General features: G+C 35.7%; 4 protein-coding genes and 1 long non-coding RNA gene across 16 annotated transcripts; 2 read left to right on the forward strand and 3 right to left on the reverse strand.

Moving 5' to 3' along the window:
• The first annotated feature begins 31,662 nt into the window (after window positions 1-31,662).
• LOC18432113 (LOB domain-containing protein 42) lies at window positions 31,663-33,124 on the forward strand. Its single transcript, XM_006842225.4, has 2 exons — window positions 31,663-31,956; window positions 32,312-33,124. The coding sequence occupies exons 1-2, from the start codon at window positions 31,767-31,769 to the stop codon at window positions 32,968-32,970; spliced, it is 849 nt and encodes a 282-aa protein (XP_006842288.1). The 5' UTR covers window positions 31,663-31,766; the 3' UTR covers window positions 32,971-33,124.
• A 1,420-nt stretch (window positions 33,125-34,544) lies between these two features.
• On the reverse strand, window positions 34,545-81,180 carry LOC110007064 (uncharacterized). Of its 12 annotated transcripts, none has more exons than XR_016047402.1 (3): window positions 77,322-81,180; window positions 35,376-35,431; window positions 34,545-35,284 (listed from the first exon to the last, which is right to left on the reverse strand). It is a non-coding gene; the product is annotated as an uncharacterized LOC110007064 (long non-coding RNA). The 12 variants fall into 12 exon arrangements; XR_016047398.1 differs by lacking the exons at window positions 34,545-35,284; window positions 35,376-35,431 and adding exons at window positions 59,724-60,042; window positions 71,998-72,127; XR_016047400.1 differs by lacking the exons at window positions 34,545-35,284; window positions 35,376-35,431 and adding exons at window positions 66,550-71,632; window positions 71,998-72,127.
• A 2,101-nt stretch (window positions 81,181-83,281) lies between these two features.
• SLO1 (SLOW GROWTH 1) lies at window positions 83,282-85,612 on the reverse strand. The gene has a single exon (XM_011624317.3). The coding sequence runs from the start codon at window positions 85,337-85,339 to the stop codon at window positions 83,318-83,320; it is 2,022 nt and encodes a 673-aa protein (XP_011622619.1). The 5' UTR covers window positions 85,340-85,612; the 3' UTR covers window positions 83,282-83,317.
• Window positions 85,613-93,352: 7,740 nt separating this feature from the next.
• Window positions 93,353-93,862, forward strand: LOC148779038 (uncharacterized). The gene has a single exon (XM_088855362.1). The coding sequence runs from the start codon at window positions 93,353-93,355 to the stop codon at window positions 93,860-93,862; it is 510 nt and encodes a 169-aa protein (XP_088711488.1).
• A 22,591-nt stretch (window positions 93,863-116,453) lies between these two features.
• Window positions 116,454-120,366, reverse strand: LOC18432111 (putative pectate lyase 21; the record flags this gene model as incomplete). Its single annotated transcript, XM_006842223.4, has 2 exons — window positions 116,454-117,046; window positions 119,642-120,366. Coding segments are annotated over 2 exons (1,101 nt in total), but the record flags the coding sequence as incomplete, so codon positions are not given.
• Between the last annotated feature and the right edge of the window lie 23,813 nt (window positions 120,367-144,179).

Raw genomic sequence — 144,179 nt, forward strand, 5'->3', positions numbered from 1 at the left:
ATGCCCAATTCAACATTTCTTAGATCATTGGAAAGCTTTCAAGGTCTACTACAGTTTGGGATAGGTTTCATATAGTTTTGGGATAATTCTCTTGGGTTTAGGTGTACTATGGTCTATGAGTGTTTGAGTGGTCCTTTGGACTGGGAATCAAGGCATCAGGTATTCCCTTAGCCAAAATTTGAGGGGGGGGTGTCTACACTGACCAACTTGCAAGCGCAACCAGCAAAGCCCATGGTTCATTAGACTTTGGTGCTACAAAATCATCATATTTAGAGGAGTTCATCAAGGAAAACACTGAGTGGTATAGTGACGAGTCCCCTTTCGATGAGATTGCTTATCTCTATTGCCTCATGAAGCATCAGGAAGGAGAGATCTTATACTATAAATATGTCGCAGAGATTCTTGAAGATGCAGCCAGACATTTGATTCGCATACTCAGCCACATTTGTGTGAGGCTCGATAGGATTAGGCAAATGATCCCGTATATAATTTTTAGATCATCTTCTCATGGAGTTATGATTTTTCTTAATTTTGTTTTCTTCTTCTTAATTCTATTAACTGTCATTTTGTTGAGAGTCACACAGGTAAATGCTCCCAAAGAGAGTTTGGTTTTAACAGTCATGTAGCCGACCGCAACAACTTCTCTTGCTCTTCATAGTAGCCATGAGAAGACTATCATTGAATTTACCCATTCTATCCTCCGTTTCCTGCTTGAGTATTCCATTTCTAACCCTAGCAAGGCCTCCACCTTCCTAACACCAGTAGCGGATTTTATTAGTCAATCGGGTTTTGATGTTCAAGACATCAAGGCATTGATCAATTCTGATGCTGCAGATGCTCGTAAAGTTCTGGATTTTCAGACGGCCTTAGACGCGCATTTTTGAGAAGAGCAAGAAGGCAGTAAAGAAGCATGAATACGCAGCCTTGGAATTTCTCACTTTATTCAAGGAGGTCGAGGTCAAACTTCTAGCCGCAAGTGATGTCAAATGCACAGAGCTGAACAGATAAGGGAGCTTGAGGTGCCCTGAGAAGCATGTCGAAAAGAGCCCATAAAAGAGCAAAATAGGAGAGAAAATTTGATTGAGGCCTTAGGCCAATTGCTATTCACATGAATTTTCATTAGTGCTTTGCGAGTTGGGTAGATAAGCTTCATCATGCGGAGGCCCAGCTAAAAGAAACCTTCTTTCAAGTTGTTCGAGCTCAACAGGAGGAGCGGGTCAAGCAAATCAAGGAATGACAGTGTATACTTATTGATTTCTGATCATTAACTCTTTTTTTTATTATTATTTACAGATTTTTAACTACTTTGTTGGATGTGTGATATCTTGTATTTGGACTTATTCTTTTGTTATCAATGATCAAATGCCTTCAGCATATAAAGCTAGGACTATAGTGTTGTGATAGCTCTAATGGGAGCGTAGTCCGGAAGGACTGAGTGGCATGTTCTAGGTTGAACTGTGAGGCATCACTGATGTCGTGACTCACCTATGTTTTGATGGGTTATGGCTCAGGTTGATGTATAAAACCCCGTAGCCCTGGGCATTTGTGCACAATTGATAAAGGTTTTAATATGGGGTCTTTCCTTGATGAGGTCAGAGTTGTGCCAACGGTGGTTGGATAGGGGATTGGGTGTGACCCCTTGTTATCACGTATTTTTGACGCACTTCTTTCCAATGCGCATAAAAGATGAGGCAGTTGCGACCATAGCCCATAGGTACCAAATATGCACAAGGACTACAGAAGCTCGTACTGAATAAGCCTAATTTTGTAGAGTCACTATAATAGTGTCATCTCGGCCCCAAAAGGTGAATGAGAGTGGCCTTTAACATTCTAAAGTTCTTCCCCAAGTTTCATCTCGAGCTGGCGAAGACATGATATATGTGTGCAAGCTACACTATAGCCAAAATTCCCTAAAAGTGATCTCAGATGGTCTTCTGAACATAGCAAACAACTTTATATGGCCGAAAAACCTTTAACTATCAAGTTTCAGGCCAAACAAACTTTTCTAGATCCTACTGTCCTAAAATGGATAGGTCGTTTTCTATTCAGGTGCATGCAAGCAAAACCAGTCACCTAAAATAATATAAAATTGATGCAACTTCTAAAGAAGGGGACAGTCTTGCAACCCTCATTTCTCATCAACCATAAGGCGGATAGAGCCCAAGTTTTGAGATGTTGTTCTCCTCAACGAGAACTAACTTTTGATATACTCTATGAGAAAAGCCGATAATCGACCCGAGAAAAATCTTAAGAAAAGGTTGCATAAAAAGGCATTATGCAAAAAATATGAGTGCATGACGTTCTATCACTCCAACAATCATAACTCGAAACCCCAACGACAAACAAACACTCCAACAATCATAACTCAAAACCCCAACGACAAACAAATTAAATAATGGAGTCATTTTGATCATGACTCAAAGAACTTCTATTTAAGATAAAATAGACCATGAAGGAGGTCCGGGAAGGCACTCATCCAAGGCTTACAATAAGGCATAATTTTTGGGTTGCCAGAAAAGTGGTTTTTCGGCAACTTCCCAAAATCACAAAATGGTCAATTGGAGGCCAAATCGTATGATTCTTGATGCAAAATGATCATGGTGACTTACCCTTTGATTTACCACAAAACGAAGACCACAAGAGTGACATTTTGGACAAGATTGAGCAACCAAGAAAACTCAAGTTTGCATGCTGACCAAAAAAGTAAAAATTTTCAAAAAAAATGATCAAAAGTCAACATCATGCAAATCTTATATCAAAATGATCATCTCAATTCGATCTATGTTTTCATGACAATATATTGTCCATAACATCATCGGAAAACCCGAAAAGAAGGCCTCAAGCCATGTTGATGGGAAGAGGCTTTTTTTTGAGACCTAAATATCATTTACATGTTTTCTTAGAGTCATTTTCAATCATTTTTCCATAATTTCGAGATTGCTTTTTAATTCACTTTATTCTATTTTTCATCAATTCTCAGGGGTTTTGAGTGTACACCCATGTTTCAAGGGGTACCTCTATATAAACCCCATGCTTTGTAATGTGTAATAGTTTTAGAAAGGGTTTGAAAAGATTGAAAATTGTGTGAAAAAAGGCAAAACCTAGGAGAAAGTGTGTAGTTTTCTTTGTGCTTATTTGAAAATCTACTACACGTGAGGAGAGAGAAAACTTTGTGCTTAAGAAAAAATACCTCTCTCCCACCATACTCCCTAGTTGGACTATACTTTTACCGTAGACTATACCCCACACCCTTCCATACACCATACCACCCATATACCTTACCACCCATACTCCCTACGACCTATACTCCTTGTTATCCATACTCCCTATTACCTATACACCACGCCTACCCACACACCACAACTACCCATACACCATACATGCCCATACACCACACTTACTCATACTCCACCCTACTCCTACACCACCTTGCCATCGGTCTCTCCCTTAACCACCGGTCTCTTCCCTTACGAAACTCCACCACCTAGCCCACTCTCTAAGTAGGCTTTGTGTATAGGTTAAGCTTGGGTTCATCCCGACGGATTGACACATGTGCCAAGTCTCCGGGGTACTTAGGCCTTATGCCTAGTACCTTTTCCATCTCCGGTATCGCCTCCTAGGCGAGGTGACATCTGAAGGCTATCGAATTTATTGAGTGGTTGCCTAACCCCAGACTTAAGTTAGCCTACCCAACATTAACCCAACTAGTCTAACCTACCCAACCTTAACCCACCTAGTCTAACCCAACCAAGCCTCACATACAAGCTTAGAGACAAGCCCAAGGGTTCATGCAACTCAAACCATACAAGTGCGCATAGTCGGGTCGTGAAGACGTAGATTCCAAACTAAGCCAAACAAAGGCCGGGGGGATTTTCGTAGGCATTCCAAGGCACCGGAATCTAAGAGGGCAACCTCGCCTGGGTGGATCCGACCCAATCCCTATGAGGTAAGCCCTACCTCACATTTCTTTTGTTGGTTCGAGCAGCTCCACCGCACCACCCAATCTTTATCCTAGGGGGCACTGAGGTCACCTTGCACATATACCCTCACCCTAAGGGAAACGACACACACTTTCTCTCTATTTCCAAAATTAAAATAAAGGATATACGGTTTTAAGAGAAGATTTTTCACAAAGAGTGAAAATCCAGGGTCGACCACCCCTGAGTGCGGTGGTTAGCTAGAGAGGACAATGGCCAAGTCGTCATCATTACCATCGCACGACATATAAATTAGATAGCCGTCTGGGAAGCAGCCCTCTTGGTGAGAGCATATCGTGTACATGTGTCGAAGAGATGTCTTGCTGCAACACTACACTGTGTTGGAAGGACCCATGACATATTGTGTTAGAATGGGGCCTGGACTTATCCTCAGGGAGGAGCGTGTAATCTATGGGATGGGGTTGTGGGTCATGGGATCAGTTGGGTCAATTTGAGAACATGACAGTGAGATGCATTTTCTAGATGCAATGGAGTCCTTGATATATTTGTGATATTCCTAGCTTTTTAGATCCAATTCCCATCAAATATGCTTAAATATGTTTGATTATATTTTATATAATTAAAATGATTTTTTGGATCTCTCTAAATATTTTAGTCTAAGGAAAAAAAAAAAAAAGGCAAAAACTAATTTTCTAGATTTATTTAATTCAGAGAGAAAAAAATATATATTGGTTTTCTAAATTTGATTTTATTAATCTAAAATTCTTTTTGGGGAGTGGGGACCATTAAGACTTTGGGCCCACCATATATGAGCTCATTAAGTAGGGGCGTGGGGCCCACAGTGTGCGCCATGTGCAGGACGCCCCACATATTTTCTCTTTCCCTTTGAGTATGGCTTGTGATGGAATCCACCAAGTTGATTTGAAAATAAATAAATAAAAATGAAGGATTTATGAAAAGAGGTTGATTATTTAAAATAGGAAGGTATAGAGATTGATTGAGGGTAACACGAGGCAAGGTATTCGGTAATTATAATGGCCTTATGTTTCTTGATTCTTCATGCATTGTTTTTTGTGTATGGTTGTAAAAAATTGTAATGGTATGGAAGAGAATATCCTAGGTTGTATTAGGGTTTATTTTATGAATAAAAATGAATAAAGTTGTAATATTAGACAACTATAAGTTTTCTTGCCGGTATGAATAAAAAAAAGAAAGGAAAATTTTAACTATATGTATTTGGCTAGATCACATTGTCCAACTTTCATATGTTTATTTTTAACATATATGTATTTTTACTCTTAAAATTGAGACAAAAGAAGTCAATTTTTTATTTGCGAATGATTTTTTTTCAATTATTGTTTTCTTTAATCTGAGTTAGTATTTTCATTTTCATTATTGATTCTTCACAATTTTTGTTATTTATCAGAAAATATTTGACTTTTTGTGATTTATTTACTCTATATTAGCATTTTTCAGTTTCTTTTTCCTTTTTTTTTTTTTTTTGTTATTAGTGGTCTCACTTATTTGTTACATAATTTTCCTGATTTGAAAGGAACTATTTGCTAAATTTTTATTATTTAAAAGTTTTGTATTTTATTATTGGAAATGTATACAAAGAAATCGTTTACTTTAATATAAGGAAGTCTTAATCACTTTTGTCCATCAATTTAAATTAAGCGGTCGTGAATGTATCATTGACTAGATTCAAAGTTAAAACAAAAAAATCTCGAACTTTGACATACTTCAAGCCATCCAATTTAACATCTAGTGGCTAGTAACTATTGTAACCTCTTTGTAACAAAAATAAATGGTCTCGTAGTATGCAATCCTTTTATAATTTATTTTAAAAATGGTTACGATGTATTGGTTTTAATATTTTTAAGATCCAATTTTTTAATTGGTTTAGGTTGAAACAACTTCTTTTCTTCTGAACATTACTTTGTTCAGGCAAATTACCAAATTGTACCTCAATTGATATAACAGGTGGAGTTTGTGACCTTCTCAAGATCCTAAATACCCAAATTCATTCAATTCGTTCACTCAGTGGCATGAGTTTGATCAAGGAGATGGTAGTGGTGATGACTTTTGAGTCATCTTGCTTGTTCATATTCGTATTAGATTGTATGTTTTGACTTGTTTATTTTGTTTGTTTTATTTGGTTTTAATTAGTAATGTTATTATTGTGGTCAATTCTATTTTAGATTGTGAATTGAATGTGTGACAAAGAATTAAATAATCATGGTTTTAAAAAAAATTCAATGAATTTTTTATAATTGTTTTGGCTCCAATTGTGAAATCGTTCGAATCTAACCGAACCAGTTCATCTGGTGACTAGTTCATAGCTGACCTTGGTCTTTGTTGGCGCGTAACTCACATTGTCTCACCTATTTTTATGGATCTCATCTATTTTTATGGGAGGAATCTCATGTATATTTATCTTTATCCATTGTAAAGGATTTTGTTAAATATACTATATACAAATAAATAATTTATTTTCTCGAAGATTTCTAGCATTCGTGTGGATAAGCATCCATGAAATCAGGGAATTTGTTTCTCAAAGACCTGTTAAAAAAATGAACTTTGAACAGCATCTTCTTCCTTATAAGTATGGGAAAAAAACAGAGAAAAACACAACAAAAAGGAAAATACATAGCCTCCTGTAAACATAAAGCTTCTCTCCTCTATCTAAATGGTTTCTAATTAAAATCCGGGCGATTATTAGCCTCATGATACATCCTTTCAGATCTCGCTCCATTAATTTTTAATATCACTGGTATCATAACAAAACTAGCCAAAACTATAATTTTGCTCGTATTTTTTTCCTCCATCTCTGTTGATATTTAAAACTAAGTGGCAGCTTGATGGCTTGGTTCTACATAAATGTTACAAGTCTCGTTCTTTATATGATACATTTTCTTTTTGTGTTGAACTCTATATGACGTGGAACAATTTAACGTCGTTCCTTATATGATACATTTTCTTTTTGTGTTGAACTCTATATGACGTGGAACAATTTAACATCGTTCTTTATGTGATACATTTTCTTTTTGTGTTGAACTCTATTTGACGTGGAACAATTTAACGTCGTTTCATGAGTGAAACTCTCCATAGGTACTAGACTCTGTTAAGTCAAACTGTGCTTCATGGAACCAATGAGCAAATTATAGTTTAGCACTCCTTTAACATAAATACTAGTCTTTTTTGCGAGCTTCGGTTGCTTAAAATTTTAATGTCTGTTAGAAGAATTTGATATTATTAGTTGGCATTGATAGTTAGCCCAAAGTTTTTCTTTGTCATCGTAAATTAGAACTCGTTATTAAGTAATTGTAACTTGTGATAGATATTGACTACATATTGAATATTTTTTGTACCATTTAGTTAGTTTTTTTAAATCTTATTTTTCCTAGAACTTAGAAACTATTTTGGCTCTCGCACATAACTTAGTAAATGACTATAAAATCGTCATGGCTGAACTTTCAAGAATAGAAAAACTAAATGGGACTAACTTTGGCATTTAGAAGAGGAAAATGGAATATCTCATCTCTAAGAAAGAATTCTATATGTATTAAAGGAAGTCCCACCAGTAGTTGGTGATAAACCAACTGATGAAGAAAAGAAAAAGTTACAAAAGTTTTTAGAAGATGACCTCATAGCTAAAATATCAATATTAACATTTATGCAAAATGACCTTATTAAGGTATTTGAACATTATGAAACATCTAAGAAAATGCTAGATGCAATAAGAGCAAAATATGACACATCATTTGAAACTCACCTGCAATTGCTATTAGAGCAATATAACTCATTTAAAATGAAAGATGGTGATAATGCAGTGGAACCAATGTTCCCAAAATCTAACAGGAACGGTTAACTGGACATAGGCCCATAAGCGATTTAACCGGCCTAACCGGTAAAACGGTCGATTCAACTGCTCTAACCGAGCAAGTCCCGTACGATAAAAAAAGTGTTAAAAAATAAAAAAGATATAAAAAATAAATCTATTAAAATATAAAAAGCATATAAAGAATATGATTAAAACAAAACACACTCAAATGAAGTTTAAACTTAATGAAAAAAAATGAAATTTAACGAATCGCTTTGTGTCTAGGGGCATTTTAAAAAAAAATTGAAAACGATGGGAAAATATAAAAGTATCATTAGCCAATTTTTTTTTTATTCTTTACCATAATATAAAGAATATTAAAATACTGTTAAAAAAATCAACTTGACCAACTCTTTTTTATAAAAGAAAATGAAGAAAAACTTAAGTTATATATAATATCGCCCATTTTTTTGTCAAATAAAATAGTAAATAATGTATTGGTTAGTGGGTCTAATAATAAAAGACTTGTTTCAAGTTCGATTCCCGTGGGCTGTAAATTTTTTGAATCAACGACGAAACAAATTCTAATTATTTAAAGTTTGAATCAAAGACGAAATGAATTCGAATTCTTAAAAGAAAAATGTTGGGATTCAAACCATGATTCATATGCAACTTAACCATCAAAGCTAACCAATAAAACATTCTAATATACCTAATATAAATTTGAAGTAGTATTGTATGTAAAGTTTAAAATATTGGTTAATCACCAAAACCACCCAAAACCGGAACCGGCCACTGGCCAGTTCTGATCTAGTTGGACGGTTACCGTTTAGATTGGCCGATTTTGTGAACACTGAGTGGAACACAAACAAAATGCTAGTTACAGTTAAGGACTTATCCATTACTGGGAATGAAGTTCTCGAATGCTTGAAAGTTTCCACAATCTTAAATAGTCTTCTACCTTCATAGAGGTTGATTGTCAAATCTCTTTCTTTAAAGGACCTACCTATACAACTAGCCTTAGAACAAGAACACATGAACAAAGATAAAAAAAGAGTTCATACTTGCTCAAGGACCTCCCAAATCTAGCCACCTCAAGTGTAACAACCAAAAATTTCAATGAAAGTTTACCAGGAGGAACAATAGGTTAAAAAATAAAGGAACCAAGCTATACAACCAAGAGACTAAACAATGATCACTAAAATGCTTCTTATGTAGTCAGCCAGGTCGCTTCAAAAATCGTTTTCCACATAATAGGAACTCCCAAAATCCAAGACATAGAAAATAGGAAAAGAGGCATGAAATTGTTTGTGTGGTCTCTGGGTGCCTGCTTGCAAACCATGACATCAAAAGATGATGGGTAAATTTAGGCGCTAATCAGTATATTGCAAGCTCAAAAGGCCTTTTCGAGGATTTCAAAGAAATAAAAGCTGGGGAGAAATGCATCTATATGGAGAACAACACTTATTTTAATGTATTAGGTGTAGGATCATGTAGTTGGATGTAGGGGCAATCAATCTTGAAGTATATTTTGTCCTTAGTATGAGATGAAATATTGTATTTATCCAATTTATCATTAAAAAGGGCTTTGAAATCCGCTTCCGATCATTAAAAGTATCAATCGGAAAGCGTGTGAAAAAATTGATGCTTAGGGAGACGTGGTTGATAATCATAATTTGCTCTTTCTTCATGTAAATGATAAAGTTGATAATAAAACTTCTACTTATTCTGGTTATGTTGATTGTGTAATGGTTGTTGATGCATACACTTGGCATCTTAGGCTTTGCCACATAGGAAAAGACAAAATAAATAGGTTAATAAAGAAATATATTATTCCAAATCTAAATAATGTGGAATTTGCAACCTGTCAGCACTGCTTGTCAAGAAAAATGACTAAGAAACTATTCAATAAAAGGGAGAGAGCTAATGAGTTATTGGATGTGATCCACTCATACATTTTTGGAACCATCAATGTCAATACTCATATATGGATGTCATACTTCATCACTTTTATTGATGATTTTTTTAGTAGATATGTCGATCTAATCCACCATAAATCTGAAGCTTTAGAAATATTTAAAATTTATAAAAAAGAAATAGAAACTCAATTGGGTAGGAACATCAAAGTTCTTAGAACTGATAGGGGAGATGAATATATATATGAAGTTTTTAATGCCTATTGCCAAGAAAATGGTATTAAAAGACATACCACTATGTTGTATGCATCACAACAAAATAACATAGTTGAAAGGCATAATATAACCTATTAGAAATGACTAGATCCATGATGGCTTATGCTAATCTACCTAAGACCTTTTGAAGAGAAGCAATAAGTACATCCATATATACTTAATAGAGTTTCAATTAAGGCAATAGACTCTACCCTTTATGAATTGCAGACAGGTAGAAGACCTGATCTAAGCAACTTCAAGAAGTGGGGCCAACAACACATGTTCTAATTCTATATTAGCAAAGAAATAAGTTAGAAAACAAAACTCTAGTTTGTAATTTTATAGGATATCCTGAAGGTTCAAATGGTTATAGATTTTATCATAAAGATAAGGAACTCGTTGAAAGCAGCGATGTTGAATTCCTAGAAGATTTTATTTTGAAAAAAACCCACCTGTGATGAATAATGATAATCCACTTAATATCTTACGTGACTTAGAACCATCACTTGCAATCGACTGATCAACATGATGATGTTGAAGCACCCACACACCCTATGATAAATGGTCAAGGTGGATAATGATAATCCACTTAATATCTTAGGTGACTTAGAACCACCACCTGCAACGGACATGGATAACCCTGATCAACATGATGATATTACAGTACCATACATCCTATATTAAATGGTCAAAAAGAGTGTAGAGCTCCTCTATTATACCTCGATGATTTCTATGTCTACATGAGATAGACCACCTTATTGACCTAGATGAAATCGATGATCCCTTTGACTTCAATGATGCGATGAAGTCACAAGAATCTCAAGACTGGTTTAATGCCATGAGAGAATAATTAGCTTCTATTGAGAAAAATAAAATTTGGGATTTATGTGATTTATCATTAAATAGAAAACTTATAGGTTTCAAATGGGTACTTAAAAATAAGCTAAAATCTAATGGATCAATTGATACATTTAAAGCTAGGTTAGTAGCAAAGGGAGTCGACTATGTTGATGTTTATTCCGCCATTGCAATATTTATATCCATTAGAATAATTTTGGTAATCGTTGCATATTATGACTTAGAACTTTACCAAATTGATGTAAATATGACATTCTTGAATGGTGAACTAAAGGAAATCATCTACATGAAGCAACCTGAGAGCTTCATAAAAGAGGGTCAAGAAAATAAAATATAGAAGTTAAAGAAGTCTTTATTTAGTTTAAAATAATATTCAAAACAATGATATTTAATATTTCATAATGCTATCGTTCAAATGAAATATGAAGTAAATAGACGGGACCCTGATGTATATGTCTTGAAGAGTGCGAGTAGATTCACAATAATTTCATTATATGTATATTATATCATATTAGCTGTAAATAACTTAGAAATGATTTATCATACTAAGTCATGGCTTTCTTCTCGGTTTGAGATGAAAGATATGGAAGAAGCATCGTATGTCCTAAGTATAAAAATAAGTAGAGATAGAAAATCTAGAATGTTACGTTTGAGCCAAGAGAGATATATTTACTGTGTTATTAAAAGATTTAAAATGACAAATTATGAATCATTGTCTACTCCTGTTGAAAAGGGAGTAACGTTGTCTAGGAATGATTCTCCCATAGAAGGACAAGAAAATCGTAATGTTCCATATGCACAAGCTATTGGTAGCTTAGTATATGCAGTATGATGTACAAGAACGAGATATATTTATTGTGTTATTAAAAGATTTAAAATGAAAAATTATAAATCATTATCTACTTCTGTTGAAAAGGGAGTAAAATTCTCTATGAATGATTGTCCAGTAGAAGGACAAGAAAAGCCTATTGTTCCATAAGCACAAGCTATTGGTAGCTTAGTATATGCAGTACGATGTAGAAGAACAAATTTGAGCTATATTGTAAGTCTTATAAGTAGATATCAAAGTTATCCAGGTATAGCCCATTGGAAAGAAGGCAAAAGAATTCTACGGTATGTTAAGGAAATAAGGCATTGTAAGGTTATGTTTTCTCATGGATAAGCTTGAAGTTCTAGGATTTTCAAATGCGGATTTTATTGGGGATAAAGACAATAGTAAGTCCACTTTAAGGCATGTTTTATTCTTTAAAGGAGCAGTTGTTTCTTGGTCTTGTAAGAAACACGGGTGTGTCGTTAGGTATACACAGGAAGCAGAGTACATTGCATGTACTTACTCCGCCTGGTTAAAGCGCTACATAGATGGCTTGAAGTTGCAAATCATCGACGGACCGATTTAAATATTTTGTAATAATAAGCTGCAATTAAATTAATACAAAGTAGAGCAAATAGCTCCAAAGGAAGACACATAAATGTACAATATCACTACATTCAGAATATAGTTAAGAAAAATAAAGTAATTGTTACTTACTTACCCTCATCAAATATGATCATTGACTGATTGACAAGTGAAATAGGCATTGAACTACTTTCAAATGGGACTTAAAAATATTTAAGTCAGTTGATTTCCATGAGGGACAAATTAATATTAGCATAAAAATCCTCATGATGGAAATTATAGACATTTATAGAATTCACAATAAAATAAATAGAGACAAAAGAGAGATAAAAATATAATCTACAAGACTTAAAAGTGGTTCGGCAATGGTGCCTACATTCATTGAGGGTAAATTAGTATTTCGTTCATAGGGATTACTCTAGTTTACCATAGATTTATAGAGTTACAATTTTTGTCTTTTAGAAAACAAATCTCACTACAACTATATCCCACAAAATAAGAAACTCATATCTTATAATATGCAAGATAGAAAACTCAATATATGATTTCTATAACTTGTCAACAACATTTGTTATGAGAGGCATATCTACAAAAGCCTAAGAAAAACCTCATGACAATATTGTCTTAGAGTTCATACTCAAAAGTGGGAATGTGCCTATCACTTATTATTGCGCTCAGCCGTCATGGCCAAGTAAGAGATGTTAGCACGTGTGGTCATGGGGCCTCACGTTGCCTCACTTATTTCTATGGACTTCATCTATTCTTATGGAGGAATCCCATGTATATTTATACTTATCCATTTGTAAAAGATTTAGTTAGGGTTTAAAAAAACCCCGAATCGAGCCGGACTCACCTGGTTTGACTTGGGAATCACTAAAGAACGAGCCGGTTCCACACATAAAACGGGAACTGCCCGTGTCTAGAGAGAATCGGGTGGTTTTAAACAGTAAACTGCCCAATGACATCATCAACCGGTGGTTTTGATGTCACCACTCCGATTCTACATAGACACGTACAGACGTCACCACTCCGACACGGACACGCGGACATGTGCGACAAAATCACATGCCACATATCACGTGTGAGGTTGCCCCAATGTTTTCGCCCTCATGCCTTATTTCATATTACATAGGTATTTTATATAGCAAAGTTGAATACCCATCTTTCGATGTGGGATAATTCTCAAACATCATTAAATGAAAACGTAACGTAAATATATTCTATCAATCAGAAACTTATAATCACATGCGGCGAGGCGGCGTGATGGTTATGACCTCTACTATTTCCTTTGATGTCCCAAGGTCAAATCCCCTTAGGAGTTACATTTTTGTTGTATAGTAGTTTTTGTTGTATATGGTGGTATAAATATTTTTGTAAATAATATAAAAGGCACAAAAAAATGAAAAATAAAAAATTTAATTTTTTGTATAGCAATTTATTTTTGTTGTATATAGTGGTATAATTATTTTTGTAAATAATATAAAAGGCATAAAAAAATAAAAAATAAAATCATGTAATGTACGCATTTTATTAATTTTTACATTGATAACCAAATCTTTTATTTTATTTATTAATTTTTACATTATAGATCATGTAATGTACTATTTTTCTTACAGTTGTCAATAATACATTTTAAATTAGATCATATTATAAAATATTTTTAATTTGTTATTATTTGTCTAATAAAATAATTCTAAAATGTAAACTAATCATTATAATTTTAGTATATAATATTACAATTAGTTAGGTTGTAATAATTTTGGATTATAGTTAGTTAGATTATAATAATTTGGGTTTTTTTGGCGGATTAGTGTTTTTCGCCAAAACGAGATTTTAATGGCCATTCTTTCATTGATTTGGTCTACACTTTATAATAGTCCATGTATAATTATATAATTTATCCATGATAATTCTATGATTTTCCTTTTATGTGATGCAAATTTAATGGTTAACATAAGTTTATACAGGGAAAGAACATCTCAATATTCACAAATTGATGAAAAAATGAAAGCTAATAATGTAGTACCCTCATTTCTTGTTGGATTCCTAAAATATAATATTTATAACAAATTTTAATACTTTTTTTGGAATTTTTTTAAAGCTTAATCCGACTGATTCAGCCTATTCCCGATCCGGATCGCTGATCCGGATGGGTTTTTGAGATGCCCGATCCAGGTCACCGATCCGTTTTTTAAAGCACTGGATTTAGTTAAATGTATTATATACAAATAAATTTTTTTTTCCCCAAGGACTTCTAACGTTCATGTGGATAAACATCTTTGAAATCAGGGAGTTTGTTTCTCAGAGACTAGTTGAGAAAATGAACGTTGGGCCTATCTTCTTCTTATAAGTATGGGAAGTCAGAAAGTGAAAAGACATCAAAAAGGAAAATACAGAGCCTCCTATAGAAAGAAAACTTCTCTTCTCTCTCTAAATGGTTTCTAGTTAAAATATGGGCTTTGTGATCACCAACCTCATGGCAGATCCCTCTCAGATCTGGGGTTTGGTGTTGATCCTTTCTCCAATAATTTTGCTATCAGTATTAATTCATTATAAATACTTGACTAGATCACAGAGCGGCAATGTTTTTATTGGGTTTTTGTGGCCTTCTTGTCAAATGAAATAATATAGTGGAACATGAACTCAGTGGGAGTATGGTCCCTCGTAGACCATACTATGCAAACGATGTTCGCAGATATCGGACTGTGCTTGACGATCTAAGCCAGTCAGTTAGGAAAAACTCATGTAACCTGAGTATAGAGAACAAACCGAGAAGGGTTATAATGGGTTATCCCTTGATGAGGTATGAGCATATGCCCAGATGAGTGGGCCGAGGGACTGTGTGGCCCGTGTGTGTGATGGTGACTTATAGAGATGAGAGCTAAAACCTCATCCTTGTACTATCACACGGTATGCATATTGATAGATCGTTTGATAAAGCAACTAAGTCACCTTCAAGGTGAAGTGTATGCATGTGCGAGAGATACCCCTATGCACTATAGAGCTATGGTCGCATCAGGTTTAGGTGACTTTGACTCGTCTCTAGGGGAAGACTTGTAATCTACAGACTGGGATTGTATTTCTTTCGCTCATCAGCCAGACTTTGGTGACTCGCTAATGAGCCCTTGTTTGGATTGTGGGTCATGGGAAACTCTAGGTCGATCTGATAAAGAAAGTGTGGTCTGTAGTCCACAATTGAAGGTGAAGTGCCCCATGATTGTTTATTCAATTCCTAAACCATATGGATCATTTTCCCATCAAATTAATTTAATTGTATTTTTTTATGATAGAAATTATTTTAGAATTATTATTTGAATTTTTATGAACCACTGGATATTTTATTTATAATTTTTGGATTTATAAAGTTAAAGATATTGATTTTACAATGGTTTAAATATTCAAATAATATTCTAAATTTTTTTTATTAATTTTAAAAATATAAAAATACCATGAAGGTCCATTGTGCACATGGGCTCACCATATTTCTAGAATGTGGGGCCCATGAGTGCCTCCCTTGGGTGGCACACCCCACCCTTATTCTCTTTCCTTTTTTTTGGTGATATGACATGTAGCCATATGGTTGGAAGATATTGATTAAATATTACTTGGTATATCTATGAATGATTTTGTAGAAAGATTGAGTATATTTATGTTATTTTATGGTATGCACAATATTTTGATTTGATTCAATTTATTTAATTTCTATTGATGGGAAAATGGTTTAAGAAAAGGGGGAAAATAGTTCATGCATCTACCTTCCATAATGTTGATAGTTCATCTATGAAATGGATGGCTCAAATCTCTCACCCCACAAGTCACCCAAGATCAATGGTTCATATTCAATCTCACAAGAAGAGGCAAGCCAAGGAAAACTATAAGAAACTCTAATCATGTTCAAAGCCTATAAAAATAGATTGTCACTACCCAAAAATCTCTACACATTATTTCTTGTTTCATATTTCTCTCTCATATCCCACAAACGAGGCACGCCCCACTCTCTCATCTTTGATCTCCTTCTTCCATATTGTGAAAGAACCTAAGGGTTTAGGTTATAGAGTTCTTCTTTATCATATCTCTCAATCTAGGTTGTTAAGGGAATTCACCTAGGTTTGAGTTTGTGATCAAAAGGATCATGTTCTATTGGTGTGGTTTGGCCTAAACTTGCTTTCTCAGTTGAGATTGAAGGTTGATCATTGATCCCCTACCATCGAATGGTGGTGACTCGGTGTGGGGTGTAATAAGCCCGGTTGAGGTAATCTCCTGCATTCTCTTTTTATTTCTTATTATATTTAATTATATTATTTTTATATTCCCAAGCATAAAAATTGTAGATATTTTCTTTGTTTAAAGAAAATTGGTTTAATGGCATCAAAGTTGATTTGTTAGTTTTATTTTATTTGAAGTAATAATTATTGTGATAAGACTACTTGTAGGTGATCTTTGCCAAAAGAAAAAAACAAGAAAAGTGAAAAGAAGAAAAATAAAAAAAAATATTCTCCGGTAAGATCGCATTAGTCTTTCTTTCATTAGGATCAGAGCAATTGATATTTGATGTCATTAGTTGTCTTTACTCTTTATTGAGTATAGATCAAACTTGGAAATGAGATATAAGAAAGCTAATGACCTTTGTGGTCAAGTGATACACCCCGATTAAAGAATTATTGGAATATTTAAACACCAAAAAGGCACTCTACATAATGGGTATTCTGGGTTATTGGAGATCAATGATATGAAAAAGATAATAATGTATTTTTCTATTACATACTTATGTGATATTGTGTGTATTTGAGATTAGGATCTACTTGCAAAATTTCAAAGGGAGATCCTAGGGGCATTGAGAGTTATGGAATCATCAATGAAGGGTGTCAGTTCTAACCCTGCAAAATCCAAGAACTGTCCATTGCGTTTCGTGATTTTTCCCACCAATCATATGATTTTATTTCTCATTAAAATTTTGTTATGACTTACAAAATTGAGTTTATTTTCAAGAAAAAAACGTTTCATCAAGAAATTCCTTATGGTTCAAAAGATACGATCAATTTATTGAAAAGTGCGCAAGTGCTGTTTTGTGCAACGAAAACTATTTCTATGACTTGGAAGTCATGATTTTATTTCTATTCTTAACATAATATTTTATGGCTCACACTAAGTTTTTAGACTTCTATTATGGGTCTAGTTTCTAACAAAATTTATTTGAAAGAGAAATATCTATGGGAAAAGAGAAATAAAAAATTTGGATTAAAGAGAGATCATCCTGAATTTTTTGCAATTTGTTATGTTTTTTATTGAGACATGAATAACTATATTTATCAAGTCTACTTAACATAGCAATATGAGGCTTGTAGAAATATATGTGTTATTATTATGTGTCTACTTTCAAACAAAATTGGTTTGAAAGGGAACTCCATGAGGGAAGAGAGAAAATATATTTTTACTAGATAGAATTCATCATGAAATTCTGCAGCTTGATTTATTTTGTGATGTGAATGTCACTTATTTATTTATCTGAAGAGAAGTATTATTTGAGATTCACATATGCTGTTCTCAATTGATTTTGAGTCTAATTTTCAACATAAAAGATTTTAGGTATAAATTCTTTGAGAATTTAGATAAACAATTTTTTTGTTAAGAGGTGCTCAACCTGATTTTCCGTTGAGAAAATTGCATTGTGATGTAAATATCACTAAAATGAAGACTCACTAAATGGTATGATTTAGGGATGACACTGAGCACCATATTATATTTTTTAGTCTATTTCAATACTAAAAAAGATTTGGAGAAAAACTCTTTATAAGTTAAGAGATATCATATTTTTATCATAAGATGCTTATGTTCTATTATGCAGTAAATTAAAAGATGTGGCATGTTAAGGCATATATTTGAATTTCTAATTATGGAGAACTTTTTATGACTAATTTAAAAGGGTTTTATAGTGTGCCATGAGTATGGTTTATTATAGTAAAACTTCAGAGAGAGATAATACAGAGTTGGCGAGATAAGACACTCTATATGAAGAATCTTTGATCTGGGAATAGCAGAAAGAAGAAGAAACACAATACCTATAAAAGTATCTTGGTTTCTTCGAAATGAAAGGATATATAAAGAAACTTGGTGGTAACATAGAAACGCTAAAGATCAGTGGGAGAATCGAAATTATGATATTTGAAATGATAAAATGAAGAAGATTATTTTTTTACAGTGTGAGACAGAAAGAATTCAAGTGCCGAAGAGAAGAACACTTCGTGACATATGAAACCGATGTCCAATATATTCTCCATAAGTTGCGTGCTCTTCCAATATCACAAAAGCTTGTCAAACGAGTAAAAGCAATGAGTTAAGAAAGCCCAAGTACCACACTTCATGGTTTTGAGGTACGAAATCTATCCCACATTACATGGTAAGGTCATATAGGGAAAGATGATTCAATAACTTTTTATGTTTAATATGCTTTGGTTATATTTTCGCTAATTATTTTATGAATATGTATGGAGTTTATGGATATTAAGTGATAGGTGCTAACAAATTTGAAAGAGCCAATTTTTTAATACCTTATGTTTTAGTGCCTCATTGTGCTAGAGTTTGAACTACTTAAGGTAGTAATACACATGGAGATGTGATTTGATCAAGGGCGTTGAGCCCTAAGGATGAAATACAAGAGATGAGTGTGGCTCATTCAAATATGTAAGCACGAAGGGAGTATTCTGATGGAACTCGGTCTTAGTGACCATCCTCCAATAATGTCTATAATATGATGTGTTGCATGTGATGATGATCTCTTAATAAAGTTTCCATATTTGTCAAAAAGGAAATATTTTGTCAAGGCTTTAATAGATATTTTTTAGTCATGCTTTATTTGGATAAAATTATAAGATGATATTTATGATTTGTTTTTGTGGCCATGAACTTGACTTGGCAGAAAATTAAAAAAAACAAATACGGTAAAATGATTTATGAAGGCTAAGCATGTATTTTAAAATTAAAAATTGGATAATTTGATAAAAACCTAAGTCTATGAATATGGTTTTGAGAAAATCACATAGTCTTACAAGGTCCATTAAGTCTTTATGAAAATCATTTTAAACTGTCATACTATTATATGTATACCAAGTCAATATTTTTTATTAAAGAGAAAAACATTGTGTATTGACGATATTTATAAAAATGGGAGAAAAACTGCCATGCACTAGTTTTTAATTACCCATGTGCCTTGAGTCATGTTTCTAGTTATTTAAAATCCTCGATTACCTAAGACCTTGAATCATAGAGAATGTTGAAGGAAGGTCATCATGCTAGGCTTCCTTGACACATGTTATGTTGATTAGATAACTTAGTTTGTATGGATTTACTACCAAGATGACTAGTGTGGTTGAACCTTGTGGTTCATGAAGGTTTTGCATATTGTGAAACCAACGGGTATTGAACTACATATTGCATAAGACTTGTTATGCTACCTCATGATATATGCATAAGAATATTGAGAATGTATATGTTATATGTACAATAATTGAGTAGGAGCTGCTACAGTCCCACCTTTTTTTTAGCTGCTGATATTCAGATATACATGTGTAAGATGATGCAAAGTCTATATCTGGATATGTGTTCTTACTTGGAGGGGGTATAGTTTTTTGAAAATCAAAGAAACGGGATGTGGAGACATTATCTACCATAGAGGCTGAGTACGTCATGTGATGTTTGGCTGTCAAGGAGGCTGTATGGATTAAGAATTTTTTTAATCGACTTGACTTTCACCCCGTGCATTGTGAGGTAATAAGAATTATCTGTGACAACACGATGGCGATATGCTTGTCAAAGGAACTATTATTCCATAAGAACTCCAAGCATATAAAACCATGTTTCTATCACTTAAGGAATGAGATGAGATTGAGAAAGATCGAGATCCAAATAAACTAAATATTTCATTGGTAACACCTGCTAGTATTTGACAAGCCAGATAGAATAACAAACTATAATGTTGTTCACCCATTGAACCCAAATGTATGATGCTGGTTGTATAGCTACAAAGGGAGTAGCTTATTTGAATAAATCTTTTGAGCCCATGAACATGCGACCCCATGTGATGAGAGTACGTGATGGTCTTCTGCGACAACAAGTCTATGATTTGCGATGCGATATGAAAGATAGGCTACGACTATTTTTAGGATATGATCCAAGCAGCAAAAAGAAAAAGACGTTGCCTCTATAAATCCTTTTGTGAAAGCGAGATAATAAGTGAAAAATACTTGAGAGAGCCATTGTAATTGGGAGAGAGAGATGGGGATGAGAGAAAGTGTGGAAGAGAGAATATAAGGCCTTCAAAGGTCAAGTGGGAGATATTGGGTATATGTGGCCTTATGAGTGCTTGTAAAATGAAATAATATAGTGGAATATAAACTCAGTGGGAGTGTGGTCCCTCTTGGACCATATTATGCAAACGATGTTTGCAGATACCGGACTGTGCTTGACGATCTAAGCTAGTCGGATGGGAAAAACCAGTGTTATTTGGGCATAGAAAAAAAACTGAGAAGGGTTTTAATGGGTCATTCCTTGATGAGGTCGGAGCATATGCCCGGATGAATAAGCCGAGGGACTATATGACCCGTATGTGTGATGGTGATCTACAGAGACAAGAGCCAAAGCCTCATCCATATGTTATCACACGATATGCATATTGATAGATCATTTGGGAAAACAAGTAAACCACCTTCAGGGTGGAGCGTATGCATGCGCGAGAGATACCCCTATACACCATAGAGCTGTGGTCACATCAGGTCTAGGTGACTTTGACTCGTCTCTAGGGAAAGACCTATAATCCACATACTGGGATTGTAACCCTTTGGCTCATCAGCTAGACTTTGGTGACCCGCTAATGAGCCATTGCTTGGATTGTGGGTCATGAGAAACATTGGGTCAGTCTGATAAAGCAAGTGTGGTCTATTGTCCATAGTTGAAGGTGGAGTACCCCATGATTATTGATTTAATTCCTAAACCATATAGATCATTTTCCTATCAAATTAATTTAATTATATTTTTTTTATGATAAAAATTATTTTATAATTATTGCTTGAATTTTTATGAACCATTGGATATTTTATTTATAATTTTTAGATTTATAAAATTAAAGATATTGATTTTATAATGGTTTAAATATTCAAATAATATTCTAATTTTTTTTATTAATTTTAAAAATATAAAAATACCATGGGGGCTCATTGTGCACATGGGCATACCATATTTCTAGAAGGTAGGGCCCATGAGTACCTCCCTTAGGTGGCACGCCCCACCCTTATTCTCTTTCCTATTTTTTGGTGATATAGAATGTGGCCATATGATTGGAAGATATTGACTAAATATTAACTTAATATATCTTTGAAAGATTTTGTAGAAAGATTAAGTAGACTTGTGTTATTTTACGGTATGCACAATATTTTGATTAGATTTAATTTATTTAATTTCTATTGATGGAAAAATAGTTTAGAAAATGGGCATAATTATTCATTTACCTACCTTCCATATTGCTGATGACCCATCTATAGAATGGATGTCTCAAATATCTCACATCACAAGTCACCCAAGATCAATAGTTCATATTCAATCTCACACGAAGAGGCAAGCCAAGAAAAACCTTAAGAAACCCTAATCTTGTTCAAAGCCTATAAAAAGGGATTGTCTCTATCCAAAAATCTCTACACCTTATATCTTGTACCTAATTCTATATTTCTGTCTTATATCCCACAAAGGAGGCACGCCTCACTCTCTCATCTTTAATCTCTCTCTCCCACATTGAGAAAAAACTTAAGGGTTTAGGTTATAGAGTTCTTCTATCTCATATATCTCAATTATGGATTTATGGCTAAGGGTTTTAGGGTTTAGTAAAAAGAGAATCCATCTCTCTCAAACTAGGTTGCTAAGGGAATTCACATAGGGTTTGAGTTTGTGATCAAAGGGGTTCATGTTCTATTGGTGTGGCTTGGCCTAAACTTGCTTTCCCGATTGAGATTGAAGATTGTTCATTGCCATCGGGTAGTGGTGACTCGGTGTGGGGTGTAATAAGCTCGGTTGAGGTAATCTCCGGTACTCTTTTTTTGTTTCTTATTATATTTAATTATATTATCTTTATATTTTCAAGCGTAATAATTGTGGATATTTTCTTTGTTTAAAGAAAATTGGTTTAATGATATCAAGGTTTGTAAGATATTGGATTTGTTAATTTTATTTTCTTTGAAGCAAAAATTATTGTAATAAGACTATTCGTAAGTGATCTTTGTCAAAAGAAAAGAAAAAAAAAAAAAAAGTGAAAAGAAAAAAAATAAAAAAAATACATTCTCTGGTAATATCGTATTAGTCTTTCTTTCATTTTTCATTTCAAGTTACAAGGCCGACTTACTGGATGTTGTTGAAGGATAAACTCTAAGTTTACGTCAAGTAATGACCAAATGCCAATTAATTATGACACGGGACTAATTTAATGAACTATTATCTCTCTCTCTCCATTTCGTATTGCCTATCTTTTATCTTTTTGAATGATTCTCTTTCACCTGTCCATCTCTAGATGTTGACACACACTAAATTGCTATACATGCCTAGAACTTTCTTTTCTCATCCTCACCGACTGAGGCTCTTCGTGCCTCCAAGTTCATTTCAGCATAAATTTCGTTTTCATTGTATATCATCTTTAAAACTTTTAGTTTTGAGAAAACTTTCTATACTTCTTCACCCACATATTTTACTTATATTTCTCATCATTCAGCAGTCTATCTGAATGGATGGTTGGGATGGATTCAGTCATAATGTCATAACTCATATGTGAACCACCGACTGTTTGATCTTAGATCTGACATCTCAAAGTATTTTATTTTAAATTTTTTTACAAATCATATGGATATAAAGTTTGGTATGTATCATCATTTCAATGGGTCGCACCTAAAAAAATTAAAGAATATATTTTTTAGAAACATAAAAGGATCAAAATACCCTTGAAAACCTATCTCAAATAGGAGGGATTCCTCAGCATTGCCTAGGTTCGGGCATTCCATTTGTGTTTTCATCCCTAGGTAATGCCTCTTCTATTATTTTATTGGAAATATTTGTTTATATTTTTTACATGAGTTTAAGAGAAGAGGGGGATCCCTAAATGTGGTATCAAAATATTTTGTAAAAAAAATTTAAAATAAAACAGTGTATAGATGTGAAATTAGGATTGGGGCCATCTCAACCGTCAATTCAAATCGGACCGCTGGCAGATGAAAGATGGAGAAAAAATCCATATGGGTGAGTTAGTCCAGTAAGTTTTCTCTTTTATATATGGACACGGTTTTGGTGAGTCAGTTGACTCACCTATTAGCCTATGATCCCTTGTCTATCAATATCCATATCTAAAATGAATGTTAAAAAGTTACATCCACTAAAAGTTAAAATAGGTGGTCAAGAAAGGAATTAAAACAATAAAATTTGTGTTTTTTGAAAAGAACAATTCTAAATATAGATCATTGCTATGGTTGAGATTATTTGGATTGAAAATACATCTTTGAGATATATTTTGTAAAGAGACTGCACAAGAATTGTGTGAGTCAGCCGACTCATCAAACACTTTCCTTACTTTAAATATCCAGTCTTTGCCATTCACGCCCTTTTGGCACCTCCAAGTGTCTACTATTCTTTTCCCCTCCTACCATTTTGTACTATGAATTTTCGTGCGACCTGAGTTACAATGCCACTTGTTATATACAAAAAATAATAAAGAAAATAAAGAGGGAAAATGGTGAAGAAAAGGTATCAACAACTTTATCCTGCCCACAAGTTTGGGATTCAAATGTCCAGCTTATCCTAATACTCAAGAAAAGGGATAAAATAAAGAAAAATAATTTGATAGGATTGCAGCCTCATAAAAAATAAGTAAATCCTCATTTCATAACTCATTGAAAATTTCAAATCAAGCATGAGAAAACATTTACATCGATCATCTTGACTTGAACATTATGATTGTAAAAAAATATTAGGATTTAAAGCTATAAAAATAATATATATCATAACAAATTATCTAGACCGTCCACTTTGCTATAAAAATAATTGTTAACATATCCAAAAGATCAATACCATATTTTGAGTTTCAAATTTTATTTTCGATAATAAAAATTGATTTTAGAGTCATTATAGATATTTTTGTCGTCAAAAATACTTTTCAAGATGAAGATTTGAGGTGATGATTTACTTTGATTTTATAAAACCTAGGCCTTATAAAAACCTCATCCTATAATAAAATAGGTTAGGAAGGGCCCATGCACCGTCCTTTTCTCCTTTGTCTTTATTTTAGTGAGATAAACACGAGTTCATGGATCCTTTTCTTGTTTGTCTTCATTTTAGTGCTACAAAGCTTGAGTTTGCGAGAAACCCAAAGGAAAGTTGTAGAAAGGTTCCATTGTACTCCTTAAATTTCAACGAAATTTCAATGCCGATATCTTCGCGACGGAGACGTGTAGTGGATATTAACCAGAAACGAAACTGACCGAATTATGGCCCAAAGTTTCGGGCCACGGTTTCCAATATTTTTTGTTTGAATAATACGACTTAGGACAGGGCCCTTTCATACTTAAAGAGAGAGAGAGGTTTACGATTGCACGACCTGGCCGTGGAACGGGGCCAATTAGACGGGTCGCGCAACCAAGGATGAGTTTGGGTAACTAGACAAAAAAGTATTTAAAAAATAAAAAATATAAAAAATTTGAAAATATGAAAAAAATATATTTAAATTAATATCAAAATAGAAAAGTATACAATGAGACTATATACTTTTGATACAAGGTGGTCAGTTAATCACAATTAATCTTGACCATTAGATATTAAATTAAATGGCTACACTTATTCATTTTACTGGGCACAAACTTTGAAAAATCAGTTTGTGACCTCATGTATTTTAGAAACAATCTTAAAAAGAAGGAAAAATATAAAAATAAATATTTATGACCAAAAAATTTTATAATCTTTGCTAAAATGCTAAAAAATATATAAAAATACATTACAAATAAATTTATTGTTTTATTTTTAATAATTTTTGGTCTTTCTATGCCCATCTATTTCTTCCTCTTGTATCATGTACTTTGGAGCTTTTCCTCTTTTTTGATGAAGTTATTGTTAATTGTTCAATAAAAATACTAATAATAATTTTTGTAAATTTTTTCAAGCTCGAAAACTGAACCTCCAAAACCAGGCTTAACCAGAACGCCTTTAGGTCCGGACCCGATACGTTTGTATAGGGGAGAGAGAGGGAGAGGGGGGATAATGCGGTAAAATACAATGAAGACGCCTAGGTGGGAAAATGCGGATCCACGTCGGAAGCCCTTGACTCTTGGAGAAAAACTATGGGCAAATAAGGTTCCAACCCAACCAGGATGGGACGTCCCTTTATTTTAAAAGCGATGCTCAGAGGAGAGAGAACGCGAGACACATGCTTGGATATATGAGAGAGAGACTACAGAGGAGAGAGTTAGTGAGACACATGCTTGATAGAGAGAGAAAGAGAGACACATGCTTGCATGTAGAGAGAGAATAAAGAGGAGAGAGAAAGAGAGACACAATCTTGCATGTACATATAGAATAAAGAGGAGAGAGAAAGAGACACCTGCTTCGATGTAGGAGAGAATAAAGAGGAGAGAGAAACACAAAGACCGAGCTTTGTTGGTTTGTATCGCCAGTCGTACTTCACAAGAAAAAAAACTTCTTTTGTATGCGCTTCTTTTTTTCTCTCTAAAAAAATCACAAGTCGAGAAAATTTATCTTTTCATGCCCTCTCTTTCTCTCTCTAAAAATCTTCGGTAAAGAAAATGATTCCAAGTGGGGGACGGATCAGGTCTAAGTTGGATGTCCCATGTTGGTGGAGACGTGTGGAATTTAGAGAGAGAGAGATGAAGAGAGAGGTGAGGGGATCATGTAGGAGCATTAAGTGGGGCACTTAAACATTAAAATATTAACTAAAATATCAATTATTTATTATTTCTTTTATTTATCAAAATAATTTAAATTATCAAGTATACCAACTCATGATATACGTTTTTGACTAGATTTTTGAAATTAAATAAGAAAATAGGTATTGTGTTACAAATAGTTCATATTTGAGGTGTTTATTGAGGAAGAATAAATTATTTAGTATTTCAAAATTTGTTATTTTAAATTGCTACAAATTATATTTTAAAAAAAGGTGTGGTTTGTATAAGGTGTCAATCTTATACAATTCAATTAAGGCGCACCTCTAAAGCTAATCGAAAGATGTAATTTTGATGTGAGAAATTTTAATGATGACCTAAAAATCTATTTTATATGTAATAGAATTAAAACTCAAAAATCAGTATAGATCGAATACAACAAACACATGAAAATCTTGAGAATAGACAGGCTAGATAATGTATTACGGTACTTAAAAAACCTATATTTTTTTTCACATCTGTATATCTCGATGTCAAGACGATCAATTTGAGAGTTTTTCAAATTTGTGAGGCATGTTTTTTTTTTACAATTTAAAGTTGTAACCTTATGTAAACTTTAGGGTTTAAAAGATAAAGAAAAATTTATAGTTGAATTAATCTACACCATCTATTTTATTTGTACAGTGGAGATTAGACATTATCTTAAAAGATATGCTATATAATGATATTGTCTTAAAAGATATGTCAAATCTAAACCATCCAAATAAAATGAATGGTGCGTTGTGCAATCTTATATAAACCACAACCAATAAAATAATAATGGATCTTTATATTTTTAAAAATGAATGATTCATATTATTAGAAAAAGAATCTTTACAAATGGAGAAAATATCCTCGTCATATAAATGCAAAGGAACTTATTATTGGAACACTATTGAGGAAGGATAAATTATTTCAAAAATATATTATGTTCTATGAATAAAAAACCTAAATGATAAAATCTTATAACAACATAAAATAAGAAAGTTCACTTCCTATGATTCGTAGAAATAAAAACTTTGTGAAATTTGAGAAAATAAAAAATCATGGGAATCCATATGTGTAAATAAATCTTATAATGAAGAAAGATTCCTACTTTGTTGGGAGAGAAAAAGATTCGAAATAATATCTTGTTCATTGTATCTCAAATTTCTCAAATGGAGTTTCCTGCCTTGTAAGGAGAGAGCAAAAAGATCTAAACCTTGTCATTAAATCAATAAAAATCAAATCACTGAAAATGAAATTAAATCAAATGATCACGGTAACCATATATACAACCTAATTATTTCAATATTACAAGGAAACTAGAGATGCATGTTAAAAAAGAGAGAGGGTGGCGTAATCGTAGGTATCTCTAAAGTATAGATTAAAATAACGGGATTCACACCTCTACTTTCACAATTGGTGCCAGAAATATAGGTGGAAAATAAAATCTCCGAAAGCAAAACGATATAACCTCAACTCATGCTTATGAGTGTAATAGCAAGAAAATGGACAAAGATAGCAACATATCATGAACTTAAATTTTTTAGTTCAAATTATGGTTCCATATATTTTTTCAGAGCGGCAATAGGCTGGGTGGCCTACACCGACTTGTCAGCTTGGCCCTAAACAACTAGAGTCTGGGTTACAAAATGTGACCAAAAGGCTGGGCCAGGGTCGGGCAACCGCGACCCAAAGGTAGGGCCAGGCTGGGGCAGGGGCCCTCTTTATCTTTGTTTTTTTATTTCATTGATTTTATTTGTTTCACCCCCTTATCGTATGGGCTTAAAGCCGGCTTAAGGCTATGCCTAGGCCGGCCCTATGGGAATTAGGACCGCCCATCCCATTGCCCGGCCTAATTTTTGTGGGAGGGAATCATGGTTTCCATTTTTGTTTTCCGTGATAAGTATGTCATTACTATTTTTACTCATTTCATTTTTAAGTTTCCTTCATTTCCTTTGCAGCTTCTTTTAATTATTTTACTTAAGATGCGTTTTTTACACGTTATTTACACGTTAAAATAAAAGTCATACATTATAATATTGAGTGAATCGTAATGATTCTATCTCAATCCAACAAGCAAGTTAGAAGCTCCTTTCACACCTAACAAAAAAAAATAAACATTAAAAAGAAAAGTTCACACAAGCAACAAGAAAGTTGAGGATGGAAAAATTCTTTCCCCAAAGCAGAATTCTCCGAAGTTATAGGGAACCAAACTCGAGTGGGCCCTAGTCCCTCCACCTCTTTGTCATCAAAATCTAGAGAGAGAAACCTAGAACCTAGAGAGATATATGAGTCATATGGAGAGAGAGAGGGAAAAAAAAAAAAGCTAAAGTCAAGATTTCATTAATACATATTCCAAGAGTCGTTGTCGTCCAAATTCCCCACCATCGCCGCGGCCGTCCACAAAAACTTGGAGAGATGGACGCATTCATTGAACTTCAAATTTAAATTTTAATATAAAATAATTACAGGGATATATTTCGCCACATACTAAACGAAATCTATTTAAATCATTTAAAAATGGGGCAAATTGTTCGGTAAAATCAACCAAGTCAAAAGATGTTTCATTCCCTATGGAGTATACTGTCTATTTACTCCTTTTGGTAGAATCTTACTTAGGATTCGTTCTAGGACTCCAAATTTTACAGACATAGCCTCTTTAAAATGAAAATTAACTTCAACTAAAAAAATTTCGGAATTACACTCTATAAGCATTTGAAAAAAAAAAGTCTCAAAATTGAATAGAAACCATCCAATTTTTTGAAAGTGAGATCCAAGTGCCAAAAGACTTAAGTTTCAATATTTCTTTTTTTTTTTTTTTTTTTTTTTTTTTTTTAAGAATAATCACCTAACGATTCTAAAGTTGCTGCCAAAATTCATATTAAAACGAAGAGTGCAATTTGTATAGAACCGAGACTCTAAACAATCAAAATAAAAAACACCTCCAAATAGTATCGAGAAATGTGGCTTCAATATTGCAAATCTTTGTGATAGCCTTAAAATATATTTTCACCTTTAATTATAAAACTTAAGCTTCAAAAATAGTATAGATCGTGAAGATCTATGCAAACTTGAAAATCTTCAAAATCAACTGTCCAAAAATGCGTATTTCCAAAACTTGAAATCTAACTTGAAATCTATTTTTTTCTCATGTTCATACATCTTGAGGTCAAGATGATCAATTCGATGATATTTGGGCATCAAAACAACCTCTTCTAGTGCAAATTTTGATGTGCTTTCTAATTTGATTGTTTAGAGCCTCGCATTTATATAAACTTTTTCTATTTTTAAGTGCACCTTCTAAGCACTAAAAAAAAATCAACATTGAATAAAAACCCTCCAATTATTTTGAAAGTGAGATCTAATTATTAGAAACCTTAAATTTTTATTTTTTATATTTCTAAGAATAATCATCTAGTGAATGGCTACCAAAATTTTATATTAAAAATAAATCTCCCCAAATAGGCCATCTCAGTGACGGACTAGAAGTAAACTCTGCCTCCGAGCGAGCATAGAATACGTGGTCATCAACTAACGCGTGACATGTGAAAAAACAATTGAAACACTTGCTTAAAAAGGAAAAAAAATAAAAACATTTGTTTAATTTAAGGGCCATTAAAAATTTTGGAAAAGTCTCTTGCGTAGATAAGTATGGGGGTTGAGCAAAACCACTGGCCTCGGTTGTCTTGGGGCGCCCACAGGGCAGGAAGGGGGCGCAAAACCGCTGGTTTCATGGGGAAGCGGTTTCCATAAAACCAGGAGCCTAGAGAGAGAAAGTTTAGAGAGAGAAAGGGAGTTAGATTGCGAGAGGGGGCGTTTTCCAGGATATGTGGCGATCCGCCCGCAGTGAGGGTCCTGAACGTGGTTGACACGCGCTGCGTCCCCAACATTCACGGTTTTGGACCCGCTTGCATGCCTCTGTTGCTGGTTTCCATTTTCTCACGTTTACCTAAATACCCTCATAACAGTTTTTCTCTTCCACTCTATGCCCTTGCTCCCCTTTCTCTTTTTTTTTCGTCCAGTCGCCTCGTTTTCTCTTTCACCTTTTCCATTTATCGTGTATTTGTTTTTTATAACAAATTTATGTTTTACATATATTTTCGATTCAACATTTTTTTATCACAAGGCTAATTTGATTTTTTTTTTTTTATGTTTTTCTTTTTCTATGTTTCATTATGTCGGCAACTTGAATTGAAGTGGGTGTTTTTGGCTGATATTTTTCAAAAGGGCAACCTAAATAATCAAAGTAAGTTGCCTCCAAATTTTGTAATGAGATGTAGTTTTGATATCGAAATTTTTTAAGATGGTGTAAGAATCTACTTTTTTTTTTTAATTATAAAGTTTGGAAATAAAAAAATAGTTCAAATCAATAGTTCAAATCAATTGTATATATAAAAGCATGAAAATATTGAAAATGGATAGTCCAGAAAATATATTGCAAGATTTATTATTTTTAGCACTTGAAATCTCTTTTTTTCTATATATCTCGATATCAAGATGATCAATTCAATGTTTTTCTTACAGCAAAATAACCTTTTCCGAAAGATTTTCGAGGTGTATCTTAATTCTACATTTTAAGGTGTTAACCTTGTATAACTTTTTTCCTTTAAAAAACATAAAAATGAACTGTGTTTTAGTTTAGCTAAAGCATCGAGACTTAAGATTGTAAGGGCTAGGGGCTTGTTACTATTATAAAAGTGCTTCATAGGTGTGGCCACGATGTTCTACATTACACGTGTGGAACTATAGAAAAAAAAGAGGAAATTATTAAAAAGGAATATTTTATGTTCCTCCTTTTAACAAGAAGTTCATCAAAAGCGAAACCCTAAGGAGAAAATAATAAAAAAACGCTCCAAATTGATAAATAATTAACATTAGGAGCGTCTTTAGCCTTACAACCGTTGTTGCATGAAATCACTGCCCAACAACATTTGTATCTTAAGTGTCGTCCTTGTCCTAAATTCATTTTAGATATGAATTTCAGGTCAAAATTTTTCGAGTCGATAACTTAATATGTCACCAAAATCAACCAAAATTAGAAGTTATATTAGGTTAGAGGAATAATTCTAAAATAATATTTTTTTTAAAATAATAATTGTGAAATATCTAAAGATAAAATTCAAATCTTATCACTCAGCAAGAATCTTATCCTAAGTATTTGAGATTAGCTAACATACATCAAATCACCTATTTTTAAATTTAAAATTTACATTTTCATATATTAAAGTTACCCATCTCCGAAGTTTTAGATCTAAAATTCATGCGGAGCAAACACGTAAAGTGTGAATCAGCTGGCATAAAAACCCCATACTTTTATTCAACAACTCATCAAAGACGGTAGAATAGAAAATAAGGGCACTCTCGTCTTTAAAGAATTTTGTGGGGGTCTCATTTGCCCATCAAGTTAAATACTCCTTCCCATTTCTAGGGTCTCACTCGAAACCACTGGCTGCCCGCCTCCCCTCTCTCTTTCTCTCTCTACAAATCCATGGTCTCATCCGTCACTTAAATACCCCATCTCTCTCTCTACCAACCCAGACCCAAAAACTGAAACCCCCCTTTCTCTCTCTACATTTTTTGTTCTCTGCCATTGATACCTTTAACCATTTTTTGTTTCTCTCTCTAGCTGGAGTAGTCACCATGAGAATGAGTTGTAATGGTTGTAGGGTTCTTCGGAAGGGGTGCAGTGAGAACTGCAGTATAAGGCCATGTCTTCAATGGATTAAGAACCCTGAGTCTCAGGCCAACGCCACTGTGTTCCTTGCCAAGTTCTATGGCCGTGCTGGACTCATGAATCTCATCAATGCCGGGCCTGATCATCTTCGCCCTGGTATTTTTCAAATCCTTAAACTCCCTCCCTCTTTCTCTCTCTAGGAAAAGCCCAGTCTCCTCTCTTTTGGGGTTTTATGCTTTAATGGGAAAGAACCATATTTCTCTCTACTGGATTTTCTCTTTCACTTCTGGTTTCTAATACTTCAACCACTTGTCATTTCTATGTGATTGAAATGAAAATATTTCTCTCTTCTGGTGTTGTATGATTGAATGAAAATACATCTCTCTTCTGGTTTTGTATGATTGAATGAAAATATATGTCTGATTTAATGAAAAGTAATCCATTTCTCTAATTAAAAATTGATTTGTTTTTGTACATGGAGATTGTAATCATGATTTTTACTGGTTTTCAGCTATCTTCCGATCTCTGCTGTATGAAGCCTGTGGGCGCATAGTAAACCCCATCTACGGCTCCGTGGGCCTCCTGTGGTCCGGCAGCTGGCAGCTCTGCCAAGCCGCTGTTGAAGCCGTGTTAAAAGGCGCGCCGATCGTCCAAATCTCCACCGAAGCCGCCGCCAATCAGGGCCCAGCCATTGCCCCTCTCTCCTCAAAACCCTACGACATTAGACATGTATCCAAAGAAGAAAACACCAACACAAACTCGGCGGCTTGCGCCGATCTCCACAAAGTGAAGTCTCGGAGCCGGTTTAAGCGGTCGGCTTCTAAGCCGAAGCCGAAACTCGAGGCCGAGCCTGTCCCAGAACCGACGGACAATGAGTTGGCTCAGGTCTGCAATCTCAGGTGGCGCCGGTGCTATCCAGGTGGCTTCAACGGAGTCGATAGTGATTCGTCGAGTCAGTCCGAGCCCACGGCTGAGGGTGATGATAGTGCGTTCTCCGCCGAGACGGTAGAGGTTTCTTTGGCTCGTCGAGCTGACTCTGAAACCGATCCTGACTCGCGAGTCGAAGAGATCGGGCTGGAGTTGACGCTGGGTTTCGAGCCGGCCCCTAGAACTCGAGTCGAACGGCATCATTCGTCCGAGCCCGTGTCGGATGTGACTCTTGGCCTTTGAGCCGTGGCTCGACTCGTGAGCCGATCAGTTTTGGCGGTGTGTTAGGATTTGGTTTTTCTTTGTAATGAGAATAAACATGTACAAAACTTGTTTTAAGTGTTGTTTAATTACTTAATTTCATAAAATTAATACAGGACATATTTATAGCTGTCCAGTTTCTCTTTGTACGGTGATAGTGAAGAAGATTTCATTTGGATTCTTTAGTCCTTTTATTTGGGGTGAGAATCTAATAATTATAGCGAAGTCATAAATACGCGAATTCAACCAATGGAAGCGGAAGCTGAGGTTTCGTAACGCGGAGGGTTGTAACTCATACTCATTATTATTCTTAATTTATTGTACTTTTAAAAGCTGCTGAATGAGTTAGCCATCTGCGAATAAGGGTTGCAACCTTAAACAATCACTTAAGGTACAACTAGAAATTTTATTATAAATATAATTTTGGCGTAAAGTATTTTTAGGATTGTTTGCGAATCTATTTTTATTTCTAAGTGTAAAATCTTAACCTCTAAAAATAGTTCAAATCAAATAGATATGTAAACGCTTGAAAATCTAAAAAATGGAAGGTATTGTAAGGGTCTATAATTCTTTTTTTTTTTTTTTCATGTACTTACATCTCCATCAATTAAATCTCCGTCAATTAAAGGGTTTTTTAACATCAAAACATTTTTACGACCGATTTTTGAGGTGTACCTTAATTTTACATTTTAAGTCATTGGATGAGAGGGAAAATTTTGTTAATTTGAATGTTGTGTTGAGAGTTTGTATTGGTGAGTTTTGACTGGTAATATGTGAGAGGGAGAGATTGTCGGTGGGGTGCGTAATTGAAGGAGACTCGTTTTCAGTTCTTGTTTTTGGACTTGTGAGAGGGAAAAGGTGTGAGTTTTGTTTTTGGATTGAGAGAAAAGTGGGTGTTTATTATGAGTGGTGCGTAAATTCAGGAAAAGAGGTCTTTTTTTGGGGCGTAACTTCTCGGTGGTTTCCCTTCCCAATGCACATAATCATTCCGTGAATTTTGGGGTGTTTTACTGTTCTCAAATTAACTTTTCTCAGGCTAAATTGAGAGGTGAAATTTGGAAAACGGAAAATGCATTAACGGCTTAAATCTTGACTTAATCTCGTAGATGAACACAATTTTGTTAACCCTTTGGTAGTACATGACCCTTATAATGACTGTTATGAAACAGACAAAACTAGTAGGCTAGGACTCGCCCCTCACCGAGGTGAGCTGAGTTACGAGGTGAGCTGAGTTACTCAGTAAGTCCAGTGTTCGCAAAATCGAATTGGAAGGTTAATCTGGGGTTAGAGTAAGTCTAGTGTTCGCAAAATCGAACTAGAAGGTTAATCTGGGGTTGGAACGTTTTGAACTGGACCAATCAGTCAAGTAGATTTTTTTAAAAAAAAAAAAAAGAAGGGTAAAAAACCTCCAAAAAAGTAAAATAAAAAATTTAAAAAAAATAAGAAAACTTAGATTAAGTGTATACTATCATATTACTTATACTTATCTTACAAAAAAAAAAAAACATTGAAACAACTTTTTATATAAATTAATATTTGAATACTATGGAGATATGTAAAACAATTTATAATTTGACATTAATGCAATTGATGAAGTTACAAAGTCCAACTAACAATGGCTAGTAGTAATGAGAGTGACGAGCGGGATCATGGTACTGTTGTGTTTCACTATCAGGGTTTACGGGATGAAAAATCTGAGTGAGGCCCGGTGGAGTCTGTAATATCGCAGTTGTGCCCTCTCACCAGCCAGGAACATTTCCCGTGGTACCCACTTCGCCAAAGTCTCATAGACTCGTCCAGCCTTCGTGCTCTCCCTTACCTTGTTCTATGTTACCCCCACCTTGTTCTGTGCTACCCCCACCTTGTTCTGTGTTATGGCCTTCAACAACGTCAATATTGTCATCATCATGAATAACCAGGTTACAGTGGCGACTACGGCGTCGTCTTTCTTTTGTCGAGTAACTGCTACGTCTTGATGCTTGGACTTCCTCTCGAGCCAATCTCATTGAATCTTCATGATTATTGGGCACCACATTATGTTGTACCCCTTCACATTCCTGGACACTGGACCTCCTCGCCAGGCGTTTTCCATTGTCCCATCTGTCTCCTCGTCATCCTGTACATCATCTTCATCATGTGTATAATCGTCATAGTCGGTATGCATGTACACTGCAATGTCTCCTTCATTAGGTGCTGCAACATCCGTATTATCATCCATATCGACAACTGCCGCACTAAAGAAATCATGGTCTAGTAGTGGGGTCTTTTGTGATACCCACTCATCGGTAAGATCCCTCTGGAAGATGTAATCAAGGTTGATCAGCATATAGTTTGTGGGGGTCCTCTTTATGTGTCTCTCTCTCAATTTTAAGTCGTAATAAACGTACACCAAGTTGTGCAATGTCCGAGTCTTTAACCTATTCTGCCTTGGGGTGTGTATCCACTGAAATGTATGTCAGTTTCTTTCACATTCCGAGGAAGCACATGTTTGACTCAAAACTCTAACTGCAATATTTTGTAATTGCTTTGATTGAATTCTGTACATCGTCTACCATTGTGTTAACACTGACAAACATAGAAATACTTAACAATAGAAAATAAATTGATTTAAAAAACCCACAAATAGTATTGTACTATACTATTGTAAATTTTAAATTAAAGCTAACCTGGGTGCAATTTTTCAGCTGCTTTTTTGGCATTGTTGTATGCAAATTCCCCATTTTTTTCTATGTACATGATAAGCTACAAATAACAAAATGCGTCTACAAGAAATTAGTACAAATCTAGAAATTCAATTCATTATTCTGAATTGAAATTTTATTACAGACACGTTTTGATTAAAGTTTACCTGTTGCATACACTTCATATGAGTTTCAAGTTTAGGCTCAAGCTTGTAGATGCAGTTTTTCACCCCCTCCATGATATTTGCATCATCTAAGATGACATTGAAGCACAAATTTTATGGATTAAAAAATAACCCTGCACATGGTTTGTTATATTATTAATTACGGTAAATTTTATTAGAGTTGAGAATGAATCATGAATTGCGATGATGAATCATAAATTACTTGTCGTATGGATATCCTGATGCAGTTGGTCTCTCCACCTATGATCAACGCTTTCCAATATCTCATCAATCCATATATTATTATGAAATATAGTTTCCCTTGCGCATCTCATTGCATCGAACAAAAACCCCATTGTGGGTTTATCATCAGAGTCAACTAACTTCAACACTAGTACTAAAGGTTCAGTTATAGAAACAACATAGTTGCATCGAGCTATAGAACCTCCGATCGACAAGGATGATTTCAACCTACCTTCCATGTTGACTCTTACTGCCCTATCAGTCTGCCACTTGTTAGAGCATATCATTGACCTGAATCCTACCTTGTTATCCAATCTTGATTGTATAGTAAGGAACACTATGGTGAACTCCCTGCCAATATCTCGCATGCAATGTTCTCTCATCAAAGCATGAAGATACATGTGATTGTATATGAATCTTATAATTAACTTGCACTTCAAAATACAAATTTTAACCATCTCCAACTTCCCTATTTTTTTAAGCATCAAATTAATATAATGGGCATCACAGTGAGTCCAATAAAGATTGGGTCTTCTACCCATTAGCAACAAGCATGCTTTTCTGTAGTTCGCAGCATTGTCAGTCACTACTTGGACCATATTTTTGGCCCAAACTCATCTACAATATTGTCCAAGTGTGCGCATATTAGTCTTCTAGTATGTTTCTTTCTTAATAAGTCAATGCTAGAGTGGTAAACAATGTCTCTACGGCAACCTATTAAAAAATTGACAAGATGCTTATGAGACTTGTCCTTCCAACCGTCTGTCATGATGGTCACTCCTGGACCTGGCCAACAGACCTTGAACTGCACAATATATTTATCTACATTATGAACGTCAGCTTCTAAACATGGCCATGCAAGCTCCTTCGCAGTTGGGCCTCTAACACCCGACCTTACCTCAACTATAGAAGATTGCATTTGTGGGTAGAAGTCTGAGTTCGCATAATTAAATGACAGTATATTAGCATACCAGAACATGCTAATCATCTTTTTCACCTTTTCTATTAATACCTATTGACGAAAATTTTAGTTTTTTTTTATGTTATTGTGGCTTGTGGGGATCAAGTCCAGAAGATTCGTAGGTTATTGGTAGCACATTTATGGGTTCATATCGGTGAGTAGTAAATAGCCAACTATAAGAAGATGGTCGACTAGAGAAATTACGTCTCAATCTATTAGATGTGGACCTAAGCAATGAAGGCCCGCATCCTCACCTACTTGGTACTACAGGTTGTTGAGGCTGACAACTACCGGATGCACCATCCTTTCTCCCATAGATCTATTTAATTTTCATTTATCTATAATTTATCTCTTGGAGGCTGGCAATCATAGCTCTTTACATTTGTGCTTCGAGCTCTGCTTCTTGGTCCTTACCCTCATCTATTGGACTTTCGTACCCCTTCTTACCTCCTCCGCATTCTTTTCTCTCTGCAAATTTTTTCTTTTTCCATCAATAATTAATTTAATATTTGTTATTTTACTGCCCGTGGCACATCTTTACAATCGGTGACATTACCTTTTACCCAAGCAAGATGCTCTTTTAGGATATAAACACCACCACCCATTTCTTTGTTACAAAAAGTACATCGAACTCTTCTCTTACCAGTCACTTTTATGCCATACTATCACACCACATTTCTCTTCCTCATCTTATTATTTTCTTGTAAATTTTCTTAAATCTAGAAGTTTATTAAAAAAAATTATTTATTTGGGATATTTTTTATTCAATATTTTACCCATACAAGGTGCTCTTTGCATTCGCGATAACCCAAAAACTAAATAAAGCCTTACAAATCGATCCATCCCTCTTTTCATAATTCAATTCAAGTTTGGGTTTTAACATGAAAAAAGAATTATATAAGATTGCAACTTTAAAATGTAGAATTAAAATGCACATAAAAAATTCATTATAAAAAGTTGATTTGAAATTAGAAAGATGTTGAGATGTATGAATATGGAAAAAAATATTTCGAGTTCCAATAAGAATGCATCTTGTAACACATTATCTGGACGGTTTATTTTTAATATTTTTATGTGATTATAAATGTACTTGATTTGAACCATTTTTGAAGCCTAAAATTTTATAATTAGATATAAAAATAGATTTTAAGCTTATTATAAATTTGGTGGTGCACCTTATTTTGATGATTTAAATGACAAAACTCGAAGTTCTAACATGTGTGAGGGGGTTACATTCCATCACACGAGTTATATACAGTAAAGCAATATAAAACTAACTGCAAACAACACGAGTTATATACAGTAAAGCAATATAAAACTAAATGCAAACAACATTGTCTGGTGGTTAGTCAAAATCACTGAACATCACCTTGCTCAATCTCCTAATCACTTCTTGATATTCTTATCTCCCTGGCCTCTAGTATCAAAACCAAAGCGTTCAAAAAGAATTCCAACATTGTTTTCATGCCTCAATAAAAACTATGGAAAAGGTAAGCGTCGTTGTAATTCTGAAACGAAATAGACTGCCAAATCTCAGTTAACCCACTCCACTAAAACTGATAAGACATGATTTGTATATCACGCTTTCCATTTGAGTTATGCTCCATACAAAAAAAACATATTCTTTTTCTCATATTCTTCACAAAAAACATATTTTTATAAAATAATATAACATTAAAAACAATCCAACAAGCTCACCAAAAATATATAACATTAAATAAAAGGATATATATATATATATATATATATATATATATATTTCTCATATTCATAAAAAAAAATATAAAAGACGGAAAAAGAAGCAGGGAATTAGTCCGCTTTGTAGCCGCCTAACCGCTACTTGCAAAGCAAGGTTCGAGCGGCCGCTACGCTACTACTGCACCGCTGTTTTTATAAAAAATGTAATTTTATTGAAATGAAATTTTTTTTTTAAGAAACCCTACAATCGAGCCAAAACCATTAAGAATACATAAATATTAGAGTAAAAATCAACACCCCAATCTTATTGTTTTTGAACAAATTGACATGGAGATATGCTAGATACGTCCCTTGCAATTCAAATGCCCCAAATTTCATGAGGATCCATTAACTATTGAGATTGTTTTTCAAAAAATGGCGAAAATTTCACTTCATGAGATTTTCAAGACAAAAACGCAGCAAAAATAATCCATATAAAAAAAATTACTTAATAATAAATCAACATACCTACTTTATTTGATAGATGAAGCCTTGATGATCAAAATGAATTGCTCAATTCGATAAAAAAACGATCAATAGATCGATCAGAAATCAGTTTTTTTGGATCGAATACGGTTCTTCAAGCAACAACATTTTAGGCCGAAATCAACCTCCAATCTTCATCTTTTTGGACAAATTGAAATATGAAAGCGGTTAAGGCCTCAATAATGATTCAAGGCCCTTCAATTTCGTGAAGATCCATACAGTATTGAAGCTGGTATTGAGAAAATGGCAGAAATTTCAAGGCTTAAAAAATCCATTTCAATTCTCCAAAAGCTAATTATTTTTTGATTTTTTATTCAAGAATAAATGATTTATAGACAATTTATGGTGTATAACAGCAATAATTCACCGACAAAAACAAAAAACGCTAGAAAATGGAATAAAAAAAAGCTGCAAAAGCTGATTCATGGGTTATGTTAAATATAACAGACCCTGTATCAAATAACACTGGTTATTTACGAAACGACTGTTATTTTTGATATATCGCCCGTTATAGCTGTTAACCAGTATGGTTAGCAGAAACCGGCTGGTTTGGCATAAAAACCGCTAGTTTGAGGTCTAACTGGTTGGTTTTTTGTGCCCATTTTTTTCTGAGAGAACATCTAACCAGTGGTACCCCAAAACCAGCCCTAACTGGAGTCGAAACCCTGGCGGTTTCGGTTCAAACTGGCCGGTTTTGTGAAGATTGGTCAAAGTCCAACAAAAGGCTAAAAGGGCCCAACAAATTTTTTAAAAACTAAGAATTTTTTTGAAATAGAATAGAAAATATAGCTTAAAAGTAAATTCAAACCTAAAGCACCTATAAAAAGCTGAAACAAGTAAAAAAAAGTAGAGAAAACATAGATTTTAAAAAACCTAATTTATATTTGGGATATTTTTTTTTAAAAAAATATATATAAAAAATATCATTATTGAAAAAAACACTCACCCAATCTTTGCTAAATACATCTAAATCATGTAAGATATTTTTTGTAAAACATATATATTTTTTTGTTTTATTTTTTATTTTTGGATTTGTTAAATGCCTCGAGTTGCGGGCAAGACCAAATCCTAGTAGCATTTGATTGGTTTTGGTAGGTTGGACCTAGTTTTCGATGGCTAGGTTAAAGTTGGGAAATCCTTAATATATATGATATTTTTATTTTTCATTTTAAAATTTTTCAATCCAACCAATTTAATTGTGGCCTTGAATGGACCGAATCCATCTACCAATCTTTTGTGTCAGTCCGGTTCAACCTTAGTATATTACATTTTTTCGAGCATAGTTATCAAGATTGGACCAAACCGTAGTATATTACATTGTTTCGAGCATAGTTATCAAGATTGGACAAAACTAATAATCTAATTTCACTGTTGACTTGTGTCTTGACCGGTCTAGTCTAGATAAAAATTACGTTTGGTTAAGAACCAGTCAAGACTAGTACTTGACCTATTTGGCCTACCAATTTCTACCCATTCAACGGGCCAAGTAAATTGGACAAGTTTTTTCTAGTATATTACATATTCTTAAACTTATAATTCATGATATTTTCTTAAGATTTTTAAAATGTAGTCAAATTAGTTTCGATCAAACTCTCATCGGGTTTATGACCGGTCCTATCTTTATAACACTAGTTCTGGAGTGTTCTTTAAATTTTTATGGCTGGTATCAATGGTACGTTAAATTGGAAAAAGGAATTCAATTGCTACATACCGCTCCCGGCACATTAAACATCCATTTTTATGATGGACGGCAAAAAAAGATTTGGTCCACCTAAAAAAGGTGTTAAAAAATATACAATATTGTTCTTAATTTATAAATTTAGTTTTCCATTGTTAAGATTAACAACATCTCAAATTAGATCCTAAATCCATCTATGAGATGTATACGGGAGAGGGGACACACATAAATAGATATTGATGAATCCACTTACTTATTAAACTGTATCCTTGAATTTTCTCTAGCCTCACAAAAAATTTGAGTGATTTGTTGTATGTGGAAGCTCTAAACCCGACGGGTTGATTTTTTGGCAAATAAAGTACGAGAAATAAAGCATGAAACATATACACAATAACACTAATATTTACGTGGTTCACCCCAGAAAGGCTACATCCATAGGCATGACATATTGAAATCCACAATACTAATCAAAGTTACATCAAAGATTTTGGAACAAAGAGTTACCTCTCTAAACTTCGACAAAAATTCAAGTCGAACAAACCATTTTAAACTACTCTCTCTTCCTCTTTACTTCTGGTAACCATTGCCGACAACACTAGATAGAGATGCGAGAGCAACAAAAAATTGACTTTCTCTCTAACTAAAAAGGAAACAATCCAAAATCTCTATAGAAACCGTTTCTCTACAAGAAGCAAGCTTTTCAATATCTAAAACAAACCTTTCAATTTCCACGAGTCTACAAGAAACACCATCGCAATGTTTCTATCGCTAAGAAGCTCTGTTCTTTCTAAGATGAAACTCTCTCTTCTCTCTAAGAGGAAACCTTTCTCTCTAAAAGAAAACTCTCTCTTCTCTCTAAGAGAAACCCATTCATAGGAAGCTCTCTTATCTCTAAGAGGAAACCTTGCTTCTTATGCCCAGGAGGCCTTGCCCCCCTCTCTTTAAAGGAACCACCATTCCCATCTGGTTACCCAAACAGGGCACACGAGTTCTCTGTACTTTTATTCTATATATATAAGATTAGGAATCTATACTAAATAGAAAACTTCATATAGATATTACATATATCTCAAAACCAAGAGATATATCCACCGCAATATCTCACTTTTATAAAATATAATAATATCTCAATCCCACATAACAAGAGATTTTCTTATGTCAGTGATTTTGGATAGTACCCAATCCAACATGATTTACGTAGGAACTCTAAAATTTTTCCTAAAATACAAAATGCTCGAGTTATAGGTGAAAATTACAAAGAAAGTTGGTCAATCTATTCTTTTTTTTTCAAAATTGCCCTTGAATCCTAGGACAGCCGGAGAATAATTTTTTTATATAGATTTTTGTAAGTACCCCAAAGCTTGGGGCACTTGTCTACTAATGAAAAAAACTAAAAAAAAAAAAAAAAATAGAATTCGGACTATAGATTGATGCAAATAATATTAGGGTTATTTTAATTTTTTTTATTATTCTTTAGTTTATCTCTTCAAGAATTGAAGAAGAGGTGCGCATGGATATTTGTGGGTATTGAGTTTGTGTGTAAGTTGATATTTATGGATTTGGGTTAATTAGTTATTGATTGATTTGAGTTAGTTAATTTGGAATATAAATAGATAAGGTTAAATTAGGGGAGCTAGTTTAGGAATGTAAAAGGATAAGGTTAAATAAAAAGTAGTTTTTAGGCTTTGGATAAAAGGGATGGTACGTGAGGTTAAGAGAAGAGAGAGAAAATAGGGAAGAAGAGATAAAATAGGAAATGTGTAGAGATAGTTTTTTTTGTTAATGTTTATCTTATTTTTTAGTCTATTTAAAAAGATATTTCTCTTCATTATTAAAAAAAAAAAAAAATGGGACGAGTTAATAAAATTTGGTCTCGTGAAGAGATTATTTTGAGGTGGATTCCCTCTCAGAGCTTGAGAAATAATATATTCTCTCAACCTTTTATTATTATTTTTTTCTGGTTTTATTTTTTTATATCAATTGGTATCAGAGCAAGTCAGATACTGAGAGCGAGAAGTTAGATCCTGAGAGCAAGTTAGATCTAATCAATCAAGCTAGCAAGTTAGATCTAAGCAATCAAGCTAATCCTACTCCTGCTATGGATTATCGTTGGGTAGAAAATTTTACTAAAACCCTAAAGGATTTTCGAATTGAAGTACGTGAGATGAATCAGAGGTTGCAGCGGTTGGAGAACAATCTTCCTCGTGAAGAAGGTACTCACAACCACATTCATTTTGGACCAATAATTCCACGACAAATCTAGGGTGTTGATTTCAAGCATATTGAAGAAATGTACAAGCCAGATCTGCCGTGTTCTATAGAGAAGCCAGATCCGCCACGTCTTATAGAACGACCACGAAATTTTGACATTAAAATCGATTTCCCAAAATTTCATGGTCAAGCGTGTTCATCGATTGAACTTGGTGTTTTTTGGAGCTGTACCCATTCTTGGTTAGGAATAATCAGCTCACGCTCGTATTCAACAATTATTCTTGGAACCAAGAATTACTTTTGGAACATAGTTGCAGGCATTAGTCATAAAGAAAAAGTATCGAGGCTCATGGTTGGACTTCATCACCAACTTTTGAGCTTGAGGTCGAGCTTCTCCCAACCCGGGGAAAATGATGCAAATAATATTAGGGTTATTTTAAGTTTTTATTATTCTTTAGTTTATCTCTTCAAGAATAGGAGAGGAGGTGCGTAGGGATATTTGTGGGCATTGAGTTTAAGTGTGAGTTGATATTTATGGATTTGGATTTATTAGTTATTGAATGATTTGGGTTACTTAGTTTGGAATATAAATACATAATACATAAGGTTAAATAGGGAAGTAGAGATAAAATAAAATAGGGAAGAAGAGATAAAATAGGAAAAGTGTAAAGAGAGTTTTTGTTGTTAATGTTTATCTTATTTTAGTCTATTTAAAAGGAGATTTCCCTTCATGGTAAAAAAAAAAGGTGGATGAGTTAATAAAATTTGGTCATATGAAGAGATTATTTTTATGGTGGATTCCTTGCAGACCTTGAGAATCCACCCTAAAACCAATTGATGTAAAAAAATAAAACCAAAAAAAATAAAAATAAAAAGCTAAGAGAATATATCATCTCTAAAGGTTTGCAAGGGAATTCACCTAAGAATATACCCTCTCTCAAGGTCCGCAAGGAAATCCACCCTAAAATAACCCTAAAATAATCTCTTCATGAGACCAAATTTTATTAACTCATCCACATTTTGTTTTTACAATGAAGGGAGAAAAACTAAGATAAACATTAACAAAAAAACTCTCTTTATTTTATCTCTTCTCCCCTATTTTCTCTCTCTTCCCTTAACCTCACCTACCATCCCTTTTATCCAAAGCCTAAAAACTACTTTTTATTTAACCTTATCCTTTTACATTCCTAAACTAGCTCCCCTGATTTAACCTTATCTATGTATATTCCAAACTAAGTAACCCAAATCAATCAATAACTAATTAACTCAAATCCATAAATATCAACTCACATACAAGCTCAATGCCCACAAATATGCGCACAAAAGAACAATAAAAAATTAAAATAACCCTAATATTATTTGCATCAAGGATTCATTCCTTAGGACGAAAGACAATTTTGAAAAAGATAAAAAAAAGTTAGTTGACCAACTTTCTTTGTAGTTTTTGCCAATAAATAAAATATTTAAAAAAAAAATTCAGGGTCCCTATATAAATCACTCAATAATTTATATAGTTATATGTAGCCCCTCTTGTTAAAGGTCAGACCTTGATACAGGGGCACACGCTGAGCCTAATGATTTCTTTACAACTTGGCCATTTAGAAAGGCAGTGCTGGTCGTGATTTCGAACTTTATATACCGACTGCAAACATTTTAAAAGAATTTATTGTGGTGATCCTCAATGACTCCTCTAGCCACCATCCCTAATTAGGCATGTTGAGTCAACTAAGAATAATAGCTGGCATTGTAGAAATTACATGGCTTTTGGTTGAATGCGTATAATGATATGTATTGATAATTCTAACAAGTCAAAATGTTATAAAGGAAAACGTGTGAAAATAATTTGTTTGGAAGTAGGTGAAGAAATCATACTTTGGGTTTGTGCGTTTCGGTTTCGTATGATTCCCTTGGAACTAATTTGTTAGGAAACGGCTATGAAAAACATGCATATGACTTTATTTTTTTGGAAAAGAGTTCGGGCTTAATTGATTAGTACTTGATGACTTGCAACTTAGTCTAAGTTCATTTTAGGTAGATAAGTGGGAATAGGGGCCCTACTAATTTTGGAAAGTCAGATTTGTACGGCCGTTTGGATTCATGAAAATAGATTATTTGGAAATATCTATTTTTTTTGAAATATATTTCAAGAAAAGTATTTTCTATAAATTAGATTTCGACGGTTTGGATGGTACATGGATGCATAACATTTTCATGGATTTTTTTGTTTTACTTTTTTTCGTTAAATATTTTTATTATATTATTCATTATAATGTCATTTTTTTCATTAAAATTGTGATAGTTTCTCTTTTTAAAAAATTTGAAATCATTTCTCTAAAAGTTTTTCAAGTAGTTTCTCTCTCTAAAATTTGACGTAGTTTTTTTGTCTAAAATTTTAAGATATTCTTTCTCCCTAAAACTTAACAATTTTAGAGAGATAATACTTTCTCTAAAATTTGATATAATTTGTCTCTCTAACATTTTAAAATACTTTTCTCTCTAAATTTAAAATATGAGATAGTTTCTCTCTCTAAAAAAATTTAAGTAGTTTCTTTATCTAAAATGTGATATAGTTTCTCTCTCTCTTTCTAAAACTTTAAGATAATTTATCTCTATAAAACTTAAAATTTGATATAATTTCTCTCTTTAAAATTTAGATATAGTTTTTCTCTCTAAAAATTTTCAATTACTTTTTCTCTCTAAGACTTAAATTTCATATAGTTTCTCTTTGAACATTTTGATATACTTTCCTCTAAAATTTTGAGATATTTTCTCTCTAAAAAAATTTGTAGGTATTTGCTCTCTAAAAATTAAAATTTGAGATAGTTTCTCTCTTTAAAATTTGATATAGTTTCTCTATCTAAAATTTGAGGATAATTTCTCTCTAAAATTTAAAATTTGAGATAGTTTCTCTCTTTAAAATTTTTGATATAGTTTCTCTCTCTAAAAAGTTTTTGAAATAATTTTTCTCTCTCTCTATAAATATTTTGAAATAGTATCTCTCTAAAAATTTTGAGATAGTTTCTCTCTCTAAAAACTTTCATTACTCTCTCTAGAGCTTAAAATTCTAGATAATTTCTTGCTCTAAATATTTTGAGATAATTTATCTCTAACAAATTTGACGTTGTTTCTCTCTCTCTCTAAGATTTAGAATTTGAGATAGCTTATTTATTTAAAAATGTTGCGATAAATTATCTCTAAATATTTTCAAGTACTTTCTTTTTCTAACATTTAAAATTTGAGATAGTTTATCTCTCTAAAAACTTCGAGATTGTTTCTCTCTAAAACTTAAAATTTGAGATAATCTATTTCTATGAATAGTTTTATATAGTTTGTCTTCTTTAAAATTTCCAGGTCCTTTCTTTAACTAAAAGTTAAAATTTGAGATTGTTTCTCTCTAAAACTTAAAAGTTGAGATAGTTTCTCTCTCTAAAAAATTTAAGATTGTTTTTTTTCCTAAAAAATTTTCAGATATTTTCTCTCTCTAAAAATTAAAATTTGATATAGTTTTTCTCTCTAAGATTTAAAATTTTAGATAGTTTCTCTCTTCAAAACTTTTGATATAGATTTCCTCCCTAAAATTTTTTAGGTAATTTCCCTTTATAAAACTTAAAATTTGAGATAATTTATCTCTCTAAAAATTGTGTGATAGTTTATCACACTAAAACTTAAAATTTGAGATAGTTTTTATCTAAAAATTTTCAAATACTTTTTTCTTCTAAAACTTGAAATATGAAATAGTTTCACGTTAAAAATTTTGAGATAGTTTCTCTCTCTAAAATTTTTTTAGATACTACTCTCTCTCTATATATAATTTGATATAGTTTCTCTCTCTAAAATTTTAGGATATTTTTTCTCTAAAACTTAAAATTTGAAATAGTTTCTTTGTATAAAAGTATTGAGATAATTTCTCTTTCTAAAAATTTTAGATAGTTTCCTTCTCTAAAATTAGAAATAGTTTATCTCTCTAAAATATAAAATTGAGATAGTTTCTCTCTCTAATTCGTGGGGATGTTTGTGCGAAATCAGTTGTATTTTATAAAGTGGATTTCTTTATTTGTGGCTTGAAATGAGGAAAACAATTGTAAGCAGGAATACTTTTTAATCCCAAAATTTCGATCCAAAAACTATAAATGTATCATCTCCATTGAAAAATATTTCTGAAAATATATTTCCAAATACCCAGAGAGCTCCTTAAATGCGTTGCGTTAAGTTAATGGGAGTGGAGGCCATTTAGCTTCAACCGGGTCACGGTGGTACTACCATTACGACCCAGCTCCATTCTCGTGAACATTTAGTAGTCACTTCAGTCCGTGGTTTTCCATTCCTGGGTTTTTGTGAATGCGGAACAATTGGAAGGCTATTATTTGCATATTCGTTTTTTTGGTTGAAAGTAGTGATTTAAAAAACGCCGAGTCGAACCGGACTCGCCCGGTTCGACTTGGGAATCGGCACTGGATGTGCCGATTCGGGCAAATTACACGGAATTGCCCTGTTCCAGAGAGAACCGGGCGATTCTTTACAGTGACTCGCCGATTTACTGTACGGAATCGGCGAGTTCCATGAAGAACACGGGCTGTACAGTGTTCTTCACGGGATTCTTAAAAATTTGTCATTTTTTGATCATTTTTCTTGTTTTTTTTGCCATATGATCGAATATGCAGGCTTTATGCAGTTTTTTTTAGCCTTTTCATGGATTAAATGGTGGAGAAATTTCGTGTTTTTGGATCATGAAAGTTGCGTTTTTAGGGTTTCCGCCTTTCCTTGTGTTTCATGCCAAATAGCGCATGAATCTGTGACAATTTGTAAGCATTTTGATCGTAAAGTTGTTTATCAAAAAGTTCTGCTACGAATTTGTGATAATTCTTGAGAAAAACAGGGTAATTTAGAGATTGAAGGCTCGGGTTCACGAAACCAGGTAAGAACTTTGAGTTTTTTTTTTTTTTCCACCATATGATCAATTTCACCGCATATTTTAAAAATAATGAATTACATTTGTAGGATTTTTAATCTTTATTGTGTCTTTTATCATTTAACATATTCAATTTTATTTAATTTGCTCAATTACAGCCTGATTTTTTAGATGAAAACAGTGATGTCTGTGAAAAAAAATTCTGCTGTTTTTTTTTTCCTTTTCCGCCTTTCGATTTTTTGTTCACGATATATTACAAATAATGCGTTAGATTTCTAGGGTTTTTAATCGTTATAGTCTTGTTTATAATCAGATGTATTCAATTTGATCTGATTTATTCAATTTGAGTTTCATTTTTTAGATTCAATGACTGTTGTCGGTGAAAAACTGCGTTTTTTTTTTTTTTGCTCAATTTAATCGATTTGATTTGATTTATTGATGATAATGTGTTCATAATTTAGGGTTTTGATTCCTTATATTGTTGTGTATCAAAAACTGTACTCAATTGGATGTAATTTATTTGCTTGGAGGTGGATTTTTGAGTTAAAATGGCTTGATGTAAGGTGGCTTTGTGAAGAACATAATTTTTTTTTTTTTTTTGTAATCCACGATCGAATTTTTTTTGTAATCCATGATCGAATTTTTTTTGTAATCCATGATCGAATTTTTTGTAATCCATGATCGAATTGGTTTTTCTTTTTTTTTTGTAATCCATGATCGAATTTTTTGTTCTTTTTTTTTTTTGTAATCCATGATCGAATTTTTTGAAAATTTGTTTTTTGGTTTTTTTTTTTGTTTTTTTTTTTGTTTTTTTTTTTTGTTTTTTTTTTGTAATCCATGATAAATTTATTGTTTTTTTTTTGTAATCCATGATCAAATTTTTTGAATTTTTTTTTTTTTTTTTTGTGTAATCCATGATCTAATTTTTTGTAATCCATGATCACCTTTTTTGTAATCCATGATCGGATTTTTTGTAATCCATAATCGAATTTTTTGTAATCCATAATCCATAATCGAATTTTTTGTAATCCATGATCGAATTTATTGTAATCCATGATTGAATTTTTTGTAATCCATGATCGAAATTTTTGTAATCCATAATCGAATTTTTTGTAATACATAATCCATGATCGAATTTTTTGTAATCCATAATCCATGATTGAATTTTTTGTAATCCATGATCGAATTTTTTAATATCCATGATCGATTGTTTTAAAAATTTGTGGTTTTTTTTTTGTAATCCATGATCGAATTGTTTTTTGTAATCTATGATCGAATTTTTTGAAATTTGCTGTATTTTTTTTTTTTATCCATGATCAAATTTTTTGAAAAATGATGATTTTCCGAAAGATGTGACAAGGTTTTGATTATCATGAGGTATTAAACCATATTTTTAATTTTTATTGTTAAAGTTTATGTTGAAAAAATTGTATGTTGATAGATTATTTATGCAAAAAAATGCATGTTATTATATTTTTAATGCAAAGCTGTATTTTTTTAATTTGTTGTTAATGCATTTTGAGTTGGAATGACTGATATTAGGTGGCTTTGTGAAGAATTGTTTTTATTTGTTTTTTTTTTTAGTACATGATCGATTTTTTTTTAAAAGTTGTGATTTTTCGAAAAGATGTGAAAATAGTGACCAGGTTTTGATTATTATGAGGTATTAAACCATATTTTTAATTTTTATTGTTAAAATTTTTGTTGAAAAAATTGCATGTTGATAGAATATTTATGCAAAAAATATACATGTTATTATATTTCTAAATTCTAATGCAAAACTGTATTATATTTTTAATGTAGTTTTGCATTAAAAATGTATTTTCAATTTTTAAAATTTTGAACGCAAAAAATACATGTTGTTAAATTGTATTATCGTGAGGAATTAAAGTGAATTAAAAAAAATTGTGGCATATATGACAATTATATTATCCTGCATTTTTTCAATTTTATTATTAATTTTTTAATGCAAAAAATGTATGTTCTTGATAATTGAGTTGTAGCCATGTTTGCAGCTTGCATTTTGTATTATATTATCCTATATGTTTGTAATTGATATGTACGAAAATATTATTGTCAATAGAAGTATTTTGCAATAGCAAATAACAACAAATATAACTACGTGAAATACCCCAACATATTATCACTACACATGGTGATTATTTTTCTTGTTGAACTGTCAGGTTAATTTTTAACTTTTCACATATATAAAATAGTTGAATCATTTCAAGATCTGCAGAAGACCTTGCATGGCAACATGGGGTCAGACTTGATCCCAACAAAAAAACAAAATTATTTATAATTACTGCCAAAGAGTGATAAGTAGTAGGGTACATAGGTTCAAGCAACACTTGGCAGGGGTTAAAGGAGATGTTTCTGCATGCAGTAGTGTTCCTAGTAATGTCAAAAAACAAATGACGACATTTCTTAATGTTAACAAAGGTAAAAAAATTGTCAAACATAGGATGAATGAGGAGATAGCTAGTTTATATACGCCATCAAGTAGGAATGATACAGAAGAGCAATATAATAATGACCTAGAAGAACAATATAATAATGACCTGGACATGGCCAAAAGAATGAATTTACATGAACAATATCAGAGGAAACGTGGGTTTAGAATGCCCAATGGGTCTAGCTCAGACATGCATGATGGGTCTAGCTCAAACATGTATGGCGGACCTAGCTTAGACATGCATGGCGGGCCCAGGTCGAGCATGTATGGTGGGCCCAGCTCAAATATATATGGAGGGGTTGGTGGCAATATGTATCAACAAGAATCAAACGTTGAAGAAATAATTCCTAACTTATCTAGGAGTGCCAGTATTGCAGGTCATGGTCGTATAGACCCATTTCTCTCAAAGCCTAAGTCACAACAGATGACTCTAAAAAGTATGGTTAAAGGAACAAGAAACATGTTGGGGAGATATGTTGGTAAATGGTTCTACGATAAAGGGATTCCCTTTGATGCAGCCAATAGCCCATTTTTTCCACATATGGTCAGTGCAATCCAGAGAGCTGGGCCCGAGGTAAAACCCCCAACAGCATATGAGCTCAGTGGGCCAATATTAGATGAAGAGGTGGAGGAAGTTACAAAGTGGATTGAAGAATATAAACAGAGTTGGCCAAGGACATGCATTACTCTCATGAGTGATGGTTGGTTGAATAAAGTTAGCAAAAGGGAGTTTTTAAACTTCTTGGCCTATTCCCCAAAAGGTATAGCTTTTTTGTCTAGCAAAGACGTATCAGGAACGAAGAAGGATGCAAATTTCTACGTACGACTATATGATCAGATAGTGGAGGAAGTAGGAGATACGTATGTAGTGCAGTTTATTACAGACAATGCGCGTGCTTATGTTTCTGCGGGCAGCAAGTTGATGGAGAAGAGGAAGCATCTAGTATGCACACAACATCGATCTTATGTTAGAGGAGATCGGTGAGATCAAAATTGTGAAGGAGACTCTAGAAGAAGCAAGGTTGGTGTCGAGATTTATATACAACCACTCTAAAATATTATTTCTGTTTAGAGAACGCTCTAAGAAAAAAGAGATAATCAGGCCTACCATAACCCACTTTGCGACCGATTATTTAGCTGTGGACTCCATTCGAGAATCTGAATGTGCCTTAAAGAGATTGTTTACCTGTGAAGAGTGGTTAAATGACTGCCTCTCGAAGTCCAGTACCGGTATAAAAGTGGACGACATAATCTCAAATAGGAGGTTCTGGTCTCGATGTTCCAATGTCGTAGAAGCCATTGCCCCTTTGGTCACAGTGTTAAGAATGGTGGATGCTGACAAGAAAGCTACCATGGGCATCCTTTATGAAGGTATCGAAAGAGCGAAATCAGCTATTAGGGAGAAGTGTAGTTTTGTTAGCAAAGTGATCGAGATTATAGAACGGAGGTGGAACACCAAATTTGGACGTCCAATTCATTATGTTGGTAAATATATATTTATATCATTAGAATGTTTCATTTTAAATCATTTCTTTATGAAATTGTAAATGACATTTTTCTATCTATATATTTTATAGGTTACTACTTCAACCCAAAATTTTTCTATTTGACACCTGAACATCCCTACAAGATTATGGAAGGGGTCAGATACATTATTGCAAGGTTGTAGAGAAGCCAGCAAAACCAAGGAGCAGCAATCCAAGAGGTATTATTTAATGTTTGGGTACGAACTTTATTGAGTTGTTATATTTGTGAGGAATAATGCACTAAAACGAAATATATTTGTTTTAGCTTGCTATGAATGGGGATGCTATAGGATCCTTCAAAACTAGACTTGCCAGGAATTCTCGAACTAAGATGGATCCAGGTTATCCCCTAGCTAATATTTTGTTCATTCATATATTTAATCTTATGAATTGTTCTTGCCCTTAAAATACTTTTTACATTTTAATACAGCTGAATGGTGGGAGATATATGGTACTGATGCACCTCACTTAAAGATGATAGCAATCAAGGTGCTCTCCCAGACATGTTCTGCTACTAGCTGTGAGCGCAACTGGAGTACGTTCCAATGGTTGCACACTACTAGAAGAAATCGACTCGCTTCGGGAAGCTTCATAAACTAGTCTACGTTCATTACAACTTAAACCTCCGAGAGCGACAAATAAGAAGGAAGCTTGAAGACTATGGGCTGATAGACTTAGACACAATATTTGTCACAGACACAGCAGAGCAATGGGTAGTAGAAGAGGAGGAGTCAGTGTTGCACAAGAGAGCGTTCCTTGAGGCTATCAGTGAGGAAGATCTTAAAGAAGGTGATGAGCAGCATGAAAGAGGAAGCAGTCAGCCAACGTATCCACAAATATTCGGAGATGTCGATGATATTGCACCTAATGAGGGAGAGTGGGAAGGGGGTTTAAGGGAAAATGAGAGAGATGATGATTCCGAGGCCACCCTATCTCAGCTATATTATCACATATCGAGTCCCAACAACAATAGGGTAGGGATGAGCACGACAATGTAGGTGAGCATGAAGGATGGACATGCTTCGGGGATTTTGGATTGGGAACACAACAGAACTCTAACACTTAGGGATTTGGATATAGTTAGACGCCTGCTAATATCGATGATTCGTTTTTAGATCGAATCAATGAATTGTCAAACGAATTCAATCAATGGCACCAACGTGACCAAGAAGAATAATGACGTCGTCTGTCATTTTATTTTTAGATCATATGTTACTAATTGTATGCTTTATTGTAGTCCACGTATGTTGATATACTTATTCCATGATAATTCTATGTTTATCCTTTTGTGTGACGTAAATTAAATGGTTAATAGTAGTTCATGCAGGGAAAGAACATATCAATATTCGCATATTCATGCAAAGAAATGAAAATTCTTAATAGAGTACCCTCATTTTTTATTGAATTCCTAAAAAACAATATTTATAATGAATTTTAATAATTTTTTCGAATATTTTTTAAGCTTTAATCTGATCGATTCACCCGATTCTCGATTCCGATCGCCGATTCACCGATCCGGATCGATTTTTGAGGTGCCCGATCCAGGTCACCGATCCGCTTTTTAAACCATTGGTTGAAAGTGTTGGTATTTGAGAAATTTGGTGATTCATTTTGGAGTAATTCTACATAAGAAGAGCGGGCAACGTGCACCTGCTTTGTAGGTTTTATTAAAGGATGAAGTTTCTAGGCTTTATGAAAACAAAATAAAACCTCACTTTAAATCCTCGAAGCATTTTCGCTAATGAAAATTTCCATGATGATCTAAATCAATTTTCAATACCGATAATTAAATTTGAAACTAAAAAAATAGTATAGATCTTGTAGATCTAATTTTAGGGTGAAATGGACGGTGTAGATAATTTGTTATAATATATACAATTTTTAAAGCTTTAAATCCTATTTTTTTTCACAACTAATATGTTCAAGCCGAGATGATCGATGTAAAGGTTTTTCAATGCTTGAATGGTAATTTTTGGTGAATTATGAGGTTGGCCTTTACTTATTTTGATAGGGCTGCAGTACTAGAAAACTATTTTCTTTTATTGAAAGGCATATAAACAATGTGGTATTGATAGAGATATTATGAGAAGTGGTATAATGAAGGAGAAGATATGATTGCGTCTCTTTCTTTATGATATGTGATTGGATATTGGTCATTTGATGGATGAATTAAATTGTATACAATAGAATAATTTGGCACTAGTTGAATTACGTGCGTTGCACGAATGTAATTACTTGTAACATATTAACTAAATATTCAATAATCAAAGAGATATATTAATAAAAAAATTGATTAATCATGAGTCACCCCTTAGATAGTAAGAAATTTTTAACTACAATAATTTGGAGAAGTAGTTATAATTAAAAAGAAAAAGTAACAAAAATTTAAATTTTGTTACAATTTTTTTCTCCAAAAAATATGTAAGAAAAAATTGTATAGAACGACAATGATTTTGAGTTCGTACCATTGTCATTGTCAATAGTACATGAGGATCTCTTCTTTGAGTGGAAAAAATTATTGTCATTGGAGAATTGGTTTGATGATGAAGGAATATTATTTGTCATTGGTGTAGAAACGCCTTGTGAAATATTAGTTTCTCCAAAAAGTCATTCATGTTGTGAAGTAGAGTAAAAATTTGTAATTATTTTCATTGCTTGTAATTTTTGTTTATTATTATTTACTTCAAATAGAACGTCTGTAAAATATGACCATGTACAAATTAATTCAAAGCAAGTACCTATGAAATTTTTAAAATAATAATAATTGCGTACCTTGGGAAAAGCAAAGTTTCTCTTACCTTTAAAGATTAATGTGTTTCTTAATCTTAATAAAATGGGAAACACCTAAATAAAATACAAAAAAAGATAATGCAAAAAAATCAAAAAAAGAATTACTACAAGTTACCTTCAATATAAACACCTAAAAAATACAAAAAACACCTAAAAAAATACAAACAAAGGTAATGCAATATATAATTAAAAAGAATTACGGCGAGTTACCTTCAATATAGACACCTAAAAAATACAAACAAAGATAATAGAAAAAAATAAAATAAAAGGAAGTACTATGACTGACCTTCAATATGAATTTTGTTAAGCTTCATTGAACCTGAAAATTATTGCAATAGCAAAATTTAAATGTAGAAAAATAGGTGTCAATATTTCTTTCTCTTCCCATAATTAAGCACACAATACTAAATGAAAGGTCTCTTTAGGGTTTTCTAACTTTTAAAACATCAAAACTATAACTAATGAGAGAAATGTTAGTATTTTTGGTATTGAAAAATACTTGTATGTATTTCAAAACATCTCGGCATCTTGGTTTGGTGTTTCTTTCCTAAATTGCTTGGTAGAGAGAGAAATATATGGGTTTGAGTCTGACATTTAAGAGGAGAGATTTTGTTGAGCTGTATTGAAGAGCACAAATTTTCATGCAAAATACTCTAAGTATAAATGAGAGAGAAGGCACATGTGTGGAGTACATGAAGTATGTGACACATACGTGCGAGAGCAAGGGCATGGGCGCTTGATGGTGCACTTTTCACTTCGTACGCTCTCATTGGCGCATGAGGTGCCCCTCACTCGAGCACGTGTGCGGCTCAGGCTAGTGACTCGTTATCTTTTTGCGGGCCTAGCTCGTAGGGAGATTTAACAGCTGTCTAGTTGTTGATGCGTGCGGGACATCCAACGGTCATCTAGCCGTTGATGAGATGGAGGCTTGTAACAACAGCTTTCAAGTGCATGTAACTTATAGCTGTTGGGGTGCATGTAACGTGTAGCTGTTGGGTGATGTATGTAACCACCACAACACTAAATGGGCAGCCTCTTGGTGCTCTATAACAAGGGTCCTCGTACCCATACGATTTTGGGACACTTAGAACAATTTCTGAGCCTCTCTCAATAGACAATTATCTGCAATTCTAGCAAGCAAACTAGTAGGCTAACTCTCTCTTTGTCTACTCGATTTTATCTCTCTCTCTCTCTCTCTAAACTATCAAGACTCTGGTGTCTATTATGTGGGTTCCAAGCTCGGGTGCATAGAGCTTAGGAGCATTGAAAAAGACCTTTATGTTTTTCTGTATACCGAGGATGAATTGCCCTTCTTATACACATCAAATAATCTATCGAAGGAGGGCAAATATCGTCTTGAGATAGCGCTCCTACGTGCCTGAAAATAGGACGAGTTTGATATCATATTTTACAAATTATACCATTTTCTGCCCCTATTTCACTCAATCAAAATCCAACAATTGAAGACGATATTTCATAGGTTAAAGAAATGAGACTGCCATGATTTATTTGAAGGTCATAAATCATGATTTTACTCGACTCTAATGCTTCAATGGGATGAACTTCACGAGATGGCAGCAAAAGGTTCTCTTTTTGCTTACCACTCTAAAAGTGGCTTACATAGTTACCGAGCCAATGCCTGTGCCGCCGCCACCATCGGATGACTCCACCGATGAACAAATTCAATCATACAAGAGATGGATAGAATATGACTATATATGCAAGGTCATATCCTAAATTCCTTGGTGGACCTGATCTATGATATGTATCCCTCCATTGGCATGGCGAGAGAACTATGGAAATTATTTGAGACTAAGTACCTCACGAAAGAGATTGGTATCAAAAGATTTATGAGCTCTACCTTCTTAGATTTTAAATTTATTGAAAACAAGCGTATTATGTCTCAAGTATATGAGTTGCAGCTTGTAGTCAATGAACTTAAAGATTGTGGTATTTCCTTGGATGAATATTTCTTAGTTGGCTCAATAATTTATAAGTTACCCCAATCTTAGAGAGAGTACCAAAAGATAATGAAACACAAGGATTTGGTTCAACTTCAAAGATCTGTTTGAATTGAAGAAGAGAATAGACTTAGGAAAAGAAAGATGAATCAATTAATTTTCACTCTAAGGAAAACCTTGTTGAGCAAAATCCTATGCTCTATATAACAAGAAGTCTTTCTTTTTTAAGGTCCATAATGAAAATTATAAGGAACCAAAAGTCTAATGCCAACAAAATTATGTATTTGATGGAAATGGATACTCTTATTATGGGATGATTAAAAGTTTGATCTTATTAATGAAATAAATAAGTTTTATGTGTATATTGTTACTTCTTATAATATAAGGCATGATAGATTAGGACATGCTAATTATGATTCTATTAAATCTTTGGTTAAATTAGGATTGATTTCTAATTGTGATGAATTAACTAAAGAAAAATGTGAAGTATGTGTACAAACTAAAATTACTAGAAAACCATTTCCTTCAATTGAAAGAAATAGTGAATTGCTAGGACTTATAGATAGTGATGGTTTTTATTTAAGAATGTTATAACTAGAGGTGGAATGTTATAACTAGAGGTGGTAAAATATATTTTATTACATTTATTGAAGATTTTTCTAGATTTTATTATATTTATTTACTTAAACGTAAAGATGAGGCTTTTGAAAAATTTAAAGTTTTCAAAGCGGAAGTTGAAAATCAACTTAGTAAGAAAATCAAAATCATTAGAAGTGATAGAAGAGGAGAATATTTATCAAATGACTTTAATAAATTTTGTGAAAATAATGACATTATTCATCAAGTAACTGCTTCATATACCTCTCAACAAAATGGACCAGCGGAAAGAAAAAATAGAACATTAGCAGAAATGGTGAATGCAATGCTTGTTTCTTCTTCCTTGCCATTAAGTTTGTGGGGTGAACTTTTATTATCTGCATGCTTTATTTTGAATAGAATTCCTTATAAAAGTGTAATAAGACCCCTTATGAGGTTTGGTTTGATAGAAAACCTTCTTTGAATTTTTCAAAGTATGGGGTTGTCTTGCATATGTTAGACCTCCATATCCTAAAAGAAATAAATTGGGTCCTAGAACATCTAAATGTGTTTTTATGAGATATTCTCATAATAGTAAAGCTTATAGAGTTTAGATTTAAATTCTAACACAATTTTGGAATTTAGAGATGCTGGGCTTTTTTAAAATCTCACTTATAAAAGTGAAGTGAATGAATCAAGTAGCATGCAAAATGAAAATACTCAAGAAAATGATGAATATGTTGATAAAGAACATATAGAAAATAATGATAATGAAATAATAGAACCAAGAACAAGTAAGAGAATTAGAGGAGATCCCTCTTACAATTTTGGACCTGATTTTTATACTAATTTTATTGAGGCTAATCAAAATAAAATTTTGAATTTATTACCTATATTATCAAATGTGGACGAAGGTCCTACATCTCTAAATGAAACTTTGGCATCTCAAGATGCAATTTTTTGGAGAGAAGCTATTAATAATGAAATGGATTCCACTATAGCTAATAAAACTTAGAAATTAGTAGATCTTCTATGAAGTTCTAAACCATCGGTTGCAAATGGATTTTAAAAGATACATGAATTATGATGGTTCTATTAATAATTATAAAGCAAGATTAGTTGCTAAAGGTTTTAAACAAAAAGAAGGAATTGATTATTTTGACACATATGCACATGTGACAAAAATTGTTACTATTAGATTGCTCTTAGCAATAGTCTCTACTAATCATTTAGTCATACATCAAATGGATGTAAAAATTGCTTTATTAAATGGTGACTTAGATGAAGGAATATATAAGGAACAACCCCAAGGGTTTGTGATCCCAGAATATGTGAATAAAGCTTGTAAATTGGTTAAGGGAAAGCTTTCTATGCTTCCCCTACAACACAAAAGTTCTATCCTTCTTCTTATCCAACCGTGCATTCTGAATGGAGGGCTTGCCCCAATCATAATGTCACATCTCTACACTATTTTATTTTTAATTTTTTTATAAAATATTTTGACATAAAATTTTGTACATCCATTCATCTATTATACTTGCACTAGCGAAAAAAAAAAAAAAAATATTTTCAATGAAATAAAAAGACCAAAATACCCTTGAAAATTTCAAGGGGTATTTTGGTCATTATATTTTATAGAAAAATTATTGTTAATATTTTTTATAGGTGCGCCCCAATGAGAAGATGACACATATCAAATTTCATATTCATATAATTTGTATTAAAAAAACTAAAAATAAAATACTTTGAGACATCGGATCTAAGATCAAACAGTGAGTGGCTCTCTTGATCAAACTTGGACGGTTGGATGATAGGGGAAAGATAGAACTTCTATGCTGTAGGGGAAGCATAGAAACTTTTTTCATTGGTTAAATCACTTTATAGATTAAAACAAGCACCTAAACAATGACATAAGAAATTTGACAATGTGTTGATGTCAAATGGTTTTAAGAGAAATAAGGATGATAAATGTGTGTATAGTAAGAAAATAATTCTTTATGCGTCATAATTTATTTATATGTAAATGACATGCTTATCTTTAACTCTAATCTAGAATTATGGAGGAAACTAAAATATTCATCACATCCAACTTTGATATGAAGGACTTTAGATAGGCTGATGTGATACTTGGTATCAAAATAGTGAGAAAAGAAAAAATATTAATCTTAACTCAATCTCACTATTGATAGTAAGTCAATCTCTACCCCTATAGATCATCACATTAAGTTAAAAAAAGATAATGAGAGATGTATATCTCAACTTGAATATGCTGGGGTAATTGATAGTTTAATGTATGCAATGACTAGCATGAGGCTTGACATTGCATATGCGATTGGAAAACTCAGTAGATATACAAGTTGCCCAAGTAAGGAGGATTGTGATGCTATATCTCGAGTATTACAAATTTCAATTATGACATAAAATATATGTATTATCTCAGAGTGTTAGAAGGGTATAGTGATGCTAATTGGAATAATGAAATCCAAGATTTACTATCAATATCCAGATGGATATTTACAATAGCTGGTGGTGTGATATCATGGGGGTCAAATAAACAAACGTGTATTTCATGCTCTGCTCTGGAGTATGAAATTATTGCTTTAGACTCTGCCGGCAAAGAGGACGAATGGCTAAAGAATCTATTATATGACATTCCCATATGACCAAAACCATTACCTGCAATAACAATATAAATCAAGCTACTATTGTGAAAGCTTGTAATGATGTATATAATGAAAAATTTACACATATTGCAAGAAGGCATAACTGCATTAAAATGTATGTTAATTGGGGATAAAGTGATTAGTGTAGAATATATAATATCAAAGGAAAATTTGGCTGATCCTTTGACTAAAGGCCTTGCAAGGGATGACATTAGTATGATGTCAAAATGAATGGGGCTAGAGTCCATTGAGTAATATCTCCAATCGAAACTCAACTTACTCTTTTGTAACCTCAAAACTCTAAGTTCAATGTGGTAAAAACAAACTGTACATATAATTAATTTGGTCACTAGACAGAAAAATTTTGTAAGCACCAATTCTAAGAAAATCCGTATGGTTGATAAGTCTAGTGATAACGTGTATATTCGTAGGATGGACTATGCTCTTAATGTTGTCTATGGACTATATATATAAGTCAGGGTGTTTTATATACATGGGCACTCTTGATAGACACACCTATATAAGAGTGGAAGTGTTGCATCTTCCTATGAGATGGACTTGTCTCTAGAGCCATTTATAAAATCGGGATATAAGTACAAGGCCCAAAATGTGTTAACAGCTAAAAAGACACTAAAGTTTAATATTGTTTGTGAGTTATACTACAGGATTGTTAGATATGTAACCTGGTTCAAAGCTATATGCTGCCACGATACTTGATGAATTTTGTAGTATACACTCTAAATGAAAGTTCAAATCAAAAGATATTTTCATGTTATGAAATAATATGTTCCCTATATTTTGTTTTGTTATTTTCAAATAGTGGAGGAAATTTTTAGTATTTTTGGTATTGAAAATACTTGTATATATTTCAAAACAACATCTTGGCATCTTGGTTTTGTGTTTCTTTCCTAAATTGCTTTGTGGAAACAGAAAGATGTAGGTTTGAGTCCCGCATCGAAGATGAGAGAGAGAAAGCACATATGCGGAGCATGCAAAGCGTGCGACACGCATGCACACGTATGTATACAAGGGTGAGGGCATGGGCGCACTTTGCACGTCTCATGTTTGCATCGGAGCATGAGGCACCCTTCGCCCGAGTGCGGGTCGGGCTCATGGCTCGTTATCTTTTTGTGAGCCCGACTCGTAAGGGGATCTAACGGTCATCTAGCAGTTGATGTCTGTGGGACATCTAATGGTCATCTAGCTATTGATGAGATGGAGGCGTGTAATAGCAGCCTTCAAGTGTATGTGACCTTTGAAGTGCAAGTAACTTATAGCTATTGGGCTACATATAGCTTGTAGCTGTTGGGTGATGCATATAACCACCACAACACTAAATGGATAGCCTCTTGGTGCTATATAACAAGAGCCCTCCTACTCATATGATTTTGAGCATTTAGAACAATTTCTAAGCCTCTCTCAATAGACAATTCTCTGCAATTCCAGCAAGGAAACTATTGGGCTAACTCTCTTTCTCTACTCGATTTTATCTCTTTTTCTCTTTTGCTCTCTAAACCATCAAGACTCTAGTGTCTATTGTGTCGGTTCTATGCTCGGGTGCATAGAGTTTATGAACATTGAAAAGACCTCTCTATTTCTATGTATCCCGAGGACAAATTTCCTTTCTTATGCACATCAAATAATCTATCGAAGGGGGCAAATATCATCTTGACATAGTGCTCATGCGTACCTGAAAACAATAAGAGTTCGAGATATTATTTTTTAAATTATTCCATTTTTTGCCCCCTATTTCACCCAATCAAAATCCAACAAGAAAGAGATAGAGAGAGAGAGTAAGACGTGTATGCATTGAGAGAGGTTATCATGCTTGAATGGGGAAACAAAGGTTTGGGGAACCTTCTTGGATAGGGAAATAATCTTAGATATGTATGCATATCTTTCTCTTTTTTGAATTTCAATCGGGGATAGGTATCAATTTTAAGAAGTTTGAACTAAAAAAAAATATAATATATGCGTACTCTCTCTCTTTTCCCTTACTTTTTCATTTTTCTCTCTCTTTCGCCCTCTCCCCCACGCACTCTCTCTTTTTACGTCCTCTCCACTTCTCCCTTGGCACGCTAAGTAGGACTTCTCCCTTGGCACGCTTGTCCCTTTAATTCTCTTTCTCTCTTCTCTCTTTTTTTTTTTTGGGTAATTTAGTGGAGAAGAAAGTCCCCTACCAGGTTTTTTAAATAGATTAGGGAGTTACATTTTGAAGGTGTTAATTGGGGTTGTCAGCTATATAAGTGGATACCACAATGTGGTAACTAGGTGTTGGGATGCTACCACCACGACCCCACCCCCTTTCTTAAAATATAGAATATGAGTCTCTCCACTTAGAGTTATCTCTCTAATTAGGACATCCTCTTAATTCTCTCTCTCTTCCTCTATCTCTCTCTTCTCTTAAAATATAGTATATGGTTTGGATGGGGAGTCCTCTTGGATAGAGAAAGAATCTTAGATATATATATATGCATATCTCTCTCTTGAATTTGAGTTGGAGATAGGTGCCCATTTTAGGAAGTTCGAGCCAAAAAATAGAAAAAAAAAAACGTGAGGCATGTTTCCATTGAGAGATGTTATCATGTTTGGATAGGGAATCCTTTGGATATGAAAAACATCTTAGATATATATGGATAGCTTGATATGTATGCATATCTTTCTCTCTTGAATTTGAGTTTGTGATAGGTGTGTATTTTAGGAAGTTTGAACCAAAATATAAGAAAAAAGTCTCATATTTCTCAAATTAAGATATTGAAAAATGGGTAATGATTCTATACGACCCTTCCCGACCCATATGTGTAGGACCCCAAAGGATCATCATTAAAGTTGACACGAATTTTTAGAAAAGTTATTACATGGGTGTAGGACTTGACTTTTCTATAAATCTGTGCCAAATTTAATAATGATCCTTTAGGGTCCTACATATGGGTGGAGTAGGGTCCTATAGGATAATTTCTTTTGAAAAATTGTATCTCTCTCTCTTTCTAAAATCTCTAATTTTTTTCTCCTTTTAAAATCTCTATTTTTTCTCTCTTCTTAAAATATATACCCTTCGTGCCTAAAATATTAAGAAAGGATGGAGATCCTCTTTTCTCTACTCTTTACACACAAATTTTACGAAATGATTGGATAAAAAAACTTCTCCTATTTTTCAATAAGATATGGAAACGATATCTCTCTTCTTAAAATCTCTACTTTCTCTCTCTCTTCTTAAAATCTCTACTCTATATGCCACAAATTTAGTCTTTATCTCTTTCCCTTCTGTCCTACAACCTCTATAACATTAGGGTTCCTACAACCTCAATAACATTAGGGTTCCTTCTTATTTTCGTGCCCACCCCGTAACTGCTTAATAATGTAGCATAGATAAATTTACATATTTACATGATTTCATAATATTCTTACACTATAATAATAATATCTAACACAAATTTTCATAATATTATATACTTGTCCTAATTATGATTGATGAAACTATAATTAATATTGTTAAGATAAATAAATTATTATATTTGTGTTTCCTATTTTTTTCACTTGTGCCGACCAAATAAAATTGGTAACTATTTTGAAAGAAAGTTAGGAAAACTTTAATAAGTGTTATGAAATATTTAGAAATCTTTTAAATGATTTGTGATGAGGACAAACAAAATATTTTTGTATAATCATCTTATCTTTTTAGATTAAAAATGAAAAAAATAGAGAAAACTAAAAGATAAGGGTCCTAGATCCTTCTCTCATGCTGGCTAAGGAAGTCTCTCTCTTCCCGTCTATATCGCCACTATTAATACTTTGTTAGTTTTCTTTAACTTATACTTAAAATTTTCAATTTTAACCTTTATAGTGCCTAAAGTATATTTATGATACTATTCTTATATGTAATAATTTTACTATGGTGTGAATTATATTTCTAAAGCATGTACTTACCACTATGGACCAAAAATATCTCTAAAAAATTAGAAACAAATGTGAAAATGATAGTTATAATTGGATTATTGTGAAAAACAATTAATTTCTATGATTATAATAAATTCATATTTTTAAATATATATTCACACAGGCAAGCCGTTCAGACGACTGGGCTCTCAAGAAAGTTGGTGCTTCCATGCGTTCACAGCAGATCCAACCCTTTGAGTGGGACCTGAGCTTAACTTCTTTCTAGGGCTGGATTTCAAGAGATGGCAAGGAAAGGTGTGTTCTCCCTCATTCCCGTATGGTTGGATTTCAAGAGATGCCGTTCTCACTCATTCCCGTCAAGCCTCTTATCGTGGTAACCAAACCGTTAGCATGAATATGGCCCGGTAACTCGTTATGGCCAGTATCTGGGAGAAGGAGGGGTAGGCGGGTCATTCTTTTTTTAAATATTTATTCAAACATCTACATAAATTATAAAACATTCAGTACAATAATACAATTATTATTGTGAATATACAACACTATTTATATCCATTAATAAATTATAACTGTGATTGTATAATAATGAATATAATCAAATAATAAATTTTAATCACATGAATTATTATTATTGAAAAGTATTACCAATTATTATTGTTAATATACAACACTATTTATATCCATTAATAAATTATAACTGTGATTGTATAATAACTATGATCAAATAATAAATTTTAATCACATGAATTATTATTATTGAAAAGTATTACATAACCTTTCTATATTTTCCTTAACATTGCCAAGAACATAGGAAAAAAACGCATATGACAAAATAAAAATATGAATATAAGTTAATACGCGGGAGAGTAGCGGTGACTTGTAGAGAAATCTAAGATAGTGACGTTCGTGACCTATCTCTATATCGCCCATAAAAGTTCTTGAAAAAGAAGGAAAAATATGTAGATGATAAATCAAATTAAGGTATTAAGATGAAGAATAATGGTGAAGATCAAAATCAGTATATCATAAAAATCAAGAGGAGAAAACTAACAATTAAAAAAACACACGTGGCAAGAATAAAGAGCGTCACCTTCTCTCTTAATATAAAAAATAAATATGATTTGATATAATAGACATTTCTATCGTATTTTGTGTAACTATGATTCAAAGGGAAGTCTTTTTATACCCTTCAACAATTGCGACAGCAATCTTTGTTCTAATTATATGATACCCACTTGATATATATATATATATATATATTTATTTATTTGAAATAATTTAGTGAGAAAGACAAATCCCTATAAATTAGGTATAAACGTTTTGGAAGTGCTAGCAAGGTGTTAGCAGTGCGCTTCATAACAATCGTAAAGGTCATGTGACTCAAAAAGCTACCGTATCTAGGGACTTGTGTTGGTTTGTAAGCCACGTGGGAGTTCGGACGGAGGTGGTGGGGTACAATGGGGCTTGTAACTCATTGTACAACCTAGATGTTGATCGTAACCAACTAAAAAGAACACAAATCCAAGAATAAGAAAATATAATTCAAATTTATAAAGAAGATGAAAAAAAATGTAATGGTGAAAGATCTGCAGTAAAAGGGAACAAGTTACCCAAAGTCGAAGCTCAGTAGATCAAATATAAGGATGGAATGTGCCCTAGTAGAGGGTAATCGAATTGGCGGGACTGTTCTTCAAATAGGGATGCAAGCAATCCATTAATGGACGAAGCGATTAGTGAAATATGAGAGGGTTACTCTATGTTGGTGATTGATGTCAAATCACCTCTATGTGGTATTTTTTTCTTGTTGAAAGGCATTTTTATCATTAAAAATATACCTTTTGAATGGAAGCACTTAAAAGAACTTTATAGAGAGAGAGAGACGCGGGGGTGAGTTAAGAAAAAGAGAAGCCCCGTGGGCGTGAGTAGAAAGGGGAAGAAAAAGAGGCGTACGCAGGTGAGTGAGTAAAAGAGGAAGCCCGCGTGCGTGAGATTATAAAAAGAAAAGAAAAAGGGCGAAAAGAGTGTGGGAGTGAGAGAGGTTTTGGGGTGAAAACAGAGAGAGCAATTTGGGGGTTATTGGGGCTCATCTTGAGCCATTTTGTTGGTACTTCTTCGCGGCTGCAGTGAATCGAAGAAAGGGATCAATTGTGAGTGGTTTTATGGTAGGAAGTTCTTTGTTTGAGCATTCCGTGAGATTGTCTGATGTAACTCTATATAACCTCAATCCTATAATTTTTCCTCTTGATAATAAATACATCTTTACCGTCTTGCCCGTGGACGTAGCCCATCTTGGGTGAACCACGTATATGTGTGTATCCATCTCTATTTTCATTTGTGTTATGCTTTGATGGTTTCCCATATTGCTTGTTTTATTGTTGTTATATTTTTCTAATTATATTGTATTTGTTATTGTATCTTGGGAATTTTATCTGAGTGGTAAAAGTGGGATTTGAGATATCCCAATTTGCTCAAAGTGGAGATTGGGTTATCCCGTTTATTTCAACAAGTGGTACCATAACTCAAGGAATTAGTGTAGTATTTTTGAGAAAATGACATCTCACAAGTTTGAGGTGGAGAAGTTTAATGGGAAAGATAATTTAAAAATTTGGAAATTAAAAATGCAATATTTAGTGATACATCAAGGGCAACACATATCATTACTTGAAAAAGATAAGAAACCGGTAAATATGACCGATTATGATTGGGATGAACTTGACATAGGGACAAGCCACTATTCGCTTGTGTTTAGCGAATAAAATTTTGTTTAATATTGTTGGTGAAAAGACGGTAAAAGATTTGTGGGAAAAATTGGAAAGTTTGTATCAAACAAAATCTCTTACAAACTAAATTTTCTTAAAGCGAAAATTGTGAAAGAATGTGCAGATGTGTCACAACAATTGAATGAGTTTAATAACCTCATTTGTCAACTTGAGAGTATTGATGTGAGAATGGATGATGAAGATAAAGCGGTCACCTTACTTTGTTCATGGCCAGAATTCTATGATAACCTTGTTACTACATTGAGTTGTAGTAAAGAGGATTCTCTTGGTTTGGGCTCAGTGTGTAATGCCCTACTTGCCGATGAACTTCGAAAGAAAGCGTCTTTGAGAAGTTCGGTAGAGTCGAAGATGGAAGCTCTTGTGGCAAGAGGTTGATCGAATAAATGGGGCGATTCATCAATGAATCATTCAAGAAGTAATTCAAGATTTCGATCAAAATCTAGATGGCCCAATAACAAGAATGTGTGTTGGCATTGTAGGAAGGCCGGTCATATACGGAAGAATTGTTTTTAAAGAAATGGAGTTAATTCTTTCAAAGCTCCTAATGAGGGAGGTGAAAAACCAAATGAATCCAAGAATGAAGCAAATCAAGTTGAAGAGTCTACATCTGGGTTCATTGAAGAAGAAGTATTGATGGTGGCATATAATTCAATATTCTATCAAAATTGAATACTTGATAGCGGAGCCACCCATCACATGTGCCCTCATAGATCATGGTTTGACTCATATGAGTCATGTGAAGGAGGATCGGTATCCATGGAAAATAATTCCAGTAGCAATGTGGCTGGAATGGGTTCGGTTCCCCTAAGGATGTTTGATGGGTCTATTCGGGCAATTAAGAATGTTAGGCATGTGCCAGAACTGAAAAAGAGTTTGATTTCCCTCTCTTCTCTAGATTCGGAAGGTTATAAGTAAGGTTATAAGTTCACCGGTCAAGGTGGAGTAATCAAAATATCAAAAGGGGCTCTAATTGTGATGAAATGAATCATAGTTGGGAGCTTGTATAAGTTATTGAGAAGCACAATAACAAATGATGAAGTGAATTGCGTGGTTGAAGGTGAGGAAGTTCCATGTTGCTTATGACATAGAAGATTGGGGCATATGAGTAATAAGGGTATGGAGGTCTTGATAAAAAGGAATTTTATTCTGACACTTAAAGTTGATGGATCCGAATTTTGTGAGCATTGTGTCTATGGGAAACAACATAGACAGTTTTTCAAGGCCGGGAAATATACAAGTAAGTGCAAGCTTGAGTACATTCATTCGGATGCATGGGAAGCGCAAGCTTGATTACATTCACTCAGATGTATGGGGCCCTTCACCAACTACATTATATGGATGTGCATTATATATTGTTTCATTTGTTGATGACTTCTCAAAAAAAGTATGGATCAAAATTCTTAAGTCCAAAAGTAATGTGTTTTGTGAATTCAATAATTTTAACATCGAAGTTGAAAAATCTATGGGGCATCACATCAAAGTTCTTCGGACTGATAATAGTAGAGAGTTTGTATCAAAGGAGTTCGAAAATTTTTGCAAAGCCAAAGGAATTACGAGGCATTACTCAAATGCCTACAATCTTCAACAAAATGGTGTGGTCGAGAGGATGAATCGCACTTTGATAGAGCATGCGAGGTGCATGTTAAGCAATGCCAGCTTAGAGCAAGAATTATGGGCGGAAGCCGTATCAATGACTTGTTATCTTATCAGCCGATTACCTTTGGTAGTATTGGGAAGCAAAGCTCTTAATGAGGTATAGTATGGAACTCTTCCAATTTAATTTTTTTTAATTGTGATGCCTATGCACTTATTCCAAGTTGCCAAAGAACCAAGTTGGATCCAAGGTCAAAGAAGTGCATCTTTGTGTGTTATAGCAAATGTGTGAATGGTACCGGTTATGGGACCCAAGTACCCAAAAAATAATCACTAGCCTTGATGTGTATTTTGATGAATCCAAAGTATTGACAAAATAGATAATGATAAAAGACAATGGCATAGACGTGCAATAAGAGAGTCAAAAATTTCAAAGCAACTCCAAAATACTTCCACCAAGTACAATTATGCCGTATGAGAATATACCTATTGATCACAGTGAAGAGCATGAAGGACTAAAAAATCAAGATAAAAGACTAGAAAGTCAAGATGAAGAGCCACATGGCCATCATGATGAAGTTACACCTTTGACACAAAGGCACTCTACTAGAGAAACTGGTGTACCTAGGTGGCACAAAGATTATGTGGATTCTAATACTTTGCATGCTTTGATCGCTGAAAATGAAAAGCCAATATTATTTCGTGAAGCCATTGATTGCAATGGTATCGAGCATTAGAAAAGAGCTATGAAAGAAGAGATATTGACCATTCAAAGAAACAAAACTTGAGATTTGGTGGAGCTACCAAAAGGTAGAAAGGTCGTTGGTTGTAAATGGGTGTTCAAGATAAAGAAGGGGCTTGATGGCAAGCTTGAAAGATATAGGGGTCAGATTGGTGGCAAAAGGCATTTCACAAAAGGAAGAGATTGACTTTGATGAAATTTTTGCACCGATAGTCAAGTTGGTCTCAATTCGCTTGGTGCTTGGGTTAGTTGCTATGCATGATTTAGAGCTTGAGGACAACTTTTTTGCATTGAGAATTTGAAGATGAAGTGTACATGAAAAAATCAGAAGGCTTGATAGAAAAGAGAAAAGCAGGACTTGTATGCAAATTGAAGAAGTCATTGTATAGGCTCAAGCAAGCATCAAGACAATGGTATAGAACATTTAATATGTTCATGTTGAGCATTGGGTACACAAGAAATAAGTATGACCATTGCATCTATTTAAAGTTCTTTGATGATGGTACATACTTGATTTTAGTCTTATATGTGGATGACATGCTTTTAATGTGCAAAGATAAGAGAAAAATTGATAAGCTCAAGACTTCTTTGAGTAAAAGATTTGAGATGAAAGATATCGGGTCGGCAAGGCAAATACTTGGAATTGAAATTGAAAAGGATAGACAAACTAAAACTTTGTCATTATCTCAAAAGGGTTTATATAGAAAGGGTGTTTGAACTGGTGAAGACACCCTTAGAGTGTCACTTCAAATTGTCTTCAATACTAAGTCCGAAGACGGAGGAAGAAAGAAGAAGCATGACTAAGGTTCCTTATGCAAATGCGATTGGAAGTTTAATGTTTGCCATGATATGTACAAGATCGGATATCGCACATGCGGTTGGTGTTCTAAGTCGGTTTATGGCAAACCCTGGAAAGGTTCATTGGGAAGCAACAAAATGGGTGCTTCAGTACTTAAGAGGTACAACGAATTATACAATCATATTTGGCAAGGGCTCAATTCCAATACAAAGTTTTGTGGATGCAAATTTTGTTGATGATCTTGATAGAGGTAGATTGACTACCGCATTTGTTTTTTCGGTTTGCAAATGGACCGATAAGTTGGATGTCAAGGCTCCAATACACGGTAGCATTGTCAACTACCAAGGCCGAGTACATGGCGGCAATGGAAGCATCAAAAGAAGTCGTGTGGCTTCAAGGTTTGATAGGTCAGATGGGCATTGTATGCAAGCCCATGGAATTGTTTTGTGACAATATGAGTGCTATCCATTTGGCCAAGAACCCAGTTCACCACAAGAGATTAAGGCATATATTGGTCCAATATCATTATATTCATCAAGTTGTTGAAGATGGAAGAGTTCGATTGGTCAAGATAAAGACCGAAGACAACCTTGCTGATATGCTTACGTAAACCATCCAAGTAGAGAAGTTAGAATGCAGTCTAACCGCTCTAGGTTTCAAGAAAGAAAGGAAGTGATGGATTGACAAGAAAAAATTGTGATTTTGCATCAAGGTGGAGATTGTTGGGGTGTGATGCCAAATCACCCCATGTGGTATTCCCCTTTTGTTGAAGGGCATTTTTGTCACTGAAAATGCACCTTTTGAATGGAAGCTCTTAAAGGGGCTTTATAGAGAGAGACACACACACAAGTGAGATAAGAAAAAGAGAAGCCGCACGAGCATGAGTAGAAAGGGGAAGAAAAAGAGACGCGCGCAGGCGAGTGAGTAAAAGAGGAAGCCCGTGCGTGTGAGATTATAAAAGGAAAGAGAAGGGGCGAAAAGAGTGTGAGAGTGAGAGAGGTTTTGGGATGAAAACAGAGAGAGAAATTTGGAGGTTTTACTGTGAAACCCTAATGCCACCATTGGGGCTCATCTTGAGTCATTTTGGCGGTATTTCTTTGTGGCTGCAGTGAATCGATGAAAGGGATCGATTGTAGGTGGTTTTATGGTAGGGAGTTCTTTGTTTTCGCATTCTTTGATATTGTATGAGGTAACTCTGTATAACTCCGTTCCTGTAATTTTTCCTCTTGATAGTGAATACATCTTTGCCGTCATGCTCATGAACGTAACCCATCTTGGGTGAACCACGTATATGTGCGTGTCCATATCTATTTTCATTTGTGTTGTGCTTTGATGGTTCTCATACTGCTTGTTTTATTGGTCTTATATTTTTTCAATTATATTGCAATTGTTAGTGCATCTTGGGCATTTTATTTGAGTGGTGAAAGTAAGATTTGAGATATCCCAATTTGCTCAAAGTGGAGATTGGGGTATCCCGATTATTTCAACACTCTAGAGGGATCACTAGGGTTTGGGGGGTTTTGAAACTTCAATAGGAGCAAAACTATCTTTGCGAGCTGTAACAATGAGTTTCATGGTCAGAGCTCATTTTGGGGTTTTGTCATGGGAAATGCGCTCAAGCAGGGCCTATTTATTAGCCCTTGGGGTGCTAAAGTGGGCACTTGTGGTTGCACACCAGCAATTAGTTGCCGAGATTGATCGCAGCGCTATGTGGCATGATGGCATGAACCACGAAGCTTGATTCGCTAGATGGGTCATGACTGCTGGTGGTCAAACTTCAGTGTATGTGAGCTGCCTGGAATGTCCATATAACTCAGTCAGTCTATATCTTCTTGAAGCCCTAGCTATTTTTTGGTTTGGTACTAACGGGTCGATTTGCCAAGGAAAATGTCATTAGGATGCTGCTATTTTAACTAAAATACTAGTCCAAAAGGTTTTTAGGCAAGTTTTTAAAGGCATAGAAGGTTTCAACCTGTAGCTTGGGATGGGACACGTGTAAAAATAAAAATAAACTATAGATTTACAGATTTAAGAACCTAAAAAAACATGCATATCTTTTTTGGATCGTTGTTCATGATTACTGAAAAACAAGAATAAAATAGGAGATGTAAACATACATTCCATGATCCAATAATAAAAAAAATGGCTTCTGGTTCTGACCTTTGAAGGGGTGGAACGACCTTCACCTCTTTTCTCCTCCAAGTTTGATAGGAAACTTCTTTATGGAGAATGAGCAAGAGCTGTGGCCGTCACCTTATATCCTTTCGTTATTATGTTTCTTTCCCTTATCCTAACCCATCATAAGTAGTTATCTTTAAGAGAGAGTGAAGAAGATGATTATCATTAATCCTTATCTTAATATTGGATAATCAACACACTTAAATTGTGGATAATATTGCCCTTATATAATTGCCGTTAGACCACAAATTGGAGATATTTTCTAAGATTCTCCCACTTGGGCTAACAATAATTATAACTAAAAATACATCTTCAATTTAAGCAAATGCAAAATACTCCCTCAAAATCTAGACTTTGACAAGTGAAACTACTAAAACCAAATCATGAAAGCTAATTGTATTCTATAAATGACACATTGCCGTTCCATGGTTATAGTATTGGCACGAACACTCCCTATTGTCTCCAACATGTAACGTTTATGGTGGAAAAAAACTTTATGATATGGTAAAATCTATATCCCACCTTAAAACGGTCTAAAACTTTATATCCTGATCCTTATGTATACATATAAAACAAGAACTTTGAAGAATCCAATATGCATAAATCAAACTTAATGAGTGTCACATACTATGTGCTAGCAATATAACTCCCACTGACCAAATGCATCCCACATGTTAGTTAAATCCATATGAGCAACATGCTCTACAAACCATTTGGGACTCAAACCTTAGTCAGTAACAATGATCATCAGTTTTATACTGACGTGCTCAATGGAAATTACAAGTACCCTTACCTTCTCCCATACAACAAGATATTTAATTTATATTTGCTTGGATAAGTCCAAGCTCTTGTTATTTTAAGAGAAGAAAAGTGTAGCGAAATCATCACAAAAAAATCTCTATGGCTTGGAAATAAAATCTACAACTCGAAGCTTTGAGATACAATTTTGCAACTACAAAGCTTGCTTAAGACAAATTTTGCTACCGTAATCGACAAGTCTACCATGGAATGGCCCCATCAGCCATCATGAAGATATAACCTGATGTCGACTTCCTATCATCTGGATAAGTAGCAAAATCTATAACCGACTATCGAATCACATCAAGATGATCAGATTTACTTTATGTGAGCATAATATTCTTTATCCCCTGCATATATGTCATTATTTTCTTAGCCGCTTTCCAATGTTCTAGCTGTTGGTTACTCTGATATCTAGCCAATATACGGACCACAAAAGCTATATTTGGACTGGTGCAGCCCTGAGCATACATTAAACTTCTCACAACTAATACGTAAGGAATATTTTTCATATTCTTCCTTTATAAGTTATTTTTGAGATATTGTAATTTTGGGCTTTATCACCCTTAATAATAGGTACCATACTTGAACATTTATGTATATTATACCTTTTGAGCACCCTCTCAATATATGCCTTTTTTGATCGTCCCAAAATCCCTTGAGATCTGTGTCAATAAATTTCTATGCTAATCACATATGAAATTGCACCCAAGTCCTTCATATCAAAGATAAAAATGTTTATTTCATGCAACATATGCATGTCACTGTTGACAGTAGAATGTCATCTGCATATAGAATCAAAATAGTGAATCTGCTTCCACTGAACTTGAGTTAAATCCTGTCATCCACAAGATTCTCCATAAATCGTGAAAACTTAAAAGTAACAACTTATAGACCTTAAATCTAATTTCTTTTAAAAAAGGGTTATAAAATCTGGCTTTTGCAAGGCATCCCGATAGATGCAAATATCTTGAACTAGGCTTCCTACCAGTCCATATTTTCAATTAGGGTATAGTTGTTTACTACGAACATGATTCACCATATAAATAATAGTCTTTAGGGCTCCATGTAGAGAAACCTGCAAATTTGAATTACAAACAATGTTCCTTATTTGATTAATTTCTGCAGCCTTTCTCTTGGGATGTGTCCTAGCATTCTATGCTACAACATAAATTAATCACATTGTTATGTTTTATATTGCATACATGAAGGGATAAAAGAGATTCAACAAACAAATAAAATCCAAATTCAATTTAGAGAGACCATCACATAATTTTTCAGAACCCACAATACACTTACTATAAAATAAGAAGTAATTTTCATTGCCAAAATTAAATTAAAACCATAAATATCTAATTTTCATACTTTACCAACATGTGACACATTAAGAGTATCTCTCAAATCTACTACAAAACTACTATCTAGAATTAACCTAATTACTTATATCGCCTTCATTTCTTCCTCAACTCTATTTACCATCAACAATGAGTCTCTGATTGTTGATGGATACTTTTATTTTCCAACCACTTCGTATATTTGAAGCAATCTCTCTTCAAATGCCCATTCTTTCTGCAAAACAAAACATTTTCTTTCCTTTCGGTCACTTTATTTCTGAATCTAAGGAGTAGTCCCTTTTGATTGATAATTTGCATGCGTTCCATAACATTTATTTTCTGATGCTTTAAAGGATCCTTTTTTGCCTGAGCTAGTCTCTGCTAAATGGGCAACTTCTAGGTTATTTTGATTTAATCTTTCTTCTTCTTGAACACACATAATTTGAACCTCATTCAAATTCGATTTTCTTTCTAAGTATTACAAGTAAGCTTGAATTGATCATACCACACAGGCAAAGAGTGGAAAATGAATGGCACTTGAAAACCCTTTGAGATATCCATGTTCATAGACTTCAACTGAATTGTAATATCAATCGTTTGCATAATATGGTCCAGGATAGAGTTGCGAGCATCATACCTCATGCTCAGTAACTGCATCATAAGGGTGTCATGGCTTTAGTGGGACCTACAAATTTTTCATGTATCTTACTCATGAAACTTTTAGCATTATCCTTATCAGGAATAGCAGCTCATATTGTCTTACAGATAGACACCTTCATAATCATGAGGCTAATCAGTTAGACCTTTCCCATTTCGCATATTTAGCTTTCTGTTTAGTAGTGATCTCGTTGTTAGGCTCGGAAGGTTCATCTTCACATAAGATTAAATCAAGATCCAAAATGCCTAGAGTGATCTCAATATTTTGTTTCCAATCAGAGAAATTAGATCCATTTAGAGTTCCAATCCCGGCTAAGCATCCAGTAAGTGCAGAGGGATTTAGAGCTGTCGTGATTTTAAAACAATTATGCTCACAAAACTCTATTTACCCATAAAATTAAGTAATTAATATTTTATTATTTTAATATCAAGTACCTTTTAGTAAATCGATGTATCATCATAACTTTTACTTTGGGCCGAGATTGTGACACACTAATGGTCTCTTGTTAGTGAACAATCAATCCTTATGTCCACTATAGGGCTGGATGATCACAAACATTATAGATAACGAAGATGTTACTCCTTTGGGTTTAACGACATCTAAGTTTACAGCGCTCCCACCAACTACCCTATTTTGCTAAGGTGTAGAGATAAAAAACCACCTTTGGGTTCGATTTTTATTTGTAACAGTTCAATGCCAATTTGTGGGTTCCTTGATGATTCACACAATTTTTTTGTATAGTCAAAATAAATCAAAACAAAAATTATTATTAGGAATCAAAACAAAAATTGTATAGTCAAAACAAATCAAAACAAAAATTGGTGGTTACACAATCATTCCAACATGTTTGATTTAAAATAAGGATCACTAAACCAATTTAACTTGGCCTTTTTCTTCCTCTTTTTTTAAAATTTCTATATGCAAATTTTAGTCTCCTAAAAGACAAAATATTGCACAATAAACAATAACAGAAATACATTTGCAATCCGTTTTCAAATGAAAATTCACATTTTATAAATATTAACACACCATATAAGGCACCTTATATCGGTACCGCCCAAATACTAATTGATGCCTCATAACTTGAGGAAACCATATAAGAAAATTATATTTTACACATGAATCATTTAAAAAGGAAAACTCCAACATATAAGGCACCTTATATCAGTACCGCCCAAATACTAATTGATACCTCATAACTTGAGGAAACCATATAAGAAAATTATATTTTACACATGAATCATTTAAAAAGGAAAACTCCAAGATAGAGTTAAAAGGGACCAAAATTCTAATGTCAGAGAGAAATATTAAAACTTCAATACAATTGCTAGAAGCAAAAACCAACCTACTACATGAGGAGATGCTATCATTGCATGTTCTCAACCATGGGCTATTGATTTCCCAGCACAACATAAACACTGCAATACAATAACTGTTGTGCAACCAAAAAATTTGCGCTCAAAACAAGCACAGTGTGCACAATCTGAAACACATGAATACAAATATGTAGATACCAGAGATCATGCACACATATGCACACACAAAAAAACAGTAAATAAAAAATTTATTAGAAATCTCTACTACTCTCTCTCTCTAAATAGATTTTCGCTTCTTTTATCCCATTTATTTGTTTATTGCTTTCCTACTACTTGGCCTGATGACGTTCCATCATGAGGTTGGGATATCATGCTATTTAGATATAATTATCTTGAACTGCCATGATCTTAACGAAACATGGAGAAAGTATATGGCATAAGCAATAATTATCTGGAACTGCCATGATCTTAACGAAACACGGAGATGGTCTATGGCATGAAGAATAATTATCTTGAACTGCCATGATCTTAACGAAACATGGAGATGGTCATGGCATGAAGAATAATTATCTTGAACTGCCATGATCTTAACGAAACATGGAGATGGTCATGGCATGAAGAAATTGCATAATAAAGGTTTAAAGAAAGGTTTATAGGAACGAGCCAGTAAGCAGTGCAACGTCCAATAAGGCTTTATGTACAACAGTTGAGTTCTTGCTAGGTTTATGTAAAAAAGAGTTCTTGCTTTCACAAAAAAAACATGCTTCAAGAGAAAAGTTTCTTCTTAATTAAGTGAACGTATATTTAGATTACCTACAAATTCTCAAGGAATATCTTGAACCGTTCAAGAAAAAAAGGTTCATGCAAAAACAAAAACACTAGAACAGAAAAGGTGTTTGTAAAAACAAAAAACGAAGGAGAAAAAGGCTAGAGAGAGAGCCGTGAAAATTAAAATCTCTGCATACGTCGCATTGAGGGAGAGAAAGTAATGCCCTGCGTCGACCATCATAAAAAAATTGTTCATATGAACACTTTATGGTTTTCGGTATTCATGACCAAGAGAACGACAACTCTGATACCATATGTAAAAATAAACTACAGATTTACAGATTCAAGAACCTAAAAAAACATGTAAATCTTTTTTGGATCGTTGTTCATGATTACCGAAAAACAAGAATAAAACAGGAGATGTAAACATACCTTTCATGATCCAACAATAAAAGAAAATGACTTCTTGTTCTCATCTCTGAAGGAGTGGATCGGCCTTCACCTCTTTTCTCCTCCAAGTTTGACGGGAAATTTCCTTATGGAGAATGAGTGACCGTCAACTTATATCCTTTCCTTATGATGTTTCTTTCTTTTATCTAACCCATCATGTTATCTTTAAAGAGAGTGGGGAAGATGATTATCACTAATTTTTATCTTAATATTGGATAATGGACTCACTTAAATTGTGGATAATATTACCCTTATATAATTATTGTTGGACCACAAATTGGGGATATTTTCTAACAACACATCCTTTGAACTGGTCCAAAAGCCTGGTCAAAACTTAGGTGTCAATAGTTGCCCCTCTTTAGTATTTTCCTAGGCTATAGGGTCAAGGGAAATCAATGAAATGACCCTTGGGTATGATGTCATCCCCGAGTGAGCAGCAGATTGTCGAGCCTGCTGTGATTAAAGACAGATATTATAACAATATCGAAAGTTTTGAAGATGGGGTGATATTTTCGGAATAGTTGTTCCATAAATAGGTTTTAAAAATTCAATTAAAGTTTTTGGAAGTTGGGTTTTGAAAGCAAGTTGTGGCATCGTGTGCTAAGACAACCTCTGTAAGAGGTTTGTTAAGCATATTTCTGCATCCACAAGTTGCTCTGGGCTGCAAGAGGCCATGTCAAGTGAGATTCTGAAGCCCTACACGTAACTTCATCTTCCTACGGAGACAGTGCTCAGCCCTATCGTCGCAGCGAACCTCTATTATCATGGTTGATATTACTCTTGATTCTCCTACTCTGGATCTTGAACTATCATATGATGAGAGTTTTCCCTTTGATACCTCCAATTCTGAGGATATGTTCTTGCCTCACAAATTATCTTTGCGACCGCCTCAACATCAAAGACTTGGATTTCTGATGATGGGGCCAACCTAAGGGAGAGCAGGCCCTCAAGGGCTTCCTAATGGGCGATCGAGTGGCTATGTCTCACTAGATCATAACCATGTTCAGGTCATTGGGACATTCGTAGAAGCTTATGGGACCTTGATCGTGTGGCTGTTTATTTGCTGCATTCACTGTACATTGGCCACTAGTTGTTGGTATTCGGTCGTATGCATCCAGCACATGGCCGCGTGCTGGTCTTTCCTTTATAGAAAGGAGATAATGAGTAAATTTGAGCCTCACTTGCTCATTATAAGAGAGAGGGAGGGAGGGGGAGGGAGAGAGAAGAAGAAAGAAGGCAAGAGGGAGTTAAACCTTCCATATTATATCCATCGTAATCGCGGATGACTTTCATGAAGAGATCAAGGAGCTGGGGCAAAGGGTTCAAGAGAAAGATTGCCTCATCGAGTAGTTGAGGGAGCAGGACACTCATTTGTGAGTGTCGAATTGGAGCTTGAGGTTCAACAGTTCTGCTTATGGCTTTACAAAGAGGAAGTGTTGCACTCTCCTGCGATAGATGGGGATGATGATAGTGCTTTAGGGAGGCTTTTGGAGGACTCCCATCGAGGACCATGTGGTTACTCATTTTCTTAAGCTTTGGGACTCATATAGATATATGTGACCTTTCAAGGCCATGACACCCTCGTACTCAAGACTATTTTGATTAGTGGATTGCTTGGCTCTAGTAGAGCAGGATCACCGCGGGGATTGACTGAGTGATTGACTCCAGTATGAGCAGGATCCTCATGGGGATTGAGGATGTGGCTAAGCCATCCAAATCAGGAGAGTAAGAATCAACTGCTGTGACTCCTGGGGCCAGGTAGTCTAGGGCCTAGAAAGGTCTTTAGAGTCACAAAAACATAGAACCATGGATATAGGGACTGAGAAGGCTCGTTTTAAAGAGGATTTGGGTTCTTCTCGTTGAGTTCAAAGATATCTTGGAGAACATTGGGGGCCTGTGAGGACAAAGCCCAAATACTACTACCCCATGACATGTGCATATGTTAACTGCAACATGGGAAGTCGCCTCCTTGGGGAAGACTTGAGGAGGTTTGTCCATGTTGCCGAAGAGAAGTCCCCTGCACCTTATATTATGGCACACAGGCTCGAAGTACCCTGGTCTTGTCCTTGTGGTGCACATGCCCAACACTACCATTTATGATATAATGTACCGTATGAGATATATCGTCTTCACACATGGGTGCTTGGGCATGTTTTGTGATGCCTAATCATAAATGCAATTGAAGAGATTGAACAGAGTTTTCATAGGATTTATTCAAGAGGAACCAACATCCAAAGTTCATATGTGCTCAGGGCAACCTCAAAACAGTTAGGAGATAAGGAAAAATACAAAGAAGAACCTCCAAAAGGCATTTGTTTCGAGTTTCATGGGTATTGGATGAAAAAAGAGGGCAATGTGGTTTTGATCGATCAGTTCATAAAGAGAACCATTGCCAAAACTTAATGATGGAAAAATCATGAACCTAAGGTGCTAGAAGCATAAAAAGGGAAAGGCAAGAAACTAAGGTCTTGTAAGAATCTGAAAATATTTATAAAATTTGTAAGAACCTGAAAACCATGGCAATATTCAAATTCAATTGTACTGTTCTCCAATGACCTAGAAGATAGACTCTTAAGAGCCTTGGAAGTATTTGGACAAGGTTCGATCAATAACATTCGAATTTGAATGCGCTTGACCTTCAAACCATGTTTTCACTGCGGTTTTATAGAAAATTTGTCTTTTACCTTCTCCAAGCAACCAAATTTTTAGGATAAGTATGGATAAAATCAACATCATCAGTTCTAGATGGATGGGGAATATGTGGCAGTCAAGAAAATTATGGGAAGATTGCAATTGAGGAAAGAGACCATAGTGTTCCATCCAACCGGAACCATGATGTAACTTCAAAACTATCATATTTGATTCAAATCAACTTAGATGGTTCTAAAATTCGATCATAATGCTCTTCAGATTGTAGTATATCATTCAGCAAGGAGATTCAGGTCAAAACAACACCCATTAAAAAGTGATCTAGGCACAAATGAAGGTGTCACAACACTGTAGAACTTAGGTGAAAATTGTTGAGATTTGAATTTGAATACTAAACAATTCAAATGCAAATGGGATCGACTTATAACCAACCAAATATCTCTAAATTAATAATCAACTATAAAGTAAAAGATGAACCGCGCAAGATCAACAAATGATCAAGGGGTGTTTAACTCTCCTTAAAGTCTACAAAAGCACTTTGATTAATGAGAGAGGGGACCTTTACAGAACTTATTTTGGAACAAAGTGAGCCCTAGGAGAGAGAGAGAGAGAGAGAGAGAACAAGTCGTGCTGCACGAATCAAATCCATCAGAGAAGATTGCACAAAGCTTGACTTCAAGAAGAAGCATTGGGAAAAGCCATGTGTACCTGAATGACTAGGTGAACTTCGGATCTTGTCAGTTCGACTCCTCTTCTGCATTGTGGTCCACTGATCAAAGATGTTTTGGGTTTTGCCAAACCAAACCTAAATGCAAATAAAACAAGGGAAGGTCCCTTGGTACTCCTCTGGAACTCCAATTTTAATGGAAAGCTCTTGATCCCGACTGATTTAGAGTGAATTCGATTTTCCTGATTTGTGTCTTCTCCTATTTTATCTTCATCTGAATCAATTTTCTCTTAAAATCTTGCAAAAGAACATTTCGGGCAAACCAACGGGTAACAACGTATGCTCAAAGTTCCAAAGATATCACGCAGGCTACAAACGCCATTAATGTTGCGGAATGTTAATTGCATGATGTGCCACATGCAGGCACTTTATTATTTTTTTTTGGCCGCATACGGCCCAAATCCAACCAGTTTTGGGTCGCCTGGAAGTAGGGCTGGACGGTCCTTAATTTGCTCGAACAGTTTCCAGGCAAAGGCAACGACAATCCAATAGTCCTACGTCAGTAGCCGATTGGGTCCACGTGTAACGTGCATGCTTCTTGTCACTCCAATCCTGGTAAAGGTTTTGAAAATTTTAAAACTCATTGAGCACCGCGGTGGATGCCAAAGTGCTTTCACTTGCTTCCACCCCCAACTGTGGTGACTTGTAGAAATGAGTTACATTTTTCAAAATAACAGTAAAAAAGGACTTGGAAGGTAAAGAAACAATGGGAGAGATGAGTTACATGTTTCAAAATGACAATAAAATGACTCGGAAGGTAAATAAAAGGGTTATACCGAAAGTACATTGGTGTACTACTACCCTTAGCGCACCACATAGACCATGATCTAAAGTTTTCAAAAAAAATTAACTGAAATGGGACTCAAATAAGAAAGTCAAGGAAGAAAACAATGGGAATTAAATAAAATAAAACGAACAAAATAATTGAAAACAAGTGTAAAAAGTAAAGAAAGTCAAGGAAAAAAACAATGGGAGTTAAATAAAAGAAAACGAATAAAATAATTGAAAAGAAGTGTAAAAAGTAAAAAAAGTACTTGGGATTAAGACTTACGAATCAGAAAAGTACTTGGGATTCAGACTTATGAATCAGAACTAAATGCATGGCTGCCAATGCCGCGTGGTGCGAATAACCCTAAAATCAAAGTCGATGGAGTGAATGCATACCAATAAACTTGTTGAGTGTCAGATCTGGGGTTAAATACAGGGTTCCTAGGATTAGATTTGGGTTTGGATCTTGATCAAGGGCTTGGGCTGATCTAGGGCTTCCTAATCCTAAGGCTATGGTATCTAGAGCTTCCCGGTCCTAAGGTAAGGGTATCTATCTAAAGTTTTTCTCTTCTTCTAAATGAGTCTAGGGACCTCCTAGAGTTCTAGGAACTATCTTTATACAGCCCCATGAACATTTCCTAGAGACTCGTAGAGTTCTAAGAGTCTCTAAGAGTTTTTTGGATGCTTCAATATGTAGGGGAACACGTATTTATAGAGTTTGGAGGCTAGATATTTTAGGAATTAAAAGATGTGGGATTAGGAATCCAAACCCGAGTAGATTTGCCATAGAAAATGCGTAGAGGGCTGATCTGGAATTAAGTAAGTTGTTTTTCGCATAGGACAGTATGGTTATTTTAGATATTGTTTATCTTCTTGTCCACAATTCTCAAACCGTACATTAGAATTGAGTAATTCGTGGACCATTGGAAAGGTCTTTCGATTCAATATAATATAAAATATGCATGATGTGAATATGAGTGACTTTTCCTAGGATGAATCCTATAGGCAGGATAAGGTGTTGATATGGTCTATTTGGATATTGAGGGGGTGCTACATTGTATCAAAGGGTCCCTAGAGATGATTAGGAGCCCTACTATGATCTAAAATGATGAAACCGCTTAAACTAGGTCCCGAACGCTGAGCTCAATCTCAGGTATCAATAGGAGTTAAGTGAGTGAGAATAAGCAAGAGCACTGTATAGAACAAGGTGACGAAAGGGATATTATATTTCAGGAGCGGTAGTTCACTAGAGAGACTTTTCTTTCAAGGTCAGGTATAATAGGATGATGGCTCTATTTGCCCACTTATTCTACTTTGATCTTCTTGATGTAATTGCATTTTCTTTATTTTCTATTCCAAAAAAGCAATCATCAATGAACGATGTTCTATTTCAACAGAGCTAATTAACAGGGTGTCTGCAGATAACTTGCCAGGTGGTTCACCAAACATAATATAAATCCCTAAAGGGATAAAATTTCGTTGTTTAATGTGTGAATCCTTTACGGTATTCTCTTTCTTTATTGATCCACATTTTGAACAAACAGTGAGACCCACTCAGCCATTGTATGACCTGTTCATGTGATGGTGATGACCCTGTGAACATATTGTTCCATGAATAGATGGATTGTAGTATAGTTGTTTTATGATTTAAGTTATTCTTATGTGCCTTGGTGAAGATTGTGCCCCAGAGAAGATAGCCAAAAGTACACCCTGAGAGAGCTCTTATACCGACATAAAGGCATCTAAAAGAAAGGTTGCAAGCAAAATATAACCTTCCCAAGTTCCCTCTCCCTAGAGATTGTCAAAATTAATTTATTTGAATTTATCAATTCAATTAATTTACAAAGCCAGTTTGGGGCACATAGCCAGCCATCCTTAATTGTCTTGCCAATCCATTCAAGCAAACATATATTTCTTTAGCTCTAGGGTGAGACTTGTCCTTCACAAGAAACTCATGTACATTTCCATTCACCTCTATCAAACTACAACCAGGGGTCTTCTCAATCCCCCTTTCTCTCATCATTCTCCTAACTCTTGTGACACAATCCCACATGTTTGCCTCAGCATACATATTGGATAGCAGCACATATATTCCACAATCATGAGGGTCCAATTCAAGCAACCTCTTTGCTATCCTTTCACCCACCTCTATGCTACCATGAATCCTACAAGCAAAAAACAAGGCCCCCAAAACCACAGCATCAGGCTTTATAGGCATGTTCTCTAAAAACCTTTCAGCCTCTCTCAAAAGGCCAGACCTTCCAAGAAGATCAACCATGCATGAGTAATGCTTAAGCTTAGGAACCAAACCATATTTCGAATCCATTTCTTTGAAATATTTATGGCCTGAATCCACTAATCCTCCATGGCAACAAGCCGATAGTACCCCAACAAAGGTAATGTCATCTGGTTTCAATCCTAGATTAACCATCATAGAAAAGTGAGAGATGGCCTCTTGGCCATGGCCATTGGTCGCTAGACCAACAATCATAGCTGTCCATGTAAGAGCATTCTTCTCGGGCAATTTACGAAAGACACAAATCGATTCTTTAATGCTCCCACATTTTGCGTACATGTCTACTAGTGAAGTCCCTAATGCAACACTATAAACCATCTTGTTTCTGTCAATGTAATTGTGGATCCATCGCCCTATTTCAAGGGCACCCAATTGTGCACAAGCCGAAAGCAAGGTCGCCATGGTCACCTCATCAGGCTTGACACCCGATGCTTGCATTTCATGGAAAAGAGAGAAAGCCTCTTTCTCTCTCCTCCCCTGTGAGTACCCTAAGAGCATAGCATTCCAAGGCACCACATCTTTTTCAGGCATCGCATCCAATAACTCTCGAGCCTGTTCCATCATGCCCACTCTAGCATAGCTTGCGATCATTGTGGTCCATGAAATTATGGTTCTCTTAGGCATCTCATTAAATAGTCTTTGAGCCACCTCTAAACAGCAACATTTAGCATACATATCTATCAAAGCATTGGTCAGGGGCACTGTCATTCTTATACCTTTTTTATTTATGAAGTCATGAAAAGATTGTCCAAGCTCTAAGTCACCCAATTGACGAGAGGCCGAGACCATGGCAATCATGGTCACCTCATCGGGTTTCATATTCTGAAGCCCCATTTCTCTAAACAACTCGATGGCTTCATTTAAGAACCCTCCTCTAACATAGCCATTAATCATAGAATTCCAAGAAACCAAGTCTCTACAAATACTTTTGTCGAACAACTTGCGTGCAACGTCAAGTTCTCCGCAGATGGCATTCAAGTGTATCAGAGCATTGCAAACAAAGATATCTCTGTCAAAACCCAACTTCAAAACATGACCATGAATCCCTTTCCCGGCCTCTGAATCAAGCAACTGAGCACAGGCCTTAAGAACAAAGGGAAAAGTATAGTTATCGGGCACTGTCTCTTCTTCAAGCATTTGCTTGTAAAGAAGAATTGCTTGATTGGGTTCATGGCTAGATGAATAGCCCCGTATAGCAATGTTCAAAGTGAAGAGATTGGGTTTCTCAATTGTATTTAAGATAGCTCTACAATGATCCAGGTTTCTAGAGAGAGAACAAAAGGCCACAAGCCGGCTCGATGCGAACCCATCTGCAATTAGGCCAGTAATGATCATTTGTGACTGAATTTGCTTAAGTTGATTCATGGTTGTGCATCTCTCTATGAGTGATAGAAGAGGATGAGAGAGAATAAGATTGGGTTTTGAGTTGTTAGTGCTCTTCGCATCAGGAAGAAGCAGGCGAGTGTGTAGAGAGAGAAAAGGTTGAAGAAAGGAGCTCTTGAGAGAGAAAGGGTGACGGAGAAGATCGTTTGATCGGGTACAGAGGGTGGGTATTATCATAGGGCCTTATTTTTGTGACGATTTCCATGAAAAGCTTGGAGGTTAGGCACGGTGTTGCAGAGCTCACTCACACGAGAACCGGTTTTGAATTTGAATCGCAGGAGCTCATGATGAAAAGCCGGGAAAACCCCATCCCATCTTTAAAGCAAATTGGGATATCTCAAATCCCATTTGGTCGCTCAAATAAAATGCCCAAAATGCAATAAAAAGGGAAATATAATTAGAAAAAAATATAATAACAATAAATCAAACAATATGAAAAATTTCAAAGTACAACACAAATAGAAATAGAGAGGAACACATATAAGTGATTCACCCAAAATGGGATACGTCCACAAGCAAAATGGCAAATGTGTATTCACTATCAAGAGGGAAAAATTACAAGATTGGGGTTATACAGAGTTACCTCATACGATCTCAATGAATATTCAAACAAATTACTTCTTACTTTAAAACCACTTACAATCGACTCTTTTTTTTTAATTCACCGATGCCGCGAAGAAATGGCGATAAAAAGACTATAGATGAGCCCCAAATGGTGGCGTTAGGGTTTTGTTGCAAAAACCCTCAATTTTCAACCCCAAACTTCTCTCTCTACAAGTTTCCTTCCTTACCACATTCGCTCACATTTTTCTCTCTTTATATAACCCTTTCAAAAGACATTTACAAAAAAAATATATTTTCTTGATGAAAATGCCTTTTATCAAAAGGGTGAATACTATAAGGGGGTGATTTAGCATCACGCCCCAACAATCTTCACCTTGATGCAAAATCACACCCTTGCATTGCCAATCCATTTCTTCATTTATTTCTTGAAACCTAGAGAGGTTAGACTCCATTCTAACTTCTTTACTTGGATGGATAAGCATATCAACAAAGTTGTCTTCGGTCTTGATCTTGACCAATCGAACTCCTTCTTCAACAATTTGACGGATATAGTGATATTGAACCAATATGTGCCTTGACCTCTTGTGATGAACCGGGGTCTTGGTCAAATGGACAACACTCATATTGTCACAAAATAGTTTCATAAGCATGCACATAATGCTCATCTCACCTATCAACCCTTGAAGCCACATGACTTCTTTTGATGCTTCCGTTACCGCCATGTACTCACCCCCGATAGTTGACAATGCTACCGTGTCTTGAAGCCTTGACATCCAACTTACCAGTCCATTTGCAAATCGAAAAATAAATACGGTAGTCGACCTACCTCTATCAAGATCACCGACAAAATTTGCATGTATAAAACCTTGCATTTGGGTTGGGCCATTTTCAAATGTGATTGCATAATTAGTTGTACCTCTTAAGTACCGAAGCACCCATTTTGTTGTTTCCCAATGAACGGTTTCATGGTTTACCATAAACCGACTTAAAACACCAACCGCATGCACGATATCCGGTCTTGTACATACATGGTAAATATTAAACTTCCAATCACATTGCATAAGGAACCTTAGCCATGCTTCTTCTTTCTTCTTTCGTCTTCGGACTTTGCATCGAAGACAATTTGAAGTGAGGCGCTAAGGGTGTCTTCACTGGCTTTGCATCTTTCATGCCAATTTTTTCAAGCACCCTTTCTATGTAACCTTTTTGAGATAATGACAAAATTTGTCTATCAATTTCAATTTTAATCCCAAGGATTTGCCTTGCAAGCCCGAGATCCTTCATCTCAAATCTTTTGCTCAACGAAGTATTGAGCTCATCAATTTTTGCCTTATCTTTGCACACCAAAAGCATGTCATCCACATATAAGACTAAAATCAAGTATGTACCATCATCAAAGAACTTTAAATAGAAGCAATGGTCATACTTACTTCTTGTGTACCCAAGGCTCAACATGAACATATCAAATGTTTTATATCATTGTCTTGATGCTTGCTTGAGCCCATACAAGGACTTCTTCAATTTGCACACAAGTCCTTCTTTGTCATTCTCTATGAAGCCTTCCAGTTTGTTGCATTTACACTTCCTCTTCAAGTTCTCCATGTAAAAAAGTCGTATTCACATCCATTTGCTCAAGCTCTAAATCATGCATAGCAACTAACCCAAGCACCAAGCGAATTGATACCAACTTGACAACTGGTGCAAAAATTTTATCAAAGTCATCCTTCTTTTTGCAAAAAACATTTTGCCACCAATCTTGCCATATATCTTTCAAGCTTGCCATCAAGCCCATTTTTTATCATGAACACCTATTTACAACCAACAGCCTTTCTACCTTTTGGTAGCTCCACTAAATCCCAAGTCTTATTTCTTTAAAGGGCCAAAATCTCTTCTTCCATTGCCTTTTTCCAATGCTCGGTACCATTGCTATCAATGGCTTCATAGAATGACGTTGACTCTTCATTTTCAGCTATCAAAGCATGTAAAGTGTTTGGATCCACATAATCTTTGTGCCACCGAGTACACGAGTTTCTCTAGTAGAGCACCTTTGTGTCAAAGGCACAACTTCATTATGATGACCATGTGGTTCTTCATCTTGACTTCCTAGTCCTTCATGCTCTTCACTATGATCAATGAGTATATTCTCATAAGGCATAATTGCACTTGGTGGAAGTATTTCGGGTTGCCTAGAAATTCTTGGCTCTCTTGTTGCACTTCCTAACCATTGTCATTTATCATCATCCCTTTTGCCATTATCTTGGATTCATCAAAATGCAAATCGTGGCTAGTGATTATTTTTTGAATACTTGGATCCCATAACTGGTACCCTTTCACACATTTGTTATAACCCACAAAGATGTACTTCTTTGACCTTGGATCCAACTTGGTTTTTTGGCAACTTTGAATAAGTACATATAGATCACAACAAAAAATTTTCAAATCGGAGTTGTCACTTCGAGTTTCATACCAAAACTCATTAGGGGTTTCGCTTCCCAATGCTACCAAAGATGATCGGTTGATAAGATAACAAGCCATTGATACGGCTTCCGCCCATAATTCTTGCTCTAGGCCGGCATTGCCTAACTTGCACCTCGCGCGCTCTATCAAAGTGTGATTCATCCTCTCTGATATACCATTTTGTTGAGAATTGTAAGCATTTGTGTAATGCTTAGTAATTCCCTCGACCTTGCAAAGAACTTTGATGTGATGCCCCATAGATTTTTCAACTTTTGTTTTAAAATTCTTGAATGCACAAAACACATCACTTTTGGACTTGAGAGTTTTCATCCATACTTTTCTTGAGAAGTCATCAATAAATGAAATAAAATATAATGCTCCTCCATAAGATGTACTTGGTGAAGGGCCCTACACATCCGAGTGAATGTAATCAAGCTTGCGCTTGCTTGTATGTTTCCCGGCCTTGAAAGGTTGTCTATGTTGTTTCTCACAAACACAATGCTCACAAATTTCAGATCCATCAATTTTAAGTGTAGGAATAAAATTATTCTTCATCAAGACCTCCATACCCTTATCACTTATATGCCACAGTCTTTTATGCCATAGGCAATATGGAACTTCCTCACCTTCAACTACAGAATTCACTTCATCATTTGTTATTGTGCTTCCCAATAACTTGTACAAGCTCTCAACTGGGACTCCTTTCATCACAATTAGAGCCCCTTTTGATACTTTTATAACTCCACCTTGACCGGTGAACTTATAACCTTTCGAATCTAGAGAAGAGAGGGAGATCAAGCTCTTTTTCAGTTCTGACACATGCCTAACATCCTTAATTGCTCGAATAGACCCATCAAACATCCTTAGGTGAACCAAACCCATTCCAACCACCTTGCTAGTTGAATTATTCTCATGGATACTGATCCTCATTCACATGACTCATATCAAGTATCAAATTTTGATAGAATATTGAATTATATGCCACTATTAATACTTCATCTTCAATAAACCTGGATGCAGACTCTTCAAATTGATTTGTTTCATTTTTTGATTCACTTGGCTTTTCACCTCCCGCATTAGGAGCTTTGGAAGAATTCACTCTATTTCTCTTAAAACAATTATTCCGTATATGAACGGGCTTCCCACAGTGCCAACACATATTCTTGTTAATGGGCTCTTTAGATTTTGATCGAAATCTTGAATTACTTCTTGAATGATTCCTCGATGAATCATCCTGTTCATTCGATCGCCCTCTTGCTACAAGAGATTTCGTCTTCGACTCTACCGAACTTTTCAAATATGCTTTCTTTCGAAGTTCATCGACAAGTAAGGCACTAAATATCAAGCCTAAATCAAGAGAATCCCCTTACTATAATTCAATGTAGTGACAAGGTTGTCATAGGATTCCAACAATGAACAAAGCAAGGTGACCGCTTTGTCTTCATCATCCATTCTCACACCAATACTCTCAAGTTGATAAATGAGGTTATTAAACTCATTCAAGTGTTGTGACACATTTGCACCTTCTTTCATTATCAAGGTATATAATTTTGTTGAAAATATAACCTACCAAGGCCAAAATTCCAGTAGTCTCTCATTCAGTGAGAGCGATTGAGAGATTGAAATCTTGGCATCTTATGAAATGGAGCCCAGATTCTTTTACCCCGAGTACGTATGAGGCATCGAGAGTTCACGTGTTGAGAAAACGATTTCTCAAGGAGGTGTGAGAGTCACCTCCTAGTCAGTATTTTATAGGTTAGCCTCATGTTTAGCTGCAATCGACCAGGGCTTGGAGAATCCAAATGAAAAAAATAGAACCTAAGTACTTATTGAGTATTCACCTGTATGGAATATTCAAGACTATGGGATATAAGTTTGTATCCTGACACGAGACCATTGCATGACATGTGCATTTTCATTTTGTATAGGAAGCCACTCTTCCAAATGCACTATTCGGGTTTGGAAGAGCCAATGCACATGTGCTTTGAGAGGACGCCTATAATTGAGTTGGATCATGTCCCACAAGGGTACACCTGTAATCTATTGAGAGCCGAATGATCGAAAGTTCTAGCTCAGCGGCTTTGATATGGCCAATTATGTGTTTCTGCTTTAGACTGTGAAACATATGTCTATTGGGTCGATCTAAGACTCGACGGAACATCATTCGGGACTAGCCCAATGGAGTACTCTGATACCTAGAGTTATTAGCCAGAGATCTCACTATACATTTTGTCCGATTTTATAATGATGAGAAAAACCTAATAATTGCTCAAAAATACTTTAAATATTTATTGTGAATTCTAGATAATTTTTCAAAATTTTATTTGTTAAAAAAATAATCATATTGCTTGGCTCAAATTCCACTTTAGTCCTGACCTAGTAGTGCCATGTGGCGTTCGAGTAGCCATAGGGCTGCCACATGGCACCCCACACCTCACTCAAGGATCACCGCCCAGCTGGGCACTGATCCCTAGGCGGGGGACTAGATTGACATTCGGTTGCTTGTATTATAAGGCGTTGTGTTATGGTGTCTTGTTAATATTTTGTTATATAATGTTATAAATTAAGGCCCATTTTTTATCACATGTCTTAATTAACTCATACATGGGTCATGCATGGTATGTGTAACGTTAAATTAATTTATTTATTTGATATTAAAGAGAAAATGCATTTTCAAATTTGAGTTGAAAAATATCTTCACATATATGTGTGAAGGGGACATTATCTTTAAATTGATTGGTTTGAAATTTTAGATATACAAAGTGATGGGCTTTGATAAAGAAGAATATTTCCACATGTATGAGCCTTACTAATTACTTCTTTGCCCTTTAGCCTTTGTGGCTATCTACTCTAATACATTATTAAAAGAATACGGCCATATTGGATACAATTGGAACAAAAACATGGGCCAAGGACAAAATGGTAAAGTGGCATAACTTAGGGTTAGGGTGAGTGATAATGGTGTGAAATCCTATTCCTTCATTCTAGTGGTTGGATGGAGATGGGTGGCTAGGGACATTAGCCTCATGGAGATGGGTGGCTAGGGACATTAGCCTCTCATGTGCCTTTGGATTAGTGCATTAAGGGTGTTGATTGAATCCAAAATTACACCCATGTTATAAAAGCACATAATGAGATCTCAAACCCTAACTATCTCAACTCTTGAACCATTTTGGAAAATTGTTGCTCCCCTCCTTTTTCTAAGGCTTTGTAAGAGAAAAGTGAAGAGAGAGAGCTTTTAGAGTTCCATTAATGGTGATCTTGATGGTGGTCCTGTTTTCTTATGCTTGAGTCCATAGTGTGCATTTATCAAGGTAAACTCCATTGAATTTTCTTTTCTCATAAGATCATATCCTTGGCAGCTATAGTTGCTAGAGTTTTGAATTCAAAAAAGTTTCATTGATCTTAGAATCCCCATTTGATCATCTGTTTCATCATGCTTATTCATAATGTGGTCCTTCATGGGTTATAGCCTAAATGCATGAGAATCCATGATCATGCATAGTATCCATAATTACTTTGCTTCAAACCCATCAAATAATTTAGTCTCAGAGTGTCACTTCATTTTCAGAACTTTTTCATCATGTTTTTACCTATGGGGGTTTATAATCTTTCCATACAAGATTGTTTTGGTGGTCTGAGGGACCACCATGTGTAGTTTGGCCATAACTCTTTTGTTCTTTATGTGATTCGATTCAAACCTTTTGCATTATATTTTAGATGATAATGCCAATGTGTTGAGATCTTAAGAAGTAATTTTAAAGTGTGTAATTTCTTCCCATTTGGATTAGACACTCTTGTGAGATTGAACCACTTTTGTACAATCCGAAGGGATAAAATTAAGCCCTTATAGGGCCTGATTGCATGGCTCCAGCACAAGGGGTTCGAAACATGGCTTTCCTATTTTAATTTGACATTCTAATTCCCTGTTTAGTTGATTTTATTTTCTAGAATTTTGTTTAGAATAGTTGCATAAAATATATAAGCTTTGGGACATACTTTATGTAATTTGTACTATGAAAGTGTAATTCATAAGCTAGTCTTGCTTTATATGTAATTGCCCCATAACAGGTTGGTATTTGAGTTTATTTACAATGGTTATACAAGGTTAGAAATGGTTGTAATTGTTATGTAAAAGGATTGTAACTTATTCACTTAGCTTAGTTTTTAGCAAGTAGCTTGTTGAAGGTGTCCATTTTACCTTGTTTTTCGACTTGAAAATTTGCTCTAGTCTTTGTATCCACTTTGAATTGGTATCAGAGCTAGGCTCATTTACAGCCTCTTTTAGGGTCTTTAGAGGGATTATAGAGTGTCAAATAGGAACCCATGGCAGCCTGTTCAATACTCACCGAATTGCTTAAGGAGGAGAGATTCAATGGAACCAACATCTCCAAATAGAGAAGGAAAATTGGTTATGTGTTTCATGAAGATGGTCTATTGCCATTATTAACTTTTAGACTACCTAATCTGCCCGCAATCAATGCTTCTCAAGTTGTTAAGGATGCATATGAGACATGGCATAAAAAAAACCAAAGTGCGATGAATATTATTTTTGAAACCATGAGTGATTCCTTTGTTAAAGAGTATGAAAATTCCATGTGTCAAAGATATTATGGAGAGCATGAAAAAGAAATACGACACATCGAATGAAACTCAAAGGATCATTATAATGAGGAATCTCTTGTGTTACAAAATGGATGATCACACCAAAGTGTCTGATCATCTAAGAGAGTTCAAGAGTTGTATAAGAGAGGATAAGAGAGTCGGTCACTCATATGATGAGGTGACACAAAGACGATGTTTGTGCTTTCGATCTCTCCCTTATGGGAGACCTTTGTAGCCAATTTGATGGTCAAAGATGCACCTACAACAGTGGAGGAGATTGTATTTTTCATGGAAGGGGAAGAGCAAAGAGGGATGACAATGGATGGACCACCTTCCATAGTCCATATGGTAAAATCTCACCAACCCTGATCTTCTTCTACTCCCTTACTGATTACTCCTATCTCTTCTTCTCTTCCTAACTCTTCTATGGTGAATACATGTAATGTGGGAGTGAGAGGGAGTGATAATGAAAAGGGAAGGGGAAGCAAAGGGGAAAATCCTACTTCCCTTATCTATTTAGCCCCTACCCTCCTAACCTACCCACCAAACCATGCTAGCCCCATGATGGTAGGTGGGAGGTCGGTTTGGCCCTCAAGCCAAGATTATTGGAATGTGCAATGCTTTAGATGCAAGAAATATGGGCATACCCAAAAGTTTTGTATGTATCCTCTTCCTCCACAAAACCCTCATTTTGCTCCTAAGCCCAATACCGGTAAGCCTCAAGCTAATACCGGTGGAGAACCAAGGAAAGAGAGAGTTTGCATGGTCTATGAGACTTTGATTGCGAATGAGGAGGCCGATGTGTGGGTTCTTGACTCGGGGGCTACTATCCATGTGACAAATTCTATGAAGGGCTTTAGAACGTTTTATAATGTCAAACCCAATACCCATAATCTTTACATAGGTGAAGATCAAATGGAAAGGGTCTTAGGAAAAGGGGACTACGTGTTGAAGCTCACTAATGGTGAGACTCTCATGCTTAAGGACACCCTCTATGCTCTCGGGATGAAGAAGAATCTCATCTCAGTTTCCAAGATGACTAAAGCCGGGTTTGTGCTCTTTTTCAAGGAGTAAAAGGTCTATGTGCATGATGTCTCTATTAATGGAGACCTTATTTTTTTAGCCCACTTGGTTCAAGGGCTTTATGAAATTTAAATAAAAAAAGAGTTTGCTTATATGAGTGATGATTTATAAAATTTTACTTTATGACATTTAAGGTTAGGTCACATTAATTCATCGAGAATGCATATTATGATGAAAGAATGATTGCTTGATAAAATGAATATCGATTCTCATAATAGATGTGAGGCTTGCCTTAAAGGAAAGATGGTAAAGAAGTCTCGCCAAAAGGGCGAAAGGGTCTCTAGTCTTTTAGAACTAATCCACTCGGATGTGTGTGGACCTATTAGTGTGCTTACCATGGGACACATGAGGTACTTCATAACATTCATTGATGATCATTCCCGTTTTGGTCACACCTATCTCATGAGAAATACACCTCCCAAGACTTCCAAGATCTTTGTGTCCAATATGGGATTGTCCACCAAACCACCATGCCTTACTCACCCGAACAAAATGGGGTTGCCGAGAGAAAGAATAGGACCCTAATTGAGATGGTGTGAAGTATGATGAGTACCACTAATCTTGGATTAGAGTTTTGGGGGGAGGCGATTCTAACAACCACATATGTCCTTAGTCGGACTCCCACCAAAGCAATTCAATCAACTCCTTACCAACTCTTCATGGGTCGACCTCCCTCAATAAAGCACCTCAAGGTTTGGGGATGTTCAGCTCATGTTCTCATACTATCCCAAAATAGGTCCAAACTTGATCCTAAAGCCATAAAATGTGTCTTCATAGGATTCCCAAGTCATGGGAAGGGTATCCTCTTGAATCGTAACGTGATTGAAAGCCTTGATGCTCATTTCCTTGAAGATGAATTTCTTGAGAGAGAATCCTCAAAAGAGAGTAGACTTCTATGAGTTTTGGCCTAACAAAGAAATTGAAACCATCTCACTTAGGCGAAGTGACAGAATAAAGAGACCACCTACCTTTTTCACTTACCTTGAGGAGGACTATGAGAGGATTAGTGAAGAACCCGATGATGAACCTTATTCTTACCTATATGCTATGTCTTGTTCGGATAATAAGTTATGGAAGGAAGCCATGCAAGATGAGATAAATTCAATCATAAAGAACCATGTATGGGAGTTAGTCCGATTACCACCTGACCTTAGATCCATTGGATGTAAGTGGATATTCAAAAAGAAACTTAACTCCGAAGGGCGTAATGAAAAATACAAGGCAAGACTTGTAGCAAAAGGTTTTACTCAAAAGGAAGGGATAGATTATTTTGACACCTTCTCACTTGTTACCAAAATGCCTTCAATTATGATGATCATATCCATAGCAGCCTACCTTGACCTAAAATTGCATAAAATGGATATGAAAACCGCCTTTTTAAATTGTGACCTAGAAGAGGAAAAGTTCGTGTAAAAACTTAATAAATCACTTTATGGTCTCAAACAAGCTTCAAGAAGATGGTTCCTCAAGTTCCACCAACCCTGATTAATTTAAACCAAATGAGGATGACCATTGTGTATACCATAAGACCAATAGGACTGGCATTACTTTCATGAATTTATATGTGGATGACATTCTAATAGCTAGTAGCACCCTAGACCATATAAGGGACACAAAGGCAATGCTATCAAGTAATTTTGATATGAAAGATTTCGAAGAGGCTTCATATGTGTTAGGGATTCATATTATAAGAGATAGAGTAGCCCACACTATTCCAGTATCTCAATCTACATATTGCAAGAAAGTTATTGAGAGATTTGGTATGAGTGAATCCAAGCCTATAGATACACCTGTGAAAATGAGAGGAAAATTAAATGTCAATATGAAACCAAACCATGATCTTGAGAAAAATGAGATGGAAAGGATCCCGTATCGGAGTGCCATAGGGTCACTAATGTATTTAACCATAAGAACTAGACCCGATATAGCTTTTGCTCAAAGCTTGATTGGTCGATTCCAAAGTGATCCTGGATTAAAAATATTGGAAAGCCGTGAAAAGAATCATGAGATATTTAAAGGGAACATTTGATTATAGATTAACCTATGGTAATGTGAGTGAGCTTAAAGTTTTGGGATACACAGACTCTGACTATCAAGGAGACCCGGATGACTCGAGATCTACTTCGGGTTATCTATTTCTTTATGGGGGTGGTGTCATTTCTTGACGCACCAAGAAGCAAGACATTGTAGCCATATCTACCATGGAAGCCGAGTATATGGCTTTAAGTTCCACAACTTTAGAATCCATTTAGATTAAGAAGTTCTTGAATCATCTTAACTTCAACCATCTAAAACATGAAACTATTAGAATCATGTGTGACAATCAAGCTGCAATTGCAGTGGCAGTTGAACCAAGGTTCCACAGCAAGTCAAGGCACATTAAAGCTCAATATCATAGAGTAAGAGAAGAGATAGCAGCTGGTGAAGTAGAAGTTGGTTACATTTCATCTGAGGCAATGCATGCAGATCCATTAACTAAAGTCTTGGGGGCAAATGATTTTATGAGCCATGTGCATGGGATGGGTTTAAGGAGGTTGACATAGTTGTTATTACTTTGTCTATTGCTTATGAATGATAAATCCATAGATAAGTATGCATGTTTTGATTTATTTGTGAACGATAATGAGATAGAGATATAAGAGGCCAAGTGGGAGAATGTTGGAAACATGGCTTATCAAGGCCTAAATTCCAATAGTCTATCATTCAGTGGGAGCGATTGAGAGATTAAAATCTTAGCATCTTGCGAAAAGAAGCCCAGATTCTTTTACCCCGAGTACGCATGAGGAATAGAGAGTTCACGTATTGAGAAGCAATTTCTCAAGGAGGTGCGAGGTTCACCTCCTAGTCAGGATTTTGTAGGTTAGCCTCATGTTTACCTGCAATCGGCCAGGGCTTGGAGAATCCAAATGAGAAAAAATGAAACCCGAGTACTTATTGAGTATTAGCCCTGTATGAAATGGTGAAGACTTATGGGACATAAGTCCGTATCTTGACATGAGACCATTGCATAAAATTTTTATTTTCTTTTCGTACGAGAAGCCACTCTTCCAAATGCATTATCCGAGTTTGGAAGAGTTAGTGCACATGTGCTTTGAGAGGACCCTTGTAATTGAGTTGGATCATGTCCGATAAGGGTATACTTGCAATCCATTGAGAGCCGAATGATCAGAAGTTCTGGCTCAGCAGCTTTGATATGGCCAATTATGTGTCCCTGGTTTAGATTGTGAAACATAAGTCCACGGAGTCGATCTGAGACTCTGTGGAACATCATTCGGTACTAGCCCAATGGTGTACTCCGATACCTATAGTTATTAGCCCGAGATCTCACTATACCTTTTTTTCGATTTTATAATGATGAGAAAAACCTAATAATTGCTCAAAAATACTTTAAATATTTATTGTGAATTTTAGAGAATTTTTTGAAATTTTAGATGCTAAAAAAATAAGGGTTTTCATATTGTTTGGCTCAAATTCCACTTTAGTCCTTACCTGATAGTGCCATGTGGCGTCCGAGTGGCGATAAGGCTACCACATGGCATCCCACACCTCACTCTAGGATCACTGCCCAGCTGGGTACTGATCCCTAGGCGGGGACTAGATTGACATATAGTTGCTTGTTTTATAAGGGGTTGCGTTATAGTGTCTTGTATATATTGTTATATTTTATTATATAATGTTATAAATTAATGTCCTCTTTTTATCACATGTTTTAATTAACTCACACATAGGTCATGCATGACATGTGTGAAATTTAATTTTATTTGATATTAAAGAGAAAATACATTTTCAAATTTGAGTTAAAAAATATCTTCACACACATGTGTGAAGGGGACATTATCTTTAAATTGATTGGTTTGAAATTTTAGATCTACAAAGTGATTGGCTTTGATAAAGAAGAATATCTCCACATGTGTGAGCTTTGCCAATTACTTCTTTGCCCTTAAGCCTTTATGGTTATCTAATCTAATACATTATTAAAAAAACTAAGGGTATTTTTGTAAAGCCATATTGGATATAATTGGAACAAAAACATAGGCCAAGGACAAAATAGTAAAGTGGCATAACTTAGGATTAGGGTGAGTGCTAATGGTGTGAAATCTCATCCCTTCACCATAGTGGTTGGATGGGGATGGGTATCTAGGTACATTAGTCTCTCATGTTCCTTTGGATTAGTGCATTAAGGGTGTTGATTGAATCCAAAGTTACACCCATGTTATAAAAGCACATCATGATATCTTAAACCCTATCTCAACTCTTGAACCATTTTGGACAATTATTACTCCCCTCCTTCTTCTAAGGCTTTGTAAGAGAAAATTGAAGAGAGAGAACTTTTAGAGTTCCATTAATGGTGATCTTGATGGTGATCCTCTTTTCATATGCTTAAGTCCATAATTTGCATTTATCAAGGTAAATTCCATTGAATTTTCTTTTCTCATAAGATCATATCCTTGGCATCTATAGTTGCTGGAGTTTTGAATTTAGAAAAGTTTCATTGATTTTAGAATCCCCATTTGATCATCTTTTTCATCATGCTTATACATAGTGTGGAGTTATAGCCTAAATGCATGAGAATTCATGATCATGCATAGCATCCGTTAATTACTTTGAACCCATCAAATAATTTAGTCTCAGAGTGTCACTCCATTTTCAGAAAATTTTTATCGCGTTTTTACCTATAGAGGTTCATAATCTTTCCATACAAGACTGTTTTGGTGGTCCGAGGGACCACCGTATGTAGTTTGGCCATAACTCTCTTGTTCTTTATCCCATTCGATTCAAACCTTTTGCATTATGTTTTGGATGAGAATGCCAGTGTGTTAAGATCTCAAGAAGTGATTTTAAATTGTGTAATTTCTTCCCATTTGGATTAGACACTCTTGTGAGATTGAACCACTTTTGTACAATCTGAAGGGAGAAAATTAAGTCCTTATAGGGCCCGATTGTAAGGCCCCGACACAAGGGATTCAAAACATGGCTTCCCTATTTTAACTTGGCATTCTAATTCCCTGTTTAGTTGATTTTATTTTTTAGAATTTTGTTTAGATTAGTTGCATGATGTATTTAAGCTTTGGGACATAGTTTATGTAATTTGTGCTATGAAAGTGTAATTCATAAGCTAGTCTTGCTTTGGGTTGGCATTTGAGTTTAGTTACAGTAGTTATAGAAGGCTAGAAATGGTTGTAATTCTTATGTAAAAGGATTATAACTTATTCATTTAGCTTGGTTTGTAACAAGTGGCTTGTTAAAGGTGTCTATTTTTCCTTGTTTTTCGACTTGAAAATTCTCTCTAGTTTTTGTATCCACTTTCAATTTTCTTTTTAAGAAAATTCAGTTTGTGAGAAAGTTTGTTTGATACAAACTTTTCAATTTTTGCCACCAATCGTTTGCCATCTTTTCACCAACAATATTAAACAAAATCTCATTGCTAAACATAAGTGAATAGTGACTCGTGCCTTCATATCGAGTTCATCCCAATCATCCTCGGTCATATTTACCAGTTTATTATCTTTTTCAAGTAATGTTTTGTGTTGCCCTTGATGTATCAATAAATCTTGCATTTTTAGTTTCCAATTTTCAAAATTATCTTTCCCATTAAACTTCTCCATTTCAAACATGTGAGATGTCATTTATCTAAAAATACTACACTAATTCTTTGAGCACTGATACCATTTGTTGGAAATCGGGAAAACCCAATCTCCCCTTTTGAGCAAATTGGGATATCTCAAATCCCACTTTCACCACTCAAATAAAATGCCCAAGATGCAATAACAAGTGAAATATAATTGAGAAAAATGTAAGAACAATAAATCAAGTAATATGAGAAATCTTCAAAGCACAACACAAATGGAAATAGAGAGGGACACATACATATACGTGGTTCACCCAAAATGGGCTACGTCCACAGGCGAGACGGCAAAGGTGTGTATTCACTATCAAGAGGAAAAAATTATAAGAATGGGGTTATACAGAGTTACCTCATACAATCTCAAGGAATGCTCAAACAAAGAACCTCCTACCATAAAACCACCTACAAGTGACTCATTTCTTTGGTTCACCAATGCCGCGAAGAAATACAGACAAAATGACTATAGATGAGCCCCAAATGGTGGCGCTAGAGCTTTGATGCAAAAACCCCCAATTTCCAACCCCTAGCTTCTCTCTCTACAAGTTTCCTTCTTTCCCACATTTAGTCATGTTTTTCTCTCTCTATATAATCCTTTCAAAAGGCCTTTACCAAACAAACATATTTTCTTGACGAAAATGCCCTTTATCAAAAGGGTGAATACCATAAGGGGGTGATTTAGCATCACACCCCAATAATGACTCAGGGTAGGGGAGAAAAAGACTCATTAATATCTTGTTTTATGAACAATTTACTGTTTTCGTTACCTTGGCTTAGCAAAAGAAAAACGCTTTGTTTTTTCAATTTTTGCCTTTTTTTCTCTCAAAATAGACTTCATGTAGTCGTATTACCATGAAAGCTCTAAGTAATGTAATGCAGTAGTCATTATGTTACTACTACTACTGTGAAAATTATTTTGGTAAAATAAAAAAATTGAGGGAAAAAGGTGTTGACGAAGTTTATAAAAGTTGATGGTTTTTTTTCCAATTACACTAAAATTAAGATATTTTTTTTATAATTTTCCAAAAAAAAAATAGATCTTCTAGAATAAATCCTCATTAATTATGACAGTGGAGAAACCCCTACCGTTTAGTAACATATGAGTGAAAGAAGACAAGAGAACCTTATTTTTAAGAGAAAGGTGTTGCCATGAAACCCACCATTTTTGCTGTAATCCAACGCATCGGAAGGCCCGGTTTCCTGCATCAAGAAATATGCAAAATTTGTTCCTTTCAAATAAATGGATGCTGAAAATGGCTGCAGCCCTACTTCAATAAATAGGGCTATAGCCCTATCAAAACCATAACCATTTATTTTATAGCAAATGACATATGGATACTATCGATTACCAAATGGAGAGTCATTTGTTCGAAATTACGAGCACCATCTCCTGTAGTATTTTTTTTCCCAAGTTGCCATCATGTCCGTCAATACAAATATCGGATAGGAGGACAACTATTTTTTTAAAAAAAATAAAAATATTGTCTAGTGTTCGAGTTACCAGACAACTTCACGCGTTTAAGTTCTCATAGTTTTTTGTTATTCGGTGTTTTAGTTACCGAACATCTCGTTGTTTAAGTTCTTATAGTTGTTTGGTCATTTATTTTATTAGAAAATTTGGTTTTATATTTTTTTTGGAGCATCCCATTGAGACGATGACATATACCAAATTTCATATTTATATAATTTGTAGAATAAAAATTAAAAATAAAATACTTTGAAGCATAAGATCTAGACCAAATGGTCAATGGCTTATTTGATTCAAATTGGACGGTTGGAAGGAACAAGTATAGAACTTCTATAGGCATCTAACATCACAATACTTCACAGAAATCTAGTGGTCGTAGATATGTAGATATCGATTCTCTCTCTTCCTATCTTTTGCAAATAACACATAAATATTTTCCTTCAACCTCGTTCCCCTTCAAATGATGTGGATCAATTAAATCTTATGCTTTATTCTTCCAAACATGGGCCTCTGTGGAGCATGCCGCATAGAACGGATACTTGAAAACAACGTCTGACTCACTACCATCATCATAGTGTATCGGGATTGAATTTTGTACCAAGTGTTGGGTCAGTTGCCTTCTCAAATTTGTTATCTCTATATCCCAAAGGTCTTGCTAGATCAGCTAATTCTGGTACCCGGCCATAGACCATGTCCACGAGTCATAATGTCGATCGCTGAATACTACGATCCACAAGAATCGACTGATGCTCTGATACCATTTGATATTGTACAAAATTTTCCAGGCACCAACAATCGGCAAAAACAAAGAAAAAAAGCAGTGGCATTTTAAAAAGATACAAAAAAAGGAAAATATCTGCAAGAAGAAAGCATAGAAGTAGAGATCCAAGATCTCCGCCATGTACCATCAACAAGAGAAGAAGAAAAGAAGAACAAAAGTCATGCTTTCTCTCTCTCTCTCTCTCTCTCTCTCTCTCTCTCTCTCTCTCTCATAACTATTTCTACCCAAAACCAATCTATCTTTAGGGCCCGTTTGGATAGGAGGAAATTAGAAATCTTAGATATTTGAAATCCAAGGAAATCTACGGATTTTCAATATCAAGGATTTTTGTCATGGATTTCTCAAATCTCTTGTTTGGATAAACTATACAAAATTCATGGATTCCTTGTAATCATTTCTATGTCCATTGTTTGGTAATCAAACTTGATACAATTTCTCTCTTTAAAATTTTTATATACTTTCTCTCTCTAAAACTCAAAATTTGGGAAAGTATATTTATAAAAATTTTGAGATAGTTTCTCTCTCTAAAATATGACATAGTTTTCATCTCAAATTTTAAGATACTTTCTCTATACAAAAGTTAAAATTTGAGATAATTTCTCTCTAAAAATATTGTGATAGTTTATTTTTCTAAAATATTTTATGTACTTTCTCTCTCTAAAATTTGATATAGTTACTATCTTAAATTTTAAGATGCTTTCTCTCTCTAAAACTTCAAGTTTGAGATTGTTTCTCTCTCTAAAATTTTGAAATAGTTTATCTCTCTAAAAATTTGCATGTACTTTCTCTCTAAAATATGATAGTTTCTCTCTAAAATTTAAAATTTGAGATAGTTTCTCTCTCTAAAATTTGAGATAGTTTATCTCTCAAAAAAAATTGGTACTTTCTCTCTAAAATTTTAACATACTTTCTCTCTCTAAAATTTTAACATACTCTCTATCTCAAAAAGTTAAAATTTGAGATAGTTTCTCTCTCTAAAATTTTGAAATAGTTCATCTCTCTAAAATAAATTGGTACTTTCTCTCTCTAAAATTGTAACATACTCTCTCTCTAAAATTTTAACATACTTTCAATCTTTAGAAGTTAAAATTTGAGATAGTTTTTCTCTCAAAATATTTTGAGATAGTTTCTCTCTCTAAAAAATTTAGGTACTTTCTCTCACTAAAATTTTCGTACCTGCCAATATGTTTTGGGTCGAGGGAGCCAATGAGTGAAATCCATGCCCCTTGGCAATGCAAAAAAACCAGGTTTTGGTGTGGAAATGAAATCATGAAAAAGTAGATCTTATTTCTATGATTTTGATTTTCCTGATTTTAAGTATCCAAGTCATTAAACAATCCAAGCAATAGATTTTGACATTATCCAAGATTTTAGGAATCCATGTCTTAAAATCCATGTACACAAATAGGCCCTTAGATGCTTCCATCCACAACCCAACCCAAATGATAAACTCTCTCTCTCAAATAACTATTTCCAACCAAAACCAATCTATCTTTAGATGTTTCCATCCACATCCCAAGGCAAATGATAAAACCCATTTAATAGAAACTTTACTAAAAAAAGATCATAAATAAAGAAGAGAAACGGACTTAAAGAAAGATTTATCTTTTCTAATAAAAGTGGACTTGAATCTTAAAAACATTTCTTTGCTAAAAATGGATTTTATCAAACTAACCTAAAAACCAAGATTATTCCTATTTCTAACAATTAACCCTAAAAAAAAAAAAAATCCACCTACAAAAAACAAAAAACAGTAAGTCCCCAAATATTTGAGAAGAATAAAAATATTGAATCCATCCAGCCTTGATCTTGTGGGATCGCAGCGCTCATTGACAATGCATTATGGTTCATGGATGTGTTCGACAGCCAGGTACCAGGAATGAGCAGATCCAGCGAGAGGGAGACTCCGGGATATAAAGATCTAAAATTTGAGAAGCGAGAGGGGGACTTTGGGATATAAAGATCGAAAAATTCAGAAGCTAAGTAGAGGAGTTGACTTGGCGCAAAATCCACTCCTGACACACTATGATGATGGTAGTGAGTCAGACACTGTTTTTAAGAACCCGTTCTATGCACATGCTCTGCCTCAGGAGCCTCATGGTAGGGAGAGTGATTCACCAAAGTTTGATAAAGATCAAGTTAAAGGTGAAAAATAAGTAGGTTTGGATATTTAATTAGAATAATCATTCATCGATGTTATGTATGACCTCATTTTTTATGAAGGTCCTATATTTGATGAGGAGTAAGGCCTTGAAGCAATAAAGATATTTAACTTTTTCATCAATGGAGAGTTGGAGAAGCAAAATATCGACCTAAACCTAGAGGAGATCGAGCCTATGGAGCTAAAAATTTACCTGCAGCCAATTCTCGATAAATACAACCGCATTTTAGAGAGAAACAAAACTTGAAAAGAAATCTGCAAAAATAATGAACCAACGTGGGGATTCGGTATCTCTGCCATGCCCCAAGAGCTAAGCGCAGGAAAAACACCCCACAAGGATCTCTCTCTCTTTAACTCGTTTTTCATTCAAAAAATAAAATTCAATGTCAAACAATGTCCGCCTCTCTTCCCAATATATCATCCTTTCTTTTCTTAACAATTTTCCTATAAAAAAAAAACCCTCCTTATCTTTACCAAAGGCACAATCCTTCCCTACCGAAAAGGAAGCAAATCCTTCCTCCTATACATATCTTTCCTATCTACATCATTAGGGAGACATCATGATAAAAGAAACCTAAACGTGATAAAACAAACCTTCCTAACGAACACCACCACTAAAAAGTACTTATCGTTTCAAATTAAAAAAAAAACACACTAAATAAAATCACTAATAAAAATAATAATTTTCCTAAAAAAAATATGATAATTTCTAGACTAGCGCTTCTTCTTCTTACAGCTATCCGATCGCTTCAAATAATCGAGCGCGATCATCTCAATTGCATCATCCTTCCTTGGTTGGAGAGAATGTGGCCTTGAGTTAAGTTCTTCGTCACTTGAGGAATCTCCAGCATAAGAAATTAGGTGCTTGACATTGAAAACATCATAATTACTCATATGACTTGGTAGCTTTAACTGGTAGGCATTGTTATTGATCTTTTCTAATAATTTGAATGATTCGACGTTGACGAAACTTGAGATCACAACTTGCCATGTTACTGCATCCTCATGGACATTGGTTAACCACTTTTTGGGCCTATTGGAAATTGCCACAACACACTCCTGAACACATTGGAAAATATTCTCCGCGATCCTCATTTTCATCATCTTGTTGTTCTCTATAGAGAGTATCACTCATTAAATGATCATCAAAGATGGGAACCTCATCAAAGATGGGATTACTCTCAAGACTGGATCACCAACTCCACCAAAAGGTTCCTTGCCAAATATTGGATAACCCTTGAAATCACATTGATTATCAAGGATCTAGGGAAGAAAGTTTCTTTCTTGTTTCCCCTCTACTACTCAGGATGTCTTCATGTTGTGTTGGGTTACCAAAGTCTCCTCTACAGAGCTAGCTATTGCGCGTAAATTTACACCCTCCCTTGGTTTAGGCTTAGGTATGATTTTCTCTTTCAAGGGGGCCAATACAATTTTATTATTATCTTTCCAAATAGTGTATGTGTTCCTCTCCTATCATGTATAACTCTATAATCATATTACTATGGTCTACCCAATAATAGATGACAAGCATCCATGGCAACTACATCATACCATACATCATCAAAATACTTCTTTCTAATTGAAAAGGAAACAGGACATCTACTATCTATTCATACCTTATTACCCTTCGTAAACCAAGTGAGCTTATATGGTTGGGGATGTTTCTCATTACGAGCCCTAGCTTTTGACTACTACTTGTGAGATCGCATTCTCACAACTCGCACTTTCACTAATAAGGTTGCACACCTTGCCTCCAATGGTACGATGGTATGAAAAATACTGGTCCTCAACCAGTCTTCCTGGGTTTCTTACTTGGGAGTTAATAGACTCTTTCAAATAACCAATGACTCCCCAACATCTCTATGACTCTTTCAAATAACCAATAACTCCCTAACATCTCCATAGACAAGATCATCCTCATCTAGCTCCTCATCATAAATTAGATCATCGTCAAATCCATCAGCATCATCTAGGTTATGTTCCCTAATCAAGAGTTGCTTGCTTTTGTAAGGACAACAATTTGGCTTCCGACAATCCTTGGCCTTGTGACCTACCTCCTCACACTTGATACAACAGAGAGTTGAGCTATTGTCTTGAACTCTAGCACCTAGACCAATAGTATTAAGGCAACTAAGGGATATTGTAGTGGCATCCCTGCGGCCTCCAAAAGGTGCATCATCAGGCCTTGCACCACAATCTTCAAATCGGCCCGACAGAGACCCAAATCTCCTCTCATGGCTACATTAGACCTACTCCTAGACTATTGTTTTTCCATCGTCAAAGCACGTTGATGAGCATATGAAATTGTCCTTAGAGTGTATCAGGTTAGAACATTTTGAATTGATTGACATAGTCCCCCTTTGTATCGGACAACTAGTTCTTCAATCTCAGACAAGTTGTTCTGTACAACTAGTTGATGGAACTTCTCAGTATAATCATCAACAAACTGCCATGTCTGCCAAAGGGTATGAAGTCACTGAGACATCGTCGCCTATAGTTAAAGGGCAAGCTGCTCTATTAAATTTTCTTCATCTTTTTCTAATTAGTGATTTTCAATTTTTCTTGTCTTTCTTGAGCCCTTTTCAATTGCTCCCACCAAACAGATGCACAACCCTTAAGCTTAATGGCCATAAGCTTGACCTTCCTATCATCAGCACATCCTTATATTTGAAGATGCAATTTATAGTAACAATCCAATCAATAAATTCTTCCACCTGCAATCCTCCCAAGAAGTCTTGTAGATCAGATTTAATAATTAGATCCCAAGATCTGCTCTCAAGAACATGGGGCTTATGATGTGGAGTGTACGCATACATAGGGTTCTCGAAAACAACGCCTGACTCACTACTGTCATTATAAAGTTTTGGGGCTGGATTTAGTGCCAAGCGCTGGATCAACTCCTCCACATGCTCTCTCAAATTTCCTTCTATATCTCGAAGGTCTTGCTCTTGCTGGATCGGCTCATTCTCGGTACATAGCTGTCGAGCACGTCTAGGAGCCATGATGCCTTAACGATGATCATCGTAATCCCACAAGAATCAATGTTTTGATACCACCTAACACAATTGAAAATTTACCAACAGTCAATGCCTGGCAAATACAACCGCTTTTAGAGATAAATAAAAATTGAGAAGAAATCCACATAAAGAAAGAACGAATGTGGGGATCCAAGATCTCTGCCACACCCCACAAAATTAGGAGAAGGAAATAACTCCCCGTATCTCTCTCTCTCTCTCTAACTCCTTGTTATTCATTGATAAGAAAATATCAATGTCAAACAATGTCAGCCTCTCTTTCTTATATATCATATCTTCTTTCTCAATAATTTTCCAATTAAAAAAAAAAAAAATCACCCTCCTTATCTTTAGCAAGACCCAATCTTTCCCCAACAAAAAAAGGAAGCAAATCCTTTCTCCTATACATAACTTTTCTATTTATGTCACTAGAAAGAAAATATGATAAAAGAAGCTTAAAAGTGATAAAAAAAATTCCTAAAGAACACCAACACTAAAAATTACTTATCCTTTCAAAATAAAGAAAAAAAGGGCTTTAAAAACAACGATTTACAAAAGAAATAACTTGCTTTAAAAAATACAATAATTGCTCGACTAGCACTGATTCTTCAGATCGTGATCCGATAATTCTAGATAATCGAGGACAATCACTTTGATTGCATCAGTATCTCTCTAACCCCCCTCCAACAATACACTGGCTAAGTTGTAGAGATGTAATTTAGTCATAAGTATTTGAGGCTAGATGTCTTTTAATTTAGGCGGTAATAGCTTGGTTTTCATAGTAGCACATCTAAAGTTCCATTCCCATATAACTTTGTCAAAAAATATTTGTCCTAAGTTTAAATTACATATATTCCATCAAAATATCTCCCTTTTGACTCTCCAACCTGCAAATCTAAGGTGATCCAATCTTTATTTCTCTCTCGATTACTTTCGATGTAAAAAAATTATAAACCAACTGAATACTCTTTAATTTTAGGAAAAATTATAGATAACCCCAAATTGAACTTTGTAGACATCCTCCCCCAAATACTTTTAGTATCACACCTTAGACTTAAACACTGCTTTTCTTGTAATTACCCCCAGTAAAAAAGTAAAAAATTTACGACTAAAATGCCCTTCTCTTCTCTCACCCTCTCTACCCACCCACTCTCTACCCCTCTCTCTTTCTCTCTCTACCTACCCTCTCTCCTTCTCTCTCTCTACCCTCCCTATCTTTATCTCTCGTTCTCTCTCTACTTACACTCTATTTCTCTCTCTCCCCACTAAGCATCAAGCCCCCCACTTTGGCTTCTCTCTCCTTTCACCTACCAAGATCTTTGATCTTTTGTTCCACGAGGGGCCTGAACAATCGGGTGTGCAGAGAAAGAGAGAGAGAGAGATAGATAGAAGAGAGGGCTAGAGAGAGAATAGAGAGACATATGAAAAGAGAGTGGGATTGTGAGAGATGGGGGATTGTTCCTCCTATGACATATTGATCCCCATGCAAATTACATTGTTTTCAAGTCGAAGTCTCAATTGCAAAATGAATGGCAAGTTCCCATAAACCCCACAAAATAATCCATTAATAGAGGGGGTAGAGATGGCAGGTAGAGGGAGAAAAAGAGAGGGGGCCGGGTAGAGAGAAAGAGAGAGGGTGATAAGAGATAGTGAGAGGATAAACGCATTTTAGTCTTAATTTTTTGACTTTTTGACTTGGGGATAAATACAAGAAAAAATAATGTTTGGGTCTAGGGTATGATACTAAAAATATTGGGGGCAAGATGTCTACAAAATTCATTTTGGGGTTATCTATAATTTTACTACATTCGTTGTTGGGTTTATGAGAGCTTGTATAAGCATTTTATATAGTGAAACATAAACTCAGTGGGGGTGTGGTCCTCGTGTGGACCATATCATGCAAATGCGATTTGTCGATACTCGGATTAAGCTAGACGTGCTAGGCTACTCAAATATTGAAAAGACCCAAGATACCTGGGGTATAGAGATCTATCGAGAAAGGTTTAGTGGGTTAGCCCTTGATGAGGTTGGAGTATCCCAAAAGAGAGCCGAGGGATTGTGTGGCCTTTGTATGTGATGAATAACCTTTAGAGACATGGCTAAAAACCTCATCGTTATATCATCATATGGCATGTACATAGATAATCGTATTGAGATTCATCAATGAGTGTGAAGCGTGTACATGTGCAAGAAATTACCCTATATACCAAAGAGTCATGATTGCATTATGGTCTAGAGGATCATGATTTTTTGTCTATAGGGAGAACTTGAAATCTATAAACTAGTATTGCATTCCCAAGTCTATTTACTGACTTTGGTGGTCCAATCATGAGCCCTTGCAGTGAACTGTGGGTCATGGGAACTGCTAGGTGAGAAAATTAGGTGTATCGTGATCCGCAGTTGAAGTTGGATTGCTCCCGTAGATTGATATATTCCTAGATCTAACAAATCCAATTCTTATCAAAATTAATTAATTTTATGTTATATGATTTTTAGAATGTTTATTTAAATTTTGGTGAATCTTCTGATGTTTTATTTTTATCATTTGGATTTAAGAGAAATTAATTTTCTAATTTTTTAAATAAAATATAAGATTTAAAATTTTTAAATACAAATAAAATATTTTCTAAAAATACATGGGACCTCCATAAATATGGGGCCCAATTTAAAACATGTGGGATTGGGTAAGGCCACGTGTAGCCACCAAAGGGTGGCACGCCCCACCCATTGGGATTAACATGTTCACCAAAATTGGGTGATAGTTATCCTCTTATTTGTTGGCATATCTTTTGGGTATAGCCAACTTACAATGTTGAATTTATTAGATTGGATGTACTAATATCGAAACTTTCCTTATTTAAAAGATTTGATGGGAATAAGTCTAGAAAATGGATGATAAGACTCTAGCTCATCTTTTTTAATCTTGATGGTAGATCAAAGAGATGGATGACTCAAATCACTCACCAACAAGTTTTTCTAGATCAACTGTCAAGATTTTACCCTATGAATTGAGACAAACACCAAGGCATAGAAAATCTATAAAAAAAAGTGGTTGTCCTACCTCATAAAATCTCTACACCTATTCTCTCTACACCCCACCTAGAACTTCAAGATCTCTCCCAAGTTTTTCTATCTCCCAAGTTTTTCCAAAGGGCTTTTTCTATCTCCCAAGTTTTTCTAAGGGGGCACACCCTAACCAAAATCTCTCTCAATCGAAAGGGCCCACCTAGGGCTTCAAGATATCTCCAAAGTTTTTTTATCTCCCAATTTTTTCTAAAGAGGACACTCCCCAACCAAAATCTCTCTCAAGCAAAAGGGAGCATGCCCAAGTCATTTCTCTCTCGTTTCTAGGTGGCAAGCCCAAACTAAGGTTAGCTTGTGGTGGTTTGGGGGGCATGCCCAAGTCATTTCTCTCTCGTTTCTAAGTAGCATGTTGAAGCTAAGGTTAACTTGTGGTTGTTTGATTTTTGGTAGCAAAGGGGTGGATCCCCTTGCTAGTAGATCTCTCCCTCCTCTTTGATCTATCTCTCATCTATCTCTCATCTCTCCAAATATCAAGCTAAAGGCACTTAAACAAAACTAAGGCCCTGAGGCTTCAGGCAGTTGATTCTAAATTGAGATCCATGGCACCAAAGATCAAGCCAAATGAGTTTGAGCAATACTAAGACATTGAAGTTAGTTGGTTCTAGATCCCGAGCATATCAGAAGGAAGAGACTTGGTATAGGGTGTACTAAGCCCGGTTGAAGTAATCTCTAGCAATTTTATTTTTTAAAATATTTATTTGTGGTTTTGATATTCTTTTCCCATAAAAAAATGATCCAAGTTTTTTATTTAAAGAATTGTATTCAATAGTAGCAAGTGAAAAACAATGTTTCCTTGTTTTTTATTTTATTTATTTATTCGTTTCAAGAGTTATTTAGTTATAATTGGACATTGTGAGTGGTCTTGCCAGTGTATGAATAAGAGATATAAGAAAAAAAAAATTAATTTATATACACCATGCTTGATCACAAAATACAACTTTCATTTGTCACTATTAACCACCCTCCCTCTCTCGCTACGATCTCTCTCTCTACGATGCAATGAAAGTGCTCGGTTCACTCTCTTTACGATGCAGTGCATGGACTCGGTTCGCTGTAAACAAAGTCTGAAGCTGTAAAGCAACCATTAGAATAAATCCGTGATTAGGATTTCAAACTCTCTTTCGTGAGGCATATTTGGAAACCTGTTATAAGAGGGAAAGTGAACCAAAAACTGCAAGCACCCAAGGCGCTCAAGTCTGTCTTCTAAGCTCTAAAATTCTTAAGAAGCATTGCTCCTCTCTTTTCGACATTGGTTTAAACTTAAGTTTCCTTTTAAAATATTTAAAAATTTATCGAAAAAAACCTACACATAATTAAATTATATTAAAGCAACCTTATACAAATATATTCCTTTTGGCCAGTTTTAGGTTGCTTATAACAGGAATAACATCGTTTTATTGGCATAAATTTACCTCTTTTAGCATTTGGGATGACATGTTATGCATCCCTTAGTTTGTTGTAGGACAAACTTGTGCAAAACATCAAGTATGCATTTGTATTTTAAAAAGCATATTTTCTTGTTCATTTGAAAGAGAGAGCATACAATGATAAAGGACATCATGTTACAATAGGGTTATACGGGTCATAAGAAATTAGGATGATACTATTTGGGTTGGCTCAAGGTTTTAAAATCCTGCGATTTCCATAATCGATAGGGAATGAGCCACTTGACGATGACGAATGAAGGTTGGGGTTTAACACTTGATTTGGAGATATATCTCTGCATCACGGTCAAACTCCAACCCACTAAATGCATGATGATGATTTTTATGGTCTTTACATTATCATGATCATGCAGATCATGTCATACATTGATTTCGATTTATCCAAAAGAATAAAGGAAGGGAAAAATATAAATATCATCCATCTCGTCCAATTAACAATTACCTATGGCTTTATCACCATCAAATCAATTGGTATGGTTGTGTGAAACGTACAATAGGACAATCTCCCTCCAATACCGTCCAACTTAATAAAGTTATTTTTTATGTAGTAACCTTCTAACAAGCATAATTTCTAAGCAATATAGTTCATTACGCACATTAAGTTTTGAAGACATCAATTGGAAACTATATCTTCTAATCTAGTTGATGTTTTAGACCCTAGATCATAATTCATACTTAAGTGATGGATATCATAGGGGAATTTATAATCTTTCATTAGGATAGATTTAAAATTTAGCTTGCTTTGGTGTATTTTTGTGAAATTAGGGTTAAAGTTTTTTTTGTTTTTTGGTGAGCCAATGAGGAGAGGCCCTACCCTTGATAGGAATTACGTCAAGAATGTAGCGTTGCAAATTTCAAGTGCTAACCAATTAAGTAGGACTTGTACGAGTAGCTAGTGGCACGTACATTATACAATGGCCCATTAAAAAGATTAGATGAACAATACGTTTCAAAAAGTTTTATTTGAATTAAGAACTAAAATTTCCATATTTCTGCCTGAATTTCATATTCTTTTTAAACCTTAGTAAATTTTTATTCAATTTTTTAGATGAACTTGACAATACTACATAGATTTCTATATTTTTGGAAGACAACATGCATATAAATTCCCTTTCTAGATTTTTGTTTTCATTTAAGTCTAATTTTTTGTTTGCCCTTGTTTCTTCTCTAGAATTGATTTTTTTTTGCGCTATTTTTGGATAAAACACAAGGGAAATTTATGTGGAGCGACGGATACGGTTTTTGTGATATCTTAAAAAAAAGCCATTTAAGAGATTAGGGATGAGAGTTTATAGATAAATAAAAAAAGGGAGAATTTTTTTTTTTTGACATATATTCCTTACTTTATTTATAAAACTTACTCAAAACAAATTACATCCGAGGAAATAGCCAGAGCGGGCAAATAAGCCCGTCCTTTAGCAAGATAGTCTGCCAAAGAATTTGCTTCACGATAAACATGGTAGAACGAGACTGACATCAGAGCCACCAGATCCCTAATCTGCTTCCAATATGACCTCAGTTCCCATGGAATTCATTGCTCCTTCTTGTACCATTTAATGGCGTTCAATGAATCTCCTTCACTTATGCAGTAGCTACCAAGGTTTCTAAAGGACAAAATTTTCAACCCTTACAATAGTGCCATTAATGCAGAATGGTTTTCCGTGGCTACTCAAACTGGGTCAGCATATGAAAAGATGACATCACCATAACAATCACGCACCACATCCCCAAGATTCCCCAGAGAGCTCCTATCAAAGCTAACTTAAGCCCACCGCTCTCTAGTGCCACCCAAATACTTCTCGGTCTCATCTTTACTCTTCCAATCAAAAACAGATTTTGCATAATGTATTCATTCTAGAGTAAGAAGTCAAGTTCCTGAAATCAGTATTAAGCTAGATATGGAAAATGCATATGATAGAGTTGAATGTTCTGGAAATTCTTTGGAATATGAGTTTTGGAGATAAATGGAGGAGTTGGTTCTATAGATATTTATCCTCTACTCATTTCTTAGTGTTTTTTTAAGGGAAGCCCTATTGGTTTCTTTAAGGCTTCTAGGGATCTTTGCCAAAGAGATCTCTTATCTCTTTTCTATCTATGCAGAATGTTTTAATCTAATGATTCATAAGGTGGAAGGGAGTGAGAATTTCTCTGGTTTTAAGGTGGCTGAGATGTCTCCAAGATTCTCTTATCTGCAATATGCGGATGATATGCCTATCTTCTGTGAAGCAGATGAGGTGCAAGTGAGAAATATTGCAAGATTTTTAGATTGCTGCTAGGTGGCTTTGGGATTGAGGGTCAATTTCCATAAGACTTCAATGATAGGTATTAATTTCCCTCCTGCTTTGAGTCAAACTTTGGCAAATCTGTTAGGTTGCTTGGTTGGCTCCTTCTTTTTTACTTACCTGGGGATGCCACTTTTAGATACAAGGTATTCTATAGTTGTTTGGTATAAGGTGTTAGAAAGAGTCCAAATGAAACTGGATCTTTGGAAGCCAAATACTTGTCCAAGTGTGGTACGGTTACATTGCTTAGGTCCTGCTTAGCTAATCTACCAATTTATTTGATGTCTTTTATTCAAATAACTGATTCAATAAAGAAAAAAATGGAAAGGATGATGCATAATTTTATGTGGGGGTATTTTGGAGAAGAAAGAAAACTTCACTTACGTAGATGGTATCATGTTTGTAACCCTAAGAGTGAAGGAGATCTTGGCAATAGGAAGATCAAACATATGAATGAGAAATTTCTATGCAAATAGTGGTAGAGGAGTTTTCAGTATACAGATCAGCTTCGGTATCAAGTCTTGCCGTCAAATTATGGCCTTGATAGGCAGGGGATGTGGATAAGAGGGGGTAGAAATAGAGATTTTTCTTCTACGTGGAAGTCCATTTACAAGTGCAGGCCGATGATTGCTGAATATTTCCAATGGAATGTTAGGTGTGGTGATAATATATCTTTCTGGTATCATAGGTGGATAGGTGATGCCCCTCTTAAACTTACTTTTCCGGAACTTTTTGCTAAGGTTTCACAACCGAATGCTAAGGTTTCTGATATGGTTGAAGTGAGAGGTAATTGTGTTGCTTGGAATATTAATTTCTCGTACAATAGGCTGAGTGAAGAAAATTATCTTCAATGGAGTGAATTGTTGGGAATCTTGGATAGGATTTATATTTCTCAGAGGACAATGGATGAATTTATGTGGGAAGTTGAAAGTGATGGTATATTCTCGGTCAAGTCTTGTTCTAGGCTATCCTTTCATGATAGGTGGAGATGGTCTTTACCTGCTGCTGCCAAAGTATGGAAATGATATGTTCCTCATAAAGTGTAGGTGTTTTTATGGTTAGCTATCCAAAACAAGATTTTGATTGTGGATAACTTGATTAAGAGGGGTAAAATTTTACCTAATATATGTTTGATGTGTAAAGCAGATGAGGAATCTGGCGAGCGCCTTCTCATCCACTGCTCCTTTGCTTCTAGAATTTAGTATTTGATGTTTGGGCTACTTCGGGTTCATGCTTCTTCGCCCCAATCTGTGATGGGTTTAGTGTCCCAGTTAGCCTTTCAACATTACCTTCCCCAATCTGTGATGGGTTTATTGTCCTAGTTAGCCTTTCAACATTTACCTTCCGTGGGTATTTTGGTGTGGCAAATAGAAAGAGGGGCTTCTATTTGGGAACTTTTGAAGGAAAGAAATAGAAGGACATTTTGAAGGGGACAGTTTACCTTTTGATAGATTGCTTATTAAAATCAAATTGACTACTTGGTTTTAGTTTACGGTCACTAAAGAAGGTTGAAGGATTTCACAACCAGATGTTATGATTTGACGATTCTGAATAAAAGATGATTGAGTATTTGAGATAAGAAATGGTAAAACAAACGTCAATCTTTCATCCGAAACTTTTACAATAATCTTATAAAGGCTGGTTAGAAGACTGATGGGTCTAATATCTGAACTCTGAAATCATTGATTTTTTAGGAATAAGAGCTATATAAGTGACGTTAACCCCTTTGAAAATTTCATCCCTAGTCATAAAGCCTCTAACTATCTCTAATAATTCTGATTTAATGAAAAAAAACCATATGGGCTTGGAGCTTTATCACGAGGTAATACAAAAATAGCCCCCTTTAGCTCTTCTATCGAAATATCGCACTCCAAGTTTGAACTCATCTCTGTTGACAAAACTTTAAAAGGTACCCTTTCCAACTTTGGTGTGAATTTCACCTCCGAGGAAAAGGCCTTCTTGAAGTAATCAATAATTGCCCCTTCCATAGCATTACTATCTTCTACTTCAATACCAAGTATAGACAAGCCCAAAATGTCATTTTGCCTTCTTCTTGCACTCACAATGGAGTGAAAGAATTTGATATTCGGATCTCTCTCTTTTAACCACTTTGTTTTTTATTTTTTCTTTTGTAAGTCTGAAGAGAAAAGAATAGTGATAAATTTAAAAGTTACTCCCAAATTATTTTATCATACATGCAGAGATATATGTGAAGGTTGTTTAGAAAATTTAGAGTTTTAAAATGTTTTAGAGAGAAGTAACTTCTGAATGAGACCTACATGCCCGAGTTTGGCTTTGGTAGCCATCGTTGGTGTCGGAGTTTGATTTTACTTTCAATTTAGTTTACGGAAATTAGCATTAATTATGCCGTTGTCAATCTCCACAATCCAAAAACATTATTATTGAAGGAAAAAGTTAATGTAAGAGGTGTATTTTATACGATTAAAGTAAGGTGCACCTTAAAAGGTTGTTTAGAAGCTGAAAAGCTCTCAAACTAATCATCACAACCTCGAGAGTTAGGATATAATAAAGAAAAAGATTTCAAATCATAAAAATGGTGCATCTTTGTAATGCATTATTTGGACCGTCTATTTTCAAAATTTTCAAGTGCTTTAACATCCGCTTGATCCCCATCAGTTTTTGCACTTTGAATTTCACAATTAGGGGTAAAAAGATATTTTCAAACTATCGTTTCCAGCACTAAAATTACATCTTTCGACAATATTGGGAGATGCATCTTACTTTGATTGTTTAAGGTTGACTCTTTATACAAACCTCACCGATTGTTAAAACTATGCAGTCATGCTGCTTCCAAAAATTCTCGTAAGTTCCAAAATTTAAAAATGCTTACAACTTCCAATTTACCCGTTGTATCATCGAGAACAAATGACCATTCTATTCTTATTTTGTGACACTGATAAGAAAAATGATAAGAATGAGATTATTCCCATTTTCTTGCCATACGAAAGCAAGTGTTAAGCTTGAATCCAAGAACCCCTGCACAATTTTGAAGCATGGTTGCAAGATGGTTAGTGGGGTACGATGGAGGATAGTAGAGGTCCTTCACATAGTCAGGATGGTGGAGAGGCGTGTGGTTGAACCATGTGAACTTAGCTCCATTGAGCAACAGATCACCGTGGGATTCGATAGTTGCTGTTCTATCACCATTGAAACCTCTGAACCATGGGGTCACCTCCTTGGGTGTCTGGGGTTCGAAGACGTTGCTCTCACAATAAATTTGAGCATTCACCCTCCCGCCCAAGGCATAAAATCCCCAATTCTTGTAGTAATTGTTAACAACATGGCAATAGCCCCACCTGCAAGGACCATGCAACATAGGGCCATGAATAAAGGCATTTTGGACAAATGGTATTTTAGGCATTTAAAAAATTTGGAATTGTAAAATTTACATGTGTGTAGGGGAGATAAATGGACAGATTGAGGGTATGTTTGAATGTATTCATTATCACTAGTACATCACCACTTTAATAAACTTAAATCTAGTACGTTATTTGCAGGTGTCCCCATAAAATTATTTGAGATAAAGTTTATCTGTGGGAAAATCGGGCGATCTAATCGCTAACTGCTCAGTTAGATCGGTACCAGCTAGTTTTGGTGATCTTTCGGTATTTAAAAGAAAATATTAAAAATTATCTAGGTAATTAATACTCATTTTAATTTAAAAATCCATTTGTTAAAATCCATTTTTTTCAATAATTTTCAATTTTATTTGAATGTGTTTTGTTTTAATCAGTCGATTGAATTGGCCAGTTTACCAATTAGGCTTGGCCAGTTTACCAATTAGGCTGGTTAAACTGCTTTCGGGCCCACGTCAAATTAACTGTTTTGGTTCGATTTTGTGAACATTGAGATAAAGGGCCCATATCCAGTTAACCGTTCTTGTCCAATTTTGCAAACACTGAGATAAACTTTGTTGTTTTAGATACTTTTATATTATAAAACCACTTAGTGTAAGGAGGTCATAATCACTTTTAGCCATCGCATGTGAAACCTGATAGCTTGGTTGTGTCGCACTGTTTGAGAAATTTCATTTTGAGTTTTGTACCCAATCAATCACATACCCGTAGCCATCTAATTTCATACATAATGATCAATAGTGATTGTGATGTCCTTGTTCTAAAAGTAAACCATCTTTTTTGTTTTTGGGAATGGCTTGGGGCTTGGGCGGTAGTATTGCCGAGCCCATGGTGAGGTCTTTGATTTCATTCTCACCAAAAGGAGGTCTTTGATTCCATTTTTATCAAAAGATAGGGCCCAAATCCCCACTGACTTACCACTTTGATAATGGGGCTAGGATCGTGGTGGTAGCACTACTTGTATCCCAATTAAGGTCTAAACTTCCATTCTCACTTACCGCATTTAAAAACTACTAATAATTTCAAGAAATGGGTAGGGGTTTGTCATCCCCAAAAAAAAAAAGTAAATCTTATTTTCTATTTATTTTAGATATAAGTAATTTTTATAACTTTGTTTGACTTTATTCAAAAATAATTTGCTGAAAATCACATGTTTATGCAAGAAATAACAAATCATATTTGACAATTATAGAAAAATATAATACTCAAGTAATATTACATATAATACAAGACATGTACCAAAAAATTAAAAAAGTATTACTATACAGTATATATTAATTTCATATAAAATCATGTGCCTGGTAAGACTAACTATCATCCAAACAGCCCTAGAGGTACAGTAAGTCACCGCATCAAACCGCATCAGACCTTGTGGTAGTTCTGCGATTGCGCATATTTTCACGTTTTTGGAAAGATCGTATTCTTCTCATTTTGAAGATCCTGGTTGGGTGAAGTCATTTTTATGTATATTTTTTTGTAACTTGTAAATTTGTAGCGTTGCCTATTAATATCATTTTTCCCTACTATTATCTTCTAATAATTACTACTAAAACCTAGATATATTGCTACAATAAACCGATGATCCGTTCAATATATATATATATATATATATATATATATATATATGGCAAGCTTTATGTGCTTCCGTTACAGCATAAAACTTATATACTACCCCTTATCCAACTATCCTTTCTGAATGGAGGGCTAAGATTGCCCCAATCACAATGTCACATTTCTATACTAATTTATTTTAAATTTTTTCTATAAACTATTTTGACAGCAAATTTTTGGACGTCCAATCCTGTATTAAACTCGTACTGGCGAAAAATATGAAAACAATAAGTTTCAAGGGGTATTTTGGCCATTATATTTTAAATAAAAATTATTTTTAATATTTTTATAGGTGCACCCCAATGAGAAGATGGCATGTACCAAATTTCATATTCATACAATTTGTATAAAAAACTAAAAATAAAATACTTTGAGACATTAGATCTAAGATCAAACGGTGAGTGACTCTGTTGATCAAAATTGGACGGTTGGATGGTAGGGGAAGCATAGATCTTCTATTTTGTAGGAAAAATATAGAAACATTTCCCATATATATATATATATATATATATATATATATATATATATATATATATATCGAATTTTGTTTTTGAATTTTGCCTTTAGTAAAATAGATAGAACTACCCAATTTGAAATCTAACAGACAAGAGTGATTCTAACCTACTTGTATTAAAAGTAAACCTTGTATTAAAAATAAATGGTTTCCTTGTATACTTTTCCTTATATTAAAATTATCGTATTGCTTTTTAATGAACCTCAATTGTCTCTCTCTTTTTATATGAAATATATCACCTCGAAAGAATAGCTAAAATATAAAAAATGAGAGTATTTTTCTAATTGTTAATATAATATAGCGAGCTTTTCTGAAACAAAAGTTAAAAATCTGGTAAAAAATTACCTCCCTTGTCTAGAGAGTTGTCTAGAGAGAGAGAGAGAGAGAGAGAGGGATTTGAGTTCACATACCTACAATGCGGCACCCTTTGTTTGGAGGAAACAAAGAAGTTTCTGTACACCGTAACCCTCGTATTTTTATCAACAGTATCACCATCGGACGCACCAAGTAACATATTAAAGTTGTGGTTTCTCAAATGACAATTAGATATGGTCACATCAATGGAGCCTTGAACAACCGATATCAACCCCTCCTCCGACTCCCCAGACGTAACATGGTCAATCCAAACCATGCTCGTCGACCCATCAAAAACATGAACACTATCATACTTAGGCACCCCGCTAATCTCAAAATTATGCAAAATAACGCTCCTAACCCTCTCGAGAACCGCCGGCTGTCCGATTATCCTCAGGCTCACACCTTGACCGTCGATTGTGGTGTTAGAGTGGACCCAAAGTTGATAACTGACCTTAATTTCCATGTCTTTGGAGAAACGAACCCAAACGCCAAGTGGGTTGGTGAGAGCTTGGTTAAGGGCATGGCGGAGGGTCCCTGGAGTGGGATTAGGGTAAGAGTCAGAAGGGCTGGTGACCGTGTAAATGGGGGCAGCACGGCCGCCTGTGAGGCCGTCGGCTGCGAATCCGATGGCACAGTCGGGGAGGAGTTTGCCAGCACCGCAGCTGTTGTATTGGCAGAGGGTGCCATCGGCCTGGCAGCTTGCAGCGTGGGATGGTGGAGAGAGAAGGGTGGTTAAGAGGGAGGGAGGAGGAGGACCGACGCCCTGGCTTCTTTGGCTTTAGGGGTTGGGGGTCATTTTGGGGGAGAGAATGAGAGAGAGTTCATGGATAAATAGTAAGGGGTGAAATGAAACGATTGAGAGATTGATGATGATGGATGAAATAGTAAGTTGTGATCTGATGGATAAATTAGTAAGGGGTTAAACATAGAGACAGGGGCATGCGAGGGGTCAGGGAACTGAGCATTGCATTTTGGAAAGGGAGGACCATTTATGGAGAGAGAGAGAGAGAGATTAAGGAAGTACGTTTTGGAAGGTAGAGAGATTATGTAGAATGGCATATAGGGAAGGAAGTACGTTTCGGAAGGTAGAGAGATTTAAGTAGAATGGCATATTGGGAATGAAGTACGTTTTGGAAGGTAGAGAGATTAACTAGAATGGTATATTGGGAAGGAAGTACGTTTTGGAAGGTTGGCGTAGGGTAAGGAGTGGGTTATTATTATTGGGTGCGGTTTTTATAGGGCTGAGCAATCCAATTAAATCGAATTTTCAAATTTTATTATAACATCTAGTTTTGATATAAACTCTTTTTAGGATTATCTCAAGGGAAAAGTTTGTATAAGGTTGCAACCTGCAAATGTAGAAGTACAAATGCACCTCAAAAATCCATTGGTGAAGGTTGTTTTAATGTTGAAATACCCTCTAATTGATCATCTCGACATCGAGATGTATGAATGTGTAAAAAGAAAGATTTTGAGTCTAGACCGTCCAATTTCAAGATTTTCACATGTTTACAGATCTACATGATTTTAACTATTTTTGGAATTTAAAATTTTATAATTAGATATGAAAATACATGTTTAGATAATACTAAAAACATTTTACACTAAAACTACATGTTATAATAAAATTTGGAGGTGTGTCCTAATTGGATTGTTTAAGGTTGCAACCTTATTGAAACCACACCCTTATCTGAAAATCTACTTTCATTTCTAAATATAAAATTTTGAACTTCAAACGTGGTTAAAATCAAGTAGATCTATAAACATATGAAAATCTTGAAAATGGATGGTTGAGATAATGTATTACAAGATGTACTATTTTAGGAACTCAAAATCTTTTTTTTTTTTTGTTTTGTTATTATATTCGTACATCACGATCAAGATGATCAATTAGAGGGTTTTTCAATATTAAAACAACTTTTTCCAATAAATTTTTTAGGGGCATCTTTAGTTCTACCTTTATATAATTTTTTCATTATTATTTGCTTTAAATTGAAGGTGTGCAAGCTTTATTACTTTTTTTTGTCCGGTCTAAGGATATGGGTTTGAAGAATTGTGAATCCGGGATACTCCTGGACTGAATAACATCAAGGCTCCCATGGGGAGCACAAAAGATGGAAAGATTTTGGATCTGGGTCTGGGTTAAGCTAAGATCAAGTCATGGGGGTTTGGGTTGGGGTTGACCTAAATACAACCCGATCCCTTAACATCCCTAGGATAAGGGATCCGAGTTTCTTCTTAAAAAATTGCTTATCTATATCCGAACTAGATAACCAGAATTGGGTTTTATTATTTTATTAGGGATGATTCACTATGAGACTATTTATCTTTGTTACAAGGAAGTCACATTTACTTCTAGTGATTAAAAGCAAAATTAGATGGCTTGGGGGTGTATCACCAAGTTCAAAAAAAAATTTATCTTTTATTTATGTTTAACTTTGAGTCTACTCAATCACAATCTCACAACCACCCGATTTGAAATCTGATGGACAAGAGTGTTAGTGACCTCCTTGTACTAAAAGTAAATATCCTTTTTCTATACTTTTTATTGTTATTATCTCTTTATCATTTTGTTATTGGAAACGTTCTTTATGCATCGAGGGACGCTTTGCATCCCCTAAGGCACATCTTAAATATGGATGTTAAGTTGCGGTCCCGTTGAAAAGGATAAAATCAGTTGTCTACATATTTTCATAAAAAGTTATTATTTTTAATTTTTAAAATTTATATTTCTTACGTATTCATGATCTCCATGTTACAAATCATAAACTACAAGATTAGGTCAAAAACTATCTCAAAAATGGATTTTGAAGAAGGCACGCATGTACATTGAGTTCTAGGATGTATAGAACTGTTGAGACGTGATGCGCAATGACTGCTATTTTGGCACGCTCTCTTTCTTGAGGGCTATTTTCGTCATGCAAAAATGACTTTTTATGGAGGCCTATAAGAGTACATTTCTATAAAAAAAAAAAAAAGAAAAAAAGGAAAAAAGAGTGCATTTGTAGAGAAAAAATATAAGAAAATGTGCAGAAAACTTTTAGAAGGTAGAGATTGGGGGTTTTTACATAAAGGAAAGGTTTTTATGCTTCCCCTAAAACTCCCCGATCATCCAGCCGTCGAATTTTGATCAAGAGAGCCACTCACTATTTGATCTTAGATCCGACGTCTTAAAATATTTTATTTTTAGTTTTTTTTATACGAATAGTATGAATATGAAATTTGGTAAATGTTATCTTCTCATTTGGGTGCACCTATAAAAAAATATTAAAAATAATTTTTCGATAAATTATTATAATGACCAAAATACCCCTTGAATTTTTTAGGGTATTTTGGTCATTTTATTTTATTGAAAATATTGTTTTTATATATTTTGCTAGTACGAGTTTAATAGAAGAATGGACATCCAAATTTTGGTATCCAAATAGTTTATATAAAAACTATTAAAAATAAAATAGTGTAGAGACGTGACATTGTGATTGGGACAATCTTAGCCCTCCATTCAAAATGGACGGTTGCGAAAGGGGGAGAATAAAACTTCTATATTGTAGAGGAAGCATAGAAAGCTTGCCCTTTACACAAACCCTAGCATTCTTGTGCTCTAGTATTGGGCATATTTATCGACATTTCTTTGCAATGAACGAATGGTTGATGATATTAAAGAATGAGTCGATTGATGTTTATGTTGTAAGAAAAGTCAATTTGAGCTTTTTCTACTATTGTGTGAGGTAATAATTTCTACAAGACCCACAAACTTATAAATGTATTTTATTTATAGTGAATGCATCATTGCCCCTTGCCAATGGATATAGCATATTTTGAGTGAACCATATAAATTGTTGTGTGTCTTCTTACTTTTGATTGTGTTGTTCTTTGGTGAATTTCCATTTTACATGTTTCTGTTGTTTTTATATTTTGTCAAATATATTGCACATATTATTGTTTTTGGGCATTTTATATTGGTGTTAGATTTGTTATTGTAGGGAGCACACCACATGAAGTAGGGATTTGAATTATCCCAATTTGGAAACAAGTGGTATCAGAGCTCAAAGAAGTGGTGCGGTAATTTGGCAAAAATGGCATCTCACAAGTTTGAGGTAGAGCTCTAACAGGAAAGATGATTTTGATATTTAAAAATTAAAAAAACAAGATTTATTGGTACATCTAGGGTAATAGAAGGCATTACATGGAAAAGATGAGAAACTAGTAAATATAACTAATGATGATTGGGAGGAACTCGATATAAAGGCACGCACCTCCGTTCACTTGTGTTTGGCGAACGAAATGTTGTTTAATATTGTTGGGGAAAAAATGATAAAGGATTTCTGGGAAAAATTAGAAAGTTTGTATCAAACAAATTCTCTCACAAACCAAATTTTCTTAAAAAGAAAATTGTATTCTTTGAGGGTAAATGATGGTGTAAATGTGCCAGAGCACTTGAATATTTAATATCATTTGTCATCTTGAAAGTATTAAAGTGAGAATGGAGTGTGAAGATAAGGTGGTTACCTTACTTTGCACATTGGTGGAATCCTATGATAACCTTATTACTACATTGAGTTGTAGTAAATAAGATTCTCTTGATTTGAGCTCCGTTTATAGTGCTCTCCTTGTCGATGAACTCCGAAAGAAGGCTATGGGTAGTTTGGTAGAATCAAATATAGAAGCACGGGGTGGCGAGGCGATTTATCAAGGAGTCATTCAATAAACAATTCCAAATTTCCATCAAAATCAAATGGGCCTAATAACGAGAAAGTGTGTTGGTTTTGTGGGTAATGAATAGCTGTTTTAAAAGATAAGAGGTGAATTCTTCTAAAGATCCTAATGTGGGAGGTGAAAGACAAAGTGAATATAAGAATGAAACAAACCAAATTAAAGAGTCAACATGTGGATTCATTGAATTTGAAGTGCTAATGTTAGCCGACAATTCTATGTTCCATCAAAATTGGAATGTTGATAGTGGAGCTACCATCACATGTGCCCACATAGATCACGGTTTGACTCGTATGAATTATGTGAAGGAGGATTTGAATCCTTTGGTAATAACTAAACTAGCAAAGTGGTTGGAATAGGTTTGGTTTGTCTACGAATATTTGTTATGATCATTCAAAAAAATAAGGATGTTAGGCATGTGTCGGAACTAAAAAAGAGCTTGATTTTTCCCTCATCTATATATTCGGAAGATTATAACTTTCGTTAAGGTAGAGTGATCAAAGTATCAAAAGGGTGCTTCGAGTTGAAATCTTGTATATGTTGATGGGAAGCATAATAATAAGTGATGAGGTGAATTTGGTAGATGAAGGAGAGGAAGTTTCATTTCGCTTATGGCATAGAAGATTATGACATATAAGTGATAAGGGTATGAAAGTCTTAATGAAGAGGAACCTTATTCCTATACTTAAGTTTGATGGATTGGAATTTTGTATACATTATATCTATGGGAAACAAAATAGACAACATTTCAAAGCCAAGAAAGATACAAGTAAGTGCAAACTTGATTATATTCACTCGAACGTATGGGGCCCTTCACCGACTACATCATATAGAGGTGCAATGTATTATGTTTCCTTTATTGATTACTTCTAAAGAAGGGAACGGATCAAAACTCTCAAGTCCAAAAGTGATGTGTTTGTGCATTTAATAATTTCAAAGCTAGAGTTGAAAAATCTATGGGCATTACTTCAAAGTTCTTCTAGCAAATAATGGTAGAGAGTTTGTATCAAAGGAATTACAAAAAAAATTCAAGGCTGAGGGAATTACTAGGAATTACACAAATGCCTACAATCCTCAAACAAAATGGTATCACCGAGATGATGAATCACCCTTTGATGGTGCATGTGAGGTACATGTTAAGCATTGCTGGTCTAAAACAAGAATTATGGGTGGAGGCCATAGTAATGGTGTATTATCTCATCAACTGATCACCTTCGGTAGCATTGAGAAGCATAACGACTAATGAGGTATGGTATGAAACTCCTAGTGATTACTCCGTTTTAAAAAAATATTTTGTTGTTATGCTTATGTACTTATTCCAAATTGCCAAAAGAACAAGTCGATCCAAGGTCAAAGAAATGCATCTTTGTGGGTTATAGCACGGGTGTGTAGAGATACCAGTTATGGGATCCAAGTATTCAAGAAATAATCACTAGTTACGATGTGCATTTTGATGAATCTAAAGTATTGGTAAAAGGGATGATGAAGAAATACAATAATCAAGAAGTGCAACAAGAGAGTTTAGAGTTTAATCTCGAACTTCTGCCAAGTGCAACTATGCCTTATGAGAATATCCTTATTGATCATGGTGAAGAACATGAAGAACTAGGAAATCATAATGTAGAACCACATTGTCATCAAGATAAAATTGGGCCTTTGGAACTTCCACATTCTAGTAAAGAAACTCATGCACCCAATTGGTTCAAAGATTATGTGGATTTAAATACTTTTCTTGCTTTGACAGTTAAAAATGAAGAGCCAACATCATTTCGTGAAGCCATTGAAATTAATGGATCCAAGCAATGGAAAAGACCTATAGTAGTAGAGATATTGGCCCTTCAAATAAACAATACTTAGGATTTGGTAAAATTATCAAGGATTAGAAAGGTGGTTGGTTGTAAATGGGTATTCAAGACAAAGAAAAGGCCGATGGCAAGTTTGAAAAGCATCGGGCAAGATTAGTGGCAAAGGGTTTTTTCACAAAAGAAAGGCATTTTGCACCAGTCGTCTAGTTGGTCTCAATCCGTTTGGTACTTGCGTCGGCTGCCATGCATAATTTAGAACTCAAGCAAATAGATGTGAAGACAACTTTTTTGTATGGGGAACTTGAAGAGAAAATATACTTGCAACAACTTGAAAGCTTCATAGAGAAGGGCCACAAAGGACTCAAGTGCAAATTGAAAAAGTCCTTATATGGGCTCAAGCAAGTATTAAGATACACCGGTCATCAAGTTGGTCTCAATCCGATTGGTGCTTTGGTTGGTTGCCATGCGTAATTTAGAACACAAGCAAATGAATGTGAAGATGACATTTTTGTATGGGAAACTTGAAGAGGAAGTATACATGCACCAGGCTTCATAAAAAAGGGCAAAGATGGACTTGTGTGCAAATTGAAGAAGTCATTATATGGGCTCGCAATCATCAAATTAGTAGTATAAAACATTTAATATGTTTATGATGAACCTTGAATACTTAAGAATAGGGAGACCATTACATCTATTTAAAGTTATAAATGGTACATACTTGATTTTAGTCTTATATGTGGATGACATACTTTTGGTGTGTAAGAATAACACTAGGATTGATGAGCTCAAGGCATCCTTAAGCAAAAGATTTGACTTGAAGGATCTTGGCTTGGCAAGGAAAATCTGATGCAGTTGAAATTATCGCACTTGACTATCTGGAGCGGTTAGATCGTGATCGGAAGAATAAGGAATAATGATAAGCTTTTATTTTTAATAATTTACTTTTCTAGAGTTTTTTAAGAGTTGATAAGTCTAATTTAGAATAGTCCGTATTTAGTTGGAAAGATGAGCCGATTTTGAATAGTCTATACATATCTTAATGGCCATCTATGAGAGTCCATCTTTTTTATTTTTCTTTATCTTGTAGTTAGCTTTAAAAATTAAAGAGCAATGATCCAATGCAACGGTTGAACCTCAAAAAAAAAAGTTCAATTTGAACCCTAGATAAAGTCAAAACGAATCCCATCCAAAAACGAATCTAGACCATTTATTTTTGAACTTCAAAATCTTAGTCTTTATAAACTCAAAATCAATTTATTTATTTTTAAGATTATTCATCTAATGATAATAAAGCCTCCAAAAAAATTAGAAATGAAAAAATCCTTCTAAAGCTTAGATCTAAGCTTCTCTTTCTATACATCAATTTTTTTTTTTTTTCTTTGTCATTTATACTCAACAACGACCATTACAATGTACGTCGTCTTCTCCACTTATAACTACTTCTTTCCAATAAGATTTCCTTCCAAAAAATCGTAGCCCCTACATTCCCTAGTTGGTAGCTTCCATCCACATCCCCCGTTCAAAAGATAACAACTCGTTTAAAAAAAACAAAGCCTAATTATCCTTTCCAAAAGAAACCATTAGAAACCTACTTTTCCTTTCCTAAAAGAAACCCATTAGATAACCTCCCATAAGCCTACTAAAACATTACGGACCATTATCACAAACTTCTTTAAACAAAAAAAAAAAAACTACTTTAAAAAAAAAGTTTTTTTAGAAATTAAAAAAAATGATAATTTTCTCACTAATAGTTTCTTTCAATCCTGATCCGATCGCTCCAAAAAATCTTTCATGATAATCTTAACTGCATTATTCTCCTCTGGTAGGAGAAAACTTATCCCTGACTTCTGGAATGCATTAAGATGCAATTTGTATTAGTCCTACGTTCTTCATCCTTGTACTAATCAAAACACAATAATTGTGCACTGAAACTAAGAAACCCTTGAAGAAAGGGTCACTGTATTTCGATAGAATATGTTTAGATAGATAAACTTGTTGAAATTGCATTAATTCATCTATATAACCCTACTAAAATAGCCTAGGCTCAACCCTAGAACACTCCTTGTATGCATTTTTTAGATGAGTGGTCGGCCCTGGTTTTTGGTGTGGGACAAAATCCCTCTCTTAAAACTGCAAGTCCTTTCTTCTCATTTTTGGAAAAAGAGAGAAAATGTGTGTCGCACTGCCTATAGAGCAGGGTGACTCCGGTGCCCGCTAGGACAAGGGTTGGGCAGTGCGGTGTGTGCGGTTCGAACCATCAAAAGAAAAATTTGAGATAAGGCTTAGCATGTGATGATGGGGTGCGGTTCGAACCATCAGAAGAAAGATTCGAGATAAGGCTTACCTCAAGATGATGGGGTGCGGTTCAAACCATCAAAAGAAATATTCAAGATAAGGCTTACATTGTGATGATGGGGTTAGATGCACCTGTGAATGCTTACCTCGTGATGATGGGGTCAGATGCACCTGTGCATGCTTCCCTCTTAGATCCAGGCATCTTGGAGTGCCCGCAGAAAGGCCCCGGCCTTTAGGCTTGGTTTGGAGTCAACTCCTCCACAGCCTTCGCTTGATAGTGTGCACTCATATGGTTCAGGTTGTGTGGACCCTTAGGTTCGTCTCTTAGGCTTAGAAAGGTTCGTGATTTTATGAGAGGTTTGGTTAGGTTAGGAATGAGTCCAGGTTAGATAAGTTGGGTAGGCTAGACTTTATGCATCAAGGTTTGGTAAGCTAGACTTGGTGGGTCAAGATTTGGAGAGCTAGGTTTGGTGGGTTAAGGTTTGGTGAGCTAGGCTTGGTTGAGGGCTAGGGATGAGTCTAGGCTTGGTTGAGGGTGGTTGAGGGTTAGGAATGAGTCTAGGTTGGATGGGTCAAGCTTTGGTGAATCCACTCAATAAAATCCATGAGCCTTCTGGTATCACCTCCCCTAGGAGGCAATACCAGAGACGGGAAAAAAGTAATAAGCACTAAGCCTACATACCCCAGAGACAAGTCACGGGTGATCAATAGCTCTTACCCTGATGTTTAAGAGAAAGTCTCCTTAGAGAATGAGCGTTAAGTAGGGGCATGAAATAAGGGTGATAAGTGAAAGAAGAAGAGAGATCAGCACCTAGATGGGTGTGAGAGAGAAGGGCGGCTAGGGTTTGAGAGATAGGCGAGGCTAAGGTATGAGAGTAGGGGGTATAAAGTAGGGGTATGGAGTGGAGTTAGTGTGGTGTAGGGAGTATGGAGTAGGGGGTATGGAGTCGAGGTTGACGTGGTGTAGAGAGTAGGGGTATCTCTCCTAAGTGTAAAGTTTTCTCTCTCCTCACTTAAGAGTAATGAATCTTCAAATAAGCACAAAAAAAAACTCTACTCTCTCTCTTAGGTCAAGCACAACTCGATTCATTTCTAACCAATTTTGCCAAACCTTTTTCAATTTTCGATGCACGGGTTTATACCCTTAGAACATGGGTATACACTCAAAACCCAAGAGAATCACTTAAAAATTGAATTAAAGTAAATAAAAGTGTAATTTCGAAATTGAAGAAAAATGACCAAATATGACCCTAATAAATTATGAAAATCGCATCCAAGTCCCTAAAAAGGGGCCTCTTCCCATCCATATAGTTTGGGGCCTTCTTTTCATGATTTACAGTGATGTTTCAAGCGAACTATCACAATGAAAGCAAAGATTGTCTCGAGAGGATCGTTTTGATATATGATTTGCATAATGTTGTGAAGTTTTGCTCATGGCCTTAGAAACTTTCACTTTTCTGGCCAAACATGCAAACTTGAACTTTTTCTTCACTAGATCATGCTCAAAGTGACTCTTCTTTCGTCATCTTTTGTTAATAAATCTAAGGATAAGTAGCTGTGGTCGTTTTCTATTAAAAAAACACACACTATTTGGCCTACGATTGTCTATTTTGTGACTTTTGGGAGACACCGAAAAAGTGGTTTTCTGGCAACCCAAAAATTGTACCATGTAACGAGCTAAGGTTACGTGCCTTCCCGATCCTCATCTTGGGCGTATTTTGCCTCAAATAGAATCTCTTCAAGTCATTGTTGTAATGCCTCTATTTTTAGGTCCATATGACATCAGGGCTTCGAGTTATATCCGTTGGAGTGAGAGAACGTCTTACACACAAAAATCTGCATAATACACTTTTCATACGAATTTCTCTCTAAGATTTCTCTTGCCTCGGTGATTGGCTTTGAACATGGCAGATGTCAAAATCTTCCTCTTGTCGAGGAGAACAACATACTAAAATTTGAGCTCAATCTGCCTTGTGGTCGTTGAGATATGAGCTTCGCAATACTGTCCCATTTTTTAAAAAATGCATCGGCTTTTTACTATTTTAGTAACTGATTTTCTGTTTGCGCATGAATAGTAAATGGTCCACCCTTTTTAGGAAAGTAGGACCTAGAAAGGTCTGTTTGAGCTTAAACTCACTAGTTAAGGGTTTTGGGACCTTCTGAAGCTATTTGCGGTGGTCTGGTGACCATCTGAGATCATCCTCATAGAGATTTAGCTATGGTGTAGCTTGTACAAGTTAGAGCATAGCACTCCAAACTAAATCTTCATCATGGTCCCTCGCACCTTTATCTGGTTGGGGCGAAACTTGGGGATAGACTTTGGTACGTCAAATGTCGCTCTATAGACATCCCGATCTTGATTGAGAAAATCACGACGAACCAAAGCGTCCCAAGAAAACCACCTTAGTACTTGAATCACTCACACCCACTTTAACCCACACATAAAACTAGACATTTCAAGCCCGCAAAACCCTCAAACAAGGCTTAAAACGCTTGTAACTCGAAATATGGCAAGAAAGTGATCAAGATTGCCAAACTAGGAGCAACTTAGGAAAAAGAATAATCTAGTGCCACTCCCAGAGGCACCGACGCATCTCCTAGCGACACCGACGCATCTCCCAGCGGCGACAAAATATAGCATACAAAAAATGACCTAAAAGGCACAACGCCACTACCAATGGTGTCAGTGCCCTCAAACCAGTTTAGCCTCAAATCGACGAAGGTCTGCGGAAATGACATAAAGTCAAGTAATGATATGTGTCAAGGCATACTGACGATGGTACAAACATATTGTTCGGGCTTGGATTTACCTCACTCGGGCACCCTCGAGGATCCGGGCTCGATGAACCCCCTCTCAGACAACTGCTTGAGTTTCACGTGAGTGTGCACCCCGCGCGCCACCTGCGGATATGTATTTCCAACGGTGAAAGGATTTTAAAGCGATGAAGAGGTGACTCGAGCACCTACCTCACCGCAGTTGAGTTCGTGGGATATGCCAGGGCTACAGTCCTCTTAGATCAATGACGAAAGCCCTCCGGCTATCCCGCAGCACAGTTTGAATTCGGCCCCTTCTAAAATCAACACCTCACTCGAATTCTCACAAAAAGACTGCTAATAAAAAGTCCACTTATAATAAACTCTTGTGGGTTAGTGGTTCTGGTTTTGGGGGTAGAGTGATGGGAAAAATAGGTAAGAAAGAGAAGAAAGAAAATAATAAGAGCAGGTTGATGAGAGTTTGGTTTAGAGATGAGAAGAGGAAGAAGAAGGTGAGATGAAAAAAATGAAGGGATGATCCGAAAATCGGGCAGGCTCCTGGAGTAAGGGTTAAAACTCTAAGAAAAGCTATCTTAGGATGACCCCAGCTTGGCTGATCGAATGTAAGAGAATCAGTGTCTCTTACGACTTGACAACACTATGTGAACTGATAGCTAGAGTAGCAATCCGAGAGTTAGAATCCCTAAGGCACTATCTCAGGGATACCCTAACTCGAGTGCTCAAGGGTGAGAGAAGAGAAGAGAAGAGTAAATAGAAAAAATAAAGAAATGATGAAATAAAAATAAAATAAAATGAGTAAATTAGATATGAAGATATGAATTAGAGAGAGACGTATTACAGTTAGAGAGAAACGAGTTAAAGGGGAAAAAAGAAATATACCCGCCTATGGTGCGGGTACGGTGTCTTGGGGGGTTAGAGAGGGTAGGATATGGAGGGATAAAGATGGACTCTCTTTAGGTGTGGGTTCGAGCTTGGCAGGGGGAGAGAGGGTGAGAGGAGATGAGAGAACATTGAGAGAGAGTTGAACCCACCTTAGGTGCAGGTCTGGGCTTCGGGCAAGATGGAAGAGTGAGAGGGGAAGTGGGAGAAGAGAAAGAGTAGGACCCGCATTAGGGCAGGTCCGAGCTTTAAAGTGAAAGAGAGAAGACAGGGGAGTAAGAGAGGGAGGGAGATGGCGAACCTGCCTTAGGTGCGGGTCCAAGACTCTGGACGAGAGAGAGAGTGAGAGGATGAGAAGAAAAGAGGGAGGAGCCAGGCTCGCCCTAGATGCTGGTCTGTGGCTTCAGGCGTGAGAGAGAGAGAGAGAGAGTAGAAGAAAAGAGAGAGAGAGAGAGAAAGAGAGAAAGTGAGAGTAAAGAGAGAAGAAAAGGGGGTCGCTCGGACCCGCCCTAGGTCCGAGCAGAGAGAGAAAGAGAGAGGAGGAGAAGGCTCGGACCCTCCCTGGGTTCGAGTAGAGAGAGAGAAGAGAGAAAGAGAATCTTGGACTCGCCTTGGGTTTGAGTATAAAGAGAGAAAGAGAGAGGAAAAAAGAGAGACGAGAGAGAGAGAAAGAGAGGAAAGAGAGAAGAAAGAGAAAGAGAGAAGACAGGGAAAAGAGAGAAGAAAGAGACAAGAGAGAGAAAGAGACAAGAGAGAGGAGAGAGAATAGACCTAGAATGGGCTTAAATATAGGTGCTCCTTCAATAATCCCTTTACATGCACTTCAGAGAAAAGTCTTGGTCCTTGTGGGTCAAGGCTAGCGTTTAAGGTTTAGGTGTATGGCTTAGGTGGGTTGGGGTGAGGTAAGGTATATAGAAACCATGGTGTATGGATTAGGTTGGTATGCATGGAAGGTTTAGGGTGTATAGGCGCTAAGGTGTATTGGTGTAACTAAGGTTATAAAGTAGGATAGGGTGTGGAAAAGCTAAGGTGTATGGGAGCTAGAGTGTATGGGGTAGGATTGGGAGTTGGGAATCTTAGAGAAGTTCGAATGTTGGGGTTCTAAGGAGTGAAGGGCTCTTATGGGTATTTTCTCTCTCTAAATTGTTTCTCTCTCCTCTCTCCTTGAGTCTTTGGGTTAGAATCAACGCAAAAGAAGAAGCCTAAGCACTTACAATTCTCAAGCTCTTCTCATTAATTTCCAAAACTCTCAAGAGTCATTACAAATGACCACTTTGCTTATATAGAGTAACCCCAAACTATGGATGGATACTCAAAACTCTCAAAATTGTTGAAAATTAAATATTTAATGAATAAAAATATTAACCCCGTTTTTGAAATTAATGACCAAAATACCCCCAAGTACTTTTCATCAAATGACAAAACCATCCCTCCTATAAAGGGCCTTTTGTCATTGCTAGGCCTTAAGAGCTTTTTCGGATGTTTACAGTGGCAATTAGAGCAATCAAACATCGTAGAATCGATGCTTTGATTATTATGCATGTTTTGATACCCATTGATCGTCTTAGAACAGAGCTTTAAGGAAAAATCGAAATTCCGGCCAAGTCCATAAACTTGTGATTTTTTTACCATCAAATCGACAGGATCTATGATGTTCTGAGACTTCATTTTGATCACAAACTGAAGAGGATATTATTATGATCATTTTGTGATAAATTTCATCCATTTTGGTCTCCGTTTGAACACGTTTCAAATTTGAGAAGGCGTCGGAAACTGGGATATCGGCGATCGAAAAAATGTGCCTTCTTCAACCTCAAAATTTGGTGTCTTCCCGAGCGTTGGGTTCACGACCTGCCCTGGGGTGTGAATAGCCATCTTAGATCACAAAATGAAAGGCCCCCTGCCTTCACTGCACGGTCTGGATATGATTCCCTTATTTCACACTACGCCTTAGTAAACACACACGAAGATGGCTAAATAATGGGTCAGTGACCTTGGTTTGTTCTCACATAAAGGTCTTTATGATCATAAAGGGAGGACTGCAGGGGATTAATCAAAGGAGAAAGCGGAGATGCGGATAAGAAGGAGAAGGGAGATAGAAGAGAGAATGAGAGAAAATAAGATAAGAAATAAGCAATTTGTCAGCCTTTCGATGCCACCTTGCTTAGGAGGTATCGTCGGCGGTACGAAAAGGCATCAGAACGAAGTCTGAATACCCAGGGGATGCGTTGAAGATCGATTACTGTGGGACGAGCCCAAACAGAATGAACCTCGGCAAAGGCTCCTAAGAGCTGTCAAATGTAAAAGGAGGAGGAGAAGAAGAAGAGAATAAGAGCCAAAATGAAGAAGAAGTAAGCAATTCGATAGCCTTTCAACGCCACCTCCTCTAGGAGGCATCATGGGTGGTACGAAAAGGCATCAGACCGAAGTCTGAATACCCCGAGGGATGCCTTGAGGATCGAATAGTTTGGGATGAGCTCAAACAGAATGAACCTCAACAGAGCCTCCTAAGTGCAGTCAAATGCAAAAGAATGAGAAGAAAGAGAAGAAGAGGGGAAGGAGAGAAGAAAAAAGAAGAGGAAGAGAGAATAAGAGAGAAGAAACGGGAAAGAGATGAAGGATAGGAAACAAGGTCCATGGAAGTGAAGAATGAGAGAAATGGGGAAGTACTCCAAGAGATACAATGAGAGTTTAGTACTGTGGGACAAGCCCAAAACAGGACGACCCCTAGCAGAACCTCATAAGAGTAATCTAAAAGAGGGAAAGAGATAATGATGAAGAGGTAAGAAGAAAGAGAAATGGGGAGGCACTCCAAGGGATCTAAAGAGAGTCTAATAATGTGGAACAAGCCCAAAACACGATGACCCCCAACAAAGCCTCATAGGAGTGGTCTCAAAGAGGGAGTAAAAGAGGGAGAGAGAGAAGGTTGAGAGGTGAGAGGAAAAAAAATGGGGAAGGAGAGATTTGTTTAAGAGAGAAAAAGGGTTTAAGAAGGTTCAAGAGAGGAAGAGGTTCATTTAAGAAAGAGAAGAAGAGAGTTTCATTTAAGAGAGAAGAGAGATTTTAAGAAGATTCAAGGGATAGAGAGTATCATTTAAGAGAGACAAGAGAGTTTGAAATTGAGGAAGAAGTGAGAGTTTTAAAAGAATCAGAGAGTTTAAGAAGATTCAAGGGAGTGAGAATTTCATTTAAGAGAGAAAAGAGAGTTGAAATTGAGAGAGTTTAAGAAGATTCAAGGGAGTGAGAATTTCATTTAAGAGAGAAAAGAGAGTTTGAAATTGAGGGAGAAGAGAGGGTTTCATTTAAGAGGGAAGAGAGAATTTAAAGAGATTCAAAGGAGAAAGAGTTTCATTTAAGAGGGAGAAGATAATTTGAAATTGAGGGAGAAGAGAGAGTTTTATTTAAGAGGAAGAGAGAATTTAAGAAGATTTAAGAGAGAGGAGAAGAAGGTTTAAAAGGGAGAGAATAGTTCATTTAAGAGAGAGAAGAGAATAAGGTTTAAGAGGGAGAGAGGAATTCATTTAATAGAGAGATTCATTTAATATGGAGAAGAGAAGAAGGTTCAAGAGAGAGGGAGATTCATTTGAGAGAGAAGAGAAAGAGATTTAAGAGAGGGAGAAAGATTCATTCAAGAGAGAGAAGAGAAGAAGGTTCAAGAGAGAGAGTGTTTCATTTAATAGAGAGAAGAGAGTTCGAAATTGAAGGAGAAGAGAAAGTTTTAAGAGAAGAAGAGAGTTTAAGAAGATTCAAGGGAGAGAGAATTTCAATTAAGAGAGAGAAGGGAGTTGGAATTGAGGGAGAAGAAAGAGTAGAAAGAGAGTTTAAGAAGATTCAAGGGGGAGAGAGATTCTTTTGAGAGAGAAGAGAGAATTTAAGAATATTCAACAGAGAGAGTTTCATTTAAGAGGGAGAAGAGAGTATGAAATTGAGGGAGAAGATAGAGTTTCATTTAAGAGGGAAGATAGAATTTAAGAAGATTCATACGAGAAGAAAAGATGGTTTAAATGTGAGAGAAGTGTTATACGTCATTTTCAACATACTTGTATCATCGATATGAATAAGGAGAGAGCCAGTAGTAACTTGGTCTCGTCGGTACCTAAGACACCTCCAGACCACGGGAAACTGAAACAATAGGCCTAAAACTGGGCGACCTCTAAAGAAATTTCATAATGGCTTCAAAATTCATGAAAGGGTAGTTTGGGATACCCTAAGGATGCTTGTAAATTTTCGTCACGTTCTGATAAGTTTTGATATGATCAGGATTAAACTTGGTTTTCAAATCCTATTCCTGTCATGTTAAAAATGGACCCTATAGCTACCACCCTATTTTATAGGTCTCAAAACATTACCAGACCACCACCATTAGATCCGAAATGTCAAAAAACCCCCAGGTGGCAAATTTCAATTTAATTGGACCCTCCGGAACCATTATAGGCCTAACTTACCATAAAAGGGTGGGTTTTATGCTATTGTGGTGCAGCCTTAGCGAACCAATTTCCATTTATGGAAAATGTGCCTTCTCATTCCGGGATGATTTTCAAATGATCATATCTTACTCGTTTTAAGTCCAATTAAGGTCAAATTTGGACATGAGTTAGATCTTGACGACCCAATCATTTTGATATAAAGTACACATCTTGACGTGACTCGAAATGAGAGAATTTATAGAGAGAAGATGTGCTTAGAAACATGAAATTTCAGATTTTATACAAGAAAACGTCCAATTCTTTGGAAGGGCATATCTTAAGATCCCGATGTCAGATCGTCGCAAATATGGATCCGTTGCGACCGTGCTTCGAAGAGCTACAGTTTGGTATAAGTTTTGTGCATGATTGGAAGCAAAATAGTTTTGTGCATGATTGGAAGCAAAATGATACGAATTTCAAGGTTGAAAAAAGGCATACTTTTCCAACCACCGAAATCCCATTTTCAATATGCTCAAATCAAGACCAAAATGAACGAAAATTACTGCAAAATGATTGTGGCAATGTCCTCTTCAATTTGTGATAAAAATGCAAACTTTGAATATCACAAATCAACCTACATTGATAGATGAAGAATTGCAAAGTTTATAGCTTGGTTGGATTTTGGGTTCTTCCAAAAAAATCTGCTTCAAGAGGATCAAAAGGTATCAAAACGTTCACAAAAGTTCAAGCATCGATTCTACGAAGATTGATCATCAGAATTACCATTATAGGTGTCCAAAAAAGTTCCCGAAGACTAGCAATGGTAAGAGGCCCCTCATGAAGGGATGGTTTTGTCATTTGTTAAAAAATGCTTAGGGGTATTTTGGTCATTAGGTCCAAATTCGGGATTGTTACTTAAATTCAATAAATGTGTATTTTGTGATAATTTTGGGTACTTTTGAGCATTCCATCCTTGTTTAGTGGTAGCTCTATATAAGGAAACCCATGTCACTTGTATTAGGGTCTTTCAATTTTTGGCCTTTCATTTGTAATATTTGAGCATTTGGATTGAATTTTGCCTTATTCTCTTTGCTTTGCTCATAAGTTCAAGACCTAAAGGAGAGGAGAGAGAAACATTCATTAGAGAGTGAAATACCCCTAAACTACCATACACCTTCCCTACTCCTCAAACCCTAGCCTACTATAATTCATAGCCCATTCCATACACCTATAGACACCACATTTTAAATCTGGTAAATTCTATGGTTTCCTGAACCTTAGGACCACACTTATCTTATTAAACCCAAATTCATAGTCCACACAGCTTACCCTGTGACCCAGAACCAATCTGCCTATCGGAAACCATGCAGACGCCCTGTTTTGACCCAAAATCCTACAAGCACCATGTTTTACCAAAAAAATCATTAATAATTGTAAAAAAATTCTTTTTGACTCAAATTTTCTCGGAGAGCTTCACAAAAGTTTGAATACACATTGGAATAAAAAAATTTCAGTTTTCTTCAGATTGGGTCTTAGCGACACTAACAGTGTCACCCAACCCATACTCGGCGACACGGCCATTGTCGCTCAACCACTTTTGGCCTAAAACAGAAATTTCTCTTTTGGAATGGATTTCTAGCCTTTTTTGACATTTTTTACCAAAATGTTTTGGGTAACACGAAGCGTGTCACCCAGATCCGTACCCCGAAAATTGGTTTTTTTGGATGGAGATCTGTTGGTTATGGAAAGTTATCCTTTCCAACACATCCTTGGCCCTATAAAGTCCCTTTTTAATGGCCATTCAAAGGGATCTCTTGATTGAAAAAAAAAACCTTGACAAACTTCTGCAAAAAAAACCCTAACCCTAACCGTAAGCCTGAAAAACCTACACCTAAGGCACAACAACCTTAGATCTAAACTACCTTAGGGCACAACCACCCTTTGAAACCAGAGATTTGCTGGTCGACATCTGAATCAGAGAGTCAAAGAGGACGCTGGTGGTTAGGTGCCTCGATCTCGTCCTCAAGATCTGGAAGATTTGACGGCACGTATCCTGGGTTTCTGGCGAACTCGGGATTTGAGATCGCTCTCTCAGAGCCTTGCTCGAGAGCAAGTGCAGGTATACCAACCGATGAGAAAGGAATTGAAGGTGGGTTCGGGACTTACTTGGGCTGGCTCACGTGGGCGCCCTCTTAGATCATGAAGAAAGCCCCTCAGCTGCCTTAGTTGGTTCGAAATCGCCTCCCTTGACCTACAATCCTCTTAATTTCTACACAACACCTATATGGTTAATTTGAAAGACAAGTGAGTCAGAAAGACCCACCGTTGTCTTAGGGCAATGTACATTCATACGAGAGGGCAATGAAGCGTAAGATTCAAATAAAGATAGAAAAGGGAAGAAAAAATTGATGAAGAGGCAAGACTAGCATGGCAACCGGGAAGTCATCGACCCGGAGTGGTAGCAAGACGAGCATGGTTCTCAAGACCAGCACGACGGCAATACTACTCGAAACCGAGACTGATATGGCGGTGCTAGGCTAAGTCTACCATCAGTTAAGTGAGAAGAGAAAAGAGGATGAAAAGAAAACACGAGACGGCAAAGAAAGGGGGTCCCGACGGCACTAGGCATTGCCACTAAAGACCTTGGAATAGCAGTGTCGTGGCCCTTGGGTGGCACTCGACACTACTGCTCATGACTAGAAAGTGAGAAATGAACTACGGACAGCGCTAGGCATCGTCGTTGGCAATCAAAAGGAGACAACACTCTCCCATGTGAGCAACGATAGTCTTTGATGAAGCACGCAGCGATAGTCCTTTGTAAAGCGTGCGACGGTAACCCTCAAGAGCGCATGACAATAGGTGTGGGACACCGAAAGGACGGCGATAAGCACCGAATATGTGAAGGAAGCTCTCGGACGGTGGTAGACATTGCCGAGGTCTCTAGCGGGCGGTGAAGGGTATTGTCGTCTACTATAGACGTGCGACAGGGAAGGACCCTTGCGGGTGACAGCAAGTTCCACCGTCTGGGTCCTTCACTAAGACGTCAAAGCTACATCTATGGACGGCGATAGGCAGCGCCGTCTACAGGCCTCACTGAGAGAGAGAGATAGAAGAACAGAAGGAGAAGGAGACTCGCGCATGGCGCTGCCGCTGCCATCACCATGCATGACCTGTGTAACCTCAGAGGAGGTATGCATAGAACTACAACTGCCATGCATGACCCCTGCGAGGAACTCAAACAGAGAAGGGGGGGGAAGAGAGGAAATAAGAGAGAGAGAGAGAGAGAAGAAGAAAAAAGAAAAGAAGAGAGAGAAGATTTACCTCGAACCTAGGGGTACTGGTCAAAATTTTCTCTCACCTCACTCTCTCTCTCAAACGTAACCCAACAATAAGAAGAAAGAGAAACTTGTATTAAGTAAAAACTCTCTCTTTTGTGAAAGGTTGAGTCCTCTGGTGCTTATAATGCTGATACGTATATATAGAATTTGCCTCAAATATGGGTGGATGGTCAAAAGTTACCACAATTGCTGGAAATTAAGATTAAATTAAATTAAAAGAAATTAAAAAATCGGGTATAAAATGACAGATTTTCCCCTTCCTAACAATTCGTGGAATTCCATAACAGTCCCTGTGTTGCCTTAGAATTTACATGATCTTGCATGGTTGATCTGGGATCGTTCTGATGCCTGGTTTATCATAAGATGAATGTTTTCTTGTAAGGCTCGGCATGACGATCGATTTGATACCAACTTCGAGCCATGGATTGTGCTTTTAGTGCACGATCTTGTGACTTGAAATTTGAATGGATCTTGAAACTTCAGATCGATAGTGTACTCGTTTCTTGATATTTTTTGATGATTTCTTTACTAAATTACATTGAGCATGTCATTACGATCGTGGGGCAACAAACGCAGCTTGATTCTGTGCCCGAACGAAGATTTTACATCTTTGGAATTTTGCTCAGAATCTGGAATTCCGGCTACAAAATTTTCAGTCGCTTCATCTAGTTTGTGTGAAGAATCCGACCGTTCATCATGTACGGGGTTCGGGTCAGTGATAGTCCGAGACCTTACGCACACGATGGAATTGGTTTCGAGACGATCAGACTCACGACCTGTGTGATCTGAGTGCTCGAGTGAGGCACGACGCTGCTGAATTTCCTGTACTTTCTTCACGGATCAGCAACTTCTCTCTAGATTTTCTTCGCGCTCGGGTGTCGTCACGGGACGTGCCATATGCCGAATCGCTCGTTTTAACTAGACGAACATGCTCACCAAATTTGAGCACGATCCAACTTGGGACAGGTGAGATATGAGAGTCGAAATTCATTGGTTGTGATTGTCCTTTCCATGGAGTGGAGTTGTAGGGTGGTCGCACAGGAATAGCGTGCGGCCCCTCCTAATTCACTTTTTTGCCTATAACTTCTCCTTGGAGTATCCGTTCGGGCTAAAATTTGACCGTAGTGGTTTTCAACTGTGACGGATCCAATGATGATAGTCCCACAATAGTTTGAGATACCAAAAATGTAGCTCTAATTATAGGGGTCGTTTCAGGGTGCTTGAGGCTGATTCTGCTGAAACTGTTTCTCAGTCTGCACTGCCTTAAACATGTCGGCATATGACGAAACTTGGCAAGAGACTTTTGAGAGACCTCATGAAGATCTTGGCCGATTTCAAGGCTATTCTGAGACTGCCAGAAATTTCCACTGTTTGCTAGGTTTATTGAGCGGGCGCCCCATTTTAATGAAAAATACCTTCCAACAGCATGCCCTACAGAATGTTGTGCTTCGAGAGAATTGAAAAGTGAACTAATTTGGGAATTTTCGAGGGATTGTCGAAGTCCTCACCCTCAAGGGACTACGAAGCCTTTTCTAAAGGCCAAATGCTATGAACCTTTGGTCGGAATTGTTCGCTGTTACACCAGGTTTGCTTTTTATGCTCAGGGTATCTCTGTAGATCTCGTCTAGCGAGGTCTAGTAGGGGGCTTTTGACCCATCTTAAAATTTTTGTCCCATGTAGGCTAGGGGATTTTGGCGAGACGTACCCTGAAGCCGCTGGCAGGTTAGACCCTGACTTCATCAGTTTCTTATTTTTGCAATGGTCCTTAGCATTTTCAGATGGATCTTTTAGTCATCGTCCTCACCCTCAATGACTCTTGTTGTTGTTGAACTAGGGAGATCTTATGCAACTCTCACTCCCTGATGAACCATGTTGAAGCGTGGGGGTTCTTATGCGGCTCTCACCCCCTGATGAGCCATGATTGTTGGGAGATCTTATGTAGCTCTCACTCCCTGATGAGCCATGTTGAAATGTGGGGGATCTTATGGGGCTCTCACCCCTTGATGAGCCATGGTGGTTAGGAGATTTTATGCAGCTCTCGCTCCTTGATGAGCCATGTTGAAACGTGGAGGATCTTATGTGGCTCTCACCCCCTGATGAGCCATGATGGTTGGGAGATCTTATGTGGCTCTAACTCCCTGGTGAGCCATGTTGAAACGTGAGGGATCTTATGCAGCTTTCACCCCACCTAATGAGCCATGATGGTTGGGAGATCTTATGCGGCTCTCACTCCCTATGACCCATGATTGTTAGGAGATCTTATGTGGCTCTCACTCCCTGATGAGCTATGTGGCATTGTGATTGGATGCTGGCTTTTGAGGATTTTAGGCAGACCTCATTAGCCAGGATTGTGATTGTTTGGAGATTGAATGTCAGCTGAGGCGGTGGTCGTGCGTCAGCCTGTCTTGTCGGTCCAAGTGCCCTTTTGTGGGTTTTCACTTGAACAAGGGAAGTGGCACCGTAAAGATGGTTTTCACCAACTTTCGTTATTTCTGGGCTCTTTTACCCATGAACTTGCGGTCATGTCTACCCTTTTCATCCATTTTTTCTCACGGTGCCCTTTTGGGGTTTTCACTGTGCCTAGGTTTTTTGTTTTCCACGAAACTCTTTTACTTATAGTTTCATGACCATGCCCGTTCGTCATTTTAACTCATAGCGTTCCCTGGTCAGGTGTACACCATGCCCTTTTTTTTCATGTGAAGGTGTATGTAGAGTCGTGCCTTCGAGACCTGTGCGAAGCCTTTTCACATCATGCGGCCAGGACGTGCTCTATAGTTTAGGGTCATAAAACTGGACCATAATGGTGGTGAATGGCAGTTTGTGGAGGCCATAGAGTGAGCTTAGTGATGAATTTGACTCACATGCGAAGATGGCATGAAGTTGCCTTGTGAAGAGTTGATGATGGATGGATGGTGGGTGAACAATGGTGACCCACTAGCTGACGGCGAGTATAGCTCGCGGAATCGCCGTTTGGTGAGCATGAGTAAGACTCACTGGAGGAAAAGATGGTAATGATAGTGAAGGTGGTGCACGCACACGAATGAGCCGGCTAGGGAAGGCATGCGTGAAGATGCACCTAAAGGGTCTGTGCGCGTATGTGAGGGCGTCTTTCAGGTCATTCCTCCTAGACCTGGGCAAAGCAGTTTAACGTCACGTGACCAGAACGTGTACTATAGTTTAGGGTCATACAACTGGACCGTGGTTATGCAGTTTAAAGTCATGCAACTAGGACCATGCAGTTTAAGGTAGTGGAATGAGGCCTCCGCTATAGTTTAAGGTCATATAGTTTGGACCATGGCTATGCAGTTTAAGGTTATGCAACATGGACCAGGGCTGTGCAGTTTAAGGTCATGCAGTACGGACCAGTGTATGGGTCGTCATGTAGGTAAAGCTACATGGGGGATGGGTTGTGGATAGCAATCTGACTCCTTGGGGAAGGAGATAGTTAAGGCTATACACAAGTGAGAGGTTTAGATAGAGATGGTGGCACTCAAGGAGTGGCAGACGGACGTGACTTCACCAGGGATTAGGAGGTCCAGTGTGACCTCTTGGGGATAATGAGCAATGGCATGCATGTGACTCTGCTGTGGATGATAGGCCAAAGCACAGATGAACCTCATGAGGGTTGACAGGATAAGAAGGGCCCTAAACTCCCTGGGGACAGTGGGTCGTAGCAAGACATGACTCTTACTGAGATGTTGGTGTGAAACAAACCCATTAAGGGTTAAACGGGTAGGTATGACTCTAACACACATCTAACTCCACTGGGGATGTTGAAGAAATACCCTTTAAGCGAGGAGGTGTTCTATCTCTCAATTGGAGTTGTGCGTATGGACCCTTTGTTGTGTCGTGTGTTACAGTTTTAAGGTCTTGTAGCTTAGACCATGGCTATGCAGTTTAAAGTCATGCGGCTAGGACCGTGTAGTTTAAGGTCGTGCAACTAGACCTTCGCTACAGTTTAAGGTTGTATAGTTTAGACCATGGTTGTACAGTTTAGGGTCATGCAGCATGGATCGTGATCATACAGTTTTGAGTCATGAGACTAGGACTATGCAGTTTAAGGTCGTGCAACTAGACCTGCTCTATAGTTTAAAGTCATATAGTTCGGACCGTGGTCGTACAGTTTTGAGTCGTGTGATAAGGACTATGCAGTTTAAGTTTCTACAACGAGACCACCGCTACAGTTTAAGGTCATATAGTTTGGACCGTGCAGTTTAGGGTCGTGCATCTTAACCATGACGTGGTGATCACTGCTTTTTGGTTTCCCCGACTATTGAAGCGAGAGTTTGGGCCGGAGGGTTGTTGACGAGGCTTGCCATGGTGATTGAACTACCCCTCAATACGAACTACCTTAGAGATGAGCTCTAACATGGAGGGTGG

This window comes from Amborella trichopoda, chromosome 13, assembly GCF_054954075.1.
Source record: "Amborella trichopoda isolate Santa Cruz 75 chromosome 13, AtrichopodaSantaCruz75HAP2 v2.0, whole genome shotgun sequence".
In the NCBI taxonomy this organism is placed as follows: Eukaryota; Viridiplantae; Streptophyta; class Magnoliopsida; order Amborellales; family Amborellaceae; genus Amborella; species Amborella trichopoda.

Coding starts and splice junctions, on each gene's coding strand:
- LOC148779038 (XM_088855362.1), top strand. CDS start 93,353: ATGGTAGGTGGGAGGTCGGTTTGGCCCTCAAGCCAAGATTATTGGAAT.
- SLO1 (XM_011624317.3), bottom strand. CDS start 85,339: ATGATAATACCCACCCTCTGTACCCGATCAAACGATCTTCTCCGTCAC.
- LOC18432113 (XM_006842225.4), top strand. CDS start 31,767: ATGAGAATGAGTTGTAATGGTTGTAGGGTTCTTCGGAAGGGGTGCAGT. Junction 31,957..32,311: donor GCCTGATCATCTTCGCCCTG/GTATTTTTCAAA, acceptor ACTGGTTTTCAG/CTATCTTCCGATCTCTGCTG.